This window comes from Nicotiana tabacum, chromosome 18 (assembly GCF_000715075.1).
Source record: "Nicotiana tabacum cultivar K326 chromosome 18, ASM71507v2, whole genome shotgun sequence".
Classification (NCBI taxonomy): Eukaryota; Viridiplantae; Streptophyta; class Magnoliopsida; order Solanales; family Solanaceae; genus Nicotiana; species Nicotiana tabacum.
This window is the reverse complement of record NC_134097.1, coordinates 5,449,487-5,593,665: the sequence shown is the minus strand read 5'-3', so window position 1 is coordinate 5,593,665 and position 144,179 is coordinate 5,449,487. Positions and strand designations below refer to the sequence as shown.

General features: G+C 39.2%; 1 protein-coding gene across 1 annotated transcript; it reads left to right on the top strand.

Moving 5' to 3' along the window:
- Positions 1 to 141,561: 141,561 nt before the first annotated feature.
- On the top strand, positions 141,562 to 142,930 carry LOC107783501 (defensin-like protein). The gene is made up of 2 exons (XM_016604479.2): positions 141,562 to 141,725; positions 142,545 to 142,930. The coding sequence occupies exons 1-2, from the start codon at positions 141,662 to 141,664 to the stop codon at positions 142,796 to 142,798; spliced, it is 318 nt and encodes a 105-aa protein (XP_016459965.1). The 5' UTR covers positions 141,562 to 141,661; the 3' UTR covers positions 142,799 to 142,930.
- The last annotated feature ends 1,249 nt before the right edge of the window (positions 142,931 to 144,179 follow it).

Here is a 144,179-nt window from a genome sequence, read left to right as displayed (position 1 = left end):
AAGAGGTGGAGGCCCGACCCGTTGATATAATTGCTATGATTTGGCTGAGGCCGATACACCAGATAGTGTCGTTACAGGTATGAATCAATTTACAATAAAAGGAGCACTATTCTTATTTTGATTCAATTCCGATTATCGAGGTGAGAACTCCTTTCATGCTCCTTATATGGTGTATTAGTGAATTTGTACTCCACTCCCGTGTTTATCCCTGTTGGGAGATTGTATGGTGTTAGCCCGTGTGTATCATTTTATTTTGTACATTATTGTGGGCTATGAGTCCAAAAATTACTTTCTATTGCTCACTACAGTGGGTTTTGATGTGATTTCGGAATAATTGTTTTCAATTTTATGAATTATATGCCCTACCGGGATAAGGGTTCATTATGTGTTATGAAAACTATTTACGAAATATATCGAAAAGAAGAAAGAAAGGAAATTAAAAATTTCACTTGGCACAATGTGCAAAACACTTGTGATTCGGTGTTAAGGACGAGATCCTCGCAATTTTTTAATATGATGTGAAATATTTAAACCGGGCTACAAGCCACGGTGGAAGTTATATAAGGACGAGGTACTTATGGTTAAATATTTATGAGTTTAAAATTCTCCCTTTGTGAAATTTAAATTTGTACTATAGTATTAATAGAGAGTCATGCCTGATGGGCTTATTTGATAATTCTTGTATATCTTTATGTGAATATTTAGCCATAATTATGCTGTAATTATTGAGTTTTAACCTACGAGGTGAGTGCCCGGGTGGCGTTAAATGTGACTCGTTAATTCGGGTAAATAATTATGATGTATTCATGCATCGCATGTTGCTGTCAGTGTTACGAGAAGTTGAAATGAGATTTTTGTTAATAGGAGGTTAACTGGCGATGTTGTAATCAATTATGAACAACTACTAGGACCAGAGATGTGGTGATGGGCATACATATGATGTGCTTCATGTCCTGATATCATTATGATAATGCGGTGCTTGTAATGTTGAGATTAGTGTTATTGATATATACATTGTGGTGTTTTGTTGGGTTGTGGATGTGTTGTTAGGAGTTGTTTTGGTGTTACTCTGGCAGGTGGATAGGCCCATTTATATAGGAGACTCTGCCGAAATTTCTGGAAAAAAACAAATTGGGAGGTTATTATGTGCGAAAGAAGAGAAAAGTTATGTTATGTGTTTGAGGGCGGGCTTTACTTCTCATTCAAGGGAAAATGATCCTAAGCGGGGGAGAATGTAACACCCCGAAGTACTTCAACACTATCAAGAAAGTTGATGTGTGTGTAGGCATGAGTTGTTATAGCCAGTTGTGACTAATATCGTGTGTCGAAGTAAAAATCAGGCATTTTGGAAATGATTGGAGAGTTAGGGATTTTGCTTTAAAGCTTATAAGATTGGAGAAAAGAAATAATCTCAATTAAAATGGTGTTGTCGGACCCGTGTTAAATTGCGGGAACATAGAATCACCCTTAAGTATGTATGTAAGAATACACTCAGTAATTTAAAGACCTCAGAAAGATTTTTAGCACATTCGAGGATGAACGTTTGTTTAAGAGGTGGAGAATGTAACGACCCGACTTGTCATTTTAAGAATTAATGCCCCGTTCAACGACTTAAGGTCTTGAGCAGCTTCGTATTATGTGTATTGACTTGCATGCGCAGTTGAATTCAGTTACCGGATAATTCGAGGTGATTTGGGACACTTGGTCCCTAAAATGGAAGTTTAAGTCTTAGGATTTTGACCATAGTTGGAAATGTGTGAAGACGACTCTGGAACGGAGTTCCGTCGGTTCTGTTATCTCCGTTGGGTGATTTTGGACTTAGGAGTGTGTCCGAAAAATTATTTGGAGGTCAGTAGTGGAATTAAGCTTGAAATGGCGAAAGTCAAATTTTTGGAAAGATTGACCGGGGGTTGACTTTTTGATATCGGGGCCGAAATCCTATTCTGGAAATTGGAAAAGATTCGTAATGTCAATTATGACTTGTGTGCAAAAGTTGAAGTCATTCCAGATTGATTTGATTTTTTTTGGCACAAGATATAGAATATAAAATTTTAAAGTTCATTAGGCTTGAATTGGGGTATGATTTGTGGCTTTGATGTTGTTTGATGTGATTTGAGGCCTCAAGCAGGTTCGTGTTATGTATTGGGACTGGTTGGTACGATTGGACGGGGTCCCGAGGGCCTCGGGTTTGATTCATGATGGTTCCAGACCAAGTTTGGGTGTTTTGATGCTGCTGGTTGCTGGTTCTGGTATTGTTCATCACGTTCGCGAGGTGCCTCTCATGTTCGCGAAGAAGGATTTTGCTGTTAGGACTTTGTTCTTTGCGTTCGCGAAAAGGTTCTCTCGTTCGCGAAGAAGGAAATTTTGTTGCTCGTCGTCTAACTTTAGAGGCTCATATCTCGCAATCTATAAAGAATTTGGAGATAATCCAAAAATTAAAATTGTATCTCCTTGTGTCTAGTTTTTAGAAAGCTAAACCAATTAGCATTTGGAGTTGTGTACAATAAGTTATGGTGGATAATCTATAGGCTGTCCGGGAAGAGTTTTAAAATCTCTGTTGCACAGGGCTAACTTTAGAAGCTTATATCTTGTAATCTATAAGGAATTGGGAGATGAACAACAAATGAAAGTTATAGCCTTGGAATCTAGTTTTCAGAAAGGCTAACCATTCATCATTTAAAGTTTTGTACAAAGAGTTATGACCATTATACTAAAGGTTGTCTGAGAAGAGTTTGAAAATTATTTTTGAAGAATTTGTTCATTGCGAACGCGAGGGGAGTCTCTCGACCGCGAAGAACAAACCCTTGGGCAGCAGAATAAAGTCCAAATTCGTGTCGTTCTTCCATTTTTGGACTAAGGAAGCTCGGGTGGCGATATTTCGAGAGTTTTTCAAGGAAAACATTGGGGTAAGAATTCCTAACTTGATTTTGGTTAAATTACATAAATCTATTGTTATTTTTTATCACTAAATTAGTGAATTGGTTGAAAAATTTAGAAAACCCTATTGGTTTAAATTTAAGATTTGGAGATCGATTTGGTATTGGAATTCGATAAAATTAGTATGGTTGAACTCGTATCGGAATGGGCGTTCGGATTTCATGAAAATTATGTCGGGTTCCGAGAGGCTGGTCTTGCGTTGATTTTTGTTGACTTTTTGGAATAAATTTTTAAGTCGACGTATTATTATCCGAAATTATTTTTGATTAGTTTTAATGAAGTTATACAATTAATTTGGATAGATTTGGGCAGTCTGGAGGTTAATTCAAGAAAGAATGCGATTTTGGAATATCGACAAAACTTCAAAAAAGGTAAGTGTCTTGTTTAACCTCGAGTGGGGGAATTACCCCTTAGGATCGAGTCTTATGTGCCATATGTAAAATGTGAAAAGCCGAGTACGCGAGGTGACGAATACGTACTCGGGCTTATATGTGAAAATTTTCTTGGTTTAAAGTTTTAGGCATTCTTATGTATTAAATTAGATAATTGTTGGGATTAGTAAATCCTTAAATTATCACGCCTCGTTCTTTGTTTGTCAAATTTGTATTTTATACAATAAATTTAGTGTTATTGTCACTTGGATTTTACGTGAATTTCGTGTGTTTATTAATTTAATATTTTCTTGGAATTAAATCCATGATGGAACCCTTATCTGCAAATAATTATTAATTAGTTGAAATTGAGGAGTTAATATAATTATCAAGAATTTGGATTAATGAAGGCGTTGCCCTATACTGAGTATTTTTCACCTCTGTTGATTGTTTTGAGGTTTATTATACGTTGTGTGGAGCCTTGGGCTATTTGTTGACAAATTTATTGATTCTGCTACATATTTGGAATTTGGTTGTGGTCAGTGGAAATTGATATATGAATTGTTGTATTGTGTTGTGGTTTAAACACTCTCCTTGATGTTATTTATGCTTCCTACCTTGCTTGTTAATGATATACATGTGCTTTGTAAGGAAGAGTGTAAAGCACGAAGGGTGATGTCGTGCCATTTGAGAGTGTAAAGCACGAAGGGTGATGCCGTGCCATTTGAGAGTGTAAAGCACGAAGGGTGATGCCGTGCCATTGAGAGTGTAAAGCACGAAGGGTGATGCCGTGCCATTTCATTTATATTATCAGGTGAGGATTAGAGTAAAAGCACTAAGGGTGATGCCATGCAATTATTTTTATGTTATCATATATTCATGGCACGAAGGGTGTTTCCGTGCAGGCGAGGATGAGAGACATACATTATATTGTGATATCGTTTTGTTGTGTATACATTCATACCTTTATCTTGAGATGTTATCGTGCACCTATGTTTTATGTGTGACTAGTAGTTGTTGTTTCTTCATGTGTGCCTCTACTTTATTTCTTTTATTGTTATTGGCATTTCTCCCACCTAGTTGGTACTATTATATGTATGCATGGTGAGAAAGATATAAATGCACGAAGGGTGTTACCGTGCCAATTGATTTGATCTCTCTCTCTCTCTAATTGATTTGAATCAAATATATATATATATATATTGGGTGAGAATGAGCTAAGTGCACGAAGGTATTGACGTGCCATTTGATGTGATATGTTGAATGTATTCCTCACGCCAGAAAAGTTAAATGAGGCATACTTTTATTCGAAAGAATTATATTAGAAATATATTTATTTGAAAGAATTATATTATAAAGATATTTACTTGAGAGAAGTATATTTGAAAGATGTTTATTCGAAAGAATTATATTAGAAAGATATTTATTGGAAATAATTATATTATAAAGATATTTACTTGAAAGAAGTATATTTGAAAGATATTTACTTGAAAGAATTATATTCGAAAGATATTTACTTGAAAGAATTTGTGATGACCCAAAAGGTCATCTTATGTTTTAGAACTCGAATCTGCGCTCTTAAGCCTTAAAAATCTCATTTTTAACATCCTCGATTTGCGTGCACAGTCCGGGCAGGTTTTCGGAAAGCTTTTATGTTGAAAACTAATGAAAATAAGAATTTTTACTTAAAAGTTGATTTTAGTTGACTTCGGTCAATACTTTTGGTAAACGTGCCCGGATCCATGTTTTGAGATTCTCGGTGGGTCCGTATCGAATTATGGTACCTGGGCGTATGCGGAATCGAATTCGGAGGTCCCTGGCTCAAGTTATGAATTTTTTATGAAAATTAAAAGTCTGAAAATTAATTGTTTTTAAGAATTGATTGATGTTTGGCATTGTTAGTGTCGGGTCCGTATTTTGGTTTCGGAGCACGGTACAGGTTCATTATGATATTTAAGACTTGTCTATGAAATTTGGTGAGAAACGGAATTGATTTGACGTGATTCGGACGTCCAGTTGAGAAAATAGAAATTTTAAACTGTTCTTGAGAACTTCATTTGATTTGGTGCTAACTTCGTAGTTCTAGGTGTTATTTCGGTGATTTTATCGCGCGAGCAAGTTCGTATGATGTTTTAAGACTTGTGTGCATGTTTGGGTTGGATCCCCGAGGGCTCGGGTGAGTGTTGGATAGGCTACGAAGTGATTTGGACTTAGAAAAATAGCTGGTGTGCTTCAGCTGTGTTGCAGGCCTCGAACCACGCAAATGCAAGGTCAGGGTTGGCATTTGCGATCACTGTGCAGGTCGCATTTGCGAACTTCTCATCGTAAATGCGAAGAGAAGCTAGACCAGCCTGTGTTCGCAATTGCGAACCTTTCTTCGCATTTGCGAAGGGAGTTTGGGAGGGGTATGGATCGCAAATGCGATCTTTTGTCCTCATTTGCGAGGTCAGTGATTGCAATTGCGACACTTTCCTCGCATTTGCGAAGGTAGCAGAAGTGTGAAGGGCTTCGCATTTGCGAGCTTCGCATTTACGAAGCTCAGGTCACAAATGCGATGTCTGCAACTGATCAAAATGACTTTTAGACGGGAATTTTTATTTATTTCCCAAATTTTCAAGACCTAAAACACAAGAGGCGATTTTCCAAAGACAATTTCTTCCCCAAATCATAGGTAAGTGATTCTAAACTGGTTTCTTTTATTCTTTTACTATATTTTACAAGATTTCAACCTAAAATCTAAGGTTTTCATGGTAGAATTAGGGGTTTTGGGTAGAAACTAGGGATTTCGAAATTTGGGGATATAGACCTCTAATTGAGGTCGGATTCCAAAACCAATTGTATATCCGGGCTCGGGGGAGAATGGGTAAACGAATTTTGGTCCGAACCTCCAGTTTGGACCAAGTGGGCTCGGGGTCGGTTTTTGACTTTTGTTGGGAAAACTTTGGAAAATTGTAATTATGCATTAAAGTTGATTCCTTTAGCGATAATTGATGATATTAAACTAATTATGATTAGATACGAGTGGGTTGAAGGTGAATTCTTAAGGGAAAGCAGTACTTGAGCAGTGAGTGGCTTGCGAAATTAAAGTGTTGTGTCTAACTTTGGCTTAAGGGAATAGGTATTGTGTGAGTATTTTCTACATGTTTTGTTGTTGAATACGGTGTATAGTGGAGGTGACGAGTATCTATACGTTGTGTTCGAGTCATAGCATGCGAGTGAAATTCCATTCTTGCAAATTTGTAATCTTAAATCTTGTTATCCATGCTTGTTGTTGTTGTTGAATTGTTGGGAGACTTGTATCCGGTTCCCCAAGGTCGATAAAATTGTGAATACTGATTGGAGGTTGAGATGTTAAATTGTGAAAGTAATCATTGATGAAATATTGATTTCTTTGTGAAACTTCTCTCTATCCGTTGTTATTGATTCTGTGAATTGTGAGGAAGAGTGTAAAGCATGAAGGGTGATTCCGTGCATGATTTATTTATATTGTGAAGAAGTGTGTAAAGCACGAAGGGTGATGCTATACATGATATTTTTATATTATGAGGAAGAGTGTAAATCACGAAGGGTGATGCCGTGCATGAATTATTTATATTGTGAGGAAGAGAGTAAAAGAACGAAGGGTGATACCGTGCAGTCTTATTTATTATTTGGTGAGGTTGAGAGTAAAAGCACGAAGGCTGATGCCATGCAGTTTTCTTTGCTGTCTTAATTGCTCAATTCGTTTAAGGATTTCCGGTTTAATTCTGTCTTCTCATTATTCTCACTATTTATGTTGTATTCCCCCACTGTCTGTTCCCATCCCATTATTTCTGCGTTATTTCTTTATTTACTGTTGTTTCCACTAGCATGATTATACTGTTCAGGTTATATGTGGGTGTCTTGTCCTAGCCTCGTCACTACTTTGCCGAGGTTAGGCTCGACACTTACCAGTGCATGGGGTTCGTCGTACTAATGTTGCACTCTGAACTTTCTGTGCAGACTTTGATACCGGCTCATGTTGATTGAGAGTTTGCTATTGGTCCGCTGTCCGGAGACTCAAGGTAGATCTGTCGACATTCACAGACCTTGAAGTCCCCGCCTACCATTTATGTCACTGTTGTTTTCTTTCATTCAGACAGTTGTATTTCTTTCACACTATTACTTGTAGTAAATTCTAAAATGCTCGTGAATCGTGACTCCAAATCTGGATGGTAGTAATTAATATAGTTTTATATAATTCCGCACCTCTTATATTTCATCTTAGTTAATCATTATTATTTACTGAATGGAAATAAGGAATTGGTTTAACGATTTTCTAACGTTGGCTTGCCTAGCAGGTGAAATGTTAGGCGCCATCACAGTCCCGTCGGTGGGAAATTTTGGGTCGTGATAGTTGGTATCAGAGTGCAAGGTTTCCTAGGTCTCACGATTCATGAGCAAGCTTAGTAGAGTTTGAAGGATCGGTACGGAGACGTCTTTGCTTATCTTCCAGAGGCTATGAAGTTTAGGAACAAGTTTCACTTCTATTCTTCTCTATCGTGTGATTTTGCTTTCTCAATACCGATTGAACTCTTCTACTCTTATTCTCTCACAGATGGTTAGAACACGTAACGCTTCCTCAGCTAAGTTGCAGCGAAAGCCTCCAGTGACTGCTCCTACGCGGCGCAGAGGTCGAGGCCGAGGTTGTGCCAGAGGTCGAGGCAGGGGCAGGGCTCAGCCTAGGGCTCGAGAAGCAGCCCTAGCAGTGGAGCCTCAGATAGAGCTTGACGAGGAGGTTCCAGCCCAGACTGTTCCTGCCGGACCAGCTCAGTTTTCGGAGGGGTTCATTGCTACCCCAGTACTTCAGGACGCTTTGGTCCGTTTGGTGGGCCTTATGGAGAGTGTGGCCCAGACTGGTGCATTCCCCATGGCACCAGCAGTCTCTCAGGCTGGAGGAGGAGCCCAGACTCCTACCACTCCCGCTCCGGAGCAGATAGCTCCCCAGTATCAGGCTCCAACAGCTCACCCAGTCAGATTATTTAGCCGGTTATTGTGGCACAGGTTGGAGATGGGCCAGCTATGTCTTCTGAGGATTTATAGAGATTGGACAGGTTTATCAAGCTCTTTCCTGTTCACTTCAGTGGTGCTACTTTAGAGGATCACTAGGAGTATCTTGACAGCTGTCACGAGGTTCTATGGAACATGGGTATAGTGGAGACCAATGGGATCGATTTTGCTGCATTTCAAATGACTGGTTCTGCCAAGAAATGGCGGAGAGATTACTTGTTGGCCAAACCAGCTGGGTCGCCTGCTCTTACTTGGGACCAGTTCTCTCAGCTCTTCATAGAGAAGTTTCTGCCTATCACATTGAGAGAGGAGCATCGCTGTCAATTTGAGCATCTCCAACAGTGCAGTATGACTGTTACTCAGTATGAGACCCCTTTTGTGGAATTGGCCCGTCATGCCATTCTTCTGCTTCCCACCGAGAGAGATAGGGTGAGGAGGTTTATTGATGGACTTGCTCAGCCTATCAGATTGTAGATGGCTAATTAGACTGGGAGTGAGATTTCTTTTCAGGCGGTTGCTAATGTCGCCAAATGAGTCGAACTGGTTCTTACTCAGGGAGGTCAGGGGTATGACAAGAGACCTCGTCATTCCGATGAGTTCATTGGTGCCTCACCTAGAGGCAGGAGTACTTTTGGTAGAGGCTATCCTCCCAAGCTATTTCATTCAGCTCTCCAGGCATCCCACGGTGCCTCAGGTGGTCGTGACCCTTAGATGCATTATTCCGACCAGCTAGCCTATAGTGCACCACCGGCGCCTATTAGTGCACCTCCACTCCAAAGTTATAAGGGTGGTTATTCAGGTTGACATGGTCAGTTTTAGGGGCAGCAGTCACAGCAGCCGAAGTTATGTTATACTTGTTGTGATCTGAGGCACATTGCTAGATTTTGCACTCGAACAACGGGCAGCTCACAGCATCAGAGTTCCCGTGCCATGGTCCCGACACTAGTTGCTGCACCACCTGCTCAGCCAGCCAGAGGTAGAGGCCAGACTGTTAGAGGTAGAGGTCAGGCCGTTAGAGGGGGAGACCAGCTAGTTAGAGGTCGTCCCAGGGGCGTAGTTCAGGGTGATAGAGCCCAGCCCCGGTGTTATTGTCACGACCTAATTTCACCTATAGGTCGTGATGGCGCCGAACACTACAGCTAGGCAAGCCAACTAATAAGTCAAACGTACATTGGTTAAACTTTATTTCAAGAAAATAATAAAATACCAACTTCTACCAATGTGTGTGTCAAGACCCAGTGTCACAAGTGAATGAGTATCTAGTAGATTATACAAAACTCCAAACACTGTCTGAAATGAAATATACAGAATGTAAATATAAGAAGAGACACTGGTAGCTGCAGAACGGCTCAGAAAGACAACTCATCACTATGCCTCGGGATGACGTGGGTATGTGATGATAGGTCATCCAATAGTACCTGTCTCAGATCCTGCATAAAAAGTGTAGCAAGTGTAGTATGAGTACGTAAACAACGTGTACCCAGTAAGTATCAAGCCTAATCTCAAAGTGGTAGAGATGAGATGGCCGACTTTGACACTCACTATAGGTCAATAACAATTGAAATAAAACTAGGATATTTAAATCAACGTGATTTACAGAATTTATTTAATAATTTATTTAACAGTAGAAAATAATCAAATTCCTTCAAATGTAACAATTCTCAATATATTAATTAAATTCTTTCAATTCAAATAATTTCCAATTTATCAATTAAACCTCATTTACAGGAGTAACAATTAATTCCTTAACAAGCAAGAATAATAATTCATTAAATTCTAAGAATTTTTTAATTTATTAATTAACTTCACAAGCTGAAATAAATTATTAAAGTATCGTATAATTATTATTATTAAGCACGATTTCTACCGAAGACGTACGACCCGATCCAGAGTGTCTTGTACACTGTCGAGGGACGTGCGGCGTGATCCATAGATGCATCTATCCTGCCGAGGCGTACGGCCCGCTCCACAAGAAAGGAGGACATTTTCTTATGTGCCTCCGGAAGGAGAGTATATTTATTATAAGGTATATTTGGGAGGAAAAAAATTTCTTTTAACAATTAATTGATTTAAACAAAAATTAAGCATATGAAAATTTCATATTTTTCTACTTTTCATAACAATTCACAATATATACATCAATTATTTTAATTAATAAAGAACACAATTTACACAAGTAATTCATGCTTTGAGTGTTAAACTACCCGGACTTTAGCATTAATAGCAGCTACGCATGGACTCTCGTCACCTCGTGCGTACGTAGCCCCCTGCAATTAGCAAGAATTATTTAATTTAATCCCTATGGGGTAATTTCTCCCTCACAAGATTATACAAGAGACTTACCTCGTCTTGCTCCAATTTAATCCACTATAAGGCCTTTTCCTCGATTATCCAACTCTATCTGGCTCGAATCAATCCAAAATAATTCGATACAATCACTAAAAATTATAGGAATCAAGTCTATAAGATAATACTACATTTTAAAAAAAAATCCCAAAATTAATTAAAAGTTCGTCCGTAGGGCCCATATCTCGGAATTCGGTGAAAGTTACGAAATCCGATAACTCATTCAATTACGAGTGCAACCATACCAGTTTCAGTCAAATCCTACTCCGAATCGATACCGAAATCTCAAAAATTCGTTTCTATGAGATTTGTAAACATTTCCCAAATTTAAATCTCAAAACACTAATTTATGGTAAAACCAATGATATACTTGTATATGTAGACCAAATCCGAGTTAGAATCACTTACCGCAATGTTTTTCCCTTGAAATTCTGTCAAAAGTCGCCTCTGCTCAAGCTCAAGTTCGTCAAAAATGGAAAATGGGATGAATGTCCTCTGTTTTTATAACTTACAGCTCTGTCCAGTTCGATCAAGGAGCTCGATCTTGGGAGCTCGATCAAGGAGCTCGATCTTGGGAACTCGATCATGGGAGCTCGATTTCTGGGAGCTGGTCATGGCCTCGATCAGGCCTCGAGCCTAGGACATGGTCATAGCCTCGATCAAGTTCGATCTTGGGTCTTGATCCTGGCCCTCGAGCCTTGCCTTCGATCATGGCCCTCGAGCCTTTCCTTCGATCGTGGCTTCGATACTGAGCCTCGTCCCTGGCTTCGACTCAGGCCTTGATCGTGGGCTCGATATCTGGGTTCGATCTGGGGCTCGATCACAGCCCAGAATATACAGCTGAAGGAAAAATTTGCAGCAGCTTTTTAAGTCCAACTTTTGATCCGTTAACCATTCGAAACTCACCCGAGGCCCTCGTGACCTCAACCAAATATACCAACAAGTCCTAAAACATCATACGAACTTAGTCGAACCTCTAAATCACATCAAAGAGTGCTAAAACCATGAATCATACCCCAATTCAAGCTTAATGAAACTAAGAGTTTTCAACTTCTACATTTGATGTCGGAACTTATCAAATCAACTCCGATTGATCTCAAAATTTACACACAGGTCATAAACTACCTAACGGAGCTATGAAAATTTTCAGAATTGGATTCCGACTCTGGTATCAAAAAGTCAACTCATCGGTCAAACTTCCAAACTTAAATTCTTGTTTTTAGCCATTTGAAGCCAAAGTTAACTACGGACTTGCAAATAAAATTCCGAACACCTTCCTAAGTCCAAAATCACCATACGGAGCTGTTGGAATCATCAAAATTCTATTCCGGGGTCATTTTCTCAATATGTTGACCGAAGTCAAATTTAGCACTTTAAGGCCAACTTAAGGAACCAAGTGTTCCGGTTTCACCCCAAACACTTTTAAATCCCGAACCAACCATCCCTGCAAGTCATAAATCATTACAAGCACCTACGGGAAGTTTTATTTTAGGGAACAGGGTTTTAAAGTTAAAATGACCGGTTGGGTCATTACATTCTCTACCTCTTAAATAAACGTTCGTCCTCGAACGGGTTAGAATTGTACCTGGAGTGCTGAATAAGTGTGGATATCTGCTCCGCATGTCTTCCTCGGCCTCCCAAGTTGCTTCCTCGACTGGTTGGCCCCTCCACTGGACTTTTACTACAGAAATCCTCTTGGACCTCAACTGGCGAACCTGTTTATAAACAATGGTAATTGACTCCTCTTCATAACCCAAGCTATTATCTAGTTGAACTGTGCTGAAGTCTAACACATGTGATAGGTCGGCATGATACTTCCGGAGCATAGATACATGAAAAACAGGATGAACTCTCGATAGGCTGGGAGGCAATGTAAGCTCATAAGCAACCTCCCCGACTCATTTCAACACCTCAAATGGGCCTATAAACCTTGGGCTCAACTTGCCCTTCTTCCCGAATCTTATAATTCCCTTCATTGGCGAAACCTTCAAGAGAACTTTTTCACCTACCATAAATGATATATCACGCGCTTTCTTATCCGCGTAACTCTTTTGTCTGGTCTTTACTGTACGAAGTTGCTCCTGAATCAACTTTACCTTTTCCAAGGCATCCCTTACCAAATCAGTACCATATCACTTAGCCTCACCTGGCTCAAACTATCCGATAGGTGAACGACATCACCGAGCATATAAAGCCTCAAATGGAGCCATCTCGATGCTGGATTGGTAACTGTTATTATAAGCAAACTCAGCCAAAGGCAGGAAACGATCCCACTGACCTCCAAAGTCAATCACACATGCCCTGAGCATATCCTCCAAAATCTGAATTGTCCTCTTTGACTGTCCATCAGTCTGTGGATAAAAGGCTGTGCTGAGCTCTACACGGGTCCCCAACTCACTCTGTACTGCTCTCCAGAAATGTGAAGTAAACTGAGGGCCTCTATCTGATATGATGGAAATTGGCACACTGTGCAACCAAACTATCTCTTGAATATAAATCTGGGCCAACCTCTCTGAAGTATACGTAGTCACAACAGGAATAAAATGTGCCGACTTAGTCAACCTGTCAATAATCACCCAAACTGCATCAAACTTCCTCAATGTCCGTGGCAACCCAAATACAAAGTCCATAGTAATTCGTTCCCATTTCCACTCTGGTATAGTCATCTACTGAAGTAGGCCACCTGGCCTCTGGTGCTCATATTTAACTTGCTGGCAATTTAGACACCTAGATACATACTCAACTATGTCCTTTTTCATTCGTCGCCACCAATAATGTTGCCTCAAGTCACGATACATCTTAGTAGCACCTGGATGAATAGAATACCGAGAAATGTGTACCTTTTCCAGGATCGTTTTCCTCAGTCTATCCACATTAGGAACACATAGACGATCCTGGAGTAGCAGAACACCATCTGCTCTAATAGTAACTTCCTTGGCACTACCTCATAGTACCGTTTCACAAAGAACCATCAAGTATGGGTCATCATACTGGCGAGCCTTGATCTGCTCAAATAGTGAAGATTGGGCCACCATACATACAAGAACTCGGCTGGGCTCTGAAATATCCAGCCTCACAAGTTTGTTAGCCAAGGACTGAATATCTGAGGCTAATGGCCTTTCCTCTATTGAAATGAAAGCCAAACTACCCAAACTCTCCGCCTTCCTGCTCAGGGCATCTGCAACCATATTTGTTTTGCCCGGATGATACAAGATAGTAATATCATAATCTTTTAGTAACTCCAGCCATCTGCGCTGCCTCAAATTTAGATCCCTCTGCTTGAACAAATGCTGCAAACTGCGATGATCAGTGTAAACTTCACAAGACACCCCATAAAGATAATGCCTCCAAATCTTTAGAGCGTGAACAATCGCAGCTAACTCCAAATCATGTACTGGATAATTCTTCTCATGGGGCTTCAGCTGACGTGAAGCATATGCAATAACTCGCCTTTCCTGCATCAATACACAATCCAAGCCAACGCGTGACGCGTCGCAATACACTGTATATATTCCCGAACCAGATGGTAACAGTAACACGGGTGCTGTAGTCAGTGCTGTCTTGAGCTTCTGAAAGCTTGACTCACAATCATCGGACCATCGGAACTGAACACCCTTCTGGGTTAATTTGGTCAAAGGTGCTGCAATAGATGAAAAACCTTCCATGAACCGACGATAATAACCTGCTAAACCCAAAAAACTCCTGATCTCAGTCGCCGAAGTAGGACGATGCCAATTCTGAACTGCCTCAATCTTTTTGGGATCAACTTTAATACCTTCGCCCGATACAATATGTCCCAAAAATGTGACAGACTCTAGCCAAAACTCACATTTAGAGAACTTAGCATGTAGCTTTTGTTCCCGCAATGTCTGAAGCACTACTCTTATATGCTGCTCATGTTCCTCCTTACTGCGCGAATAGATTAATATGTCATCAATGAAGACAATGACAAACGAATCAATATATGGCATGAATACCCTGTTCATCAGATCCATAAACGCTGCCGGGGCATTAGTTAAACCGAAGGACATCACCAGAAACTCATAATGACCATATCTAGTCCGAAAAGCAATCTTCGGAACATCAGAATCTCAAATCTTCAATTGATGGTACCCCGACCTCAACTCGATCTTAAAGAATACCCTAGTACCCTGCAACTGATCAAATAGATCATCAATACGCGGCAATGGGTACTTGTTCTTAATAGTGACTTTGTTCAATTGGCGATAATCAGTACACATCCGCATTGTTCCATCCTTCTTTTTCACAAATAATACTGGTGCACCCAAGGTGATACACTCGGTCTGACGAACCCTTTGGCTAGTAACTCTTCAAGCTGTTCTTTCAATTCTTTCAATTCTTTCGGAGCCGTGCGATACGGTGGGATAGATATAGGCTAGGTATCTGAAGCCAAGTCAATACAGAAATCAATATCACGATCAGGTGGCATACCTGGAAGATCTGACGGAAATACATCGGGGAACTCCCGAACTATAGGCACTGAATCAATAGCCGGAGTCTCTACAGTAGTATCCCGAACATAGGCTAGATAAGCCAAACAACCCTTCTCAACCATGTGTTGAGCCTTTATAAAAGAAATAACTCGATTAAATGAACTAACAGACGAACCCTTCCACTCCAGCTTAGGCAATGCTGGAATAGCCAATGTAACAGTCTTGGCATGACAATCTAGAATAGCATGATATGGAGATAACCAGTCCATGCCCAGAATAATTTCAAAATCGGTCATCTCAAGCAATAGGAGATCTGTTCTAGTTTCATAACTGCAGAATGTAATAATACAGGACCGGTAGATCCGGTTCACAACAACAGAATCGCCCACATGAGTGGACGCATAAACAGGAGTACTCAAGGACTCACGAGAAACACCCAGGAATGGAGCAAAAACAGATGACATATATGAATACGTAGATCCTAGATCAAATAATACTGAGGCATCTTTGCCACAAACAGAAATAATACCTGTAATCACGACATCTGAGGTCTCTGCATCTGGTCTAGCCAGAAAAGCATAGAACCGAGCTAGAGCACCAACTGTCTGGCCTCCGCCTGGCTGACGTCCACCTCTAGGACGGCCCCTACCCACCTATCCTCTACCTCTGGGTGGTCGGACTACTTGTGGAGCAACTGGTCCGGTAAGCATATGCTGCTGACCCTTCTGTACTGGTCTACCCCGAAGCCTGGGGCAAAACCTCTGCATGTGACTAGGATCCCCGCACTCGTAACAACTCTTCGGTACGATGGGCTGCTGACTAAGTGTCTGGCCCTGGGGACATGAATACCCACTGGGAGGACTCTGAATAGCTGGTGGGCGGTAAGAACTCTCTGGGATAACACTGAGATAAGGTCGCACTGGAGCACCTCGAGGAGGTGGTGGTGCTGGATATGGGGGTTTGCTGGACTGCCCCCTCATAAACTAACCTCTGCCCCCGGACGGAGCACCTCTGAACTCTCCAGAATACCTGAACAGCTTATCTCTCATAATCTGCTCTCGGTTACACTGACGTACACCCTCAATCCTCCGGGCTATCTCCACAACTCGGTCATAAGAAGTACACATCTCAACCTCTCGAGCCATAGTGGCCTGAATACCAGTATGTAAACTGTCTACAAACCTTCGCACTCTCTCCGCCTCAGTAGGGAGTATCATTAGTGCATGGTGAGATAATTCAGAAAACCTCGCCTCATAATCACTCACTAACATCTGACCCTGCTGGAGCTGCTCAAACTGAAACTGCAACTCTTCCCTTTGGGAGGGTGGAATATATCTGTCCAAGAAGATACGGGTGAACCTGTCCCAAGTCATGGGAGGAAAATCTGCTGGTCTACCAAGAGCATAAGACTTCCACCATCTACGGGCTCTACCCTCTAGTTGAAAAGTAGCGAAATCAACCCCATGGGATTCCAATATCATCATGTTGTACAGTCTATCCTTGCAACGATCAATGAAATCCTGTGGATCCTCATGTCGCTCACCCCCAAAGACAGGAGGATGTAGTCTAGTCCATCTGTCCAATAGTTTCTTAGGATCGGCGGCTACAGCTAGCCTGGGCTCAGGTGTAGCTGCTGCCACTAGCTAGGCTCCACCCATGGGTAATGCACCCTCGGTCTGATATACAGCAGCTTCATCTCCATGAGTCTGCGCGGTAGGGGTCTATTCTCCCCCACCCGCCTGAGACGTGGTTGGGTCTGCTGGAAATAAACTGGCCTGAGTCATATTGTCCATGAATCGCAGCATACGACCCATGACATCCTGAAATCCTGATGCAGATTGAAGTCCACCGGAACTGGGTCTACCACAGGCACCTCACCCTGCTCCTCAATAATGGGATTCTCTGCTGGACCCACTTGCAACATAACTGGAACAGTCCTGGGACGTCCTCGCCCTCTACCACGGGCTGAAGCCCTCCCTCAGCCTCAGCCTCTGCCTCGGCCTCTAGCAACTAGGGGAGTAGCTCTTCCCTGGTCTGGAACTTCATTCGAGCGCGTTCTTACCATCTGTGAGAGAATAAGAGAAGGATATTTAGTACTACATTAATTGCACGATGGAATATGAAGAAAGGTAGTTTCTAACACCATATAGCCTCTCGAAGATAAGTACAGACGTCTCCGTACCGATCCGCAAGACTCTATTAGGTCTGCTCATAACTTGTGAGACCTATGTGAACCAAGTGCTCTGATACCATGCTGTCACGACCCAATTCCACCTATAGGTCGTGATGGCGCCCAACACTACAGCTAGGCAAGCCAACTAATAAGTCAAACGTACATTGGTTAAACTTTATTTCAAGAAAATAATAAAATACCAACTTCTACCAATGTGTGTGCCAAGACCCGGTGTCACAAGTGAATGAGTATCTAGTAGATTATACAAAACTCCAAACACTGTCTGAAATGAAATATACAGAATGTAAATATAAGAAGAGACACTGGTAGCTGCAGAACGGCTCAGAAAGGCAACTCATCACTATGCCTCGGGATGACGTGGGTATGTGATGATAGGTCTTCCACTAGTACCTATCTCAGATCCTACACAAAAAATGCAGCAAGTGTAGTATGAGTACGTAAACAACGTGTACCCAGTAACTATCAAGCCTAATCTCAAAGTGGTAGAGACGAGATGGCCGACTTTGACACTCACTATAGGTCAATAATAATTGAAATAAAAGTAAGATATTTAAATCAGCATGATTTACAGAATTTACAAATAATTTATTTAACCAGTAGAAAATAATCAAATTCCTTCAAATGTAACAATTCTCAATATATTAATTAAATTCCTTCAATTCAATTAATTTCCAATTTATCAATTAAACCTCATTTACAGGAGTAATAATTAACTCCTTAACAAGCAAGAATAATAATTTATTAAATTTCAAGGATTTTTTAATTTATTAATTAACTTCATAAGCTGAAATAAATTATTAAAGTATCGTGTAATTATTATTATTAAGCACGATTTCTGCCGAGGACGTACGGCCCGATCCAGAGTGTCGTGTACACTGCCGAGGGACGTGCGGCACGATCCATAGATGCATCTATCCTGTCGAGGCGTTCGGCCCGCTCCACAAGAAAGGAGGACATTTTCTTATGTGCTTCCGGAAGGAGAGTATATTTATTATAAGGTAAATTCGGGATGAGAATAATTTCTTTTAATAATTAATTATTTTAAATAAAAATTAAACATATGAAAATTTCATATTTTTCTAATTTTCATAACAATTCACATATATGCATCAATTATTTTAATTAATAAAGAATACAATTCACACAAGTAATTCATGCTTTGAGTGTTAAACTACCCGGACTTTAGCATTAATAGCAGCTACGCACGGACTCTCGTCACCTCATACGTACGTAGCCCCCGCAATTAGCAACAATTATTCAATTTAATCCCTATGGGGTAATTTTCCCCTCACAAGATTAGACAAGAGATTTACCTCGTCTTGCTCCAATTTAATCCACTATAAGGCCTTTTCCATGATTATCCAACTCTGTATGGCTCGAATCTATCCAAAATAATTCGATACAATCAATAAAAATTATAGGAATCAATTCTATAAGAAAATACTACATTTTAAATAAAAATCCCGAATAATTAAAAGTTCGGCCGTGGGGCCCACATCTCGGAATCCGACAAAAGTTAAGAAATATGACAACCCATTCAATTACGAGTCCAACCATACCAGTTTCACTCAAATCCAACTCCGATTCGATACCGAAATCTCAAAAATTCATTTCTAAGAGATTTCTAAACATTTCCAAAATTTAAATCTCAAAACACTAATTTATGGTGAAAACAATGATATACTTGTATATGTAGACCAAATCCGAGTTAGAATAACTTGTCCCAATGTTTTTCCCTTGAAAATCTATCAAAAGTCGCCTCTGCTCAACCTCAAGTTCGTCAAAAATGGCAAATGGGACGAATGTCCTCTGTTTTTATAATTTACAGCTCTGTCCAGCTCGATCTCAGGGAGCTCGATCTCAGGGAGCTCGATCTCAGGGAGCTCGATCTTGGGAGCTCGATTTTAGGATCTCGATCATGGGAGCTCAATTTTTGGGAGCTGGTCATGGCATCGAGCCTGGGACATAGTCATGGCCTCGATCAAGTTTGATCTTGGGTCTTGATCCTGGCCCTCAAACCTTGACTTCGATTGTGGCTTCAATACCGAGCCTCGTCCCTGGCTTCGACTCAGGCCTCGATCGTGGGCTCGATATCTGGTTTCGATCTGGGGCTCGATCACAACCCAGAATATACAGCTGAATGAAAAATTTGCAGCAGCTTTTTAAGTCCAACTTTTAATCCGTTAACCATTCAAAACTCACCCGAGGCCCTCGGGACCTCAACTAAATATACCAACAAGTCCTAAAACATCATACGAACTTAGTCGAACCTCTAAATCACATCAAATAGCGCTAAAACCATGAATCATACCCTAATTCAAGCTTAATGAAACTAAGAGTTTTCAACTTCTACATTCGATGTCAGAACCTATCAAATCAACTCCGATTGACCTCAAAATTTACACACAAGTCATAAATTATATAATGGAGCTATGAAAATTTTCGGAATTGGATTCCGACTTCGGTATCAAAAAGTCAACTCATCGGTCAAACTTCCACACTAAAATTCTTGTTTTTAGCCATTTCATGGCTAATTTAATTACAGACTTCCAAATAAAATTCCAAACACGCTCCTAAGTCCAAAATCAACATACGGAGCTGTTGGAATCATCAAAATTCTATTCTAGGGTCGTTTTCTCAAAATGTTGACTGAAGTTAAATTTAGCACTTTAAGGCCAACTTAAGGAACCAAGTGTTCCGGTTTCACCCCAAACACTTCCAAATCCCGAACCAACCATCCCCGCAAGTCATAAATCATTACAAGCACCTACGGGAAGTTTTATTTTAGGGGAATGAGGTTTTAAAAGTTAAAATAACCGGTTGGGTCATTATATTTGCTTTCCCAGCCAGGCCTGAGGCTGAGTCATCTGACGCTGTTATCACAGGTACTGTTTCAGTTTGTAGTAGAGATGCTTCAGTTCTATTTGATCCGGGATCTACTTACTCCCATGTGTCATCCTATTTTGCTTCCTATTTGGTTGTGCCCCGTGATTCTTTGAGTGCTCCTGTGTATGTGTTCACACCAGTGGGAGATGCTATTATTGTAGATCGTGTTTATCATTCGTGTGTGGTCACCATTGGGAGTCTTGAGACTCGTGTAGATCTCCTACTTCTCAACATGGTTTATTTTGATGTCATACTAGGTATGGACTGGTTGTCACCTTATCATGCTATATTAGATTGTCACGCCAAGACGGTGACCTTAGCCTTGTAGGGGTTTTCTCGATTAGATTGGAGAGGGAATCTTGGCCATTATGCCAGCAGGGTTATCTCTTGTGTAAAGGCTCGGCATATGGTCGAGAAGGGGTGTCTAGCTTATTTGGCTTATGTCCGCGATTATAGTGTGGAAGTTCCTTCCATAGATTCGGTGTCGGTTGTTCGTGAGTTTCCAGAGGTGTTTCCTGCAGACCTGCCGGGGATGCCACTCGATAGGGATATTGATTTCTACATTGATTTGGCTCCGGACACTCAGCCTATTTCCATTCTACCATATCGCATGACCCCGCCAGAGTTGAAAGAATTGAAGGAGCAGTTGCAAGATTTGCTTGATAAGGGCTTTATTAGACCTAGTGTCTCGCCCGAGGATTGATGATTTATTTGATCAGCTTCAGGGTGCCAAAGTGTTTTGAAAGATTGATTTGAGATCTGACTACCATCAGTTGAGAATTAAGGCATCCGATATTCCTAAGATAACTTTTCGGACTCGGTATGGGCATTATGAGTTTCTAATGATGTCATTTGGGCTGACAAATGCCCCAGTGACATTCATGGATTTGATGAACCGGGTGTTCAAACCCTATTTGGATTCCTTTGTGGTTGTGTTTATTAATGATATCTTGATCTACTCCCACAGTCGATAGGAGCATGTGCAGCACCTTCGGATCGTTCTTCAGACTCTGAAAGACAGCCAGTTATATGCTAAGTTCTCAAAATGCGAGTTTTGGTTGACTTCAGTTGCTTTCTTAGGTCACGTTGTTTCAGTAGAGTGTATTAAGATGGATCATAAGAAGATTGAGGCAATTCAGAACTGGCCTAGACCCACATCAGCTATAGAGATCCGTAGTTTCCTAGGTTTGGCGGGCTATTACCGTCGATTTATGGAGGGGTTTTCATCCATAGCATCCCCGTTGACCAGATTGACCCAGAAGGGTGCCCCGTTCAGGTGGTCAGACGAGTGTGAAGCGAGCTTTCAGAAGCTCAAAACTACATTGACTACGACACCGGTATTGGTGTTACCCATAGGTTCAAGATCTTATACAGTATATTGTGACGCATCCCGTATTGGTCTGGGTGCAGTATTGATGCAAGGTTTCAAGGTTATTGCATATGCCTCACGGGAGCTAAAGGTTCACGAGAAGAATTACTTTGTTCATGATCTAGAACTGGCAGCCATTGTTCACGCGCTGAAGATTTGGAGGCACTATCTTTACGGCGTGCCATGTGATGTATTCACCGTTCATCGGAGCTTGCAATATTTTTTCAAGCAGAAGGAACTCAATTTGATGCAGAGGAGGTGGCTAGAGCTATTGAAAGACTATGATATCATCATATTGTATCATCCTGGGAAGGCTAATGTGGTGGCCGATGCTTTGAGTAGAATGTCAGTCAGTATGGGTAGCCTTGCATATATTCTAGTTGGTGAGAGACCGCTTGCATTGGATGTTCAGGCCTTGGCCAACCAGTTCGTGAGGTTAGATGTTTCTGAGCCCAGCCGTGTTCTAGCTTGTACAGTTGCTCGGTCTTCTTTATTTGAGCGCATCAGAGATCGGCGGGATGGCGATCCTCATTTACTTGTCCTTAGAGACACAGTGCGGCACGGTGGTTCCAAGCACGTTACTGTTGGAGATGACGGAGTTTTGAGGATGCAGGGTCGTATTTGTGTGCCTAATGTGGATAGACTTCGTGGGTTGATCCTTGAGGAGTCCCACAGTTTCCAGTATTCTATTCATCCGGGCGCCACCAAGATGTATCAGGACTTCAGGCAGCATTATTGGTGGAGGCGAATGAAGAAGGACATAATTTCCTATGTAGCTCGGTGCCTAAATTGCCAACAGGTAAAGTGTGAGCATCAGAGACCTGGTGGTTTACTTTAGAGGTTAGATATTCCTGAGTGGAAGTCGGAGCGTATCGCTATGGATTTTGTTGTTGGACTCCCACGGACTCAGAGGAAGTTCGATGCAGTTTGGGTTATTGTGGACAGGCTGACTAAGTCAGCGCACTTCATTCCTGTGGCAGTTACTTATTCCTTGGAACGGTTAGCAGAGATTTATAGTTGTAAGATCGTCCGTCTTCACAGTGTGCCCGTGTCTATCATTTCTGATCGAGGTACGTAGTTTACGTCGCACTTTTGGAGGGCAGTACAGTGTGAGTTGGGTACACTGGTTGATTTGAGCACAACATTCCATCCTCAGATGGACGGGCAGTCCGAGCGTACTATTCAGATCTTGGAGGATATGCTCCGCGCTTGTATTATAGACTTTGGAGTATCTAGGATCAGTTCTTGCCCCTTGCAGAGTTCGCCTACAACAACAACTACCAGTCGAGCATTCAGATGGCTCCCTATAAGGCATTATATGGTAGGCGGTGTCGGTTGCCAGTTGGGTGGTTCGAGCTAGGAGAGGCTCGGTTGTTAGGCACAGACTTAGTACATGATGCCTTGGATAAGGTCAAGATTATTCAGGATGGACTTTGCACAGCTCAGTCTAGGTAGAAGAGTTATGCCGACCGTAGAGTTCGTGATGTTGCATTCATGGTCGGAGAGAGAGTGTTACTTCGGGTATCACCCATGAAGGGTGTAATGAGGTTCGGAAAGAAGGGCGAGTTGAGCCCTAGGTATATCGGACCTTTTGAGATTCTGGAGAGAGTGGGAGAGGTGGCTTACAGGCTTGCATTGCCACCTAGTTTAGCAGTTTTTTCATCTGGTATTCCATGTGTCCATGCTTCAAAAGTATCACAGCGATCCGTCTCATGTGCTAGATTTCAGCTCTGTCCAGTTGGACAAGGATTTGACTTACGAGGAGGAGCCGGTGGCAATTCTAGCCCGGCAAGTTCGCTAGTTGAGATCAAAGAGTTACCCTTCAGTTCGAGTGCAGTGGATAGGTCAGCATATTGAGGCAGCTAATTGGGAGTCAGAATCCGATATGCGGAGTAGATATCCCCACCTTTTCACCGGCCCACGTACTTTTCTATGTCCGTTCGAGGAAGAACGGTTGTTCTAGAGGTGGAGAGTGTGATGACCCAAAAGGTCATCTTATGTTTTAGAACTCGAATATGTGCTCTTAAACCTTAAAAATCTCATTTTTAAACCTCTTCGATTTACGTGCGCAGTCCGGGCAGGTTTCCAAAAAGCTTTTATGTTGATTTTCGTTGACTTTGGTCAATATTTTTGGTAAACGGGCCTGGATCCGTGTTTTGACGGTCTCGGTGGGTCCGTAGCTCAAGTTATGAATTTTTGATGAAAATCAAAAGTCTGAAAATTAATTATTTTTAAGAATTGATTGATGTTTGGCATTGTTAGTGTCGGGTCCGCATTCTGGTTCCGGAGCTCGGTACAGGTTCATTATGATATTTAAGACTTGTCTATGAAATTTGGTGAGAAACGAAGTTGATTTTACGTGATTCAGACGTCCAGTTGAGAAAATAAAAATTTTAAAGTTTTCTTGAGAATTTCATTTGATTTGGTGCTAAATTCGTAGTTCTAAGTGTTATTTCGGTGATTTGATCGCGCGAGCAAGTTCGTATGATGTTTTAAAACTTGTGTGCATGTTTGGGTTGGAGCCCCGAGGGCTCAAGTGAGTTTTGGATAGGTTACAAAGTGATTTGGACTTAGAAAAATTGTTCGTGTGCTTCAGCTGTGTTGCAGGCCTCAAACCTCACAAATACGAGGTCAAGGTTGGCATTTGCGATCACTGTTGAGGTCGCTTTTGCGAACTTCTCATCGCAAATGCGAAGAGAAGCTGGACCAGCCTGTGTTCGCAATTGCGAACTTTTCTTCGCATTTGCGAAGTATGGATCACAAATGCGATCTTTTGTTCGCATTTGTGAGGTCAGTGATTGCAATTACGATACTTTCCTCGCATTTGTGAAGGCAACAGAAGTGTGAAGGGCTTCGCATTTGCGATGACTCCTTCACATTTGCGAGCTTCGCATTTGCGCAGCTCAGGTCGAAAATGCGATGTCTGCAGCAGATCAAAATGACTTTTGGACGGGAATTTTCATTCATTTTCCAAATTTTCAAGACCTAAAACACAAGAGGCGATTTTCCAAAGACCATTTCTTCCCCAAATCATAGGTAAATGATTCTAAACTGGTTTCTTTCAATCTTTCACTATATTTTACAAGGTTTCAACCTAAAATCTAAGGTTTTCATGGTAGAATTAGGGGTTTTGGGTAGAAACTAGGGATTTCGAAATTTGGGGATATAGACCTTGCATTGAGGTCGGATTCCAAAACCAATTGTATATCCAGGCTCGGGGGAGAATGGGTAAACGGATTTTGGTCCGAACCTCGAGTTTGGACCAAGCAGGCTTGTGGTCGGTTTTTGACTTTTGTTTGAAAAACTTAGGAAAACTGTAATTATGCATTGAATTTGATTCCTTTTGAGATAATTGATGATATAAAACTAATTATGATTAGATACGAGTGAGTTGGAGGTGAATTCTAAAGGGAAAGTGCTACTTGAGCAGTGAGTGGCTTGAGAAATTGAGGTAAGTGTTGTGTCTAACTTTGGCTTGAGGGAATAGGTATTGTGTGAGTATTTTCTACGTGTTTTGTTGTTGAATACGATGTATAGTTGAGGTGACGAGCATCTATACGTTGTGGTCGAGTCATAGCCTGAGAGTGAAATTCCATTCTTGCAAATTTGCAGTCTTAAATCTTGTTATCCATGCTTATTGTTATTGTTGAAATGTTGGGAGACTTGTATCCGGTTCCACCAAGGTCGATAAAATTGTGAATATTGATTCGAGGTTGAGATGTTAAATTGTGAAAGCAATCATTGATGAAATATTGATTTCTTTGTGAAACTTCTCTATATCAGTTGTTATTGATTTTGTGAATTGTGAGGAAGAGTGTAAACCACGAAGGGTGATGCCATGCATGATTTATTTATATTGTGAGGAAGAGTGTAAATCACGAAGAGTGATGCCGTGCATGAATTATTTATATTGTGAGGAAGAGAGTAAAATCACGAAGGGTGATGCTGTGCAGTCTTATTTATTATTTGGTGAGGTTGAGAGTAAAAGCACGAAGGGTGATGCAGTGCAGTTTTCGTTGCTGTCTTACTTGCTCAATTCATTTAAGGATTTCCGGTTTAATTCTGTCTTCTCATTATTCTCACTCTTTATGTTGTATTCTCCCACTGTCTGTTCCCATCCCATTATTTCTGCGTTATTTCTTTATTTACTGTTGTTGCCACTAGCATGATTATACTGTTCAAGTTATATGTGGGTGTCTTGTCCTAGCCTTGTCACCACTTCGCCGAGGTTAGGCTCAATACTTACTAGTACATGGAGTCGGTTGTACTGCTACTGCACTCTGCACTTTCTATGCATACTTTGATACCGGCTCAGGTTGATCGAGATTTTGCTATTGGTCCACTGTCCGGAGACTCAAGTTAGATCTGTCGGTGTTCACAGACCTTGAAGTCCCCGTCTACCTTTTATGTCACTGTTGTTTTCTTTCATTCAGACAGTTCTATTTCTTTCACACTATTACTTGTTAATCATGACTCCAGATCCGGGTGGTAGTAATTAATACAGTTTTATAAAATTCCGCACCTCTTATATTTCATCTTAGTTAATCATTGTTATTTACTGAATGGAATAATGAATAGGTTTAATGATTTTCTATCATTGGCTTGCCTAGCAAGTGAAATGTTAGGCGTCATCACAGTCCCGTCGGTAAAAAATTTCGAGTCGTGATAGAATTATATTCGGAAATATATTTATTGAAAATGATTATATTCCAGAGATTTTTATTGAATAACTTAGATAAAAGATGTTTATTCTGAAGGACCTGATTAATTGGCCGTACCTGTGTTTATTACTCGTTTGAGCAATATTTATAGTGTTCTTGTTACCTTGCTGTTTAAATCACTAGTTGATTGATGTTGCTATTACTGCTATTTGTTTTCTATTATTTTTGCATGCTATATTGCACAGGTTATTAGACTAGTGAGTGTCTTGACTGTACCTTGTCTCTACTCCATTGAGGTTAGTCTTGATTCTTACTGGGTACCGACCGTGGTGTACTCATACTCCACTTCTGCATATTTTTATGCAGAACTAGATATTGGAGATATCGGACTTGAGCATAGTTAAAGCGGGATCATAAGGATTCAAGGTAGAGCTACTTTGTCGTCGCAGTCCCTTGGAGTCTTTTCATTTCATTGTACTATTAATTTTTAATCAAACAATATTGTATATTCAGTCCTCGTGATCATTCCATGTATTCAGTTAGAGTTCGTGACTCAGTACTACCAGTCTTGAAAGGTTGTACATTCATATTTGTTCCGTTGTTTAGTTTTGGTTATTTATTTTATTCAAAAAAAATGTCTTCAAAATGTGATAGAAATCGGCTTACCTAGTCTTAGACACCAGGTGCCATCACGACGCCTGTGGTAGGATTTTGGGTCATGACATATGGAAAGAATAAAATGAACATAATATGCTCATAATAGTCTAGAAGTAATATTCATACATAACATATAAAAAGATCAATTTCAGAACGTGTGCATGCGATATAGATTGAAAGAAACCAACGAACCTTTGAACAAAAGAGCATTAGCTGGATAGTATTGCCAGAGAAATTACCTATATTTGTAATCTTAGAGCTCCACATGGAGTTAGGAACATAGTACAACCATTTATGTTTTAGCAATAGCTTTCTGTTAGGGATGCTATTTGAGTAGCTGAGATGTATTTGGATAAAAGTTGTGATCGCTTAGCTATGGTTATGTATTTCTTCATGGTGATTAATAAAATAAATTTAATTACCAAAAGCAGATCAATTTCCCTTTTTAATGCAAAAAGACTATTATAAGACAAAATTAGAGCAATATGAAAATAGAACAATTGAAATTTTCTAAAATATTTATTTCATATTTTCTCAAAAATAGTTCACAAAGTTTTAAATGACGTCCTAAAGCTGTACAATCAAAATTTTGATTTGTAAAATATATTTCTTACATCAAAATTTGATTTTGAATCATTTGCAATGTATTATAACTGTCTGATTCTTTTGACTTTTTTTCACTCCAATATTAATTTTATATATTATCATTCATTTGTTCACAACACTAATCGCAATAAATGAGCAATAATGTCAAAACTTGAATTAAACGTAGTTATATTCCTGTGGTGTTTGATCTCAGTTTTCATAATTTAATTTTATTGAAGTAAAATATTGTCATTTTAAATTTTAAAAATAAATAAACAAATAACAATTAAGCCAAGCGTATTAGGTTTTGTGCTTATTATGGTTAGATTATAAATTGAGTAATAAACAAATATATTTTTTGTCTTATTTTATTTTGGTCTGAACGGGTTGATTTCTTAGAGTTCAAAGGCAATTGGTATTTGGTAGTAGAAATCAAATTCTGATTAGGATGTGTATAAAGGAGTCTTTTATCCAATTATAGAATTGTTTCTTTAAAGGAAAATTTTGTAATTTAGAATAGATTGAGTCCCAACAGAAAAATATTACTTAGTCCTAATCCAAAATTATATTCATACCCATTATTAAATTGCTACAAAACAAAAATATTAACTTTAAAGGGCAAAAAGGTCAATCAATTTGTCGGGGATATTTTCGTCTCTCAACATTTAGCTTTCTAACATTCGTGCTTTTATAATAATATACATAGATATAGATATAGACATAGATAGATAGAAAATATATTTTAAGGGATAAAAAAGACGAACAATATTTTGCTAAGGGCCTTCGTGCATTTAATATAACTAGTTATAGCATATGTGCGTTGCACGTGACAATAAATTAAAAATTATATACAAAAGAAACAAATTATATAAAAAAGCAATGGACGTTATAATAAATGCAACATTTATTTATATGACAAAATAATGTTAACATTGAGTCAGTTGCTGAATAAAGCCAAAATAAAGATACTCAATATGTTAAATAGAATAGGTTTCTCCTTTGTTTCTTTCACTTATATGGATTAGATTTTTTTCCTTTTCAATAAACTAAAAATTATATACAAAAGAAACAATTTATATAAAATAGCAATAGACGTTATAATAAATGCAACATTTATTTATATGACAAAATAATGTTAACCAGTTTAAATAAAATAGGTGTCTCCTTTGCTTCTTTCACTTATATGGATTATATTTTTTTCCTTTTCCAATTCAAATATTTTACTTAGATGAATTTATCAAGAGGACTTCCAGTAGCATTGGTTTCTGCTATGTACACAATTACTTATACACAGTGGCTTCATAATCAAAACATTGAAATAGTAGAAAAAAATCTAAATAATTCTACTCTTTACGGTAGGATCCCAAGTGATCATGGACATTTAGAAACAATAAAAAGCAGAAGAGAATCCTCTTAACTGATGAAAGGCAGAGGGATATAAAATAACCAATCAATGTAATTTGCAAAAGAAATAAACACAATCACAGATAATTTAATCCACCAACCGATCATCTATAGTTTTTGAAGAGCATCAACTTATATTGCTGACAGCAAAAAAATTTGTATAAATCAACCAAATAAAAAGTACCAAATATCAATAAAATCCAGGTGAATAACATAATACACGTATAAATGCTAACTCAAATTCTATGTTTTGCTTCTTCTATATACACGATGTTACGGAAAGAAAATAAATTGGCTTAAAATGAAAACCAGGAAACACACAAAGTTGGATATTGAATGAATTTAGTAGCAGCTACAACTTCGAACTACGATAAAGTTCATGAAGATTTTGGAATTGTAACATCTTTTATAAAAGCGTTTTCAAATATACAAAAAGTCGAATTCATAAACCAAAACGAATTTGAGTAGGACACCATTTGTAGGAGACCGCCGAATGTGAAGAAGACTCTTATATGATTTGTACATGCCTACGATATTAACGGGATTTTTTTATTTTTTTTCAAAAAAGATATATATTATTAGTATTTATATATAATTACAGTTTTATCCAACTTAAAACATACTTATGAAGGATAAAAAATGCGAAAAACATTTCGATATGACCTTCATACTTTTAATATATTATAGATATAAATATAGATAGATAGATAGATATAAAACAATCTCTTGTTCTCAACCCCATATCAGAAATTTGCACCTTCAAAAAACTACTTACCAGGGACGACAGAGCTAGAATCTGGAGGAGGGGTTCAGTCTAACCCAGTAATTACGGTCCAAACTTTGTATTGCTCTTAAAATATTTTTTTGAATATGTACAAATTATTAATTTAAAACCTTATAACTTAAGATGATTAGAATTTGAAACTCATAAGCTTCAAATCATTACTCTATCCCTGCGTTTTTACGTTGTGAAAATGAGTTCACAGCTCATATGAAGTAAACTGCACTTCGAATTTGACCAAAATAAATAAATAAATTGAACAAGATTTTTTTATTCAACGCCCCTTGCAATTTGCTTAGCTTTTCCGTTGTTACAGTTGCACTATCTTTAACTAGATAATTTGTTGTCGTAATTTAAAGAAGCTTGGTGTCACGACCCAATTTCTCCTATAGGTCGTGATGACGCCCAGCACTACAGCTAGGCAAGCCAACTAATAAATTAAGCATATATCGATAAAATTTAAAATTAAGAAAAATAATAAGACATCAAATTCTACCAATGTGTGTGCCAAGACCTGGTATCACAAGTGTATGAGCATCTAGTAGATTATACAAAACCTCTAATATTGTCTGAAATAAAAATAGGCAGAATTAAAAATACAAGGAGAGACACTAGTAGATACATAACGGCTCAGAACGGCAGCTTACCACTATGCCCCTGGATAACATGGGTGTAAGACGACAGGTCCCCCACTAGTACTTGCCCCGGGTCCTGCACAAAAAAAATGCAGCAAGTGTAGTATGAGTACGTAAACAAAGTGTACCCAGTAAGTATCTAGCCTAATCTCGAAGTGGTAGAGACGGGATGACCAACTTTGACACTCACTAAGAGTCAGCAATAATAAATGGAATAAATTATAATTATTCAAATCAGCATGATTCACAAAGTTCACAATAATTTTATTTAATTAGTAGAAATAATAAGAATCCTTCAAATGCAACAATTTCCAGTCTATTAATTAAATCCTTCAATTTCAATAAAAATTTCAATTTATCAAATAGCTTTACAAGCTGCAATTAAATTTCAATAAATTTTCAATTTATCAAATAGCTTTACAAACTGCAATAAACTATCCAAGTATCGTGTAACTATTATTATTATTATTAAGCACGATTTCTGCCGAGGACGTACGACCCGATCCATAGTATCATGTACACCGCCGAGGGACGTGCGTCACGATCCATAGATGCATCTATCCTGCCGAGGCGTTCGACCCGATCCACAAGAAAGGAGGATATTTTTCTTATTTACCTCCAGAATAAGAGTATTTATTGTAAAATTTATTCGAGAGGATAATGGACAAGAGTGGGTTGCTCTGGTGGTAAGCACCCTCCACTTCCAACCAAGAGGTTGTGAGTTCGAGTCACCCCAAGAGCAAGGTGAGGAGTTCTTGGAGGGAGGGAGCCGAGGGTCTATCGGAAACAGCCTCTCTACCCTAGGGTAGGGGTAAGGTCTGCGTACACACTACCCTCCCCAGACCCCACTAGTGGAATTATACTGGGTTGTTGTTGTTGTTGTTGTTATTCGAGAGGATAACAATTTATTTCAACAATTAATAAATCTGAACAAAAATTTAGCATATGAGAATTTCATCTTTTAATATCTTTATCTAACAATTCACAATATATTCATATATTTAATCACCTATGAGGTAATTTTCCCCTCACAAGATTAGACAAGAGACTTACCTTGTCTCAAAGTCCATTTTCCGATTATCGCATCGCATAAAATTCTTGATTCGACGCCGAAAAATGCGAAACTATCCAAATATTATACAAAATAATTAATACATGCATAATAATTCAAAATTCATCTATTAACAAAATTATTCTATCCAAAATGGTAAAATTCCTAAAATTCACTCCGGGCCCACGTGACCGGATACCGGAAATATTTGGATAAAAACGTTACCCATAATCTCAAGAACTCAAATATATAATTTCTATCCAATTCCATAACCATTTTCGCGATTAAAATCTCATTTTTATAATCTAGGTTTTTCACCTCAACTCTTGATTTTTAAGATTTACTAGTTATAATCTACCCATAATCTATGTATTTAACTCAAGAGTGTAGATTTAACTTACTTCCAAGTTGTTAGTTGAAAACTCCTCAGAAAGAGCTCTGAAATCGCCCGAAAATGGAGGGAAAATGGGCTCAAAATGTCTGAGCCCCGACTTTTAACCATTCTGTCCAACAAGCCTTTCCGCACCTGCAGAAGGTGTACCGCACCTGCAGCTTTCGCACCTACAGAAAAGCCTCGCATGTGCGATCTTAGCTTGACTGCCCAGTTTCCGCATCAGCGCTCTTTTTCTACGCACAGGTGCGCCCGAGATTCCACACCTGCGATGGCAGTCCTCCCTTCCCTTTTCGCTTCTGCGCATAAACCTCGCATCTGCGAGAGTCGTACCTGCGGTTGTCCAAGCGCAGGTGCGAACGTACCAGAAGCAGAAGGCTTCAACTCTTCTTCAAAATTTCCAAAATTGATCCGAGCCTCGTCCGGTTAACACTCGGGGCCCCCCGGGGCCCCGCCCAAACATACCAACAGGTTTGAAATCACAAAACGGACTCGCTCGAACATACGGAACGTGTAAAACAACATCAAATCTAGGAATCACACCTCAAACCAAATTGATTCAAACTTAAGAATTTCAAGTTCTTCAATTTACTTTCAATGTGTGGGGAGAGCAGGTTTGAAGTGGTTGACTAGGTTGTTTAAAATTATTTTTAAGGGGAAAAGGATGCCGGATGAGTGGAGGTGGAGTACGGTGGTTCCATTGTATAAGAACAAAGGTGATATCCAGAGTTGTAACAATTATAGTGGTATCAAATTACTGAGTCACACCATGAAAGTGTGGGAGAGGGTGGTTGAAGCGAGGGTGAGGATGACAGTGTCTGTATCCGACAACCAGTTCGGATTCATGCCGGGTCGTTCGACTACAGAAGCTATACACCTTGTTAGAAGGTTTGTGAAACTATACAGAGAGAGGAAGAAGGATCTGCACATGGTATTTATTGACCTAGAGAAAGCGTATGACAAGGTTCCTAGAGAAATTCTCTGGATATGCCTGGAGGCAAAAGGTGTGTCGGTTCCCTACATTATGGCAATGAAGGACATGTATGATGGGGTTAAGACTCGGGTTAGGATAGTAGGAGGCGACTCTGAGCATTTTTCGATTGTAATGGGGTTATACCAAGGTTCTGCGCTCAGTCCGTTCTTATTCGCCCTGGTGATGGACGCGTTAACACACCATATTCAAGAGGATGTGCCATAGTGCATGCTATTCGCCAATGACATAGTTCTGATTGATGAGTCGCGAGCCGGTGTTAACGAAAGGCTGGAGGTTTGGAGACAGACTCTTGAGTCTAAGGGTTTCAAGCTGATCAGGACGAAGACGGAATACCCGGAGTGTAAGTTTAGGGCTGAGCCAGGGGAAGTGGGCGTGGATGTGAGGCTTGATTCGCAAGTCATCCCGAGTAGAGACAGCTTCAAGTACCTTGGTTCGGTTATCCAGGGGGAGGAGAGATCGACGAGGATGTCACATACCGTATTGGGTTAGGATGGATGAAGTGGAGGTTAGCATCTGGAGTCCTGTGTGACAAGAGAGTGCCACCGATACTCAAAGGTAAGTTTTATAAAGCGGTGGTTAGACCGGCCATGATGTATGGGGCTAAGTGTTGGCCCGTTAAGAACTCACATATCCAGAAGATGAAAGTAGCAAAAATGAGGATGTTGTGGTGGATGTGCGGGCACACTAGGATAGATAACATTAGGAATGATGATATTCGGGAGAAGGTGCATGTGACTCCCATTGATGACAAGATGCGGGAAGCGAGGCTTAGATGGTTCGGACATGTTCAGAGGAGAAGCCCAGATTCTCCGGTACGGAGGTGTGAGCAGCTGGTTACGGAAGGCACGAGAAGAGGTAGAGGGCGGCCTAAGAAGTATTGGGGAGAGGTGATCAGGCAGGATATGGCGAGGCTCCAGATTTTCGAGTACATGACATTTGATAGGAAGATGTGGAGGTCGAGTATTAGGGTTGTAGGTTAGCAGGTAGTTAAGTCGTGCCTTACTTCGTAACATGGTGGGACTAGCCATGTAGGGTTTTTGTCTAAGATAACTAGTGAAAATATTGTGGTTTACTATTTCGCTTTTCAGTGTAGGTCCTATTTACTAGCTATCGCTTTTGCTTTACATCTTTCTTCTAGATTTCATGGTGTTCCTATTTTTCTTATGATTGTTGTTGTGATACTAATATTGTCTCCCTTTTTGCCCTTCTGTCTTTTTTTTTTGAGCCGAGGGTCTTTCGGAAACAGCTTCTCTACTCCTTCGGGGTAGGGGTAAGGTCTGCGTACACACTACCCTTTCCAGACCACATTAGTGGAATTTTACTGGGTTGTTGTTGTTGTTGTTGTTGTTTGCGTCGAAATATGCTTAAACTACTCGGAATGACACGAAATTTTGCGTGCAAGTCTTAAATCAATATACGGAACCATTCCCAAACTCGAAATTCCAAACGGCCTACAATTACTCAAAAACCTACTCCAAACCAAATTTAAAGAATTTTAAACCTTCAAATAGTCGATTTTTACTATTAAGCATCAAAACGCTCCCGAGTTATCCAAAACCCGATTCGGACATACGCCCAAGTCCAAAATCATCATACGAACCTATTGGAACTGTCAAATCCCGATTCCGAGGTCGTTTTCTCAAAATGTTGACCGAAGTCAAACTTGGCCATTTAAAGCCAACTTAAGGAACCAAGTGTTCCGATTTCAACCCAAACACTTTCAAATTCCGAACCAACCGTCCCCGCGCGTCATAAATTAATAAAAGCATGTTCGGGGAGTTTTATTTTATGGAACGAGTTTCTAAAAGTTAAAATGACCAGTTGGGTCATTACACTTGGAAAGTTCGTATCTACTGAACCATATATTACTTGTTATATATGGTAATATATAGGCAACATTAAAGTGACGTTACGGCAAAACTTATTTACTGTATTTACATGATTATTTATATTTAAAACTTTTCCTACATGTATAAATAGATTTACACATATCGTTTGAGGGGGAGTTCAACTTGGTGAAGAAGAAAATCAGCCGGTAAAATTTACAAGCACGGAATCGTAGACTTTTTTTTCGTTTCTTCTATTATTTATCGATTTATGCTTGTAAACATGTAAAAATAGCACGAGCTAGCCAGTTTTCGGATTGATAATTGAAAAATAGCTAGTATTTGCAAAGTCATTAAAAAATAGTCACTATTTTACTGCAACACGAAAAGTTCCAGCATAATGTCACGACCCCAAATTCCCGCCGTAGGATGTCGTGATGGCACCTAGTCTCTAAGACTTGGTAAGCCTATCAATGCGGAATAATAATTTCAAACAATTTTAACTCCTAAAACCCGGTAGAAATAAGTCACAAGCTTCTAAGAATTTATCCTCAATGTCTCTATATAACAGAGTCTAAAGAAAATAAGGAAGCAACATAACAAGAATAGAAGGGGACTCCGGAGTCTGCGGGCGCTGGTAGATATACCTCGAAGTCTCCTCGTACAGCTAGTTTACTGATGCCTGGTCTGATAAGATGTACCTGGATCTGCACAAAAAGATGTGCAGAAGCATAGTATGAGTACACCACAACGGTACCCAGTAAGTGCGAAGCCTAACCTCGGTAGAGTAGTGACGAGGTCAGGTCAGGCCCTACTGGAGAATAAATAATGACATGGTAAAAATGTTTAAACAATGTAATAAGATAAAATGACAATGAAAATGAATCAAGTAGTATGTCACATTTAATTATACCAAATAATGGCAAATAAATACCTCGTGAAAACAAAACAGAATTTCTTTTCAACTTTAAGAAAGATTACAACAAAAATCAAAGGCAACTACGGCCATAAATCAACACTCCCGAGGTACCGCCTCGTAGTCCCAATTCATAAATAAATTCATAATATCTCATTTCCTTATCTCACCGCAGGAGCCGTCATAATTGTTTTGAAAGAAAATATTTTTTCAGAAATATCATCCCGCGTTTTAGCCATCCTTATCACACCGCATTACTTCTAGTAGTTTCCCTACTAGCCACGCATATCAAGCCACCCTTATCTCCCCGTATGCATTTCAATACCCAGACCTTATACCACCACATGCGTATCAATATCACAATATATCATAATTTACACCTCAAGTGCTCAAATAATTTAACTTGCCAAAATAAATCAACAACAATATTTTTCCGCAATAAAGAGCTCACGGCTCATACCAAAATAAATCATCAATAATATTTTTTCACAATAAAGAGCTCACGGCTCATGCCAAAATAAATTATCAATAATAATTTTTTACAATAAAGAGCTCACGGCTCCATCACAATGAGTACGAAAATCTTACAAAAATATTCAGAAAAATAATATTTCAAAATCTTTAATACGTTGCTTCAATATCAAGTTTAAAAATGTCAAATACTTTATATTAATAATATTTAATTTAAAGAAAATCAACCTTCAAATAATGCACAGAATAAAAGAAACCAAGTTTCAACTAAACAGGTAAAACAATTAGTAAGAAAAGATCAAACAAATTTAAAGTATATATCTCAGATCAATGGTGAAGAACATAACAAGATAAAATAATTTAATAAATGCGCAATAGTTATCTACACAATTTAAAACATAATTTTTCATATTTAGCCCAACACATTTCAATAATCACATAAATAGCAATCCTAGGGAAAATTTCCCCCACACAATATTAGACAAGTCACTTACCTCGACTTGCTCCAAGTTAACCAAGTATTATGCTTTTTCCTCGATTTTTTGACTCCGATCGACTCGTATATAGTCATAATTAATTCGATACAGTCAACAAAAATAATAGTAATCAATTTCATAAGAAAATATTATATTTTGCAATAAAATTCGAAATTAGCTCAAAATTTGCCTGTGGGGCCCACATATCGGAATCCAGCGAAACTTACAAAATCTGATAACTCATTCAATTACGAGTCCACCCATACCAATTTTACCAAATTCCGATAACAACTCAACCTCGAAATCTTAAATTTTCTTTTTTGAAAGATTTTGCAAAAATCTTGATTTTTCTTCCATAAATTCACGGATTCATGATGTAAATGAGTGTGGAATCATGAAATATAATCAATATAGGATAAGGAACACATACCCCAATGTTTTCCCGTAAAAATCGCCCAAAAATCGCACAAGAACCGTGCTCCAAAAATCCAAAACGAAATGAAGGAAATGACCATTTTTGGTCCTTAAGTTTCTGCCCATCCGTCACTAAAAGTTCATTTTCCGTCACTAAATGTCCACCATAACTTGCTTGTACTAGCCTTCCTTCAATCAATCATAACTTTATGTCAAATGTCCACATGATGAATGGTTTAACTTTCTGGAAACTAGAATCAAACGACTACAACTTTCATGTTTTAAAAATCTTCCAATTCCTTATGAATTGCAAGATATAAGCTTCCAAAGTCGGCTCCACGCATCAGATATTCTGGCGAAACTGCTCTACCAGTCTTCACTAAATCCATCATAACATTTTGTACAAATGTCCAAATAATAAATGGTTTAACTTTTCGGAAACTAGAATCAAACGACTACAACTTTTATGTTTTGAAAATCTTCCGATTTCTTATGAATTGCGATATATAAGCTTTCGATTTCTGGCGAAATTTCCAGCAACCCTCTTTGTCCTAAATCCATTCCGTTTACCTTCCGAAATCCACCTGAGACTCTCGGGACCTTAACCAATTATATCAACATGTCCCAAAATACAATACGAATTTAGTCGAGGCTTCAAATCACATCAAACAACATTTAAACGACGAATCACATCTCAAATCAAAATCTTTGAACTTTCAAATTCTATATCTTGTGCCGAAATACATCAAATCAATTCGGACTGATTTCAAATTTTGCACACAAGATATAAATAACATAACAGACCAATTCCAATATTCAGAATCGGATTCTGACCATGATATCAACAAGTCAATCCCAGGTCAAACTTTCCAAAAATTCAACTTTTGGCATTTCAAGCCTAAATCCACTACAGACTTCCAAATAAAATTCTGATCACCCTTCTAAGTCCAAAATCACCATAAAGAGCTGTTGGAATCATCAAAATTCTATTACGGGGTCGTTTGCACATAATTTAACGTCCGGTCACTATTTGAACTTAAAGTTTTAATTTTTCATCAAAATTTCATATCTCGGGCTAGGGACATCGGAATTTGAATCCGGGCATACGCCTAAGTGCCAAATTACGATACGGACCTACCGGAACTGTCAAAATACTGATCCGAGTCCATTTGCTCAAAATGTTGACCAAAGTCAACTCAGTTGAGTTTTAAAGCTCCAATACACATTTTAATCCATTTTTCACCTGAAAACTTTTCGAAAAATTTTATGGACTGTGCACACAAGTCGAGGAATGATAAAATAGTGCTTTTCGAGGTCTTAGAACACAAAATTAATTATTAAATTTAAAGATGACATTTTGGGTCATCACATTCTCCACCTCTAAAACAAACGTTCGTCCTTGAACGGAGTTAGAAAAATCACTTGAGCTGGTGAATAAGTGTGGATAACAGCTGCGCATATCATGCTTGGTCTCCTAAGTCGCCTCTTCGACCGGATGACCCCTCCACTGAACCTTCACGGAAGCAATATTCTTTGACCTTAGCTTTCGAACCTGCCTATCCAAAGTAGCCACTGGTTCCTCAACATAAGATAGATCCTTGTCCAAATGAACCGAACTGAAGTCTAACACATGAGACGGATCGTTGTGATAATTCCGAAGCATGGAAACATGGAATACCGGATGAATCGCAGAGAGACTAGGTGGTAGTGCAAGTTTGTAAGCCACCTCTCCAACTCTCTCAAGAATCTCCAAAAGCCCAATATACCTAGGGCTCAACTTGCCCTTCTTCCCGAACCTCATCACACCCTTCATAGGTGAAACCCGGAGCAATACCCGCTCACCAACCATGAATGCAACATCACGAACCTTCCGATTTGCATAACTCTTTCATCTAGATTAGGCTGTACAAAGTCAATCCTGAATCAACTTAACCTTTTCCAAGGCATCTTAAACCAAGTCTGTACCCAATAGCTTAGCCTCGCCCGATTCGAACCAACCCATTGGGGACGGGCACCGCCTACCATACAAGCCCTCATACAGAGCTATTTGAATGCTTGACTGGCAACTATTTTTGTTCGCAAACTTCGCAAGTGGTAAGAACTGGTCCCAAGCACCCCCAGAATCTATCAAACACGCACGTAGCATATCCTCCAATATCTGAATAGTGCATTCGGACTGCCCGTCCGTCTGAGGGTGAAATGTTGTACTCAACTCCACACGAGTACCCAACTCTCGATGTACAGCCCTCGAAAACTGTGAGGTAAACTGTGTATCCCGGTTAGAGATGATAGATACCGGTACACCGTGAAGTCTGACAATCTCGCGAATATATACCTGAGCCAACTGCTCTAAAGAGTAAGTAGTAATCACAGGAATGAAATAAGCTGACTTGGTTAATCTATCCACAATCACCCAAACTGCATCGAGCTTCCTCTGAGTCCGGGGGAGTCCAACAACGAAATCCATAGTGATCCGCTCCCATTTCCATTCTGGAATTTCCAACTTCTGAAGTAATACACCCGGTCGTTGATGCTCATATTTCACCTGCTTAAAATTTAGGCACCGAGCTACATATTCCATTATGTCTTTCTTCATCTGCCTCCACCAATAGTGTTGTGTCAAGTCTTGATACATCTTTGCAGCACCCGGATGAATGGAGTATCGCGAACTGTGAGCCTCCTGGAAAATCAAGTCGCGCAAACCATCTACATTTGGCACACATAGCCTGCCCTGCATCTGTAATACATCTTCATCTCCAATCGTGACTTCTTTGGCATCGTTGTGCTGAACTGTGTCCTTAAGCTCAAGCAGATGTGTGTCATCATACTGAAGTTCCCTGATACGGTCATAAAGAGAAGACTGAGAAACTACACAAGCCAAAACTCGTCTTGGCTCGGAAACATCCAGTCTAACAAACTGGTTGGCCAAGGCCTGAACATCCAAGGCTAAAGGCCTATCTGCTACCAGTAAATATACTAAGCTACCCAAACTCTCTGCCTTATGACTCAAGGCATCAGCCACTACATTGGCCTTCCCAGGATGATAGAGAATGGTGATATAATAATCCTTATGCAACTTCAACCATCTCCGCTGCCGCAAATTAAGATGCTTTTGTTTAAACAGATGTTGTAGATTTTGGTGATTGGTGTAGACCTCGCAATGGACACCGTACAAATAATGCCGCCAAATCTTTAAGGCATGAACAATAGCTGCTAACTTAAGATTGTGTACAAGATAATTCTTCTCATGCACCTTTAATTGTCTGGACGCGTAGGCAATCACCCTACCGTCTTGCATCAGCACTGCGCCGAGGTCAATACGCGACGCATCACAATACACAATATAAGACCCTAAACCTGTAGATAATACCAACATTAGGGTTGTAGTCAAAGCTGTCTTGAGATTTTGGAAGCTCCCTTCACATTCCTCGGTCCATATGAATGGAGCACCCTTCTAGGTCAATCTGGTCTTAATAGTTGTTAATAATCAATTACAAAATCGTCAATTAACTTCATGTTAACAAAAATCTCGTTGCAAACCTTCAAAATTCTGATAACGAGATACTAGGCATGAAGACCTCATAATTATTTACCCTAATTAATGAGTCATATTTAATGTCACGTTGGCGGGAACCTACCTCGTAAGTTAAAACTTAATAATTACAACACAAAATTAGCAAGTATGCACAGAGAATTTCATATAGAATTTTCAAATAAGCCTAACAGGCATAACCCCCTGTTAGTACTATAGCACAAATTAAAATTCACAAGGGAGAACTTAAACACAAGAAATTTCCTCACGAGAATCTCATCCTTATATAACTTCCACCGTAGCTCGTAGCCCGGTTTAAGCATATCAGTTTATATTAAAATGCGAGGATCTCGTCCTCGGTTCTGAATCACAAGTAATATGCACATCATGCCAATCGAAACTTTTTATTTGCTCCTTCTAAATAATTTTCGTTAAACAAAATCACAACACATAATGAACCTCACACCGGTAGGGCATATAATTCACTATTTGTAATTAATTATCCGTAAATTACATCAAAACCTATCGAAATGAGTAACAAAAAGCGACATTTAGCCTTACAGGTCTTATTAGTGACCAACATGGAATGATAGGTGCAATTATCTCCATGGAATCTCTCAACAGGAGAAAACACATAAGTAGATTATAGAATTATGAAACTCACTCATAAGTGGAGCACAATAGGAGCACTCGTCTCGATACTTAGAACCGAATCAAGTTAAGGAAATTATTCCTTTATATTATATCAAGGTCGTACCTGTAACGACACCAACTGATGTAGCGACCTCTGCCATACCATAAAATAAATATATCAACGGCTGGGTCTCCACCTCTAGGACGCCTTCTACTCGTCTGTCCTCTACCCCTAACTGGTCGTGTGGGTGGTGTAGCAACTGCAATGGGGCACGTAGCCTGAGTGCTTTGATGAAATAAGTCTCTCCCAAGTTTGGGACAATTTTCTCATGATGTGCCTAGTATCACTGTATTCATAACAACCCCTTTGCGGGTTAGGCTGCTCATATTGAGTCTGTGCCAGATAACTGGAATAACAATTATAGGAACTCATGTCGGTGGTGCATTAATTGAACTTACTGGAGCACCCCGAGTAATTCGATGTGCGGAATGGGCAGGCCGACTGCCCGAGCCCCCTCCATAATGATTTATACTTGCAGAGTAGAATCCACTGAATCTCCCAGAACCTCGAGAAGTCTTGGTCTCCTTAGTTTCCTTTTTTCCTCACCCCGAACATATTCTAATATCTTGGAAATTTGTACAACTAGCAGAAATGAAGTATCAGCTTGTAGCTCCCGAGTTGTACAAAATTTTACGATCATAATTGAGTCCATTAATTAGTCTGTGGCTCGTCCTCTGGCTGTAGGAAGCAAAGTAGGGGTATGACGTGCTAACTTATTGAACTTAATGGCATATTTTGACACCGTCAATGGTGACCTGACGCAACCGTTCAAATCCTATGCGCCACGCATTACGAATAGTCCAGGAAAATAAACTCTTTCAAAAGCGTTTTTGAGAACTGAGCCAAGTGGGCGGTGTTGCATTAGCTGGTCTGCCCTCTTCATAGGCTTGCCATAAAAATCGGTGGAGAATTATCTCTCCCAAGGCAAATTTCTTCTTTTGTTATGCTGAATCAACACTGTTGAGCTGACCCATTTCTTAACATACTCTTCGATTCTTCTTTGGGGTAACCCTTACTCCTATTTATACACAACGATCACAAAAGTAGGGCTCTATACAGACAAATCTTGGCACGAGTCACATAGTCTAGAATCTCGTCAACAACTGTACTTCCTCCAAAGCACCCCAAAATCCGCAACCGTGACGTCCACACTGAGTAGACCTTCTATAAATTTAGAGTTGTTTCTATAACTCCTTTGGTACTGAAGTATAGGATTATTAAGGAGGCGTACATACCGCAAGTCCCAACCTTATCCTCTACAAAATCTCAGGCCTTAAATATGTGTAAATTTTAGGGAACCTTTCAGTACCACATATATACATTTCAGGCCAAAACTTATATAACACATAACCCCGTAATCCACCCATTGGTAGTGGACTCCCCCCACTCGGCGCGAAGTTATAGGTCACAACGTCTGATGATCCATAATAATAACCTTCACAGCTCGTATAAATCAACCAGACGCCAACGTCTGTTGCACCCCCACATGATTCACTAGGTGATCTCTCAATACGCCCGCATCTTCAGTCAGAACCACACGTTGAGGCAATGTTTGAGCATCTCTGGCTCCGTCATAGTCTATCTGCGGCATCACGAACCGTCGACGCACAACTGATACCGAGTGCGCAATGTCATACATGAGTGGATACAAAGGAATATAAGATATATGTTTCAAGCTAAATCAATGTCGCACGATAAGGAATCAAAGAAGTGAATATTTCCTAACAGTTCCATATCCTCTCGAAGATAAGTACAAATGTCTCCGTACCGATCCGCAAGATTCTACTAAACCTGCTTGTGACTCATGACACCTATGAACCTATAGCTCTGATACTAACTTGTCAAGACCCTAAATTCCCTCTGTAGGATGTCGTGATGGCACCTAGTCTCTAAGACTAGGTAATCCTATCAATGTGAAATAATAATAAATATCTGAAATAAATAAACTACAATTCAAACAATTTGAACTCCAAAAACCCGGTAGAAATAAGTCACAAACTTCTAAGAAATTATCCTCAATGTCTATATATAACAGAGTCTAAAGAAAATAAGGAAGCAACATAACAAGAATAGAAGGGGACTCCGGAGTCTGCGGGCGCTGGCAGGTATACCTCGAAGTCTCCACGTACAACTAGTTTACTGATGCCTGGTCTGATAAGATGTACCTGGATCTACACAAAAAGATGTGCAGAAGTGTAGTATGAGTACACCACAACGGTACCCAGTAAGTGCCAAGCCTAACCTCGGTAGAGTAGTGACGAGGTCAGGTCAGGCCCTACTGGAGAATAAATAATGACATGGTAAAAATGTTTAAACAATATAATAAGATAAAATGACAATGAAAATGAATTAAGTAGTATGTCACATTTAATTACACCAAATAATGGAAAATAAATACCTCGTGGAAACAAAATAGAATTTCTTTTCAACTTTAAGAAAGATCACAACAAAAATCAAAGGCAACTACGGCCATAAATCAATGTCAACAAGGGCACTCCCGAAGTACCGCCTCGTAGTCCAAAATCATAAATAAATTCACAATATCTTATTTCCTTATCTCACTGCGGGAGCCTTCACAATTTATTTGAAAGAAAATATTTTTTCCGAAATAGCATCCTGCGTTTTAGTCATCCTTATCACACCTTATGACTTCTAGTAGTTTCCCCTACTAGCCATGCGTATCAAGTCACCCTTATCTCACCGTATGCATTTCAATACCCAGATCTTATACCACTGCATTTGTATCAATATCACAATATATCACAATTTGCACCTTAAGTGCTCAAATAATTTAACTTGCCAAAAAAATTCAACAACAATATTTTTCCACAATAAAGAGCTCACGGCTGTTGCCAAAATAAATCATCAATAATATTTATTCACAATAAAGAGCTCACGGCTCATGCCAAAATAAATCATCAATAATATTTTTCCACAATAAAGAGCTCAGGCTCCATCACAATGAGTACGAAAATCTTACAAATGTATTCAGGAATAAATAATTCAGGAAAATAACATTTCAAAATCTTTAATACGTTGCTTCAATATCAAGTTTAAAAATGTCAAATACTTCATATTAATAATATTTAATTTAAAGAAAATCAACCTTCAAATAATGCACAGAATAAAAGAAACCAAGTTTCAACTAAACAGGTAAAACAATTAGTAGGAAAAGGTCAAACAAATTTGAAGTATATATCTCAGATCAATGATGAAGAATATAAAAAGATAAAATAATTTAATAAATGCGCAATAGTGATCTACAGAATTTAAAACATAATCTTTTACATTTAGCCCGTGTACACACTCGTCACCTCGTATACACGACTTTCAACACATTTCAATAATGACATCAATACCAAACCTAGGGAAAATTTTCCCACACAAGGTTAGACAAGTCACTTACCTCGACTTGTTCCAATTTAACCAAGTATTATGCATTTTTTTCAATTTTCCGACTCCGATCGACTCGTATCTAGTCATAATTAATTTGATACAGTCAACAAAAATTATAGTAATCAATTTTATAAGAAAATATTATATTTTTCAATAAAATCCGAAATTAGCTCAAAATTTGCCCGTGGGGCCCACCTCTCGGAATCCGGCAAAACTTACAAAATCCAATAACCCATTCAACTACGAGTCTACCGATACCAATTTTACCAAATTCCGAAAACAACTCGACCTCCAAATCTTAAATTTTCTTTTTTGGAAGATTTTGCAAAAATCTTGATTTTTCTTCCATAAATTCACGGATTCATGATGTAAATGAGTATGGAATCATGAAATATAATCAATATAGGATATGGAACACTTACCCCAATGTTTTTCTGTGAAAATCGCCCAAGAACTGCGCTCCAAAAATCCAAAACGAAATGACCATTTTTGGTCCTTAAGTTTCTGCCCATCCGTCACTAAAAGTCCACCAGAACTTGCTTGTACCATCCTTCCTTCAATAAATCATAACTTTATGTACAAATGTCCAAATGATGAATGGTTTAACTTATTGGAAATAGAAGCAAACGACTACAACTTTCATGTTTTGAAAATTTTCCGATTCCTTATGAATTGCAAGATATAAGCTTCCAAAGTCGGTTCCACGCATCAGAAATTTCTGGCGAAACTGCTCTACTAGTCTTCATTCAATCAATCATACCATTTTGTACAAATATCCAAATAATGAATGGTTTAACTTTCCGGAAACTAGAATCAACCGACTACAATTTTCATGTTTTAAAACATTTCTGATTCCTTATGAATTGCGATATATAAGCTTCCAAAATTGGCTCCATGCACCAGAAATTTCTGGCAAAATTTCTGCAACAGAAATTTTCAGCAACCCTCTTTGTCCGAAATCCATTCCGTTTACCTTCCCAAATCCACCCGAGACCCTCGGGACCTTAACCAATTATACCAACATGTCCCAAAATACAATACGAACTTAGTCGAGGCTTCAAACCACATCAAACAACATCAAAACGACGAATCGCACCTCAAATCAAAATCTATAAACTTTGAACTTTTAAATTCTATATCTTGTGCCGAAACACATCAAATCAATTCAGAATGATTTCAAATTTTGCACACAAGTCATAAATGACATAACAGACCTATTCCAATATTAAGAATTGGATTTCGACCTCAATATCAAAAAGTCAACCCCCGGTCAAACTTTCCAAAAATTCAACTTTTTACATTTCAAGTCTAACTTCACTACGGACTTCCAAATAAAATTCAGATCAAGCTCCTAAGTCCAAAATCACCATACAGAGTTGTTGGAATCATCAAAATTCTATTCCGGGGTCATTTGTATATAACTTGACATCCGATCACTATTTGAACTTAAACTTTTAATTTTTCATAGCTAGGGACCTCGGAATTTGATTCTGGGCATACGCCTAAGTCCCAAATTACGATACTGACCTACCAAAACTATCAAAATATTGATCCGAGTCTGTTTGCTCAAAATGTTGACCAAAGTCAACTCAGTTGAGTTTTAAAGCTCTAATTCACATTTTAATCCATTTTCACCTGAAAACTTTCCGAAAAATTTTACGGACTGTGCACGCAAGTCGAGGAATGATAAAATAGTGCTTTTTGAGGTCTTAGAATACAAAATTAATTATTAAATTTAAAGATAAAATTTTGGGTCATCACACATAATATACTGGAGATTGGTACACCTGTGTATGAACTTCCAGCATATTATGCTGGAACTCCAGCACATGCATAATTCCAACATAATATACTGGAGATTGGATCACCTGTGTATGAACTTCCATCATTTTATGCTGGAACTCCAGTATATTATGTTAGAAGTTCACATGTAAAAAACTCGAACTCCAGTGTATTATGCTAGAATAGTTTTCGAATTTTGAACAGTGTTTTCGTTCAGATTTATCTTTACATGAAAAGTGGCTTCGATTACTTTTAAAACTGTGACTATTTTTCAATTAACATGTGTAAATTTGACTATTTTTGAATTTCATTCTTTAAACATTTATATGATTGTTATCATGATTACGAACGGACTAATAATGCCCATTTATATTTTTGTGGGCTTTCAATAATTATTGAGTTTTATACGAATTCTATCCCAATCCAAATTACCACTATTTTGTATGGGCTTACGTTTTAGAATAATGATTTTTCGCATAAAATTGTACTAGCAGTTTTCTTAAGGGTTTTTTTCCTTCCTATATAATATTTGAAATTTATTAACTAAAATTGTCCAAATTTTGTATACTACCCGCTCTAAACAAGTTTTTTCTTACAATTTATATATAATCCATTGTTAGTGTCTTATATTAGGAATTCTTTGCTTGGAGAAGAGCGTAACTGAAGGGAACAAATCTCAAATTGTACTTCCATCTAAATAAGACTCCTTTAAGTTGTGTGTTACCTATTTTAAGCCATAATTAGTGCAACTCTTCTCTTTCTTTATCATAATTACCTATTTTAATAAAGGGAAAATATATGGTACAACAACATATAAATTAAAAATAAATTTCATACAAATTTAATACAAAATTTGATATATCTACAACAACATACATACTAAAACTAAATTTCATACAAGTAATTATAAAATATACAACTTATCTACAACTTTCATACATCATTCTTATCCAGTTAAATACAACTTGAACATCATACAACTTATATACAATTTTTATATAATATTTCTACAATATGTCTTTTGTATATATTTTATATATATTTTATTTGTGGTGTGTTCTTCTGCTTCTTCTTAAAATTTCAATCTAAAAATCTAACCAAATCAAATCTAATCTTCACCAAATACACTCAAAATCGAGATATAAACCACACGGAATATTCCCAATCGTTTGCAATAAAACCCAATACAAACAGAAAGTATTTTTTGAAACTCCGAATTCAAATTCAAATATTCGAAGCTTTTTAATGGTTGTCAGTGGTGGAGAGCCAAACACTTTCAAAATTTATTGATTGACAATTTCAATTTGAATAATCCAGCCAAATAATTAATATACATCTACTGCTAGCCCGCTGTCACGATCCAAAATTCCTCCTTAGGAGTCGTGATGACAGCTAGTCACTAAACCTAGGTAAGTCTAATATTTAATAATATCTTGACAGAAATACTAAAACAAGTCTAATAAACTCATATAATCTTCCGAAACAGAATCTCAACAAACACTTTCCCAAAATCTGTAGCACAAGTCATAAGATCTACTAATTTTACTAGAAAATCTCTAAGTACAATTGTTCCAGAATAGAAATAAATAGTACAATGTAAAATTTCAGAAGGTGACTCTAAGGCCTGCGAACGCGACGACAGTTATACCTTGAAGTCTCTACGACAATACTCTATCAACTATCTAGTGATCAACAAGCTCCGAGGTACCTAGATCTGCACAAAAAATGTGCAGCAAGCGTAGCATGAGTACACCATAGCGGTACCCAATACGTATCAAGACTAATCTCGGTGAAGTAGTGACAAAGAACAATCAAGACACCTACTAATCATAATAACCTATACAAGTATGAATGTGAAACTAATAGGGAACAATATCAATATAAAGCTAAGCACGATAAAAGCGACAAACAATACTTGCAATAGAAAACTAGAAGCCACAATTAGCAGCAAGGAACAAACATGTAATAACGTGAAAGAGTAAGCTGGATATAGTTAAAGTCCGGTGAAACCAAGTAAGGAAAAACAGGTAACAACCCAATAAATAACCTCTTTCACTCAAGATTTATAATTTTCCCGAGGTACCACACCTCATAACCACAATTCGCGGGTCCCATGTCACGTACCCTAATCACTTGGCATCTTGTGCCCACATTAAAATTTATAACCGCACGGACAACTCACGTGTCAATACCATTAATACCTCATATCTACACGGACAACTCATGTTCTAAGGGAGTGACAATATTTCATATCGGCACGGACAACTCACGTGCTATCAATAACAATACCTCATAACTGCACGGACAACTCACGTGCCACAAAGACATCTCACGTTCCAATAGTACAACTCTCACACAGAAGGCAAGTATACGGGAATACATGTAAATGATCAACAAACATTAGGGTTCATCTTAAGCCGATATGAGTTATTAATTACCTGTATGCTTGTGCAAGTGTTCTATCACAACTCGAGTCAACAAGTAAGAGCATACACAACGAATGGCACATAGGAGACAACACAACAAAGCAGAAGATGGATGACTCACACAAGAATTTTAGACATGCTTTCAGGTTTTGCAATAAAATTCAACATAGAACAGTGCAGGTCCAGCCCAGTGGAGATCCAATCCAAATGCAAATAAACCAGGGCAGATCCAACCCAATTGTAAATAACTAGTAGAATTGCGCCCACTATTGATGTCCAAACTCCGGAGGGGCCGATCCAGCGCAAGCGCTATAATAAGCCAAATTCTGGCATAAATCAATAAACTATATTGTGTCTTGCAACCCGATCCCATGAATATCACTCACAATATGCCCTCCGCCTCACTCAATCATTAATCTCTCCAGCCTCTCAGGCTCACACGTATCGGGATAATCAACCCAAATAATGAGGATATGATGTATTAATAAGGACAACAGAGTTTGAGATATAATATGCAATTAATAGCTGTGACTGAATATAAAATGGCAAGTTAAGCAAATAGTTCAACATGTAACACGACCTTTGTGGGTCCCAACAGTACCAACATGTAACCTAAGCAGGATTTCTAGCATGTATAACATCTCAATTGCTTGAACAAATGATGAAAATACGGGTAAAAATAAGATTATTCAATTATACAGTTCCACGGAATCAACCAAGTCACAATTCTAACGGTGCACGGCTACACGTCCGTCACATAGCACGTGCGTTATCTCAACAACGATCACATAACATGAAATTTGGCTTTCGTACCCTCAGAACAAAGTTTAGAAGTGTTCCTTATCTCAAGTTGTGCAAATCCCTACTCTGACTATCCCTTGCCTCGCAAAATGACCTCCAAATGCCTCGAATCTAGCCACAAATAGTTCGATACAATCAACACAAGCTAAAGGAATCAATTACACAAAAAAAAAAATACTATGTTCTTAATCAAAAGTCAAAAAGTCAACTCAAAGTAGGCCGCCAGGCCCACGTCTCGAAATCCAATAAAAGCCACACAATTCGAAAGCCCATTCAACCATGAGACCAACCACATCAAATTTACCAAATTCCAATGGCAAATCGACACCCAAATCCCCAATTTAATCTCGCCAAATCCCTAGCCTCAAACTCCCAAATTACACCTCAAAACCACACAATCTAGGTGGGAAATTCGATGGGAAAACATAATTATTGAATAAATTTAACCACAAGTGACTTAACTCAAGAATCTCTTCAAAATCCCTCTCACAAATCGCCTTAGTCCGAGTTTGCAAAGTCCAAAATGAGAAAAATCACAAAACCCTTCGAATTTAAACACTGCCCAGAGATCCCGCTTTGGCGGTCCCAAATCCCGCTCTTGTAGGTGCGCATCTGCGCAAGCACATCTTCTTCTGCGAATCAGCAACTCCAAGCCCCGCTCTGCTTTTGTGACCAACCTCCGTATCTACGAGATCATAGGTGCAGAATATTCCCTCACACCCGCGCAAACCCTCACTTTACCCAGAACCGCATCTGCAATCCCAAGGCCGCTTCTGCAGCACTGCACCTGTGGCCTTTTCCTCGCAGGTGCGGTCACACCAGACCAGAACACACTTGCCTTCAAAAATTCCAAAAATCCAATCCGATTTCAAGCCGAATCACTCTTGAGGCCCCCAAGACCTCAGCCACATGTACCAACAATTCCTAAAACACGATATGAACTTAGTCGAACCTTCAAATCACATCAAAAAACACTAAAATCATGAATCGCGCATTGATTCATGCCTAATGAACTTTCAAACTTCTAACTTCTACATTCGATTTCGAAACCTAACAAATCACATCCGATTGACCGCAAACTTTGCACACAAGTCACAAATGACACAATAGACCTATTATAATTCCCGGAACCCCAATCCGAGCCGGGTAACCACAAAGTCAACTCTCGGTCAAAATTCTAAATTTCCAATTTTTGCTATTTCAATCCTAATTCAACTACGGACCTCCAAATTACATTCCGAACACACTCATAAGTCCAAAATTGCCTAACGGAGCTAATGGATCCATCGAAACTTCATTCTGGAGCCATTTACACATAAGTCAACATTGGGTTAACATTTTCAACTTAAGTTTCTAACTTGGAGACTGTATGTCTCAACTCATTCTGAATCCTCCCTGGAACTGAACCAACTACCCTGGCAAGTCACGTAACAATTGTTAAGAATAAAATGAACAGTAAATGGGGGAACACGACTACAACTCTAAACACGACCGACCGGGTCATTACATCCCCCCTCTCAAACAAACTTTCGTCCTTGAACGGGTACGTACCTGGATTGTCAAATAGGCGTGGATATCTACTCCACATCTCGCGCTCAGTCTCCCAAGTAGCCTCCTCAACTAGCTGGCCTCTCCACTGCACCTTCACTGAAGCTATGTTCTTTCACCTCAACAAACATGCCAGCCCAAAATGTCAACTGACTTTACATCATACGTCAAATCACAATCCAACTGAACCATGTTGAATCCAAAACATAAGACAGATCGCCGACATACCTCTGGAGCATTGATACATGAAACGCCAGATAAACACTCGATATGCTAGGTGGTATGGCAAGCTTATAAGCAACCTCTCCAATCCTCTAAAGTACCTCAAACGGCCCAATATACTAAGGGATCAACTTTCCCTTCTTCCCGAACCTGACAACACCATTCATGGGTGAAACCTTGAGCAACACCTTCTCCCCAACCACGTAGGCAACATCACAAATCTTTCGACCGGTGTAACTCTTCTGTCTAGACTGCCGAACCTGAATTAATTTAACCTTGTCCAAAGCATCCTAAACCAAGTCAGTACCTAATAACCTAGCCTTACCCGACTTAAGCCAACCCACCTGAGATCGGCATCGTTGTTATGACCCAAACCGTAGGGCCGCGACGGGCACCCAGTGACTTAATCAACCGAGTACCAACGTAACATATCTTTCTTATCATACAGTTATGGGTAAGTGGGCCAGAAGGACCGTCATGAGATAACAGGAATAAAATATATAGAAATACCTGAAATAGGATGACCCAACATGATATAGAAACTTATATATGTGACATACGGACCTCTAAGGCCGACATGATCATTTGTACACTCAAAACATAGGCCGACAAGGCCATACAAGTATCCATATACATGACATCTGTCTACAAGCCTTTAAGAGTACATAAATGATATAAAGGTTGGGGATAGGGCGCCACCATACCAATAAATATATGTCCAAATCATACTGACCAAATAGGTAACTCCAAAGTATGTAGAGTGCACCAACACCTTCCGCTGAGCTGATAGCCTATTAGGAGGACTGTCAACCTATCTATCGGGACCTGCGGGCATGAAACATAGCGTCCCCAAGTAAAAGGGACGTCAGTACAAATAAAGTACCGAGTATGTAAGGCATGAAAAGCAGTATATATAAGACATGAAAGAAACTTGGAGTAAAGAACTCAACCCGTAAGTCTAAATAACTCTGTGAATCATGAAACATTTATAATGTCATGCATATGCGTATAAATGTCATATCTTGCATAGGTATATCCATACATAACATCATCAAGCCTCTGATGGCATCCCAACATATCATCTCGGCCTCTGTGGGCAAAATCATGAACATATACCAGCTGATCTGGTGGTGGTGCGTACATAACGCCATAACCTTTCCCCATACCCCATATACATAGACTATATGCATATATAACACCATCTGGTCATGGGTCAATATACATGTATAAATGAATGCAATGCATAATGAACTAAGTCAATAAGATCTCTCAGAATTTCATGCGACCCGTGAACAGCCAATATGATAGTAGGACATACGGGGAATCAAGAACATAGTCAACCCTAGTACTTCTAAGAATATAATCTTTTGTCAAAGTTGCGTGCTTGCTCGTTTTGTTGTATTATATGGATCATGAAAAAAGGAATGAAGAAATAGTCTTAACATACCTCAAGTTGTCAATGCAACTCAATGACAATCTTACGAAAAACTAGCACGCCGACCCTACAAAAAAGAAATACATGCACAACTTAGATGGCAAAAGTATATCATGTATCTCAAACGATAACCTGATTCTAAAATAAAACAAGCAGCATTTGCCCCGATTTTACTGCTCCCTCTAGACTAATATAGGCGATATACAAACACAATATAATCAAAAACTCAAAAACAACCAAACTACAATTCCGGACCTTCAATACCACAAATATGCCAAATATTCCACAGCACACCCAATCAACAAGTTATCAATTAGCCTGAAATTGCAATGATGAGCGACCAACCTACTACCCTACAACATTTGGCATTTCTCCATGCCCTTCATCATTCCAAACTCCATAAATCAGCAGCACAATAGGACAACACGAGTGGACTACACAGCATTCTACTAAACGTGAACTAAATCGAACTCACGGTTTCCAGTCACCGACTCGCGAGTTCTAACTATTTGGAAATGAATTTATCAACCTTCCTTGATATTTATAAGCTTAAATAAAGAAATTAGATGTTTTCTTAACTATGAATTTCCTTCCAAAACTCAAACTACAAAGAGAAAGAGAGGCGATATAACAATACTTATGTCGTCGGGATCGTTCTAATGTTATCGCTTCTTGATTTCGTACCCGGGATGTTAATCTTCTTTGAAACCCTAGAAGATAGCTTAAGGATATGTTTATGGGTGTTCTATGGTCGTGTGCTATGGAAAAATGAAGATAAAGACGACCTAATACCTTAATATATCAACTTTTGAAAAGTCAAAGAGATGTTATCTTGATACCCTAACATTGGCCTAACTTCCGACGCTTATATCTTTTTATCCAGATGTCGTAAGAATGAACAATTATAAGTGTTGGAAAATACATTCCAAGACATTCAATTTTTTATATAATATTTCCCAAAAATACCTCATATAACACACGAAACGTATTGCTTAAAATTCTTCACTAACATACCTATTTGTCACCTATGCAGTCTGTGCAGTGTTGCGAAACTGCAAATATCTCTCTCTCTGATGTCGTATCAAAAAAACGGTTTAATGAGTTAGAAAATAGACTCGTAGATATTCCATTTTATATGTGGATCATCCCGTAATTCCAAGTATATTTGGAGAAAATCTCCGCTACAGTTGACCTAATATTCTGCACATTTATGAATGTAACTTCTGATGACCTTTTCCAACTTTTGTTCCAAAACTCGCTTGACCTAAAAACGTAAAATACAACTATCATAAGCCTAAAATAAATCATAACATAACCTCCTTATCATGTTAATCACCCTATTCTTACCCCAAAGTGCATATTATAACATTCCAAACTTATCAACTTTCGTCGAAACTTATTTTCTTCAATTCGTTTAGCATCTAAGCTTTCCAACCCTCTTGGTACTTATTATCCATGATCTTAATGATTTGTAACCTCAAAGGTAACATTATTAACTTACCATATGTACTTTAAAAAATGATCTCATTTATGATCTTACATCAATTGTCTTACAACATACGCTTACGTACGAAAACATGGGGTATAACATCATTCCACCCTTTAGAACATTCGTCCTCGAATGTTGACTGATGTGCTTACCAGTCTCATAACCTATAGCTCTTGCGAATACTTTAATATTTTCCTTGCTATTTAGGTAACTGCTCTGGGAATAAATCCAAAGGCCAGGGTATTCCCTCCTTTAAGCCTCTTTCTCATACCCAGACCTGTGGTCGGAATTCTTCCAATCACGTAAATGTTACTACCTTCTTTGATGCATCATGTATGACTCTATCCTTTTATGCGTGACTTTTCTATCCTTTATCCTCCAACTTTTAGCCAATCTCTTGGCCTCACTTTGTGAACATATACAAAACTATGACAAGTTATCCCTCTGGAAATCTATAGGTGTACAAAAGTTCTTCGCTTGGTACTTTGTCGAACTTATGACTATTTCTATATCTTGTTTGATAGCATCGGTTGTCTATGCTTATGACTTTACTATAACTAGGTAGGTCATACTATACCATAACACTTACTTCTATTTATTATTACCGAGGTCTAATGTGTGGCTATAACTGCATAGTTTCGTACATTAATTGCCTTGCATTTTATATGCTTTAATGATAAATTACACTTTATTTGCATTTAATGTAGTCTATTTTATGTGTAGGTGAATTGGAGATAAAAGTAAAGCAAAAGGGACACTTAAACGTTATAAGTGTGCTCGAGAATAGAGAAAAGGAGAAACCTGGCGAGGCCAGGCAGAGGCTAGCTTAACCAGGCATTAGACCTGGCGAGGCCAGGCAAAGGCCGTGTTAACCAGGCGTTAGACCTGGCGAGGCCAGGCAAAGGCCAGCTTAACCGGGCGTTAGGCTGGCGACGCCAGGCCTAGGACGAGGTCCAGTCTGAGTTTTGAAGATTTATTTTGTCTCTTGGTTTGACTGGGACTTGACCTACACGTTTAGGTCTTTTCTTACACATATAAATAGACCTAAAAATGCCACTTTTAAGGGGAGAAGAGACCGATTTTGATAGTATTTAGACGAAGGGAGAGCACGGAGCTGCCGTGGAGGCCGGAATTCATTAGGTTCCATCTTTTGTCCATCAAACTTAGTAATCTTTCCTTTTTCTTGATGATTTGTTGTTTGGCTACCATGTCTATGTGGAGCTAAACTTCACGTTCTAGGATTGTGGTTGTCATGAATATTGAAGTTTATTAATTATATTACCATTAATTCGAGTTATCATCTTTGGTTGTTTCTCTAATTTTGTGCATAATTGCTTAATTGTTTGGCCAGCAGTTGAGTTCTATTTACTATCTATGCTATGCTTGGTCAAGCCGTGCTTAGATTAGAGTAGAATTGGAGAGAGCTTATTTCTGATCCCGTGGCTCGGGGAAAGAATTCGCGGTTAGGATAGGAATATACCTAACAATCTTGCTTACTTAAATACCGTATTATATTCGTTCATGATAAATTCAAGACCATAGGAATATAGGGTTGATATATTATGGATAGACGGATAGTATTGTGGGAACATGCTATTTATATAAACGATCCGGTCAACTAGAAATCATAGATAATTTTAATTAACAAGTGTAATTACGAACTCAATAGGATTGATAAATCGACCACAACCCTGGAATATATATCTCCCTTTGTTACGTTTTTAAATTTCGTAATAGTAGTTGTAATAGAAAAGTTAAACTTTAGATCATGTTGGACAGTAAATTGATTTTAGTTTGTTAGTTAACAGTTAATCTAAGTCTCAGTGGGTTGGACATCCGACTTTCGAGTCACTTTATTACTTGACAACCACGTATACTTGCATGTACTTGGGGAAGCAACAAGTTTTTGGCGTCGTTGTCGGGGACTTAGTTATTGATTGGGTATCTAAGTAAAGCTTTTAATTGATTTTTGTTCAAGTTTTTAATTTTCTTATTTAGTTAGTATTTTTTTTCTTTTACTTACTTTCACATGGAATCTTGGAAGGTAAATTGTTTGAATGATGGTTATTCTTATTTTAATGATCCTTGTCCATATTGTGGAGGACGCCACTGGTGGAAAAATTGTCAGAATATTCCCGGGAGCGAGTTGTGCGCACAATCTCAATCCTTTGAGTGGAATATTTGTAATATATGTGGTGGTCAAGATGGCCATTGGTATGGTTGTCCTAATTATTTTCATCCTTCTCTGAGCCCTTATTATGATCTTGCTAACAGTGTTTGTGAGTTTGATAGGGGCAATGAAGTGCAGGATATGGAACGTGATGCATATATTAGGGATATTCTGAGGCAAGTAGCAGAGAAACATGATGAACTCAAAAAAGATATGAAAAAAATGAGGGCGGCAATCACAAGAATGAAGGCCGATATGGAAGAATTGAATGAAGAGAGCAAGTATTAGCAAGAGGAAAAGTTTGAAAAAGAGGAGATTTTATGTCAAACTTGGCCGGTGGAACAAGCTGAAAGATTGAAAATATATGAAGCTCAACGTGAGAAAATTACATGGGATAAAAGACTTCATAGAAGGAAGAGCTGAACTGGGACAAGAGATCGAAAAATTTGGCAATGCTATTCACGACTTGGGAGCTCAATTGATTGTAAAGGTTGATGCGTCTAACGCCCAACAAAATAGTTCTGAGTTGTGTGAAACTGAAGAGGAGCTTATACGCCAAATTGAGGAGCTAAAAATGGATAGTCAATCATTCGACCATACTTTTATTGATGATGTCCATGTTGAGGAAACCACACTAGAGTCCTGTGAGGAAGTAGGTAATGTTATATTTGAATACTCTAGTGTGTGTACATACGAGGATGTTAATAGTGACGCAGATCTAGAGTTGGAGCACATTAGTCCTTATTCCATCCACTTTTCAACATTGTGTTTGGATGATGACATGGAAATAGAGTAATCTGAGCCTTTGGAGGAGCCAATGGACGAAGAACGGGGTGCCTATATTCTTGAATTTGTTGTGCCAAAAAGTAAAAATTATATTCCTCATCTAAAGGTCAAGAGGTGTAGAGCGAAAATTTTATTGCTTGGCCTGGTTTTCTTTGTAGCCCCACCGAAGGAGCATAGCCACAGACTGGATGCCCTGTTAGGGGTTCAATTCATAAGTTTGAGGTGGAGGCAAAAAGTGGTTCAAGTTGTGCTGCGACGTTAAATCAGGCGCTTGTTGGGAGGCAACCCATCTTTACTACTTTCTTTTATTTTTATTTTTATCATTTTATCTTATCATTGTTGTAAGGTTGTTTTTGTTTTGTAGGATTATAAGAATAGGAAGAATATCCATTGGAAGAATGCAAAAGCAAGATAGATGGTGAGAACTAAGTATGGGGTGCCCACATAAAGGATTATACTTGGGGGAAGTCTGAGTACCCTGTGAGCCACTATTGCTTCGGCCTTTGGCCTTTCAGGGAGTTTCTTGTCCACCCTTGTTATTGTTTTGCTTTATTTATGTATTTGGGACACTGCACTCTTGTAAGTGTGGGGTGGGAGAATTCTCTAGATGATTAGTAGTAGGATATAGAAAAATGTTAACTTCTTATTTGTCATTTTGTAGTTGTGTAGTAGTGTGTAGTATCTAAGTAGTTATGAAAAACAAAAATAAATAAATAAAAAATTGGACTTTTCCCGACGATGGATCTCCTAGACAGTTTTCTTGAGGGATTTATGTCTAAAGAAAAAGGACAAAAAGATTTTCTTTTTAGGTAGTGTAGTAATTTCCCCTTGATTTTTCTTTGTGCCGCGGTTCTTTTTCGAGGGTTTTGTTTGAACAAGGTGTAGGTAGTTTTATTTTTTTAGGAGAGGAACCATGGTGAAGTGAATTGAATTGAAGCAATATCTCTTGACTGTGTATGCCTTGAGAATAGTGAGTACTTTGGTTGTGACGCTTAGGCTCAGTTTTTTTACTCTTGTATAAGTACTTTAAATTGTATAATCTTAAATTTTCTTAACTGCTTTGACTAGAGTGTCTTGATGAGTCCAATCCTGAGTGAGTTATGTGCCATGTGTGCGTGAGGTTTGTGTGTTATTCTGTGCATTGTATTTGATGTCTATAACTTACCCCGTGTGTTTACAAAGCGAAATAGTAGTTTTGTTCAGTTTTGGAAGTGATATAAGAGTTTCTTTATTGAGCCAAATATATACCCGCCTAATTGTTATGTATCGTAGTTAACCTCATTGAGCCTGTAATCCCGTTTCTTTGGAAACCACATTATAAGCTTTACCCATTTGTTTGAATTAACCGTCTAGTTGAACCTTTTCACCTCTCATGAGCACTTGAATTGTTATAAACTTGGTACAGGTTAAAGTTTGGGATGGTTCGTTTGGCTTTTGAGTGGAACTAATGAAATAAGGAGAAAGGTGCACTGTTTTGAAGAAACAAATAAAAGCCATTTGAATTGAAAAAGAAAGAGAGGAAAAGAATAGTTGAATTGTTGTGAAAAATATTCCTTGATAGTGGTGACTCTTTATGTAATTATGCTTAAAGAAGTATGGAGTTAATATACATCGATGTGAATGTGGAGTTATGGTTTGACATAAGTGTGGGGTTTAAATGTTAAAATGTATGTATTAAAGTGCTTAGGGAGGTGTAGTCACTCTTATATCCAAATGTAACCTACCCAACCTGCAGCCTACATTACAACCAATTAAAGTCATGATTGATCCTAGACTGAATGAGCTCGATTAGTAGAGTAGTACACTATGGGAAAGCCTATGGTGCATCTTTTGTAGCATATGAATGTTATTTCTGAGAGTGAGTGAATTATTTCTAACTTGTGTTCCTAATTGTTCTTAAATTTTATTGTGTGTGGAACTACTCTCTTTTGTTGTGTGAGGGCACTTGATGCATGAAGGAAAGGTAATGTCATTGACCTCTATGTTAGAGTAAGTGAGTGAGTTGTGAAATAATGCATGGTACATGTGAGTCAAATCTTGAGGTGAAGATGTTACACCCTCGTGCTTAGTCTATTTTAAAGATTCTTGGTATAATGAGTCAAGGGAATTGCTTAATAGGTTGTGTCTATAAGTGTAGTTTGATTGCTCGAGGACGAGCAATGTTTAAGTGTGGGGTATTGATGTGTGGCTATAACTCAATAGTTTCGTACATTATTTGCCTTGCATTTTACATGCGTTAATGATAAATTACACTTTATTTGCGTGTAATGGAGTCTATTTTATGTGTAGGTGAATTGGAGATGAAAGTAGAGTAAAAGAGACACTTAAACGTTAAAAGTATGCTCGAGAATAGAGAAAACGAGAAACCTGGCAAAGGCCAGCTTAACCAGGCGTTAGACCTGGCGAGGCCAGCTTAACCAGGCGTTAGACTTGGCGAGGCCAGGCAAAGGCCAGCTTAACCAGGCGTTAGACCTGGCAAGGCCAGCTTAACCAGGCGTTAGACCTGGCAAGTCAAGCTTAACCAGGCGTTAGACCTGGCTACGCCAGGCCTAGGGTGAGGTCCAGTCTGACTTTTGAAGATTTATTTCGTCTCCTGCTTTGACTGGGACTTGACCTACACATTTAGGTATTTTCCTACACATATAAATAGACCTAAAAATGCCTCTTTTAGGCGGAGAAGATACCGATTTTGACAGTCTTTAGACGAAGGGAGAGCACGGAGCTGCCGTGGAGGCCGGAATTCATCATATTCCATCTTTTGGTCCATTAAACTTAGTAATCTTTACTTTTTCCTGATGATTTATTGTTTGGCTACCATGTCTATGTGGAGCTAAACTTCACGTTCTAGGGTTGTGGTTGTCATGAATATTGAAGTTTATTAATTATATTACCGTTAATTCGAGTTATCATCTTTGGTTGTTTCTCTAATTCTGTGCATAATTGCTTAATTGTTTGGCCAACAGTTGAGTTCTATTTACTATCTATGCTCTGCTTAGGAAAGTCGTGCTTAGATTAGAGTAGAATTGGAGAGATCTTGTGTCTGAACCCGTGTCTCGGGGAAAGATTTCGCGGTTAGGATAGGAATATACCTAACAATCTTGCTTACTTAAATACCGTATTATATTCGTTCATGATAAATTCAAGACCATAGGAATATAGGGTTGATATATTATGGATAGATGTATAGTATTGTGGGAACATGCTATTTATATAAACGATCCGGCCAATTGGAAATCATAGATAATTTGAATTAACAAGTGTAATTACGAACTCAATAGGATTGATAAACCGACCACAACCCTAGAATCTATATCTCCCTTGCTTACGTATTTAAATTTCGCAATAGTAGTTGTAATAGAAAAGTTAAACTTTATATCATGTTGGACAGTAAATTGATTTTAGTTTGTTAGTTAACGGTTAATCTAAGTCTCTGTGGGTTCGACATCCGACTTTCGAGTCACTTTATTGCTTGACGACCACGTATACTTGCGTATACTTGGGGAACCAACAAGTCTGCTACCCAACTCTAGGTCGCTCTCTCGCTGCTTATCCTATATGTATAAATCTAAGTCCTTTAATGCTTTCTCATTGCTGTTCATCTTAATAATGATGGCCTCATCTCATCTCATACTTTGTAACTTTTATCCCTCTATGGTGATTCACCTCAACGTTGATCTATATTCTACCACTGAAAACTTGAAATCTCTTACGCAATACATTATCACTAGGGCTCATGTTGCATCGGGGAACATTTGAAGTGATTTACCTAATCTACCTAGGGAAAATACTATACTTCAATAACCGTATTTCATAGCATCCCAACGTGATTCATCTTATGGGGATATTCTAATCCCGTGTAATTCATGAAATCCCTTTCCTTTAAATCATTACTCAATCAAAGGCCTAGACGTCATCTTCTTATCAATCACAACTACACCCTTATTTTATTACCAGGACAACATTTCATCTCTTCTAAATGCACCTAGTCTTAGACTCCTACGAGTTAATTCAAGCTATACTGAGCTTTCTTTAACTTACGAAAACCATCAGCTCTCTAATTTTGATAGGCTTAATCCCGAGGCCTTACCTATCTTTGTCACCTTCTAACTCATCTTTACTTATCCTTGCTCCTATCTAGCTAAACCCTTGTCGCTCTACGATACTTTAGCTTGCGACCTACACATATCTATTCGTACTACTCGCAATCTTCCTTTAAATTGCTAGCACCATAGATTTTCTTTCATACCTTCTTAGTTGTCTTTAAACATAAGCAATTACTTTTCATGGTCGTTCTTCCACTTGTTGCATGAATACATGACTAATCTCATTGTCTACAAATACTACAATTTCCTGTAATTCATATGATCTCAAATATAACCTTTTGAATTTTTTCTCTTCTTCCTGTTCATTAGCCACGATAGGTGCCACTTTCTTATGGAGTGCATACAATGTTATTGTGAGACTGTTGTTACAAGGCCATTTGTTCTTTATGTCACTATGCTTAAGTTGAAGCCTTTTTCCTTATTTCCTCAACTGGTCTTTCTTTGTAGTACTTAAGGGAGACCCTTTAATTCGTGTAAAGCAGCGAGCTTATTACATCATATACTTGAAAGAATATTTGATGTTCTTACTCGCCTATACTTATCCTGAGTTACTTACCTCCATGCCCTTGTGCTCGTAGGGTTGCTTCTTAACTGAAATTTTTGATTGTCTTCCCAGTGACACCGACTTTTATATTTGTAAAACTTATATGGTATCTTTAACAACCCTCACTTCTATCTGAATATTTCTCAAGTATTATGACGTCATATCTGCAAGACTTAATTCACTATATTGGGTTTCACTACGCTTATGTTTCACATATTGCTGATTGTCTGTATCCTCTTGTCTAGCCATAAATAGGCTCTTCCTGAATCAACTACTGACTATTCGTTTGTCCATTCTATATCTATATTATGCGTAATCTCTTTTGGGTTATGTCCTTTGTCTTAACTTACCCCTTGTATTGGCTCCTTATGTATCAAGTGTTCATATGAAATTATTTATCTGTAACATCTAGTGCTAGAATCCTTATTGCCTCTCCCCGGCGTAGTGCTTGCATAATGTTATAGAGTCGTATCATATCTGTAGGAGCCGAATAAATGCAATGTCATTCCTTTCACCTTCCTACCACAATCTTCCTTTACTATTCCATAGTTACCTGAACCACATAACTACGACATAATACCATATCACACAATATTCCCCTCTTTAGGGGAATACTAATATTTAATGCTATTAAGATTTACCTATAAATGTTTTACCTTTTCATCTTTAGCGTCTTTTCATATCATCATGAACTCTTACTCGGCTTGCAGTAATCCTTCTGTACAAGGGATAACCAAATGTTTTTTATGCACGAGGGTGGCACCTAGTGTAACTGGCACACTTAGTCCCTTAAGCTTAACTCTGCTCACAGTGCTTGCTTTAGCGAAGTGTCTTCCTGAATGACCTTTAGAGGTTATTCATCTGTTGTCCATTCTATTATCACAGGAACGCGATCTTTGAAATTCTCACGATATCGACTATTACCAAATCCTTCGGTCCCTAATTCACGTTCAATTTATCTTGTTCACTGGCCCATACTGATTTCTTTTACTCTAGGGGTCTACCTTTTCCTTCTGGTAATCACGTTGGAGTCACCAACATATTTCTCGATATGGGGACATGAATTTATGGCTTATACTCTTTTATTATCTCAAGGCCTATCACCTCTTGCCTTTTCCTTCACTTTTGAATAGAATCTGTAGTCCTGCCATATTTTGATTTACCATTATCATCCATTTATCATATCTTACTCATAATGATTCATTTACCTCTTCTTATTCACCAGCTAATATTTCTGTCTATCACTTTATTCTAAAAACTTAAACAAAACATTCTTTCTCTTTAAGCCCCCCTTGATTCACCTCACTGGCTCTTCGGGTCGCCTAACACTCTCTCTTTACTATGGACGAGAGCCATACAAAGGTAAATATTTATCCCTTCTAGGAATCCAATGCCAATCTTCTGAAATTTTTGAACATTCTAGTATTCATATATGATTGTACTATTCTAGAGTGCACCATCTCGGTGTCTCACAAGGAGAACTATTACTATATTTGCACTATCCTTTGGAAATGTTAGCTATTGATAACAATCCATCCACCATTTTGGGTTACTCTAACCCCAGTTGGATTCTGATATCCCATCCTTCTCTTAAGCTATATCTGTTAGCTCCTATATGACATAACTGAGATGGGTGTTGTCAAGTGTATATGTATCTGTTACTGTTGAAAGTAACTCAGAATTCTTATATTTCTCCGCCTGAATTGTAAATACAGATAATCTTCACTAACTAGGTACCTTGTATCCCTCTTTACCTTGCTTCTTTTACTTTTTGAAACTTGTATCTACCTTCTGATTCTCTTATTGCTTTATACCATAGGGGTGGATAAATATTCATGCCTTAGGACTCCTTATCAAGAACCTTACACGTCTCAGTACACACATGATCTGCTAAGGACCTTACATTTACTCATCATAAGCATGACGCAAAATCGAGTTCCTCTGACTCAACTCTTCCACAACCACATTCAATCTTATACCAACTGTGTTTTTGGATGTAGGTATCCTTGTATAATGAATATTATAGAATTTAGGAGTTTGAATTTTATACAAATGAGCTCTACCACGCGATCTACAGTAAGAAGAAAGAGTGACAACCCTAAATGCCCTGTAGCCTTCTGCTTATAAGTGTGGTGCACAACACACCCATAAACAAGGCTCTACTAGACACGGCTTGTATAATCCCTAGGACAGAACTACTCTGATACCACTTTTGTCATGACCCAAACTGATGGGCCGCGACGGGCACCCGGTGAATTACACAACCGAGTACCAACGTAACATATCTTTCTTATCATACCGCCAAGGGTAAGTGGCCCAGAAGGGCCATCATCAGATAACGGGAATAAAATATAAGGGAATACCATACCTAGGATGACCCAACATGATATAGAAACTTATACATGCGATAAACGGGCCTATAAGGCCGACATGATCATTTGTATACTCAAAACATAGGCCGGCAAGGCCATACAAGTATCCATATACATGACATCTGTCTACAAGCCTCTACGAGTACAAAAATGCATAAAGTTCGAGATATGGCCCCGCCATACCAATCAATACATGTCCAAATCATACTGACCAAATAGGCAACTCTGAAGCAAGTAGAGTGCACCAACACCTTCCGCTGAGCTGATAGCATACTAGGAGGACTGTCAACCTGTCTATCGGGACCTGCGGGAATGAAACGTAGCGTCCCCAGGAAAAAGCTACATCAGTACAAATAAAGTACCAAGTATGTATGGCATGAAAAGCAGTATATATAAGACATGAAAGAAACTTGGAGTAAGGAACTCAACTTGTAAGTCTGAATAGCTCTATGAATCATGAAACATTTATAATGTCATGCATATGAGTATAAATGTCATATCTTGCATAGGTATATGCATACATAACATCATCAAGCCTCTGAGGGAATCACATCATATCATCTCAGCCTCTGTGGGCGAAATCATTAACATATACTAGCTGATCCGGTGATGGTGCGTATATAATACCATAACTTTTCCCCATATCCTATATATATATACTATATGCGTATATAATGCCATCTGGTCATGGGTGAATATACATGTATAAATGAGTGTAATGCATAATGAAGTAAGTCAATAAGTTCTTTCAGAATGCCATGAGACCCGTGAACAGCCAATATGATAGTAGGACATATGGGGAATCAAGAACCTAGTCAACCCTAGTACTTCTAAGAATATAATCTTTTGTCAAAGCTGCGTGCTTGCTCGTTTTGTTATATTAAATGGATCATGCCAAAAGGAAAGAATGGATAATCTTAACATACCTCAAGTCATCAATGCAACTCAACAACAAGCTTACGACAACTAGCGCGCCAACCCTATAACAAAGAAATGCATGTACAACTTAGATGGCGGTAGTATATCACGTATCTCAAACTATAACTCGATTCTAAAATAAAACGGGCAGCATTTCCCCTAATTTTACTGCTCCATCAAGCCTAATATAGGAGAGATACAAACACAATACAATCAAAAACTCAAAAACAACTCAACTGCAGTTCAGGATCTTCAATACCACAAAAACCCCAAATATACCACAACACACCGAAAAAACAAGTTATCAATTAGACTGAAATTGCAACGACGAACGACCAACCTACTAACCTACCACATGTGGCATTTCTCCATGCCTTTCATACTTCAAAACTCAATAAATTAGTAGCACAATAGGGCAACACGAGTGGGAAACAAAATAGTCCGCTAAAAGTGAAATAAATCGAACTCAAGGCTTCCAATCACCGTCTCGTGAGTTCTAACTATTAGGAAAGAAATTTATCAACCTTCATGGATATTTATAATCTTAAATACAGATAGTGGACGTTTTATTAACTATAAATTACCTTCCAAAACCCAAACTACAAAGAAACCAAGAGGCGATATAGAGATACTTATGTCGTAGGGATCATTCTAATGTTATCGCTTCTTGATTTCGTACCCGGGATGTTTATCTTCTTTGAAACCCTAGAAGAGAGCTTAAGGATATGTTTATGGGTGTTCTATGGTCGTGTGCTATGGTAAATGAAGATAAATATGCCCTAAGACCTTAATATATCAACTTTTTAAAAGTCAAAGAGGTGCTAGCTTGGCATATAATATATCAACTTTTTATGAGCATCGGAAACTAAATTACAAGACCTTAAATTTGGTATATAATATGTCCCAAAAAAGACTTCGTATAACACACAAAATGTACAGCTCAAAAAGCTTCGGTGACGCACCTACTTGTCACCTATGCAGTCTGCGCAGTTTCGCGAAACTTCAAATATCTATCTACTCTGATGTCGTATCAACAAACGGTTTGATGAATTAGAAAATATACTCATAGATATTCAATTTGATATGTGGATCATCCTAATTCCTAGTATATTAGGAGAAAAGCTCCGCTACAGCTGGCCTAATATTCAACACATTTATGAATGTAACTTGTGATGACCTTTGACAACCTTTGTTCCAAAAAACGTTTGACTTAAAAACATAACACACGACTATAATAAGCCTAAAATAAATCATAACATAACCTCCTTATCATGTTAATCACCCTATTCTTACCCCAAAATGCATGTCATAATATTCCAAACTTATCGACTTTCGACGAAACTTATTTTCATCAATTCATTTAGCACCTAAGCTTTTCAACCATCTTGGCACTTGTTATCCATGATCTTAAAGATTTGTAACCTCCAAGGTATCATGATTAACTTACCATATGTACTTTAAAAAATTATCTCATTTCTGAGCTTTCATCAATTGTCTAACGTACTCTTACGTACGAAAACATGGTGTGTAACAACTGTCTCCCATACAAAGACTCATACTGATCCATCTGAATGATCGATTGGTAGCTATTGTAGTAGGCAAACGCTGCGAGCGGTAGAAATAGGTCCCAAGAACCCCAAAAATCTGTGACACAAGTGCGTAGCATATCCTCTAATATCTGAATAATGCACTTGGATTGCCCGTCCGTATGAGGGTGAAATATTGTACTCAGCTCAACCTGTGTGCCCATCTCCCACTGCACGGCTCTCCAAATCTAAGATGTCAACTGTGTTCCCCAATCTAAAATGATGGACACTGGCACACTCTGAAGGCGAACATTCTTGCGAATGTAAATCTCAGCCAATCGCTCCGAATAATAGGTATTCCTAACTGGAATGAAATGTGTGGACTTGGTCAGCCGATCCTCAATCACCCAAATAGCATCAAACTTCCTCGAAGTCCGCAGTAGTCCAACTACAAAATTCATAGTGATACACTCCCATTTCCACTCTAGAATCTCAAGCCTTTGAAGCAATCCGCCCGGTTTCTGATGCTCTTACTTCACCTGCTGACAATTTAGACACCGAGCTACAAACCCCACTATATCCTTCTTCATTCTCCTCCACCAATAATGCTGCCTCAAGTCCTGGTACATCTTTGAAGCACCCGGATGAATGGAATACGACGAACTGTAGGCCTCCTCAATAATCAACTCGTGTAGCCCATCTACATTAGGCACACAAATCCGACCTTGCATCCTTAACACCCCATCATCCCCAATAGTAACATCCTTGGTATCACCATGCTGCACCGTATGCTTAAGGACAAGCAAATGGGAATCATCATACTATCGCTCTCTAATGCAATCAAATAAGGAAGATCGAGAAGCAACACACGCTACAACCTAACTGAGCTCCAAAACATCTATTCTCACAAACTTGTTGGCTAAGGTCTGAACATCAACTGCAAGCGGTCTCTCACTAACAAGAATGAATGCAAGGCTACCCATGCTCACCGCCTTTCTACTCAAGTCATCGGCCACCATATTGGCCTTCTCGGGATGATACAGAATAGTAATATCATAGTTCTTTAGTAGCTCCAACCATCTCCTCTGCCTCAAATTTAAATCCTTCTGTTTGAACAAGTGTCGGAGACACTTATGATCTGTAAATACCTTACAAGACACACCATAGAGATAATGCCTTCAAATCTTCAACGCATGAACAATGGCAACCAACTCCAAATAATGAATAGGGAAGTTCTTCTCAAGGGGCTTCAACGGACGCGAATCATAACCAATTACTCTACTTCCTGTATCAAGACACACCCAATACCAATTCGAGAACTATCAAAATACACTATATAAGAGCATGAGGTTGAAGGAAAAATAAGAACTGGAGTTGTGGTCATGGTAGTATTGAGTCTTATGAAAAGTCTCCTCACACTTATCCGACCACTTTAAAGGAGAAACCTTATGGATCAATTTGGTTAAAGGTGATGCAATAGACGAGAAACCCTCCACGAAGCGACAATAATAACCTGCCAAGTCGAGAAAGCTCCGAATCTCTGTAGCTGAGGACAATATGGGACAACTATGGACCACCTCTATCTTCTTTGGATCCACCTTAATCCTCTCACTGGACATCACATGCCCCAAAATTGCCACTAAACTAAGCCAAAACTCACACTTGGAGAACTTGGCATAAAGCTTCTCCTCCCTCAGCCACTGTCGTACAATCCTCAAATGCTTGCTCCTCCTAGCTACGCGAGTACACTAGGATATCATCAATCAACGCTATGACAAACTAGTCAAGATAAGGCTGAAATATACTATTCATCAGATACATGAATGACGTTGTGGCGTAGGTCATCCCTAAAGACATCACAAGGAACTCATAATGACCATAATGGGTTCTGAATGTTTTCTTTAGAATATCTAAGTCCTCAATTTTCAACTGGGGATACCCATACCTCAAATCAATCTTAGATAACACCCAAACTCCCTGATGCTGGTCAAATAGATCATCTATACGTGGCAAAGGATACTTGTTCTTGATTGTAACTTTGTTCAAATGCCAATAGTTGATGCACATCTACATAGTACCATCATTCTTCTTCACAAACAGAATTGTTGCACCCCAAGGCAACACACTAGGCCTAATAAATCCCTTATCAAGAAGTTCCTAAAGATGCTCTTTCAACTCATTCAACTCAGTCGGTGCCATATGATATGGAGGAATAAAGATGGGCTGAGTTCCCAGCACCAAGTCAATACTAAAGTCAATATCCTTGTCGGGCGGCATTCTCAGCAGGTCTACAGGAAACATATCCAAAAAGTCTCGCACAACCCGAACAGAATCAATAGTAGGAATGTCAGTACCCACATCCTTCACAAAGGATAAATAAGACAGACACCCATTTCCAACCATCCGTTGGGCCTTCAAATATGAAATCACTTTGCTGCAAACATAATTTATACAACATCTCCACTCAATCCTTGGCAAAACTGGCATCGCCAACGTCACAGTCTTAGCGTGACAATCCAGAATAGCATGACATGGAGACAACCAATCCATACCCAAGATCACGTCAAAATCAACTATACTAAGAAATAAGAGATCAACTCTAGTCTCCAATCCCCCAATAGTCACTACACATGACCGATATACATGGTCCACAACAATAGTATCTCCCACTAGCATAGACACATGAACAAATGAAACTAAGTACTCATGGGTCATACCCAGATAATGAGAAAAATACGATGATACATACGAATGAGTGGAACTACAGTCAAATAATACAGAAGCATCCCTATGGCATACTGAGACAATACTTGTGATCATTATGTCTAAAGCAATGGCATCTGGCCTGGCAGGAATAACATAGAATTGGGCCTGACCACCATCGGATCGGCCTTCCCCTTCCAGGGCAACCTCTAGTTGCCTGAGCCCTACCCCGAGCTGGCTGGGCGGTTGGTGAAGTAACTGGTGCTGAAGTCATGGCCTGACTCCTCTACTGAGCTGAGCCTTCTGTAAGGCATGGACAAAACTTCTTCACATGAACTAACTCTCTACACTCAAAACATTACCTCTTAGAAAATAGTGGCAAATACTAGGGCGGACCCCGAGAACAAGAATAACTACCTGAGGAACCTGGTGCAGATGAACCCAGAACTGAAGGTGCACGAGATGAACTCTGAGCCGGGAGGGTACTAAGATATGACTGACCCAGGTCTAGCACTTACGAACTATGGATGGATGATGCACCATGATGAACTGGATGAGACATCTGAGCGGGCCTAGAATGATGATCCCTGCTGTGGTAAGACTGTCCCCCAAAAGGAACACCATTGAAACCACCCAAACCTAGAGGCCTCTTGTACTCCCTATCCTTATGCCCCTGGCTATGAACCATCTCCAACCGCCGAGCAATATCAACCACCTCATCGAATGAAGCACCCGATACACTCTCCTGAGGTATGAAAAAAAATGTTCTGATAATAGAGGCCATAAATGAACCTCCTAATCATATCCCTCTCAGTGGGAACCAACCAAACTGTATGACTAGCCAACTCTGAAAACCTAATCTCATACTGGGTCACAGACATGCCATCCTAACATAGTTCCTCGAACTGCTTGCACAGCTTTTCCCTGCAGGTCTGTTGCATGAATTTCTCTAGGAAGATAAAGGAAAACTCATGCTATGTAAGTGGAGCTGCACCTACTGGCTTGTGCCTCATATAGGCCTCCCATCATCTGAAGATAGCCCCAATGAACTGAAAAGTAGTGAATGAGACGCCACTGCTCTCCAGAATACCTTTCGTGCGAAGAATCTGATGGCACCTATCCAAACGGTCCTGTGCATCTACAGACTCAGCCCCACTAAATGATGGAGGTTGGATCCTCCCAAATCTCTATCTCCTCTACTCATCATCAGTCATAACGGGACCCAGTGGGACCTGAGGAACTGCAACCGACTGGGCTAGTAGTACCCCCTAGTGTTTGACGTCCCTATATCACCTACTCTGGAGTACGGGCGACGGGAGTTTGAGTACCTCCCCGGTCTGAGTTGTCGTTGGCGTGGTCTAACTAGAAATCGGCTGAGCAAGGCTAGTGCACACGATCAAAATCTAAGCCAAAGCCTCCTGAAGGCCTGGAATCACAATGGGCATAGCTGGTGCCTAAGATGGCCCCACTAGCTCAACCCTGTTTGGTACATGCTCCTGAGCTGGAGCAACTGGTGGATTGGAAGGTGCTACTCTAACGTTTGTACTACCTGCACCTCTACCCCTACCATGACTCAGGCCTCTCGTGGCCCTAACCGTTGGTACTAGTGGCTGTCTGTCCTGTCTGGTAGCACGTGTCCTCACCATATGTGAGAGAATAAAATAACAGAGGTTTAGTTACTGGAATAAATAAATATGGACGACAAGAATACAAGAATGCGAAGTTTCCTAAGGGTTCGACAACCTCTCGAAGATAAGTATGGATGTCTCTATACCGATCCACAAGACTCTACTAAACCTGCTCATGTCTCATGAGACTTATATAACCTAGGCTCTAATTCTAACTTGTCAAGATCCAAAACCCAACCTGTCGTGATGGTGCCTATCATGATACTAGGCAAGCCGACTACTCAGACATTTCCAACACTTTCAATTTTTGAAATATACTAAACCAGTCTAAATAAGTGAAAATCTCATAAAAATAAGATAGAATAACATAACTCAATACATAAATTCTTCCCAAAATCGGGCTGTCACTAAGTATATGAGCATCTACATAATGACGTATTCTGGTACATAAGGGAGGAGAGTCAAGGTCTAGGGATTCCAAGCAGCTACCTCGATGATCTCCGAAGGTATGGACTCTGCAAATCAGCAATTGTCGTGACCGAAAGCACGTGGATATGCACACGAGGTACATGGTGAAGCGTGAGTACAACCAACCCAATAAGTAACAAATCTATCCTTTGGACTGAAAGTAGTAAAGAGTTTGATTAATACACTCCATATGCAGTATTAACAGTACATTAGCTTACAGCAAATATGACAGTGATATCCCAGGAATTTATCATCTACAAGTAAAGGTACAAGCATTTTAGACAAGCTTTTAGGTTTTGCAATACAATTCAACATAGAACAGGGCAGGTCTAGCCCAATTGTAAATAACTGCTAGCATTGCACCCATTGTGGATGTGTAGACTCCGGAGAGGCCAATCCAGCCCAAGCGCTATAATAAGCCAAATCTTGGCATGAATTAATAAACATTGCTATGGCGTGCAGCCCAATCCAATGAATATCACTCAGAATATGCCCTCAGCATCACTCAGTCATTAATCTCTCCTGTCTATCAGTCTCATAAGTATCGGGATAATTAGACCAATCAATGAGGATATGATATATCAATAAGGATAATAGAGACTGAGATATAATATGAAAATTAATAGTTGTGACTGACACATAGTTAAACATGTAACACGACCTCTGTGGGTCCCAAGAGTACCAACATGTAACCTAAGTAGTATTGCTAGCATGACTGACAACTCAATTTCTCTAACACTTGGTTAAATATGGGTAACAACAAGATTATTCAATTATATAGTTCCACTGAATCGACCAAGTCACAATTCTTATGGTGCATGCCTATACACCCATCACATAGCGCGTGCATCATCTCAACAACGATCATATAACACAAAATTTGGGTATCGTATCCTCGGAACCAAGTTTAGAAGTGTTACTTACCTCAAGCTGTGCAAATCCCTACTCTGACAAGCCCTTGCCTCGCGAAACAGCCTCCAAACGCCTCAAATCTAGCCATAAACAGTTCGATACAATCAACACGTACTAATAAAATTAATTCCATAAGAAAATACTAAGTTCTTAATAAAAAGTTAAAAAGTCAACTAAAGGTTGGCCCCTAGCCCACATCTTGGAATCCAATAAAAGTCACAAAATCCGGAAGCCCATTCAACCGCGAGTCCAACCATACCAAATTTACCAAAATCCAATGCCAAATCGACACTCAAATCCCAAATTTAAACTCTCCAAATCCCTAGCCTCAAACTCCTAATTTACACCTCAAAACCAAACAATCTAGGTTGGAAATTCGATGGGGAAACATAATTATTGAATTAATTTAACCACAAGGGACTTACCTCAAGAATCGCCTTAGTCCGAGTTTGCAATGTCCAACATGAGAAAAATCACGAACCCCTTCTGATTTTAAACACTGCACAGAGATCCCGCTTCTGCAGTCCCAAATCCTGCTCCTGCGGGTGCACGTCTGCAAGCGTATCTGCTTCTGTGGACCAGCGACTCCAAGCCCATCTCCGCTTTTGTGACCAGCCTCAGCATCTGCGAGATCACAGGTGCGGAATTTTTCCTTGCACCTACGCAAACCTCACTTCGCCCAGAATCGCATCTGCTACCCTAGGACTGCTTCTGCGGTTCCACAACTGCGGCCTTTCCCTCGCAGGTGCAGTTGCACCAGACCAGAACACACCAGCCTTCAAAAAGTCTAAAAATCCAATTCGATTTCAAGACAAATCACTCTCGAGGCCCTCGAGACCTCAAACAAATATACCAAAAAATCCTAATACACGACATGAACTTAGCCGAGCCTTCAAATCACATCAAACAACGCTAAAACAACGAATCACACATCGATTCAAGCCTAATGAACTTTCAATGCATATGAGTATAATGTCAAACATTTATAATGTCATGCATATGAGTATAAATGTCATATCTTGCATAGGTATATGCATACATAACATCATCAAGCCTCTGAGGGAATCACATCATATCATCTCAGCCTCTGTGGGCGAAATCATTAACATATACTAGCTGATCCGGTGATGGTGCGTATATAATACCATAACTTTTCCCCATATCCTATATATATATACTATATGCGTATATAATGCCATCTGGTCATGGGTGAATATACATGTATAAATGAGTGTAATGCATAATGAAGTAAGTCAATAAGTTCTTTCAGAATGCCATGAGACCCGTGAACAGCCAATATGATAGTAGGACATATGGGGAATCAAGAACCTAGTCAACCCTAGTACTTCTAAGAATATAATCTTTTGTCAAAGTTGCGTGCTTGCTCGTTTTGTTATATTAAATGGATCATGCCAAAAGGAAAGAATGGATAATCTTAACATACCTCAAGTCATCAATGCAACTCAACAACAAGCTTACGACAACTAGCGCGCCAACCCTATAACAAAGAAATGCATGTACAACTTAGATGGCGGTAGTATATCACGTATCTCAAACGATAACTCGATTCTAAAATAAAACGGGCAGCATTTCCCCTAATTTTACTGCTCCATCAAGCCTAATATAGGAGAGATACAAACACAATACAATCAAAAACTCAAAAACAACTCAACTGCAGTTCAGGATCTTCAATACCACAAAAACCCCAAATATACCACAACACACCGAAAAAACAAGTTATCAATTAGACTGAAATTGCAACGACGAACGACCAACCTACTAACCTACCACATGTGGCATTTCTCCATGCCTTTCATACTTCAAAACTCAATAAATTAGTAGCACAATAGGGCAACACGAGTGGGAAACAAAATAGTCCGCTAAAAGTGAAATAAATCGAACTCAAGGCTTCCAATCACCGTCTCGTGAGTTCTAACTATTAGGAAAGAAATTTATCAACCTTCATGGATATTTATAATCTTAAATACAGATAGTGGACGTTTTATTAACTATAAATTACCTTCCAAAACCCAAACTACAAAGAAACCAAGAGGCGATATAGAGATACTTATGTCGTAGGGATCATTCTAATGTTATCGCTTCTTGATTTCGTACCCGGGATGTTTATCTTCTTTGAAACCCTAGAAGAGAGCTTAAGGATATGTTTATGGGTGTTCTATGGTCGTGTGCTATGGTAAATGAAGATAAATATGCCCTAAGACCTTAATATATCAACTTTTTAAAAGTCAAAGAGGTGCTAGCTTGGCATATAATATATCAACTTTTTATGAGCATCGGAAACTAAATTACAAGACCTTAAATTTGGTATATAATATGTCCCAAAAAAGACTTCGTATAACACACAAAATGTACAGCTCAAAAAGCTTCGGTGACGCACCTACTTGTCACCTATGCAGTCTGCGCAGTTTCGCGAAACTTCAAATATCTATCTACTCTGATGTCGTATCAACAAACGGTTTGATGAATTAGAAAATATACTCATAGATATTCAATTTGATATGTGGATCATCCTAATTCCTAGTATATTAGGAGAAAAGCTCCGCTACAGCTGGCCTAATATTCAACACATTTATGAATGTAACTTGTGATGACCTTTGACAACCTTTGTTCCAAAAAACGTTTGACTTAAAAACATAACACACGACTATAATAAGCCTAAAATAAATCATAACATAACCTCCTTATCATGTTAATCACCCTATTCTTACCCCAAAATGCATGTCATAATATTCCAAACTTATCGACTTTCGACGAAACTTATTTTCATCAATTCATTTAGCATCTAAGCTTTTCAACCATCTTGGCACTTGTTATCCATGATCTTAAAGATTTGTAACCTCCAAGGTATCATGATTAACTTACCATATGTACTTTAAAAAATTATCTCATTTCTGAGCTTTCATCAATTGTCTAACGTACTCTTACGTACGAAAACATGGTGTGTAACAACTGTCTCCCATACAAAGACTCATACTGATCCATCTGAATGATCGATTGGTAGCTATTGTAGTAGGCAAACGCTGCGAGCGGTAGAAATAGGTCCCAAGAACCCCAAAAATCTGTGACACAAGTGCGTAGCATATCCTCTAATATCTGAATAATGCACTTGGATTGCCCGTCCGTATGAGGGTGAAATATTGTACTCAGCTCAACCTGTGTGCCCATCTCCCACTGCACGGCTCTCCAAATCTAAGATGTCAACTGTGTTCCCCAATCTAAAATGATGGACACTGGCACACTCTGAAGGCGAACATTCTTGCGAATGTAAATCTCAGCCAATCGCTCCGAATAATAGGTATTCCTAACTGGAATGAAATGTGTGGACTTGGTCAGCCGATCCTCAATCACCCAAATAGCATCAAACTTCCTCGAAGTCCGCAGTAGTCCAACTACAAAATTCATAGTGATACACTCCCATTTCCACTCTAGAATCTCAAGCCTTTGAAGCAATCCGCCCGGTTTCTGATGCTCTTACTTCACCTGCTGACAATTTAGACACCGAGCTACAAACCCCACTATATCCTTCTTCATTCTCCTCCACCAATAATGCTGCCTCAAGTCCTGGTACATCTTTGAAGCACCCGGATGAATGGAATACGACGAACTGTAGGCCTCCTCAATAATCAACTCGTGTAGCCCATCTACATTAGGCACACAAATCCGACCTTGCATCCTTAACACCCCATCATCCCCAATAGTAACATCCTTGGTATCACCATGCTGCACCGTATGCTTAAGGACAAGCAAATGGGAATCATCATACTATCGCTCTCTAATGCAATCAAATAAGGAAGATCGAGAAGCAACACACGCTACAACCTAACTGAGCTCCAAAACATCTATTCTCACAAACTTGTTGGCTAAGGTCTGAACATCAACTGCAAGCGGTCTCTCACTAACAAGAATGAATGCAAGGCTACCCATGCTCACCGCCTTTCTACTCAAGTCATCGGCCACCATATTGGCCTTCTCGGGATGATACAGAATAGTAATATCATAGTTCTTTAGTAGCTCCAACCATCTCCTCTGCCTCAAATTTAAATCCTTCTGTTTGAACAAGTGTCGGAGACACTTATGATCTGTAAATACCTTACAAGACACACCATAGAGATAATGCCTTCAAATCTTCAACGCATGAACAATGGCAACCAACTCCAAATAATGAATAGGGAAGTTCTTCTCAAGGGGCTTCAACGGACGCGAATCATAACCAATTACTCTACTTCCTGTATCAAGACACACCCAATACCAATTCGAGAACTATCAAAATACACTATATAAGAGCATGAGGTTGAAGGAAAAATAAGAACTGGAGTTGTGGTCATGGTAGTATTGAGTCTTATGAAAAGTCTCCTCACACTTATCCGACCACTTTAAAGGAGAAACCTTATGGATCAATTTGGTTAAAGGTGATGCAATAGACGAGAAACCCTCCACGAAGCGACAATAATAACCTGCCAAGTCGAGAAAGCTCCGAATCTCTATAGCTGAGGACAATATGGGACAACTATGGACCACCTCTATCTTCTTTGGATCCACCTTAATCCTCTCACGGGACATCACATGCCCCAAAATTGCCACTAAACTAAGCCAAAACTCACACTTGGAGAACTTGGCATAAAGCTTCTCCTCCCTCAGCCACTGTCGTACAATCCTCAAATGCTTGCTCCTCCTAGCTACGCGAGTACACTAGGATATCATCAATCAACGCTATGACAAACTAGTCAAGATAAGGCTGAAATATACTATTCATCAGATACATGAATGACGCTGTGGTGTAGGTCATCCCTAAAGACATCACAAGGAACTCATAATGACCATAATGGGTTCTGAATGTTTTCTTTAGAATATCTAAGTCCTCAATCTTCAACTGGGGATACCCATACCTCAAATCAATCTTAGATAACACCCAAACTCCCTGATGCTGGTCAAATAGATCATCTATACGTGGCAAAGGATACTTGTTCTTGATTGTAACTTTGTTCAAATGCCAATAGTTGATGCACATCTACATAGTACCATCATTCTTCTTCACAAACAGAATTGTTGCACCCCAAGGCAACACACTAGGCCTAATAAATCCCTTATCAAGAAGTTCCTAAAGATGCTCTTTCAACTCATTCAACTCAGTCGGTGCCATATGATATGGAGGAATAAAGATGGGCTGAGTTCCCAGCACCAAGTCAATACTAAAGTCAATATCCTTGTCGGGCGGCATTCTCAGCAGGTCTACAGGAAACATATCCAAAAAGTCTCGCACAACCCGAACAGAATCAATAGTAGGAATGTCAGTACCCACATCCTTCACAAAGGATAAATAAGACAGACACCCATTTCCAACCATCCGTTGGGCCTTCAAATATGAAATCACTTTGCTGCAAACATAATTTATACAACATCTCCACTCAATCCTTGGCAAAACTGGCATCGCCAACGTCACAGTCTTAGCGTGACAATCCAGAATAGCATGACATGGAGACAACCAATCCATACCCAAGATCACGTCAAAATCAACTATACTAAGAAATAAGAGATCAACTCTAGTCTCCAATCCCCCAATAGTCACTACACATGACCGATATACATGGTCCACAACAATAGTATCTCCCACTAGCATAGACACATGAACAAATGAAACTAAGTACTCATGGGTCATACCCAGATAATGAGAAAAATACGATGATACATACGAATGAGTGGAACTACAGTCAAATAATACAGAAGCATCCCTATGGCATACTGAGACAATACTTGTGATCATTATGTCTAAAGCAATGGCATCTGGCCTGGCAGGAATAACATAGAATCGGGCCTGACCACCATCGGATCGGCCTTCCCCTTCCAGGGCAACCTCTAGTTGCTTGAGCCCTACCCCGAGCTGGCTGGGCGGTTGGTGAAGTAACTGGTGCTGAAGTCATGGCCTGACTCCTCTACTGAGCTGAGCCTTCTGTAAGGCATGGACAAAACTTCTTCACATGACCTAACTCTCTACACTCAAAACATTACCTCTTAGAAAATAGTGGCAAATACTAGGGCGGACCCCGAGAACAAGAATAACTACCTGAGGAACCTGGTGCAGATGAACCCAGAACTGAAGGTGCACGAGATGAACTCTGAGCCGGGAGGGTACTAAGATATGACTGACCCAGGTCTAGCACTTACGAACTATGGATGGATGATGCACCATGATGAACTGGATGAGACATCTGAGCGGGCCTAGAATGATGATCCCTGCTGTGGTAAGACTGTCCCCCAAAAGGAACACCATTGAAACCACCCGAACCTAGAGGCCTCTTGTACTCCCTCTCCTTATGCCCCTGGCTATGAACCATCTCCAACCGCCGAGCAATATCAACCACCTCATCGAATGAAGCACCCGATACACTCTCCTGAGGTATGAAAAAAAATGTTCTGATAATAGAGGCCATAAATGAACCTCCTAATCATATCCCTCTCAGTGGGAACCAACCAAACTGTATGACTAGCCAACTCTGAAAACCTAATCTCATACTGGGTCACAGACATGCCATCCTAACATAGTTCCTCGAACTGCTTGCACAGCTTTTCCCTGCAGGTCTGTTGCATGAATTTCTCTAGGAAGATAAAGGAAAACTCATGCCATGTAAGTGGAGCTGCACCTACTGGCTTGTGCCTCATATAGGCCTCCCATCATCTGAAGATAGCCCCAATGAACTGAAAAGTAGTGAATGAGACGCCACTGGTCTCCAGAATACCTTTCGTGCGAAGAATCTGATGGCACCTATCCAAACGGTCCTGTGCATCTACAGACTCAGCCCCACTAAATGATGGAGGTTGGATCCTCCCAAATCTCTATCTCCTCTACTCATCATCAGTCATAACGGGACCCAGTGGGACCTGAGGAACTGCAACCGACTGGGCTAGTAGTACCCCCTAGTGTTTGACGTCCCTATATCACCTACTCTGGAGTACGGGCGACGGGAGTTTGAGTACCTCCCCGGTCTGAGTTGTCGTTGGCGTGGTCTAACTAGAAATCGGCTGAGCAAGGCTAGTGCACACGATCAAAATCTAAGCCAAAGCCTCCTGAAGGCCTGGAATCACAATGGGCATAGCTGGTGCCTAAGATGGCCCCACTAGCTCAACCCTGTTTGGTACATGCTCCTGAGCTGGAGCAACTGGTGGATTGGCAGGTGCTACTCTAACGTTTGTACTACCTGCACCTCTACCCCTACCATGACTCAGGCCTCTCGTGGCCCTAACCGTTGGTACTAGTGGCTGTCTGTCCTGTCTGGTAGCACGTGTCCTCACCATATGTGAGAGAATAAAATAACAGAGGTTTAGTTACTGGAATAAATAAATATGGACGACAAGAATACAAGAATGCGAAGTTTCCTAAGGGTTCGACAACCTCTCGAAGATAAGTATGGATGTCTCTATACCGATCCACAAGACTCTACTAAACCTGCTCATGTCTCATGAGACCTATATAACCTAGGCTCTAATTCTAACTTGTCAAGATCCAAAACCCAACCTGTCGTGATGGTGCCTATCATGATACTAGGCAAGCCGACTACTCAGACATTTCCAACACTTTCAATTTTTGAAATATACTAAACCAGTCTAAATAAGTGAAAATCTCATAAAAATAAGATAGAATAACATAACTCAATACATAAATTCTTCCCAAAACCGGGCTGTCACTAAGTATATGAGCATCTACATAATGACGTATTCTGGTACATAAGGGAGGAGAGTCAAGGTCTAGGGATTCCAAGCAGCTACCTCGATGATCTCCGAAGGTATGGACTCTGCAAATCAGCAATTGTCGTGACCGAAAGCACGTGGATATGCACACGAGGTACATGGTGAAGCGTGAGTACAACCAACCCAATAAGTAACAAATCTATCCTTTGGACTGAAAGTAGTAAAGAGTTTGATTAATACACTCCATATGCAGTATTAACAGTACATTAGCTTACAGCAAATATGACAGTGATATCCCAGGAATTTATCATCTACAAGTAAAGGTACAAGCATTTTAGACAAGCTTTTAGGTTTTGCAATACAATTCAACATAGAACAGGGCAGGTCTAGCCCAATTGTAAATAACTGCTAGCATTGCACCCATTGTGGATGTGTAGACTCCGGAGAGGCCAATCCAGCCCAAGCGCTATAATAAGCCAAATCTTGGCATGAATTAATAAACATTGCTATGGCGTGCAGCCCAATCCAATGAATATCACTCAGAATATGCCCTCAGCATCACTCAGTCATTAATCTCTCCAGTCTATCAGTCTCATAAGTATCGGGATAATTAGACCAATCAATGAGGATATGATATATCAATAAGGATAATAGAGACTGAGATATAATATGAAAATTAATAGTTGTGACTGACACATAGTTAAACATGTAACACGACCTCTGTGGGTCCCAAGAGTACCAACATGTAACCTAAGTAGTATTGCTAGCATGACTGACAACTCAATTTCTCTAACACTTGGTTAAATATGGGTAACAACAAGATTATTCAATTATATAGTTCCACTGAATCGACCAAGTCACAATTCTTATGGTGCATGCCTATACACCCATCACATAGCGCGTGCATCATCTCAACAACGATCATATAACACAAAATTTGGGTATCGTATCCTCGGAACCAAGTTTAGAAGTGTTACTTACCTCAAGCTGTGCAAATCCCTACTCTAACAAGCCCTTGCCTCGCGAAACAGCCTCCAAACGCCTCAAATCTAGCCATAAACAGTTCGATACAATCAACACGTACTAATAAAATTAATTCCATAAGAAAATACTAAGTTCTTAATAAAAAGTTAAAAAATCAACTAAAGGTTGGCCCCTAGCCCACATCTTGGAATCCAATAAAAGTCACAAAATCCGGAAGCCCATTCAACCGCGAGTCCAACCATATCAAATTTACCAAAATCCAATGCCAAATCGACACTCAAATCCCAAATTTAAACTCTCCAAATCCCTAGCCTCAAACTCCTAATTTACACCTCAAAACCAAACAATCTAGGTTGGAAATTCGATGGGGAAACATAATTATTGAATTAATTTAACCACAAGGGACTTACCTCAAGAATCGCCTTAGTCCGAGTTTGCATTGTCCAACATGAGAAAAATCACGAACCCCTTCTGATTTTAAACACTGCACAGAGATCCCGCTTCTGCAGTCCCAAATCCTGCTCCTGCGGGTGCACGTCTGCAAGCGTATCTGCTTCTGTGGACCAGCGACTCCAAGCCCATCTCCGCTTTTGTGACCAGCCTCAGCATCTGCGAGATCGCAGGTGCGGAATTTTTCCTTGCACCTACGCAAACCTCACTTCGCCCAGAATCGCATCTGCTACCCTAGGACTGCTTCTGCGGTTCCACAACTGCGGCCTTTCCCTCGCAGGTGCAGTCGCACTAGACCAGAACACACCAGCCTTCAAAAAGTCTAAAAATCCAATTCGATTTCAAGACAAATCACTCTCGAGGCCCTCGAGACCTCAAACAAATATACCAAAAAATCCTAATACACGACATGAACTTAGCCGAGCCTTCAAATCACATCAAACAACGCTAAAACAACGAATCACACATCGATTCAAGCCTAATGAACTTTCAATCTTCTAACTTCTACATTTAATGCCGAAACCTATCAAATCACATTTGATTGACCTCAAATATTGCACACTAGTCACAAATGACACAACAGACCTACTCCAACTCCCGAAACCCCAATCCGAGCCTGGTAATGACAAAGTCAACTCTCGGTCAAACTTTTAAATGTTCAACTTTCGTCATTTCAAGGCAAATTCAACTACGGGCCTCCAAATTACAATCCGGACACACTCCTAAGTCCAAAATCACCCAACGGAACTAACAGATCCATCAAAACTCCATTTCATATCCATTTAGATACATGTCAACATCCAGTCAACCTTTAGAACTTAAGCTTCTAACCTGGAGATTAAGTGTCTCAACTCATTCTGAAACCTACCTGGAACCGAACCAACTATCCTGGCAAGTCACATAACAACTGTTAAGCATAAAATGAGCAGTAAATAAGGGAACATGGCTACAACTCTCAAAACAACCAGCCGGGTTGTTACACTCAACAACGCTGAGTAGAACAACAACAATGATAATACGGGAGTACGACAAGTAAATCAACATAAGAATTACTAAACACAAAGAATGGAAGAACAACCTCACAATGAAAGACATAATAATTAATAATGGTTTCAAATAAGAATAACTCAGCAATGAGAGAGATAATGTGTTACAACGATAATAAATAAGAGTAACTCAACAATAGGAGAGATAACATATAACAAAGACCTCAAATATGGATAAGTCAACAAAGGAGGAGATAACAATATCTTCAATTAAGGATAATCAACTATAGAAAAGTAATAATAACTTCAATTAAGGATAATCAACTATAGAAGAGATAACTATAACTCCAATTAAGGATAATCAACTACGGAAAAGACAACATGGCAATAAAATAGGCAACAACTTCAATTAAGGCATATAAGGGTATATTTGGCAATAAAGGGTAGAACATAAACCAATCAACTTCAAATAAGACATTTAGGGTAAATTTAGAGATAGAGGAAATAAAAAGATAAGACAAATTCATTTTAATGTACATAAAACCTAAGAGTCTGAACCGGTCAATTTCCACATATATGCCGTGTACACACTCGTCACATCGTATACACGTCTTTCACGTAGTACAAATAGTGCAAACAACAAATCCCTACGGGATAGTTTCCCCCACACAATGTTAGGCAAGATACTTACCTCAAAAGACCTCAATCAATACTCAAAAATAGTTTCTCCTTTACAATTCACCTCAGCTCGGCACAAATCGAACCAAAATTTACATAACAACATCAAATAGTGCAATAGAAACAAATTCTAAAAACTAATTCTATGGTCTTTACACAATTTCTTAAAAGTCAACCCCAGGCTCGCCCGGTCAAAACTCGGGTCTAAGGGTAGATTCTGACTACCCAAAACCCCACGAGTCCATATATGTGTTTTGTCTTAAAATCCGAATCCAAATCGACTCTCGAAACTAAAAGTTTTATTTATCAAAACATAGACAATGTTTCCCAAAATTTCACTTTTATTCTCTAGCTTTTGATATTAAAACTCACATATAATCATGTAAAATAGTTGAAAATTGAACAAAATCACTTACCCAATGATTGTAGATGAAAATCCCTCTTCAAAATCGCCTCTTACCGAGTCCAGGATTCAAAAATAGGAAAAAGAGAATAAAAATTGCGTCCCTCGGCTTTTTGTACAATCGTAGGTGTCACAAATGTGACCTGGGGTTTGCAATTGTGGACCCGCAAATGCGAAGAAACAATCGGAAAAGAGAAGAACCTCACATCCCTATTGTCATCGCAAATGCGACGACTAGTTCGCAAATGCGAAGTTTGGACCATCGCAAAAGTGATCAAGTTGATTGAAAATGCAATCACTGCTGAAACCATATTACTTTCACAAATGCGAACACAGGGTTCGAACATTCAAAACTAGCACACTAAACCAAATATCGCAAACGCGATGCATATCTTGCAATTGCGAGACCTGAAGCTTCTGGGTAAAAATAACAGTACTTAAACTCTATCAAACACTCTGCAATGTGTCCAAAACTCACCCCAGCCCACGGGGCTCAAAACAAACATTAACAGAAGTCTAAAAACATAACACGAACTCGCTTGCGCGGTCAAATAATCAAAATAACATCCGAAACTACGATTCAGACCTCCAAAACACATGAAATCAACATGAAACTCATGAACTTATAAAAATACAATTGTGCGTCTGATTCCTATCAAATCAACTCCGAATGACACCAAACTTTGTGGACAAGTTCCAAATAATAAAATTGACCTATTTCAAGTCCCGGAACATAAATTCAAACATGATAGTTGTAAACTCAACCTACGTTCAAATTTGTAAAACTTATAAGCCTTTAAATTGCCAACTTTTGGCAAAACAACACAAATCAACCTACGGACATCCGAATTTTATTTCGGACATACGCCCAAGTCCAAAAATCACAATACGAGCCTATCGGAGCCATCAAAATAACACTACAGTGTCGTTTTCACATAAATCAAGCATCTGTCAACATTTTCAACTTAAGCTTCTAAAGTGAGAATCACTAATCAAAATTCATCCTGAAACATCCGAAATTCCAATTCGACCATGCATGCAAGTCATAATACACAATATGTAGTCATTTAAGACCCCGGACTACTGAACGAATCGCTAAAGCTCAAAATGACAGATCGGATAATTACACCCGCCATCAAAACACCAACAAGAAAAGGGGAATCCAAGAAAAGTTACAAACTCCAGCCATGGAAAAATTTAAATCGATAAAAAATTAATCCATTTCTTCGCCAAGGTTAGAGAAAATTATGAGCTTTAGAAGAAAAAGCTTGTAGAAACGATGTATAAAAAAGGTTGATTTGAAAGAGAAAACGAGGAAAATGCTTTAGAAAAATTGGGTTTGTTTGGGTAAGTAATGAATTGTGAGAATGCTTTGGGACTTACTAAATTAAATGCCTACAATTAAATTATACTCATTTTAATGTAATTTATATATAATTGATAAATTGTATATGACTATGTAATTAAGTTAAAAATTGATTGGAGAGGGTAAATAAGTTTCATATGTAGTATAGGTAGGTTAAAATCCCTTTTCTTAAGTTATTAGCCTTTTAAATATTGTTCATATTTTTCATTTTATTGCAAAAATGAGTTTTTTTCACCAAAACTTCCATTATTGTTTATTGGAAACTTACAATTCTTGTTTGATGGTGAAAACTGGAAGTTAATGATTAATTAGTGTTAAAATTGATTGAATATTGATAATTTACGCTTAAAATTTTAGTTTAAATACTGCTTTAATGATTTTCTTTAAAAATCTCAAAACTCCGTTGTTGGTCCTTAGAATGTGTTAAAGTAGAAAAAGTATGATCTTCTTTGATTTGATATCAATTGACCAAATTGGTGACACTGAATCGTCTGTGTTGGTATTTAAAGGTTTTATTTAACATTTGAGATCATATGGAGTATATTTGTAACATAACTGGTCGTTATGAGTATTATAGCCCTGTTCCCCCCCATTTATTACTTATTCTATGTTCATTTGTTGTTATGTGACTTGCTGGGGTGGTTGTTTTGGTTCCGGAGATGTTTTGAAATGTAATAGGACACTTAGTCCCAAGGTTGGAAATCTAAGTTGAAAAAGATGACCGGATGTCAACTTATGTGTAAATGTCCCCGGAATAGAGTTTTGATGGTTCTGATAGCTCTGTATGGTGATTATTAACTAATGATTATGTCCAGATATCGATTTGGAGGTCATTAGGCGGTTTTGTCTTGAATTGAAAAAAGTTGGAAAGTTGAAGGTTTGTAGAGTTGAGAAGTTTGATAGAGAATTGACTTTGTTGACACAGTGCTCAGATTTTGCTTTCGCAAGTTGAAATAGGTCTTTTATGTCACTTATGATTTGTGTGCAAAATTTTTAGGTTAATCGGAGTTGGTTTGATAGGTTTCGACATCGATTGTAGAAGTTGGAAATCCATTAGTTTCAATAGGCTTAAATTAGGATGTGATTCGTGTTTTAATGTTATTTAATGTGATTTGAAACCTCGACTAAGCTCGTGTAATGTTTTCGGATGGGTTGGTATGTTTGGATGGGGTCCCGGGGGCCACGGGTGTGATTCAGACTGAAATTGGATTGACTTTTGGACTTGTGTAAGTGCTAGTGTGATCAATTCTGGTGCCACCGCACTTGCTTGAATTTGGAAACAAGTGCGAAGCCGCAAAAAGCAGCCAAGGGGTCGCAGAAGCGGCTCTGAGTGAGGTTGGGAAGGTGCACATGTGCGAGGAAGCGAAGGGCAAAGCTTTCCGTAGAAGCGAAGTATGGTCCGCCGAAGAGAAGGTAGGGGACCTTATGGGAGACTGCATAAGAAGTATTTTGACCACACCTACGAGATCGCAAAAGTGGCTAAGTGAACCGCGGGTGTGAGATTCCTAGCAGAATACATATAAACGAGGGTTAGAGTATTTTCTCCATTTTTGGACTTTGGGAGCTCGGATTGAGGCGGTTTTTGGAGGAGTTTTCACCTAGATTGAAGAGGCAAGTGATTTTTGATCACTTTTGTCCATGTATTTCGAATACCCATTGATTATTTAACCTATTGATCAAGAATCTAAATTTGAATTTGTGGATTTTTGACCCATGTATTGAAAAGTAAGATTTGAGGGTTTAAGGGTTGATTTGTGGTCGGAATTGGATGATTTTGGTATGTTTGGTATGATGACCCGATAGTTAATATGTAGTTTTAACCCTCAATTTTGTGTTTCAAAACCTCGAATGTCTCTGTTTAGCCTTTCTCGATTTATGTAAAAAACTGATTAAATGTGAAATCGTACTTAAAAATTCATTTCAGCTGACCCCGGTCAACGTTTTGGAGCAAAAGGACCCAAATTTGTGTTTTAACAATCCCGATGGGTCCGTATCGTAATTTGGGACTTAGACATATGCCGGGAATCGAATTTGGAAGTACTTAGCTTGATTTATCGCAATTAGTTGAAATTTTGAAGTTTAAAGGCTTAAAGAAATCTCAAGTCTGACCGAAGTTTGATTTTGTTGCTACCGGGTCTGGATTTTTATTCCAAAGTTTGGTATAAGTTAAATACTGTTATGACTTGTCTGCAAAATTTAGTGCAAAATAGAGTTGATTTGACGTGATTCAGAAGCCCGGTTGAGAAATTGAAAATTTTTAAGTTTCATTTAAAATTTCATTCGTTGTGGTGTCTGATTCGTAGATCCAAGTGTTATTTTGATGTTTTTATCGCACGAGTTAGTTTGTATGATGTTTTTGGACTTATGTGCTTTGTTTGATTTGGATCTCCGAGGGCTCGGGTGAGTTTCGGATAGGCTTCAGAGTAGTTTAGACTTAAGAAAAATAGCTGGTGAAAATATGTTCTGGTGTAGGTCTTTGACCTCGCAATTGAGAAGAATCAATATTCTGTCATGTTCTCAATTGCGAAGAGAATCTTCGCATTTGCGAAGAGGGGCTGGGTCAGCTGAGATCGCAATTACGATCAATAGGTTGCATTTGCGAACAATCTAGAGTTTGCATTTGCGAACAAATCATCGTAAATGCGATGATAGCAGAGATGGGGCTTCTTCGCATTTGCGAAGCATATCTCGCATTTTTGGGGATTGCAATTGCGAACCCAGGTCACAATTGCGACATTTGCGCCTGGACAAAAGTTAAAAAACCGGTATTTAGCTCATTTTTCACAAGCTCTAAACCCTAAACACCCTAGAGGAGATTTTCCCAAGAACCTTTCTTCCTAAATTTATTGGTAAGTGCCTTTAATCTACATTCTTTCAATTATCCATTACATTTCACAAGTTTTCACCATTTAATCTAGGATTTTTATGGTAGAAATTAGAGATTTGGATAGAATTAGGGATTTTTGTCAATTCGGAATTTAGACCTCGAATTGAGGTAGGATTTCAAAACTAATTACAGAATCGGGCTCGGGGGTGAATGGGTAATCGAGTTTTGGTTCAAATTTTGGGTTTTGACCAAGCGAGCTCGGGGTTGACCTTTGTTGACTTTTTCAATAATGATCCATTCTACATGATAAAGACGAGGCCTTTCCTCGTCTATATTGAACCTGTTTCATTCATGAGTAGTATCTAAAGCTTATTTTGAATCGTTTGGTCAATAATGTTTTAGCTTCGGTTAGTTTGTAGGCTTGTTCGAAAGGCAAGGCCGTGGTTGAACTTTGAGTTGATTGTAGAGTGAGGTAAGTGTTGGTTCTAGCTTTGATTTGAGGGAATAGGAACCCCTGAGCTATGTGTTATGTGAATTTCATGTGTAGTGGCATATATGTGAGGTGACGAGTGTCTATACGCCGCCAATTACTTGTTTCCAAGCCTACCCGTTTCATTAATTATATTGTATCATGTCTTAATTGTTACATGCCTTAGTTTCTTCCCATGCCTTTACTTGCTACTTGTCATCTATTATTCTTGCTTTATAAATGTAAATTCCCTTCCATGTTTTCATGCTTAATTGATAATTGTCTTAATTGTCTTACTTGTACCCTTTGACTACTATATATTTGGCGTGTCTTGCAGCTTTGTGTTAATTGTAGCCTTTCATGATTTGTTATGAGATTCCTTATTGAATTATATCTTTCACATTCGTTAATTGTGAAAATTTTTGTGATTCGGGTTGTTAAATTGATTACACTTGTTTATTTATTTATGGCTTTGTTGCATGTCGCAATAGGTGGAATAAGGGTGAATTTATATTAGTATGGTGGGATCGGGTGAAATAAGGATGGATTGATATGGTGAAATAAGGGTGAATTATGATATTGATTTTGATTATATGGTGGGATCGGGGTGCGCGCCGCAACACATATTTATTTATTATTACTGATAATTACATGTAGTAATAAGGGATAATTGTGGTGTATGGTGGGATAGGGTTGCGCGCCGCACCAATTTATGTGATTTACATTCCTTATTGCATTGTGTTGTTTTCAGTACTTTCGTACGAGATTCCAAGGATTGGTAATTTTTGCAATTGCTTGATTCTTTTGAGGATTGAGTTGTATCGTGAGTTAACTACCTTATTTCATTTCCGTATTTTTCCTTGTCATTATTTTATACTGCGTACAGGTTATTGTAAGTGACCCGCCTTAGTCTCGTCACTACTTTGCTGAGGTTAGGTTCGGTACTTACATAGCACATTGGTCAATTGTACTCATACTACCCTTTGCACGTCTTGTGCATATTTTGGAGTCTTTCCCAGTGGCGGTTAGTAGATTGCTCCGGTTGACTATCAACACGTAGACTTGAGGTACAACTGCTCGGCGTGCGCAACCCTGAAGTGCCCTTCTACTTTATTTAGCTGTGTATTATTTATTCAATCAACTTCTCTTTTATTCAGATCTTTATCTATATTATTCTCGTAGCTTGTGCACTTGTGACACCTGATTTAGGGTTGTTTAAGATATTTCAGTTGTTATGGTTTTCCACACCGTACTTTAGATTTATTTCAATTATTTCATCTTCTTTATTATTATTATTATTTAATCTGAACTGCTAAAAGTGGATAAAATATTCTAACATTGGCTTGCCTAGCAAATGAAATATTAGGCATCATCACGGTCCCGAGAGTGGGATTTCTAGGTCATGATAAGTTGGTATCAGAGCACTAGGTTACCAAGGTCTCACGAATCAAGAACAGACTTAGTAGAGTCTAGAGGATCGGTATGGAGTTTAGGAACCATTTCACTTCTATTCTTCTATGTCGTGAGATTTTATTCTATCATTGATGATTGAACTATTCTATTCTTGTACTCTCGAAGATGGTGAGAATACGTACTGCATTTAAAGCTGGACAAAAGTCGGGGCCCCCGGTGGCAGCTCCTACTAGGAGAGGCCGAGGCAGAAGCATATCTCATATAGAGCTCGCCCACCAGCACCAGCAGTGGAGCCTCATGTAGATTTTGATGAGGATATTCTAGTTCAGACTGTACCTGTTGGACTGTTTTTTGTAGCATCAACCGTCTGTCAGGCTTGGGGAGGAGCACATACGTCCGCTACTCACACTCCAGAGCAGATGGCTCACTAGTATCAGACTTCAACAGCCTCGCCAGTTGGGGTAGTTCAGTTGGTTATTGCAGCACAGGCCGGTTATAGGCCTGCCATGTCTTCTGAGGCTTTATTGAGATTGGACAAGTTTACTAAGCTCTTTCCAGCTCACTTAAGTGGTGCACCTTCTAATTACCCATATGATTATCTTGACCACTGCCATGAGGTGCTACGGAACATGGGTATAGTTGAGACCAATAGGGTCGATTTTTCTATGTTTCAGATAATGGGTTCCATCAAAAGGTGGTGGAGAGATTATATTTTGACCAGACCAGCTGGGCTGCCTGCACTTACTTGGGATCAGTTCTCAGAGCTATTTCTAGAGAAGTTCATCCCTGTCACTCAGAGAGAGGAGTACCGTAGGCAATTCGAGTATCTTTGGCAGGGTAGTATGACTGTTACCCTGTACGAGACTCGTTTTGGGGACCTAGCCCATCATACTATTATCTTACTTCCTATTAAGAGGGAAAGAGTGAGGAGATTTATTGATGGACCCATTTACACTACCAGGCTACAGATGGCCAAGGAGATCAGGAGTGATATTTCCTTCCAGTCAGCTGCAAACATTACTAGGAAAATTGAGATGGTTCACGCTCAGGAGAGGGGGCAGGTGTTAGATAAGAGGCCTCGTCATTCTGGTGGTTTCAGTGGTGCCTCATCTAGAGGCAGGGGTACGTGTTTTTAGAGGCCATCCTCCCAGGCAATATTAGTAAGTGCTTCATGCATCTCACAGTGCCTCAGGGAGTAATGGTCCTTATGTGCCTTATCCTGGGCAGCCAGCTTATAGTGCACCATCAGCTCCTATCAGTGCGCTTCCAATTTAGAGTTATCTCAATGGTTATCTAGCCCGTTAGGGTCGGTTTCAGTTTCAGAAGCCATAGTAGCAGGATGGGTGTTTTGAGTATGGTGGCATTGAGTATATGAGGAGGTCCTATCCGAGATTATTGGGCTACATGTCATAGTAGAGTTCTAGTGCCATGATTCCGGCACCTGTTGCTCCACCGCACGCTTAGCCAGCTAGGGGCATGGGTCAAGCCGCTAGAGGTGGGGGCTAGCCAGCTAGAGCTCATGCGCGAGACGTAGTTCAGAGTAGTAGGGCCCAACCCCAATTTTATGCTTTAGCAGCTAGGCTTGAGGCTGAGTCATTTGATGCCGTTATCACAGGTATTGTTCCATTTTTCCATAGATATGCTTCAGTTCAATTTAATCTGGGCTGTACTTATTTCTACGTGTCATTCTTTGAGTGTTATTGTTTATATGTCCTCACATGTGGGAGATTCTATAATTGTAGATCATGTCTATCGATTGTGTATGGTAACGATTGGGAGTCTCGACACTAGCGTAGATCTCCTACTTCTTGATATGGTAGATTTCGATGTCATCTTGGGTATGGATTGACTGTCACCTTTTCATGCCATATTGGATTGTCACGCCAAGACGGTGACCTTAGCCATGCCGGGGTTGCCTCGATTATAGTGGAGGGGGACTCCTGTCCATTTTACCAGCAGGGTTATCTCTTATGTGAAGGATCGACGTATGGTCGAGAAAGGGTGTCTAGCTTATTTGGCTTATATTCGCGATTCTAATGCAAATGTTCCTTCCATGGATTCAGTACTAGTTGTTTGTGAGTTTCTAGAGGTGTTTCTTAAAGATCTGCCAGGGATGCCACCTAATAGAGATTTTGACTTCTGTATTGATATGGCTCCGGGCACTCAGCCCATTTCTATTCCTCCATATCGTATGGACCAAATATTGTCAGTGTCGGTCTCAACAATAGGTTGTTTAGGTGAAGCTTCCTTTCTTGTTCCTCCAATATTCTCAGGTGCGTATACTCTGCCAGTTCTAGTCATACCTTGCGCGACACCTGTTTCTTCCATTTTGGCTTTTCCCTTTCTTCTTGCTTCTGCAACATAATCCCATGGGATAGCATAATGCTTGTAAGATAGTGTGGGAGCTACAATTACAGTGAAGGGTGTAGTTACCTCAACTTCAATTGGTGCTTGGGTTTGCACCACAACTGGCGTGAGGGTGACTAGAGATGTTTTTGGAGCGTCTCCCAATCGCATGAGTCCAATAGACCCTTCCTGCTCCCACTCTTTATCAGTTTGAATCACGTTCACTCCCTCACCTCTTGATCCGGGAGAGGGTTATTGTGGGCGTTCGGTACAACTTCCTTTGCTTGTATAACCTTAGTGTCGATCAATTTCTGAATCTTGTTTTTCAACGTGCGACATTCCTCAATGGTATGACCCTTCATGCCTGAATGATAAGCACATGTTTTGTTAGGGTTGATCCATTGGGAAGGATTTTCCATAACAAAATTAAGAATAGGGGTGACGTAACCAGCAACCTTCAATCTTTCATATAGTTGGGCTATGGGTTCAGCAATTGGGGTATATTGTCTAGGAGGTATGTGATCGAAATTTTGAAGTGGCTTTGGGTAGCTTTGGCGAGCAGGTGGAGGTGAATGGTAATATGCAGGTTGAGTGTTTTAGGTATGGTATGTGGTGGTAGGGTATTGGTATTTTAGGGGTGAGGGTTGATACGTGGGTGGAGGTGTTTGGTATGTGAGGGGTGACTTAGGGCCTTGGGCTACCACCACGGCACCCACTTATTTCTTCTTTGAGATACCTCCTGATTGTAAAGCTTTATTCGTGGCCTACAGTGCCTCAAAATTAGTTACCATCCCACTCTTGATTCCTTCTTCTATTCTTTCCCCTAAGTTGATGATGTCTGAGAACTTGTGATTTTCGATGACCATCAACCTTTCATAATACTGCAGATCTTGAGGTCTAACAAAGAACTTGTTCATTTGTTCTTCTTCCAGGGTTGGCCTTACCTTGGCGGCTTATGACCTCCGACGAGTAGCATACTTGCGGAAGGTTTCTATCAGCTTCTTCTTGAGGTCCTGGATGTAGAAAACATATGTTGCATTCTCTGTGGTGAACCTCAATCTATCCATGAAATCTGACGCCATACTTATCCAATTTGCCCACTTCTTCGGGTTTTGACTGATAACCAAGATAAAGCGTCTCGTGTAAGGCTTCGCATAAACAATTTCATGCTGATTTGTTCATTCTTACCCACTCCTACAAGCTTGTCCCAATACATTCTTAGATGCACCTTCAAATCACTAGTGCCATCGAACATTTTAAACTTTTGAGGTTTGTAACCCTATGGTAGTTCCACATCTTACTAAATACATAGATCTTCATAATGCAGAGCTTCAATGCCTTTCCCACCTTTAATATTCTGGACCTTCCCTGTGAATTTTTTGAGTTCTTCCGCCATGTTTCTAATGAGCAGGTCCTTCTCAATCGATTCGGGTATGTATGTGGTTTTCTTTGATGAGTCCATGAAACTTGGGTATATGGGTGATCGTTGGTCAAATTTTGTGGATCAGGAGTAGGTTGTGATGCATTTTCGGGGGTGTGAAATGTATTGGTTTGCAGGTATTGAGTTGGATGATGGTGATGTTGTTGAGGGATCCGCACTGGTGATGGGTTAATATTCTGGGGAGGTGCGGGATTATGATACTCGTGTGGAGGATTTGGTGCCATGGGGGTGGATTCTAGTTTTGTGTGTTTTGTGGTGGTGTTTGGTTTTGGATAGTCGGGTTTTGCTGGTTGATGTCGGGATCATTGAGAGTAAGGGAAAGGTTTGCCATATTTCGGACCTGGTCAAGCTCACCCTATAGATCCAGAATTTTCTGCTCCAAGCATAAGACCAACTTGTTCTGCCCCGGAGTACTTCTACAATCTGAAGTTTCAACATTTTCCGCCACAACAACATTATCTTTCCAAATACCTCTTAAATCATCCATTTTCCCGTTTCCCTTGCTTTTGCTTTTTGGGTTGTTGGGTGGAGGAAAAAGTGGGGGACCTCTGGATCTGGTGTGGTATGTTGCCACTGCCAGTATGCACGAACCAACCTTTAGGAATGGGAATAATCAGAAAGAAAGAAAAAACAAAAGGTAACCAAGTCAATAAGGTGAAATAAAAGAGTGTTTGCAATATTTAAATATATTTCACAAAGTCATGTAATAATTCGCGTCCTAATTTGGGAACCTCATTGTGCCTGAGGTAGGCCTAAGTGACAATATACTTGGAGAAAATTGGTGCCCACATTTTCTTCATTTCATCATTGCGAAAGTGAACAAAAATAGTCTTTTACTAAATCGACAATAATATAATAAAGTTACTAATGGCATTTAGCCTAATTACATCGAAACCTAATCTAAGCTAGAAAGCAGAAAATAACATCATTTTCTAATCTACTTGGTCCCTGAAGGACCTTCTCCATTCTTGGCTCTTTTGACCCCATCAATCATGTTTCCCAGATCGCGCATATCCAGCAACAAGAAAGCTTTTCCCATTTTTCCTCCTTCATCATCGTCCATGCCTTGACAATCCGAAAGTCTCTTTATCATCTTCCCTTCTAGCTCCATTAGTCCTTGTTCCAGGTAATCCAATCTTTCCGTTGAATTAGTAGCAATCTCCTTCCATTCCCTTATCGCCTCCATGTTCACTTTGTGTTGCTCGAGACATTTAGCTTCAGACTCGAACACCCTTTTGCGTAACCTCTTGTACTTCACATGTACCTCATCTACTTTATCTATGATCCTATTCTTCAAAATGACTACTGGTTTGACGTCTCCAGCTTCGTCGTCTTCTAACCATGACGGATAGTGGTACATTTGGCCGGCATGATACCTGTCTGGATCAATAGTTTCCCCTTCTACAATGATATTTTGGTTCCACATATGTTGTTCTTCAAACTTGAATGGGAAAACATCTCCCTTGAAATCTGTTTTTTATTGGACAATGTTGGAAACCTAAGGTATGACATGTTTTCTTCTAGCTTGCCTCATTACCCTTATAGGAGCGTAAGGATAGATGCTTCGTAGCCCGATCAGTACCAAATGAGTAGTCCTCCTTGACCCTATGATGAACTCACTACTAGGAAACCATTGAAACATCCAATGCACTTGCTCGTCTGTCAGATTACTAAAGAAACGCACCCAACCTACAGCATTTCCAGGCTTTGCTAACTTGTCTGGAACAAATATCATTTTCTTTGGGTGATGTTTGGATATATAGTCATTTAGTGGCCTTTGCAGGATCTATTGACGATACTCACCCCTCTGAAAGTGTTCCAACAGCCAGACTTGTAGTAATAGATTGTAACCCTCAAAGTGGCCAAACCCATACTTGCACTGATCTAGAGCACGGTACATCTCAGCTAAGATCATTGGAATGATAGTATAGGTTTGTCCTTATATACCATCTATTAAGTTCATGGCGACCATGTCTAAGCGAGTATGAATCCTTCCTCCTTTCATTCGAACGATCAACAACTCCAAAAAGCAGACAATGAAAACATAAACTCGGCGATGCACCCATCCCAAAGAAGTAATAGCTAGTTCATCATGATGAAGACGATATGATTTGTTATGCCCATAATGTTCATAAAGAAACTCAGAAGGGATGTACGATTTCTTTAGACATAGCAATTCATCATTCTTCTTAAAACCCAACATTTTTAGAAAACCGCGGGGAGTGCGATTCTCTGGTACTAGCAGTCCCAGACTATCCCATGGTAACTTGGTGAACCCCTATTTCTTCTAGGAAAGGAATCATTTCTATGTTGCCAACTCGAAAAACAGCTTGTTTCTCATCCCAGAACATGGTAGCGGCCTCGACCAATTCCCTATTTGCTTGAATGTTCAGCAAAGACGGCAAGTCACCAAGTACCCTCCTCACATGATTCTTGTCATAGGGCGTGAGGTCTTTCCACCATTCAAGTAGGAAAGCCAGGATGTTTAGGACCATACCAAACTTGGGTATTTCGTGCTTCATTTCTACAAACAAATAAAGTTAATCCTTCTCCCCCTCTAAATTCGGATACTCACGCAATAATGATCAACATGTTGGCATATTTTTTCCATGTAATGCACGTAATATGATCGTGTCCTTTGGGATTATGGAAATCCCGTCGGACTTTGGACAAGGTTTATCTAAGCTGGTTGTTGCGTCAATAATGCTTCAACCCCTACTAGATTTAGCATGATGCATGTATATTTAAAAATTTTGAGTGGGATTTCTAGAAAGGACTAGAATGGTACTCCCAAGCGGAAAACTTGATAGGGAAAGGCACGAGACTGTCGACTGCACTGCTGATCGACTAGCCTGCCGCAAATAAGTCTTTTCGATTTAAAAACGGAAATTTTAGGGAAGCGCGAACACGCATCAAGTGTCGCTATGTTGATAATTGGCACGAGTGGAATATGATGCAGAGAATGCTTTATGCAGGAATAATAATATATTTCCAAGTATTTGCTTGATAAAGGTACGTAAAAGCAATAAATAACATAGAAAAAATGATCATGAAAAGAAGAGGAAAGAAAGACAAAAGGGAGAAGTCATTTCAGCTCATGAAAACTTGCAAGAATGTAATAAAGCAGGTAGGGGAATAGGGATGGGAGACTCATAATATAGCAGTCTTAGGCAAGATGAAATAGATGGATAGAGGTCATACATGTCATAGCAAATAAAGGAGAATAAGGGAATGGATGCGCATGTTATAGTAGTTTAAAACAAATAAAGGTGAATAAGGAAAGATATATGCATGTCATAGCAGTTTAAAACAAATAAAGGTGAATAAGGAAAGGGATGTGCATGTCATAGCAGTTTAAAACAAACAAGGAAAGTAATCCACATAAATCAAGTACGTCATAGTAAGAGCCTAAGCCTCATCCCCAGCAGAGTCGCCATACTATCGCGCCCCGTTTGCTCGCGAAAATGGGTTTCGACCTTTGACAGCTCATTTAAGGAGTTGTTAAAAGAGAAGAGTCGCCACCTAACAATATTTTAAGATGCGTTAGGGCACCAATTTGTAGATAATTCTGTTTGACTAGTCCGCATCACCAAAGATCGGGTAAGGGCTAAAATTACCTCGAATAGAAGGTGTTATGCACTCTTCGAGGTCCATAACTATGGGTCACAGACTAACTTTAGATGATTAGGCTAGGTGATAGAATAAACAAAGATAAACATAGAAGTCGAAGAGTCTTATCATAACACCTGAGAGTCGGGACAAATGATTAAAGGTTGCAACTACATTAATCTATATTAGATGACTAAGTGCGAATAAAAAGCAGATAAAGAAAAGAAGGGGGGTCCAATGTTTTTTTGCCTAAAGGATCACCCCGTGCAACATAAATAATAATTCGCAACTCCCTTAAGGTAAGGCGTTACTCATATGATTCAGCAGGTACATACTATCATCTCCTGCTACCCAATTACTATGTTGAAGTCATTACAAAAAGAAGCTCTAATTCAATTCTAAACCGTACCCTATGTGTAAACTACCTGTACCGTACCTGTGATCCATGAGGCTTTGGACCTTTATTTGGATGATTCTAGACATTACCTAGGTTTCTCAAAATGATTAATCTAATCGCGCATTCAAAACAAGCAGGACTGCATGCAATCAACACAAAAGGCTCAAATTCACCTCCTCATATTGACACAAATGCACGCCTTAAATTAGGCAGACAATTCTAGTTATACTAGCGATGTTCAGATTATTTAAACAGAAAATTATAGATAAGCAGGTTTGGTATGTTAAATTGTTCCAGACCTATAGGCATAGTTTCGATGTGATTTGAACTACTCAACAATCAATGTAAAATTCCTATACGGAGGATTTCTAGGTGACTGACTTCAGGTGTCACTGTTCCAAGTTAACTAGCTTGCAGGTTACAAATATTACAAACCTATAGACATGATTTCTAAGCTGTTTACACAATGGACGGTGAAGGATATTAGAAACTAGGAGTTACCAGCGTTTGATTTTATAGGTATGCCTTCCAGGCGGATAACAGTAGAGGACATTTCTAATAGCACATTTGAGTTCACTTATATCATACTTATACCTATAGGCATGCTATCTATGTGGAAGTGTTATAAAATGGCGGGAGCGGTTGATTAAGAGATTAGTGTCCTATAATCATTATATCTAGATGGACAGTACATAAAAAATAAAAGCAATTTGATTAACCATCTGAAGTCCTATAGGCACGAGAGATAGAAAAAGCATATACATCCTATAGGCATGCTGTCTAAACACAAGTATGGCAATTAATAGCATGTTTTAGATAGTGTACAAGTATTAGACAAATTAGGTGAGGTGTGTGCGATTCCTAGAGACATGATTTCTATTAGTGCACGGAATAACAAATAAGTCATGTTGAATAAAACAGCAAACAGAACACACATATCCTAGAGGCATGTTGTCTACCCTTTATACAAGAACAAAACATATCTATTTCCCAATTTTACTATATCCCCAATTATTCATTATTACAAGTTATTACAGCCCAAATGGAATAATGCAAGCCAAATACGACAGAAACAAGTATAGGCCTCCATCAAACAATACACGCCCACTATAAAATAACCCAGCGAGTTTTTGGGACTTTAGCAGCCTTACCAACTAACAGACCCAAATCTCAAGCTCATAAGGATAGTAGAATCTTCTTGAATTCAGTACCCAGGCCCAACAATACATATTGCCCAACACCAGGCCCAACGAATAACTTACTTAGCCAAATAGATGCCAAACTTAACCATGCAGATGATAGACTACTTGCACGATTAATTTAAACAACTTGTCACACTTAACTCCTAAAGTTGTAACTAACAACAGTTCTAGCCAAAATGCAAAGACAAGATCACATGAAATACTAACAAGTCTACAAGGAAGGTTCATGCTTGTATTCTCAGAAACAAAGCTAAAGGGTTACTATTCCAAAGAGTTTCAAAAGTAAAATGATTTAGAATTATCCTAAAGGACTTTAGACACATGAAAATTTAATAGAGTGAAATAGAGCATAGCATTCACACGAAAGTTTTAACATGAAGGTCTAGTGAAAACAACCTAACAGAACAGGTTCATGATTAAGCAATTACTTAGCAAATGAAAGGTATCATGTTGAACATTAATCACAGTACAGGAGACAACATCAAACTTCAACGGTAGGAGAAGCAAACATCAATTCTAATACTATTTGGCCATGTGTAGTGAAAGAAGGTCAGCTGTAAGACTTATTCCTAAGGTCTTGACTGGTGCTAAGGAATGAAGGCTTGAACAATTCAGCAATCACGCAATAGAATCACAAATGCATAATAACAGGTCCTCATAGACAGTAGGACCTGAAGAGTAAAAAGTTAAACGTGGACTAAATTACTTTCTAAGCATGAGTTTGGTTAACATAATAATCCAAGACAGGGTAGGAAAGAAAACTCCGGCTTGACAACAAACATCAGCATAATATAATAGACTAAACATGTTTAGTATAGCCACAATTCTCAATAGGCAAAGACACATTAAGAACTAGATTGTCACATAAAGGCTGGATATTGCATATATCCTTATAGACTATAAGTATATTTAAATAACACAAGATTGAACTAAGCATGGAGCACATCATAAAGCTCACAATTGGCTGAAATCACAGTTAAGAATTGGTCACAGTAGAGTATTAGATATATTAAAACACATAAGTTGGTATATCATAAGGATACAGAACAAAATAGGGGATAATCTCAGGGAGAGTAGTAGGAAATAAGCAATCAAACACACACATTAGGGTAAAAATGCTTAAGAGAATCAAAAATCATTAATACTGAACACATGTAATAGATAGATGTTAGAGCTGGGAATTGTAGGCAAGTTCAAAGGTGAGAAAAGAGTTTAGAATCACAAAACAGCTTTAGAACCAATAAGGTTTCAAATATAGTTGACATAGGAAAATATTGATTCACAAAAGTCTCAGTAGCATAAATATACTGAATATGAACACAAATGAAAGAGGATGAACTGCTAAGGTCAAAGAACTTACCAGCTATCAATTGACAAATAAATAAACAGGTAGAACAGTCTCTGGGGTACTTTAAAAGTCAATAGAATGCAGGGGAACCGAAAATAATTTTAGTGCGTCAAAGTTCCCAAGGGTTTCAGATGAACCCCGGGCCGTGATCGCACTAAGAAAGGATCAACCAGTCGAATTTCGGTGGCCTTAGCTTTCAGCCGGTCAAGAGCCAAAGTTCAGAATAATATAGAATGAGAGAATAAGATAGTAATAGTGGTAAATTTTAGTGACCAAGTCCTCTCTAAATGGGTTTATATAATGTTCAAATTAAGTAGACAAACATGGAAAATTATCAATCAAACACAAAGAAGGAAAGAATATATTACATACAATCAAAATCGGCAAAGGAGAAGGAGATTCTCAAACCCTAGTTGGGTCCAGGCAAATGAGAATCGAACCAAGAATCAAGGATCCTTCCTTGTATGATGTATACAGACGAGACATCGTCCAAATCTCCACAGCATCAGAGTCGACCAAACCAAATCTCGGAAGATAGTTCTTGCCAAAAATAAGGCAAGAACTCTAAGTAATGCCACAAGCGTGTATACACCATCATCGTACCTTAAAACAGGTAAGTAAATCATGGACTGATTCTATGCTTAGTTTGGAATCGGAGAGAATTTGAGGCGGGTGGTAGGGTTTCTTTCAGAGACGAGATTACATTCAAGAGTAGAGGTGATTTAGGGGTGGAGGGGATGAGGAATGAGTCTTTAGGGTTTGGGTTTGGTTAATTAAAGAGGAGATGGGGTCTGTGGGTCGTTACTCTCTGAGATCAACAGTTGAGATAGAAGACGGAGTAGTTTAAAACAAACAAGGAAAGATGGATGCGCATGTTATAGTAGTTTAAAACAAATAAAGGTGAATAAGGAAAGATATATGCATGTCATAGCAGTTTAAAACAAATAAAGGTGAATAAGGAAAGGGATGTGCATGTCATAGCAGTTTAAAACAAATAAGGAAAGTAATCCACATAAATCAAGTACGTCATAGTAAGAGCCTAAGCCTCATCCCCAGCAGAGTCGCCATACTATCGCGCCCCGTTTGCTCGCGAAAACGGGTTTCGACCTTTGACAGCTCATTTAAGGAGTTGTTAAAAGAGAAGAGTCACCACCTAACAATATTTTAAGATGCGTTAGGGCACCAATTTGTAGATAATTCTGTTTGACTAGTCCGCATCACCAAAGATCGGGTAAGGGCTAAAATTACCTCGAATAGAAGGTGTTATGCATTCTTCGAGGTCCATAACTATGGGTCACAGACTAACTTTATATGATTAGGCTAGGTGATAGAATAAACAAAGATAAACATAGAAGTCGAAGAGTCTTATCATAACACCTGAGAGTCGGGACAAATGATTAAAGGTTGCAACTACATTAATCTATATTAGATGACTAAGTGCGAATAAAAAGCAGATAAAGAAAAGAAGGGGGGTCCAATGTTTTTTTGCCTAAAGGATCACCCCGTGCAACATAAATAATAATTCGCAACTCCCTTAAGGTAAGGCGTTACTCATATGATTTAGCAGGTACATACTATCATCTCCTGCTACCCAATTACTATGTTGAAGTCATTACAAAAAGACGCTCTAATTCAATTCTAAACCGTACCCTATGCGTAAACTACCTGTACCGTACCTGTGATCCATGAGGCTTTGGACCTTTATTTGGATGATTCTAGACATTACCTAGGTTTCTCAAAATGATTAATCTAATCGCGCATTCAAAACAAGCAGGACTGCATGCAATCAACACAAAAGGCTCAAATTCACCTCCTCATATTGACACAAATGCACGCCTTAAATTAGGCAGACAATTCTAGTTATACTAGCGATGTTCAGATTATTTAAACAGAAAATTATAGATAAGCAGGTTTGGTATGTTAAATTGTTCCAGACCTATAGGCATAGTTTCGATGTGATTTGAACTACTCAACAATCAATGTAAAATTCCTATACGGAGGATTTCTAGGTGACTGACTTCAGGTGTCACTGTTCCAAGTTAACTAGCTTGCAGGTTACAAATATTACAAACCTATAGACATGATTTCTAAGCTGTTTACACAATGGACGGTGAAGGATATTAGAAACTAGGAGTTACCAGCGTTTGATTTTATAGGTATGCCTTCCAGGCGGATAACAGTAGACGACATTTCTAATAGCACATTTGAGTTCACTTATATCATACTTATACCTATAGGCATGCTATCTATGTGGAAGTGTTATAAAATGGCGGGAGCGGTTGATTAAGAGATTAGTGTCCTATAATCATTATATCTAGATGGACAGTACATAAAAAATAAAAGCAATTTGATTAACCATCTGAAGTCCTATAGGCACGAGAGATAGAAAAAGCATATACATCCTATAGGCATGCTGTCTAAACACAAGTATGGCAATTAATAGCATGTTTTAGATAGTGTACAAGTATTAGACAAATTAGGTGAGGTGTGTGCGATTCCTAGAGACATGATTTCTATTAGTGCACGGAATAACAAATAAGTCATGTTGAATAAAACAGCAAACAGAACACACATATCCTAGAGGCATGTTGTCTACCCTTTATACAAGAACAAAACATATCCATTTTCCAATTTTACTATATCCCCAATTATTCATTATTACAAGTTATTACAGCCCAAATGGAATAATGCAAGCCAAATACGACAGAAACAAGTATAGGCCTCCATCAAACAGTACACGCCCACTATAAAATAACCCAGCGAGTTTTTGGGACTTTAGCAGCCTTACCAACTAACAGACCCAAATCTCAAGCTCATAAGGATAGTAGAATCTTCTTGAATTCAGTACCCAGGCCCAACAATACATATTGCCCAACACCAGGCCCAACGAATAACTTACTTAGCCAAATAGATGCCAAACTTAACCATGCAGATGATAGACTACTCGCACGATTAATTTAAACAACTTGTCACACTTAACTCCTAAAGTTGTAACTAACAACAGTTCTAGCCAAAATGCAAAGACAAGATCACATGAAATACTAACAAGTCTACAAGGAATGTTCATGCTTGTATTCTCAGAAACAAAGCTAAAGAGTTACTATTCCAAAGAGTTTCAAAAGTAAAATGATTTAGAATTATCCTAAAGGACTTTAGACACATGAAAATTTAATAGAGTGAAATAGAGCATAGCGTTCACACGAAAGTTTTAACATGAAGGTCTAGTGAAAACAACCTAACAGAACAGGTTCATGATTAAGCAATTACTTAGCAAATGAAAGGTATTATGTTGAACATTAATCACAGTACAGGAGACAACATCAAACTTCAACGGTAGGAGAAGCAAACATCAATTCTAATACTATTTGGCCATGTGTAGTGAAAGAAGGTCAGCTGTAAGACTTATTCCTAAGGTCTTGACTGGTGCTAAGGAATGAAGGCTTGAACAATTCAGCAATCACGCAATAGAATCACAAATGCATAATAACAGGTCCTCATAGACAGTAGGACCTGAAGAGTAAAAAGTTAAACGTGGACTAAATTACTTTCTAAGCATGAGTTTGGTTAACATAATAATCCAGGACAGGGTAGGAAAGAAAACTCCGGCTTGACAACAAACATCAGCATAATATAATAGACTAAACATGTTTAGTATAGCCACAATTCTCAATAGGCAAAGACACATTAAGAACTAGATTGTCACATAAAGGCTGGATATTGCATATATCCTTATAGACTATAAGTATATTTAAATAACACAAGATTGAACTAAGCATGGAGCACATCATAAAGCTCACAATTGGCTGAAATCACAGTTAAGAATTGGTCACAGTAGAGTATTAGATACATTAAAACACATAAGTTGGTATATCATAAGGATACAGAACAAAGTAGGGGATAATCTCAGGGAGAGTAGTAGGAAATAAGCAATCAAACACACATATTAGGGTAAAAATGCTTAAGAGAATCAAAAATCATTAATACTGAACACATGTAATAGATAGATGTTAGAGCTGGGAATTGTAGGCAAGTTCAAAGGTGAGAAAAGAGTTTAGAATCACAAAACAGCTTTAGAACCAATAAGGTTTCAAACATAGTTGACATAGGAAAATATTGATTCACAAAAGTCTCAGTAGCATAAATATACTGAATATGAACACAAATGAAAGAGGATGAACTGCTAAGGTCAAAGAACTTACCAGCTATCAATTGACAAATAAATAAACAGGTAGAACAGTCTCCGGGGTACTTTAAAAGTCAATAGAAAGCAGGGGAACCGAAAATAATTTTAGTGCGTCAAAGTTCCCAAGGGTTTCAGATGAACCCCGGGCCGTGATCGCACTAAGAAAGGATCAACCAGTCGAATTTCGGTGGCCTTAGCTTTCAGCCGGTCAAGAGCCAAAGTTCAGAATAATATAGAATGAGAGAATAAGATAGTAATAGTGGTAAATTTTAGTGACTAAGTCCTCTCTAAATGGGTTTATATAATGTTCAAATTAAGTAGACAAACATGGAAAATTATCAATCAAACATAAAAAAAGGAAAGAATATATTACATACAATCAAAATCGGCAAAGAAGAAGGAGATTCTCAAACCCTATTTGGGTCCAGGCAAATGAGAATCGAACCAAGAATCAAGGATCCTTCCTTGTATGATGTATACAGACGAGACATCGTCCAAATCTCCACAGCATCAGAGTCGACCAAACCAAATCTCGGAAGATAGTTCTTGCCAAAAATAAGGCAAGAACTCTAAGTAATGCCACAAGCGTGTATACACCATCATCGTACCTTAAAACAGGTAAGTAAATCATGGACTGATTCTATGCTTAGTTTGGAATCGGAGAGAATTTGAGGCGGGTGGTAGGGTTTCTTTCAGAGACGAGATTACATTCAAGAGTAGAGGTGATTTAGGGGTGGAGGGGATGAGGAATGAGTCTTTAGGGTTTGGGTTTGGTTAATTAAAGAGGAGATGGGGTCTGTGGGTCGTTACTCTCTGAGATCAACAGTTGAGATAGAAGACGGAGTAGGGCGCTTCTTTTAAAACGGATCGTGACCGGGTTAAATAAAGGGGTTATTTAGTTTGGGCTGCTGAGGGGTTTAACAGAGATGGGCTAGCTATTTTGGACCTGGTTTTGGTCCAAAAGTAGCCTTATATTGGGCTATACAATTAAATACACGAAAATTGATTAAAATAATTTATAAAATATAATTTATAAATAATAAAATTATTACTTATGCGGTAAAATGATTTAAAATAATAGCTTAACTTTATAAAATTATAAAATACTATTTCGATGCAAATAATGTAGTTATGTATAGAATATAGGTTATTATTGCAAAATTGCGTAAATAGTTCAATAATGCAGATGTAATTATATAAAATGAACTGAAATATTGTAAGGAACATATAGGTATAAATAATAAATTTTGATGATGAAGTCATCGGAAAATAATTTGAAGGAGTAATTAATAAATATTTGAGTAATTTAAATGCAAGAAAAATCAGTTTTAAAACCTTAGAAAATACTTTTATGACTCTTGTAAATTGATGATGATGCAAAAATAATATTTGAAAGTATATGGGATATTTATAAAATATAAGGGCAAAATTGGGTATCAACAATGGCCTTAATGCCAAAAAACATGTAACGGCCATGGCGAGGCGATGACTATCGTTCCAAAGATTGTTATTGATGGACGACAAACTTTTAGGTGATTAGGGTCCGATCGCCCCTGCCCATGCTGATGCGTGGACTGCACAAATATATAGGAATCGAATAATTCCAGTTTAATGGCACTAAAGCACCAAAAAATGAGTAACGGTCATGGCGAGGCGGTGACCATTGTTCCTTAAATCGATTTGGATGGGTCGGCAAAAGTTTAGGCGATCCGGGTTCGTTCGCCTAGGCTCATGCAGAAGGCTTGTATTTTTCTTTCACACTGCTTTACTTTCATTCAGACCTTTATCTGTAGTATTCTAGTAGCTCGTGCACTTGTGACACCAGATTCAGGGTTGTATTAGATATTTCAGTTGTTATGAATTTTCGCACTTTACTTCAGATTTATTTCAGTTATTTCGATTTCGTTACTATTATTTAATCTGAACTGTTTAAAATGGATAAACTGTTCTAACGTTGGCTGTCCTACTAAGTGAAATGTTAGGCGTCATCACGATCCTGAGGGTAGAATTTTCGGGTCGTGATAATTATAATATATAATTCCATTATATTTAATAATAATTATAATATAATTAGTTTTTCGGTAGTCTTAAGTATCAATTATTTTTCGTAATTCTTTCAAATAATTATAACAAAATTATATAAAAATTAAAATGAATTATAATGTCGTAAACGTTTTTGTAGTGTTAAATATGTTCATTGTATGGATTTGGAGCTTTGGTCATTTTTTAAAACTAAATGCCCCAAAATCATCACAAGGTTTTTAAATATATGAGCACTTATTTATAAATGAATCATTAGATATATGAAATTATTCTAAGTACTTATTAAAAATATTTAAGGACCATATATATAACATCAACTCTTAAAGTCTTCAATATATGACCACTTATTTAAAAATAAATACTTAAATATAAGAAATTACTCCAAGTACTTATATAAAAAAAAATAGTTAAATACCCGACATACATAAATTCTCTACAAATGTAAATATATTTTGAATTCTACACCAAATTTATATAATTAACGTCCAATATATATGATCTTGATAAATAAAATATGAGGCTAGAAGTAGGCAAACAAATGGGCTATTAAAATTAAATTTTGCATGTTTAAAGTTTTATTAATACTTCAAGTTATATATAATTACTATATTTTTTGTTAATTAGGAAAATCTAAATTTTACGGTTAAAATTAAATTTTTATAACTTGATATTGTTTGAGCAACTCTTATTTTTGTCATTAAAATAAAAATATTCACCTATGAAAATTTGTACATATAACTTATTATGGTTAAAATACTATTATTACAGTGACAATCCTAACTGTATGACTAAAGTTATAGTTAACTCATAAATATCGTCACTTTAAATTTGTGGCTATTAATTTTGTCATGACAAATAGTTGTAACTATTATCTAACTATTTTTATTTTCATAAAATAAGAATATAATTATTGATTTGACTAAAGAATTTTGTTTCAAATTTTTAATGTGGCTAGAAGATTTCTACTATTAAGGCAAATTTACCTTGTGGCAAAAACTAATGATTAGTTACAAATTTTTGACAAAGCAATAAATTTATAATTATACCATTTTATCGTGATAAATAATTGTAGCTATTAAGCCAACTACTGCCATAGCTTTTTAGAACTTGAATCATAATTATTTATTTAGTAACATTTTGGATTAAATAATTTATTGTGAGTAAAAGGTTACTGTTGCTATATTAAGTTTTAATTTGTGGCAAGAACTAATAATTAACTACGGAATTCTATTAAAACAAGACATATGTGGCTAATTTAACCGATACTGCCACAACTTTTTATAACTTGAAGCAAAAATATTCGTTTAGGTACAATATTTTATGTCAAATATTTTATTGTGGCTAAAAGGTTACTATAGCTATAGTAAATTTTAACTCGTGGCAAAACAACTAATGATTAGCTGCAGAATTCAATTATAAAAATAAATCTGTGGCTATATCATTTAACTACTGCCCCAACCTTTTTGTGATGACCCAAAAATGTCATCTTTAAATTTAATAAATAATTCTGTGTTCTAAGACATCAAAAAGTACCATTTATCATTCCTCGACTTGCGTGCACAGTCCGTACAATTTTCCGAAAAGTTTTTATGTGAAAAATGGTTTAAAATGTGAAATACAGCTTTAAAACTCGACTAAGTTGACTTTGGTCAATATTTTGAGCAAACAGACCTGGATATGTATTTTGACAATTTCGGTAGGTCCGTATCGTGATTTGGGACTTGGGCGTATGCCCAAAATCAAATTCCGAGATCCCTAACCCGAGATATGGAATTTTGATGTAAAATTAAAAGCTTGAAAGCTTAATGATTTCTAAGAAATTACTGATACTGGATTTGTTGACCTCGGGTTCGTATTTTGGTTTCGGAGCCTGGTATAAGTCCACTATAATATTTATGACTTGTCCGCCGAATTTGGTGGGAATCAGATTGATTTGACGTGATTCGGACGTCCGGTTGTAAAAATATAAGTTTTAAAGTTTTCTTGAAAACTTCCTTTGATTTGGTATCTGATTCGTAGCTCTAGGTGTTATTTTGGCAATTTGATTGCACGAGCAAGTTCGTATGATGTTTTAGGACTTGTGTGCATGTTTGGTTTGGAGCCCCGAGGGATCGGGTGAGTTTCGGATAGGCTACGGGATGTTTTGGACTTTGAAAATCCGGTATTTTGCTGCAGCAGGTGTTCTGGCATATCCTTCTTCGCGTTCGCGAAGGTACTCTCGCGAACGCGAAGAGTAAACTGGGCAGCTGAAGTTTTCTTCTCCGCGAACGCGAAGGCTTGGTCGCGAACGCGAACCGATGGGGGCATTACCCTTCACGAACGCGACAAGCTCCTCGCGAACGCGTAGTGTTAGGAACACCTGGGGGAGGGTTGATCATTCCTTCATCGCGAACGCGAGCAATGCCTCGCGAACGCGAAGGCCAGGGGGAAAAATGAAAGCCACAGGCTTCTACTCATCGTGAACGCGACAGGCCCTTTGCGAACGCGAAGAAGGCCTGATCCCTGTGACTTAAAACAGAACCAAAACGGGATATTTCCTATTTTTCACAAACCCTCAATTATAACTCGGCTTAGGGGCGATTTCAAAGGAGCTTTTCATGATTTCGAACTGGGTAAGTGTTCTTTATTATATAGTGATTGTATTTCATAAATCTAAGCCTATATTCATCATTTATTTCGGATTTAGATGGAAGAAATTGGAATTTTTGTAAAACTTTCCAAAAATGAAAAATTAAGATTTGAAGGTCCATTTGATATCGGAATTGGACAAATTTCGTATGGTTGAACTCGTATCAGAACAGGTGTTCGGATTTTATGAGTTTTTTTGGAATTTGATATGTGGGTCCCACTGCTGAATATTTTAATGAATTTCAGATTTTTATCCGGAATATTTATAAATTCATATGGAATTAATTCCCATGATTCGTATTGAATATATTAAATTGTTTGTGAATAGATTTGAAGCTTTCGGAGGCAAATTTAAAAGGAAAAGCTGTGGTTGAATAATTGATTGGAATTCACAAAGCGAGGTAAGTGTCGTGATTAACCTTGACTTGAGGGAATAGAACCCTTAAATTATTTGTTATGTGAATTGCATGTGAACGACGTATAGGCGAGGTGACGAGTGTCTATACGTCGTCAAATTAATTGTTTGACTGCTTACTTGAAAAAAATCATAAATTATTTTAAATCGTGAATTAATTATTGTAATAATTATTTCTCTCCTATTCTTTGTCAAATATTAATTCTTGAATTCCTGCATTAATTGTTACATGCTATTTGAATTATGTGCCTTAATTGTCATTTGCATTTAGCATATTAAATATTAAACTGCATATTTTCTCTCTAATTTCTATAATAGTTTGCTATTTGCCTTTGTTTGTTTCGTAATTAAATCATAATTATTGTATGTTTGTTGTCTTATAATTTTATATTAATTGTTGTATTTATTGGGAAAATTTATCTATAAGAATTGGTAAATGAATATGTTGGAGGAGCGGGTTACACGCCGCAACATGATTGATTATAATGAATATATTGGAGGAACGGGTTGCACGCCGCAACAGAATTAATTATAATGAATATATTGGAGGATCGGGTTGCACGCCGCATTAGACTTATTAAAAGTCCATATTGGAGGATCGGGTTGCACGCCGCATTAGACTTATTAAAAGTCCATATTGGAGGATCGGGTTGCATGCCGCAACAGACTTATTAAAAGTCCATATTGGAGGATCGGGTTGCACGCCGCAACAGACTTGATTAAAATGAATATATTGTGAGAGCGGGTTGCACGCTACGACAGAACTTAATGTGAATATATTGTGAGAGCGGGTTGCACGCTGCAACATAATTAAATGTGAATATATTGTGAGAGCGGGTCGCACGCTGCAACAGAATTGATGGAAATGATAATTGGTTATAACTGCTGAGTTGGCTTCAATCATTATAAATGAGTTACATGATTTATTTCTATTATTACTGTTATTACTAATACTGCGTACAAGTTAATGTAAGTTAACTGCCTTAGCCTCTTCACTACTTCGTCGAGGTTAGGCTCAGCACTTACCAGTACATGAGGTCGGTTGTACTGATACTACACTCTGCACTTCTTGTGCAGATTTCATAGTTGGTCCCAGCGGCGTGCCATAGAATTGCTCGGATTTCAGCTACTCGAAGGAGACTTGAGGTATAACTGCATGGCGTTCGCAGTTCTGAAGTCCCCGTCTATTTTACTTTAGCTGTTTGTTTATTTCCAGACAGCTTCATTTTATTCAGACCGTTATTTGTATTATTCTAGAAGCTCGTGCACTTGTGACACCAATTCTGGGATGGTATTTAGACACCGTTATTTTTATGAATTATTCACTATATTTCAAATTTTGCTTCCGCATTTGATTCTTTGATTATTAATAATTTAAAAATTATTTAAAAATTGGTTAATATTATTCTATTATTGGCTAGCCTAGCAAGTAAAATGTTAGGCATTATCACGGTCCGAAGGTGGGAATTTCGGGTCATGACACTTTTAGAACTTGAAGGAAAAATATTCAATTAGCTACAATATTTTGTTTCAAATAATTTATTGTGGCTAAAAGGTAACTACTGCTACAGTAACTATTAATGCGTGGCAAAAACTTATGATTAGCTACAAAATTTTATTTGTAGCAATAAATTTGTAGCTATTTAGGTAGCTATTGCCACAATTGTTAGCAATTATAGCTAATATGATGAATTAGCTTTACCAACTTAATTGTCACTATAACGACCCGACCGATCGTTTTGAGCTCTAGCATATCGTTCGACAGTTTGAGGCCAGGAGAATCTTCATTTTAGGTATTGTGACTTGTGCGTATGGTCGGAATTGAATTTCGGGAAGTTCGGAGTTGATTTCGAGAGAAAATTTTAATTTCGGAAGCCTTAAGTTGGAGGAATTGGCTAAGGTAAGAATTTTGAGTAAACAACCTCGGAATCGGGATTTGAAGGTTCCAGCAGGTTTGTATGATGATTTCGGATTTGGGCATATGTTCGGATCGAGTTTTGGATGCCCCGGGAGCATTTCGGCACCTATTGTGGAAGTTAACATTTTGGAAGAATTTCATAAATTTGGGTTGAATTGCATTTCAATGTTATCAATATCCGTTTGGGATTCCGAGTCTGGGAATAGATCCGTATGGTGATTCTGGTAGTGAGAGCACATCCGGAAGTTGATTCGAAGGTCCGTAGGTCATTTTGGAGTCATATGGCTAAAGCTAGAAATTTGAAGGTTTTTGAGAAGTTTGACCGAAATTGGACTTATTGGCATCGGTGTCGGAATCCGATTTCGGAAGTTGGATTAGGTCCGTAATGTCAAATGTGACTTGTGTGCAAAATTTGAAGGAAATCAGACGTGATTTTTTATGTTTCGGCATCGATTGTAGAAGTTGAAATTTCAAAGTTCATTAAGTTTGAATTGAGGTACGATTCATGAATTAGACGTTGTTTGATTTGATTTGAAGGCTCGACAAAGTTCGTAACGTGTTTTGGTACGTGTTGGTATATTTGGTTGAGGTTCCGAGGGTCTCGGGTGGATTCCGGAAGGTTAACGGATCGATTTTTGGACTTAAGAATTTCTTAAGCTTAATTCTTCTGGTGTAATCGCACCTGCGTGACTTTGGACGCAGGTGCAATATCGCGGGTGCGGCGAATTGCTCGCAAAAGCGAGAAGGGAACCGTAGAAGCGGACTGGAAAAGCGAACCTGTGTGTGCGCAGGCGCGAGGCAGCTACCGCTGGTGCGTAAATTGTGCAGATGCGCATAGCTGGTCACACCTACGATGCTTGCAGAAGCGAAGAAACTTCCATAGGTACGAGGTCATGGTTGGGCAGTGAGGACCGCAGGAGCGGAATTTTCGACCGCACCTGTGGAGCCGCAGGAGTGGCTATTGGACCGCAGGTGCAAAGGTCGGGCTGGGCAGAATGCTTTTAAGCGGGGTTTTGGCCATTTTTCTCCCATTTTCATTTGGGTTGGGCGATTTTGAAGAGCCTCAAGGCGAGAGTTTCAGCAGGAAACTCAAGGTAAGTGGTCCCCCCCTTATTATAAGTTAAATACATGGTTTGTATAAGGATTTGAACATGGAAATTAGTATAAATTGTGGGATTTTTGGTAGAAGACTTAGAATTTGATATTTTTGGATTTTGAACACGAAATTGGGCATGGAATTGAGAATAAACTATATATTTGAGTTCGTGAGGTTATGAGTAAAGTTTATCTTCGAAAATATTTGGAATCCGGGAATGTGGGCCCGAGGGTGATGTTTTTCGACTTTTTGATCGGGGTTAGAAATTGATATAAATTGGATTATATTGAGTATTTCAGTATATATTAATGGGTTTGTATAATTATTGGCTAGTTTTGGAGCGTTGTGCATCGATTCAAGTTGTTTGAAGGGCTCGGAAGCCGGTTATGGAACTTCGCAGCGAGGTAAGTCTCCTTTCTAACCTTATAAGAGGAAATTAACCCCATAGGTGAAATTAATTAATATATGCTTCTAATCGAGGTGACGAGAGTCCGTACGTAGCTACTAGTTATGCCTATGTCTGGGTAGTCTAGGTTTACATCATGCCTTGTTAACATTGATGTTGATTTATGTTACTGTTTGCCTTGAGAAGAAGCAAGATAGAAGTTGAGTAATAATTGTCTTGAAAGAATGGAAATTTGAAGAATTTAAAATTTAAAAGGTTTCATTTGAACTTCGTAATTTCGAAAAGAATTGAGGAATATTATAATAGCTTAAGAAATCTATGTGTAACCGCGTTGCAGGTATGATTCGCGAACGAGGTAACTTCCTTAAAAACGTTTCAAGTTGAATTTCCATTATTTTAAAAAGAATCAAGAAAGAAATATGATTTAAATGTTAAACTTATATTTGTCCGCGTCGCATCGCAAGCGGGGTATTTCCTTAAATTTTTATTTGACCGTGTCGTATGTATGATTTGCGAGCGCGAAAATTTATAGATGCATCTATGGTTCGCGTCGTTCGACCCTCGGCAGTGCACAGTTTATTTTTATTGTTGGATTGGGTCGTACGACCTCGGCATGACTTGCGCATGATTTTATTAATTGCGTCGGAAATTATAATAATTGATATTGCCTCATTGGCCTGAGATATAAACTGTTAAAATGATGAAAAATAAATTTGGGAAAAAACTTCTTGTTAACAAAAGAATTGTTTACTTACTTCATGATATCGGGCTTACAGCCGTTCTACGTGATCCATGCTTAATCATATCATTGGTATATTAATTATAGTGTATAGTAAGTGTCCGAGTCGACCCCTCGTCACTACTTCTTCGAGGTTAGGCGGGATACTTACTGTGTACGCGTTGATTTACGTACTCATGCTATACTTGATGTATATTTTTGTGCAGGTACACATACGTTTAGCAGCCTTACAGGCGCAAAGGCGTGATTATGGCAGGGACTTATGCGAGCTGCATTCTTTACGACGATTCGCAACCAACGGAGTCTCCCTCAGAGTATTGTATTTTCTTTTCCTGTCCACTTTGTATTTTGGACAGCTGTTGTATTTTATTTTACACTCCTAGTTAATGCTCATGCACTTGTGACACCGGGTTTTGGGAGGATTATGGGTTGTGCTGTATTGGAAATTTTAAAGATATTATTATTTATTTTTGTAAAATTCATCTTTTACGATTTAAATTGAAGGAAAAACATGATTTCAAAAGTAACAAAAATGAGAACCTAATTAAGTATTTATTGTTGGCTTGCCTGACATTGGTGTCCGGCGGCATCGCGACCTTTATGGATTTTGGGTCGTGATAGTCACGACCCCAATTTCCCTCCGTATGTTATCGTGATGGAACCTAGTCTCTATGGCTAGGTAAGACCAACGAGTATGCGAAATAACTGAAATATTAAGCCAAATCTCAAAACGTCAACATCTGTAATAATTAAAAACTGCAATTTAAGTAGTAATAACTCCCAAAACCCGGTAGATATAAGTCACAAGCTCTAAAGAGAAATACTAAACATCTCTATATAACATTGTCTAATGAGGATAAGGAAACAACATAAAAAAGATAGAGGGAGACTCTGAGGTCTGCGGACGCTGGTAGATATACGTTGAAGTCTCCACGTACGGGCTAGCTCACTGGTACCTGGTCTGGTAGGAAGTACCTGGATCTGCACAAAAATATGTGCAGAAGTGTAGTGTGAGTACACCACAACGGTACCCAGTAAGTGCCAAGCCTAACTTCGGTGGAGTAGTGACGAGGTCCGGTCAACGCCCTACTAGAATTTATAAGAAACAAAGCAGTAGATATAATGATGTAATGAAATGACAGAGAGGTGTAGCAATAGAAATATACGGAAGGTAACTACACGGAATCAAAGAAGACAATTACAACACATAAAGAAACAAACATCTTACAAGTTAAGGAACAACAACACCAACAAACAATACAGTAAATAGAGGAAGTCAACAGGAGCACTCCAGAGGTACCGTCTCGTAGTCCCAAAAGTAAATACCTCACAACGGCACGACAGAAATCTCGTACAAACAATAACAGCCATAAGGCAGAAACCTCGTTCTATTATAACAATCCGCATGGCAAAAACTACGTGCCACAATAACAATATGCACGGCAGAAACCTCGTGCCACAATAACAATCCGCACGGTAGAAACCTCATACCACGATAACAACCCACATGACAAAAACCTCGTGCCACAACCAACAATTATGTCAACAAAAAAAATCACGAAACCCAACACATAACAAGTGAAACAAGGATATTACAAGCAACGAATCCTACAGTTAAAGAATGAATACGAAATCAACAAAGCAGGTAATTCAACAAAGCATGTTGTATAAATTTCAAATAAGAGATAAGGCACGTAGACATGTGCAATTAAGCAAAACATGATGACTACACGTGCTAGAGTTACTCAGTTAAGGAAATAAAAGGAAACTACTTAGCAAAAATCGGATTTTTTAACATTTAGCCCGAGTACGCGCTCGTCACCTCGCGTACACAGTAACATATTTCAAATTACTATAACAGTACCAAATCATAAGGAAAATTTCCTCCACACAAGGTTAGACAAGTTACTTACCTCAAACGTCGCTCAATCAATCAATAAGAAGTCCTTTCCTTCGATTTTCAAACTCCTATTAGCTCGACTGTAGCCAAAACAATTTCACACTATAAATATAAATTTAGGAAACTAATTTAAATGATGAAATTACGACTTTAACAAAGAATTGAAAAATCGCTCCACAAAGTCGACCTGGGCCCATGTCTCGGAACCCGACCGACATTATAAAATCTGAACACCCATTCAATATCGAGTCAAACCATACAAGAAATACTCAAATCCGACCTCAAATCGCCTTTCAAATCCCCAAATTTTAGCCGAAGAAGTCTTTCCAAAGTTTCCCCAAATTTCCAACTAAAAATACAAATTAAATGATGAAATCAACGATAGATTCATGTAACATAGCAAAAACCGAATTAGAATTTTTTACCCCAATGATTTCCTTGAAAAACTCTCAAAACATCACCACAAATCGAGCTCTCTAGATCTAAAATGGATAATGAAATCAAACCCTCGAACTTATGCCTTTTTTGCCTAGCGACTTTGCATCTGCGAACCCATAGCCGCATATGCAGCTCCGCACTTGCGGAATTTCCATCGCAGGTGCGGTTCTCACATAGCCCAGCAACCTCCACTTCTGCAGACCAAAATGGCATCTGCGCTCTCGCTCCTGTGGAAGGGGCTCCGCTCTTGCGACCCTAGGCTTAACTAGCCTTTTCGCTTCTGCGCTTCCTCAATCGCCCATGACTGCATCTGCAGTCCCAGCTGGGCAAGCCGTAATTTGGTTCTACGATTAACTCCCCCCCCCCCATATTTGCAGGCCCGCACCTACGGCCTGTCCCTCCGTAGGTTTCGAAGACACCAGAACCAACCCAGCATCATCAATTCACCTAAGTCATAAATTGATCTAATTTCCATCTGATTCACATCCAGGGCCCCCGAGACCCGTCTGAATATACCAACAAGTTCTAAAACATCATACAATTAGTTGAACATTCAAATCACATCAAACAATGCTAAAAACATGAATTGCGCATCGATTCATGCCTAAAAAACTTTAGAATTTCTAACTTCTACATTCGATGTCGAAACTTATCTTATCAGGTCCGATTGACCTCATATTTTGCACACAATTCATAATTGACATTACGGAATCCGACCTCGATATAAAAAAGTTCACTCCCGGTCAAACCTTCCAAAATCTTCCAACTTTCCAATTTTTGCCAATTAACGCCGAAATGACCTACGGGCCTCCAAATCAACATCCGGACACGCTGCTAAGACCAAATCAAACTATGCTCAACTTCAATAGCTAATATTTTGTAGTTATTCCGGAGTCGTCTTCACACAAAATATTTTGTAGCTATCGGATTTATGTAGCTAATATTTCGTAGCCATAGATGCATAATGTTGTAGCGGCATCAGACAAGGTTGTCTATTATGATAACCCGATAGGTCATTTTGAGTTCTGGACTTTATTTATGTTTTTCGAGACCTAGAGTAGATCCGTTTAGTATTTCTAAATTTGCGCTCACAGTCCGTGTCTTTTCCAGAAAGATTTTATGTGAAAAATTGAAGAAAACATGAATTTTATCTTTAAAATGAGGTCAATATTTTGTGTAAACAGCCCCGGATCGGTATTTTGACGATCCCTATGGGTCTGTATCGTGATTTTAGACTTGGGAGTATGTCCTAAAATTAATTCGGAAGTCCCTAACTTGATTTGAAGTATTTTGTTGAAAACTAGTAATTAACAAGTTTAAAGATTTCTGAGGTTTGACCGTAGGTTGACTTTATGGTTATCGAATTCGTATTTCAATTTTGTAACTTGGTATAAGTTCATTTTACTATTTAAAACTTGGCTGCAAAATTTGGCGCAAAATATAGTTGGTTTGATAGGATTCGGACGCTTGGTTGTGTATTTGGAAGTTCTTGAGTTTCTTTGAAAATTTCATGCATTGTGGATGTATGATTCACAGTTCTTGGCGTTATTATGGTATTTTGATCGCGCGATCAAGTTCTTATAATATTATTACACTTGTGTGCATGTTTGGTTTAAGCCCGAGGGACTCGAGTGAGTTTCGAATAGGTTACAAACCATTTGAACTTAGAAAGAATTGCTGGTTTTGGCTGATGCTGATATCTAGTGTCATGTGCTTCACGATTACGAAGCCTCTCTTATGATCGCAAAGGGGAATCTGGGCTGAAGAGGAGTTTCTCGTTCGCGAACGCGAGTAGCTGGTCACGAACTCGAAGTAGTGTGGGTTTACCCTTCGCGAATGCATTCTCTCTCTCGCGAACTCGTAGGATTATGGGGTCCTGGGAGGAAGCCTATCAGTTAGTCTTCGCAAAAGCATTCATTGAACCGCGAACGCGAAGGCCGGGGGGGGGGGTAAGACTTTAAGAACGCAAAGGCCTTTGGCCGCTGCTGCTTCGCGATCGCGTCAGGTCCTTTGCGAATGCGAAGAAGTCCTGATGCCAGTGATTAAAACATTCCAAAAATCAGGATTCTTCCCATTTCTCACCATTTTCAAGTTTGAGCTCGGTCTAGAGGCGATTATGAAGAGATTTTTTACCCCAACTTCATAGGTTAGTAGATTTTAACTTGTTTCCTTAAATTTTCATAAACACCCATTGATTTTTAACCTTTAATCTATGCTTTTCATGGTAGAAATTAGGAATTTAGGTAGATGGAGATTTTTAGAAATTGAGGTCGAATTTGAGGACTAATCACATAAACCGAGCCCGGGGTTAACTTTTGTTGACTTTTTCCAAAATCATTAAAGATTAAATCTTTTTCACTCGTGGGTAGTTTTTAAAGCTTATTTTAAATTATTTGAACTATATTTGATTGGATTTGATTAGTTTGGAGGCTATTTCTAGAGGAAAAGTCGCAGTTGAACATTTATTTGGTTGCGGAGTGAGGTAAGTATCGTGGTTAACCTTGTCTTGAGGGATTAGGACTTGTTGGTCTATTTGCTACGTGTTTTATGTGTGGGGACAACGTATATGTGAGATGACGAGTACCTATGCGTTGTCATTGGGTTAAAGCATGCGGGTGAAAATTATTTTTTTGTATTATATTGTTTTGGTAATTATGTTATCCATGCTTAGGTTAGATTATTACTTGTTTTAATTATTCATTTCGTATTTATTGTTTATTTTAAAGATGTTGAATATTTTGGAAGTTGAAGTTTGATATCATGGCACCATATCTGAAGTAAAATTATTCCCCACCTTGTTTTTATTATTCGACTTTATATTATTGCTTGGTGAGGAAGAGAGAAAAAGAACGAAGGATGTTGTCGTTCCTTATTTTGCATTCATTATTATATATTAAGAGGTTTACGAGTAAAAGCTTGAATGGTGATGCCGTTCCTGTGAGTGGAAGCATGAAGGGTGATGTCGTGCCATTATATTCATGATATTGCATGGTGAGGATGATAGTAAAAGCATCAAGGGTGATGCCGTGCCGTTTTCATATCACTATTTTATTTGATTCTCGGTTTTGGTGATTTACTTGGTTATATTGTTGCTTAATTCGGAAGATGTTATTTTGTTATTTCGTACTTGTCGTTTCTATTATATTTTCCCATTTCGCATGTCCCCTCCCAGTTAATATTCTATCATTCTTCTTGTTATTTTGCTGCTTTATATATACTTGTACAAGATTTTTATGTAGGTATCTTGTCATAGCCTCGTCACTACCTTGTCGAGGTTAGGCTCGACACTTACGAAGTATATTGGGTCGGTTGTACTCATACTATACTCTGCACTTCTTGTGCAGATACTGGCATCGATCCTGGCGGTGCTTAGAGGTACGTCGGCTCAGATCACTTTCATACGGAGACTCGAGGTATATCTGTAGGAATTCGCATACCTTGAAGTCCCCTTCCATTTCCTACCTTTATTGTTTATCTCTTTCGAATAGTTGTATTTATTTCAGACTATGTAGACTTCTAGTTGCTCGTGTCGAAACTTCGAATTTGTAAGAGTAGTTAGTATCACATGGTTTATTTTCGTACTGTGTTCAATTTGGCATTTATTTCTCGTTGAATATCATTATTTTGTTTTTAACTGTTAAAATTGGTTAATTACTTATTTCACATCGGCTTGCCAAGCTGTAAGGACTTGACCAGTCGTATTGCTTTCTAGATCCCCTTTTCACTAATTAAGACTCCTCGTATGTGCTTTTACTATTTTATGACTTGCGGGGATAGTTAGTTTGGGTTTGGAAGGGTTCGAGTTGAAATCAGAGCACTATACTCTTTAATAGTGGCTTAAAATATTTAAGTTTGACTTGAGTCGACATTTAAAGTAAACGACCTCAAAACCAAAGTTTGATGGTCCCAATAGGTTCGTATGATGGTTTTGGACTTGGGCGTGGGTTCAGATCTGGGTTCGGATGACTCGGGAGAGTTTTGGCGCTTAATGTTGAAAGTTGGCGCATTTAAGGTTTTAAAGTTATTTAAGGTTTGGTTTGGAGTAGGTTTTGGTATTATCGAGGTCCGTTTGAGATTCTGAGTATGGGAATATTTCCATATGGTTCTTTAAGACTTGCACACAAAATTTGGTGTCATTTCGAGTAATCTAAGTATGATTCAGCTCGTTCGAAGCAAGTTGAAAAGTTGAAGTTCATAATTTGATTCAATTTGGCTTTGTGGTGCGATTCTTAGTTTTGTTGTTGTTTTATGTGTTTCAAGAGTTTGAGCAAGTCCGAATTATGGTTATGGACTTGTTGGTGCATTTGGACGGGGTCCTGGGTAGCTCAGGGGAGTTTCGGACTGCCCAGAGCTAAGTCCCAAAAATCTGGTGTGCTGGTTCTGGTTTCCTTCTTCGCGATCGCTAGGGCTGTGTCACGTTCGGGGAAAAGGAAATATGAGTGCCGAGATTTTCTCTTTGCGTTTGCGAACCCTTGCCCGCGTTCGCGAAGGCCTGGGACATGTAGCCTTCGCTTTCGTGTAGTAAGAAGGGCCTGGGAGGTGTGAGTTCTATTCCTCTTCGCGTTTGTGAGTGGACCCCGCTTTCATGAACATCATGCATGTTATCCTTTGCGTTCGTGTGTGGGTCCTCGCATTCATGGTGAACGTTTTCTTGGGCCTGGGCAGCTTACCTTCACGATCGCGAAGAAGAAATGCATGGGCAGTGTATTTTAAAAATCAGGACTTAGGCTCATTTTCTTCATTTCTCTCACTTGTTGGTTGAATTTAGAGCTCTTTGAGGAGGGGTTTTCAACTAGAACTTTGAGGTAAGTAATTTCTATACAATATGAGTTTAAATCATGCATTATGGGTAGAGTTTAACATAGAAATTGTGGAAATTTTACGAGATTATTGGAAAACCTAGGTTTTGATAAAAATGGGATTAAACCATGAAAATGATTATGGAATTGGGTAGAAATTATAAATTTGAGTTCGTGAGGTTATGGGTAACATTTATCTTCGAAAATTTCCGGAATTCGGGCACGTGGGCCTTAGGGTAAATATTAGGAATCTTCTAATTTGGGTTGGATAGTTACTCTAATAGTTAAATTATGAATTTGTGAGTGTATATTGATTAGTTTATATAATATTTGGCTAGCTTCGGATTGTTCCTGCACCAAGTTAATGCTTTAGAGTAACCTTGTAAGAGGGACTAGATAAGTCTCTTGCCTAACCTTGTAAGAGGGATTTTATCCCATAGGTGTTTTAAATTACCATTTACTTCTAATTGTGGGTGCTACGTACGCATCAAGTGATGAGAGTCCGTGCGAAGCTACAAATCAATGCTTATGTCCGGGTAGTTTTAGGACCCTATCATGAAATACTTGTACTATTTAAACTCTACTTGTTAATTTAAGTGCTTAAATTATATTGAAACTTGATAAAGGATTCGTAAAGACCAAACTTCACTTACTTTGAGTTTTGGCAGGTTACTTGACCGTTGATAGAAATTGTGCTTCCTTGTGTATTAGTCTTGTGATAGCCTTTAAATCGGATGTTTGTCGAGTACTCTCTCTTTTTGTGAGGCGGGCCGAATGCCTCAGCAGTATAATAGATGCATTATAGTTCGTGTCGATCGACCCTCGGCAGTGTACACATTATTCTGAATTGGGCCGTACGACCTCGGCATAAATCGTGCATGAAAATGCTCGGAGTCCGATTTAACTTGATATTTCTTCCATGACTTGATAAATTATAGTTTACTTGATGGCCTGTATTTGTTGAGGCTAGTATGTGCTAATTGGAGATTTTAAATTGACTTCTAATTAAAGAATAGCTTTTTTACTGTTGGTATTGTGTTATTATTATTGATGTATGCCATGCCTATTAAGAATTTCTGTACTTTTTTATTTTCCCATAGTAAGTGTCAATGCCGACCTATCGTCACTACTTCTTCGAGGTTAGACTAGTTACTCACTGGGTACATGTTATTTATGTACTCACGCTACACTTCTGCGCAAATCGTGCAGGATTTGAGGCAGGTAAATCTGGGAGTCATTCAGGCACGCACCCCCGTTACCCCGAGGCATAGTGGGGAGCTGCTCTCTTAGTCTGTTCTACAGCACCCGTAGTCTCTCTTTTGTATTTACTTTCTGTCTATCTTATTTCAGGCATTAGCATAGGTGTTTTGTATATTCTACTAGTTGCTCATACACTTGTGATACCCGATTTTGGGAACATTCTAATAGACACTTTATGGTTTTGAGTATTTATTTCACTGTATTTGCTCTTTCATTAGTTTATGATTTATGTTACTATAATTTTTCACTTTTCATCTACTTAATAAATAAAAATTCATTACTTTGAAATTATTAAAAAGAACAAATACATGACTAGTTCACTGTTGGCTTGCCTAGCGGCAACGTTGGACGCCATTATGGACTATAGGGGAATTTGGGCCATAACAACTTGGTATCAGAGCGCTAGGTTAACATAGGTCTCACAAGTCATGAGCATGCCTAATGGAGTCTTGCGAATCAGTGCGTAGACGTCCGTTCTTATCTTCGAGAGGCTATAGGGTATTAGAAAACTACTATTTTTTCATCTCTTATCGTGCAGTTGAGGTTTTTCTAAGTATCTATGTCTTACTCTTTCACAGATGGTGAGAACGCGTGCGGCAGATGTACCCGACCATGGAAGAGCTGCTCCCACTGTTGCTAGAGGCCGAGGGAGGACTCCAGCTCATGCAGGAGGATGATGGCATCCTAGAGTTGCTCCAGTTATGCCACTAGTGGATCTAGTGGAGGATACTGTTATTGAGGAGCAGGGCGAGGTGCCTGCAGCGAAGCTAACCCCAGCAAATTTCATGTCCACACCAGGATTCCAGGAGGATGGGCTGTATGTTGCGGTTCATGGATTCTATGACGCAAGCTGGTTTATTTCTCGCAAACCCAGCCACATCTCAGGCGGTAAGGGAAATTCAAACCCTTACCGCTATGGCTCCAGGGCATGTAGCAGCCTTATATTAGACCCTGAGCGCACTACCCATGGGCGGACCTCAGCCAGTTATAGCGGCTATACCCGAGCACAGACCAGCCACAGCCGGTGAGCCGCAGAAGCTATTGAATAGATGGATCAGTCAACTTCCTCCTACCTTCGGCGGTGAGAGACATGAAGACCCCATGAATTTATTGATCGTTGTAGGGACAAACTGCATAACATGCAGATATTGGAGTCCCACGGGGTGGACTTTACCACCTTTCAGCTGGAGGGCAGGGCCCGTAGATGGTGGCAATCCTATCTTCTCAACAAACCAGTAGGTTCTCCTCCCTTAACTTAGGACCAGTTCACATGTCTCTTTCCGGAGAGATATATCCCTCCCTCTTAGAGGGAAGAGTTACGGGGTCAGTTTGAGTGGTTCCAGTAGGGTCAGATGTATGTGACCGACTATGAGGTGAGATTCTCTGAGTTATATCTCCATGCACTTATGACACTCCCCACTGATGTAGAGAGAGTGAGGTGGTTTATTGCGGGTTTGCACTATGGTATCCAGGTCACTATGGCCCAATAGGTTGAGATGGGAACTCCTTACGAGCAGGTTATGGAGATAGCTCGGAGGATCGAGGGTATTCGTCAGCGGGGCCAAGAGCAGACACCGATGGACAAGTAGATTTCGATATTCTTGAGGGTTTAGTAGTACTCCGTCTAGGGGCAGAGGTCAGTTTGTGAGGGGCTAGTCTAGCAGGCCCACGTATCCAGCACCGCCGCCTTCTCGGGGTACACCAGTGCGACCCTATTTCAGCACCATTCCAGAGAGCTCCTACCGTCCACCGGCTATTCAGGGTTCCTCCAGTGGGTGTTCAGGTTCCCAGGGCCAAACTCCGGGTCAGTCATCCTTCGCACCGAGAGATTGCTTTAAGTGCAGGGATATTCATCATGTGAGGAGATTCTACCCCAAGCTTCGGGGCAAGGTAGTAGAGCAAGGTCATCAGCCCATGATTACCACACCAGTTGCCGCACCAGCCGTCCAGCCACCTAGAGGTGGAGAACAGGTGGGTAGGGCACGCCCTAGAGGTAGAGGCCAATCAGGTGGCACTCCAACTAGGTTTTATGCCTTTCCAGCCAGACCAGATGCAGTAGCCTCAGATGTCGTGATCACAAGTATTATTTCTGTCTACGATAGGGATGCTTCGGTACTATTTTATCCAGGGTCTATGTATTCATATGTTTCATCTCTGTTTGCTCATTTTTTGGGTGTTCCTTGCGGGTCCTTGGGTACTCCTTTATATGTGTCCACTCTAGTAGGCTATTCTGTTGTTGTGGATCAGATTTACCGGTCCTGTATCATAACTTTCTGTGGTTATGAGACTAGAGGGCATCTTCTGTTGCTCAATATGACCAATTTTTAGGTAATCCTGGGCATGTATTGGTTGTCTCCGTTCTATGTCATCCTTGATGACCAAGCCAAGACAGTTACCTTGGCGATACTAGAGTTGCCTAGATTGGAATGGAAGGGTTCATCTATCAGTGCATCTAGTCGGGTTATCTATGTCCTAAAGGCTCGACACATGGTCGAGAAGGATTGTTTGTCTTATCTAGATTATGTTCGGGATACTGCTGCAGAGACTCCGGTGATTGATTCAGTGCTCGTAGTCTGGGAGTTTTTCGATGTGTTTCTTTCTGATCTACCAAGCATGCCACCAGATCGTGATATCGATTTCTATATTGATTTGGCTCCAGGTACCTAGCCTATCTATATTCCATCATACCGTATGGCCCCGAAAGAGTTGAAAGAACAACTTGAGAAGTTGTTAGCAAAGGGGTTCATCAGACCGAGTGTTTTGCCTTGGGGTGCACTGGTGTTGTTCGTGAAGAAGAAAGATGGGAATATGCGAATGTGAATTGATTACCTCCAGTTGAACAAAGTTACCATTAACAATAAGTACCTGTTGTCGCATATTGAAGATTTGTTTGACCAGTTGCAGGGTGCTAGGGTGTTCTCTAAGATCTAATTGAGATCGGGGTATCATCTATTGAAGATTCGAGATTTGGATGTTTCGAAGACAGATTTCCAGACTAGATATGGCCACTATGAGTTTCTCGTGATGTCTTTCGGCTTGACCAATGCCTCGGCGGCATTTATGGATTTGATGAATCGGGTGTTCAGGCCATATATTGACTTGTTTGTAATTGTCTTTATTGATGACATATTGATCTACTCGTGTAGCATGGAAGAGCACGAGCAGCATTTGAGAGTGGTGCTTCAGACCTTGCGAGAACCGAAGTTATATGCTAAGTTCTCCAAGTGCGAGTTTGTTAGATTCTGTGGCATTCTTGGGACATGTTGTATCAGACAAGGGTATTAAGGTAGATCATAGGAAGATTGAAGCAGTCTAGAGTTGGCCTCTTCCTACCTCAACGACCGAGAACAGAAGCTTCTTGGGGTTAGCAGGTTATTACCGCTGGTTTCTGGAGGGCTTCTCATCTATTGAAGCACCTTTAACTAGATTGACCAAGAAGGGTGCTCTGTTTCGATGGTCCGATGATTGCAAGCGAGATTTCAGAAGCTCAAGGCCGCATTAACTACAACACTGGTGTTAGTATTGCCTTCCAGTTCAGGGATGTATACTGTGTATTTTGAAGCTTCACGCGTTGGCATGGGATGCTTATGATGCACGAGGGGCGATTTATTGCATATGCTTCCCTCCAGCTAAATCACTACAAGAAGAATTACCCCGTACATGATTTGGAGTTGGCCGCGATAGTTCATGCTCTCAAGATCTGGAGGCATTATCATTTTGGGATGTCCTGTGAGCTTTACACCGATCATCGCAGCTTGCAATATTTGTTCAAGCAGAGAGATCTCAATTTGAGGCAGCGCATATGGCTTGAGTGTCTAAAGGACTATGATATTACCATCCTTTATCATCCTGGCAAGGCGAATGTGGTTGCGGATATCTTAAGCCGAAAGGCTCAGAGTATGGGTAGTTTGGCATTTATTTCAGCGGAGGAGAGCCCATTAGCTTTGGACATTCAATCCCTGGTTAATAGACTTGTGAGGTTGGATATTTCAGAGCCCAGCCAAGTTCTTTCATGCGTCGTCACTCAACCTTCATTATTCGACCAGATCAAGGCTCGTCAGTTCGATGATCCGTACTTGCTGGTTCTTAGGGAGACGGTACTACAGGGTGTTTCCAAGGAGGTTACTATCGGTGTGGATGGTGTTCTGCCACTTCAAGGCTGTCTATGTGTTCCTACTGTCAATGGATTGAGGGAGAATATTCTAGAAAAGGCACATAGTTCTTGGTATTGTATTCATCCAGGTGCTACGAAGATGTATCGCGGCCTGAGGCAGCATTATTGGTGGTGGCGGATGAAGAAGGACATAGTTGAGTATTTAGCGAGATGCCTAAATTGTCAGTACGTTAAGTATAAGCACCAGAGGCCAGATGGTCTACTTCAGCAGATGGTTATACTTGAGTGGAAATAGAAACGCATCATTATGGACTTCATAGTTGGGTTGCCGCATCACTATCGACAGGTTGACCAAGTCGACGCACTTTATTCCGGTTGTGACTGCGTATTCTTCAGAGAGATTTGCCCAGATTTACATTCAGGAGATTGTTTGGTTGCATGGTGTGCCTATTTCAATCATTTCATAAAGAGTCCCTCAGTTCACTTTGCATTTCTGGAGAGTAGTACAGAGCGAGTTGGGTACCCGGGTGGAGCTCAGCACAACCTTTCATCCGTAGACCGACGAGCAGTCATAGCGGATAGTTCAAATCTTGGAGGATATGCTCATAGCACCGTTATTGACTTCAGACGGAAGTGGTATCGATTCTTGCTATTGGCCAAGTTTGCTTATAACAGCAGTTAGTAATCCAACATTGAGATGGCTCCATTTGAGGATTTATATGGTTGGTGATGTCGTTCAACCATCAAATGGTTTGAGCACAGCGAGGCTAGGTTATATGGTACTAATTTAGTAAAGGATTCCTTGGAGAAGGTAAAGTTGATTTAGGAGCGACTTCGAACAGCACAGTCCAGACAGAAGAGTTACGTGGATCAGAAGGTGCGTGATGTATCATTTATAGTGGGCAAGAAGGTTCTCTTGAGTTTTGGGAAGAATGGAAAGTTGAGCCCAAGGTTTATAGTCCATTTGAGGTGTTGAGGCGAATTGGGGAGGTTGCTTATGATCTTGCTTTGCCTCCCAGTCTATCAAGAGTTCATCCCGTTTTCCACGTGTCTATGCTTCGGAAGTATCATGCTGACAGGTCGCATGTGTTAGACTACAACACGGTTCAGCTACATGAAAGCCTGGGTTATAAGGTGGAGCCAGTTGCCATTGTTGACAGGCAGGTTCGCCATTTGAGGTCCAAGAAGATTTATGCGGTAAAGGTTTAGTGGAGGGGTCAACCAGTCGAGGAGGCAACTTGGGAGACAGAGGAGGACATGCGGAACAGATAACCAATCCTATTCAGCACTCCAGGTATGATTCTAGGCTCATTCAAGGATGAATGTTTGTTTGAAAGGTAGAGAATGTAATGACCCGATCAGTTGTTTTACTTTTCGGATCCCTGTTCCCCTAATTAAGACTCCTCGTATGTGCTTTTACTATTTTATGACTTGCGGGGATGGTTAGTTCGGGTTTAGACGGGTGCGGGTTGAAATCGGAACACTTAGCTCCTTAATAGTTGCTTACAATGGTTAAGTTTGACTTGAGTCAATGTTTTAAGTAACCAACCTCATACCCATGATTTGACGGTCCCAATAGGTTCGTATAATGATTTTGGACTTGGGCGTGAGTTCAGATCGGGTTTCGGATGACCCGGGAGCGTTTCAGCACTTAATGTTAAAAGTTGGCACATTGAAGGTTTTTAATTTCTTTAACTGTGGTTTGGAGTAGGTTTGGTGTTATCGAGGTCCGTTTGGGATATCAAGAATATAGTTCTATATAGTGATTTAATACACACAAAATTTCGTGTCATTCTGAGTAGTATAACTATGATTCGGCGCGTTCGGAGCAAGTTGAAAACTTGAAGTTCATAATATGGATTTAGGGTGCGATTCTTAGTTTTGATGTTGTTTTTCGTATTTTGAGAGTTTGCGCAAGTCCATATTATGCTGATGTACTTTTTGGGTGAATTTGGATGGGGACCCAGGTGGCTCGGGTGAGTTTCGGACTGCTCGGAGCTAAGTCCAAAAATCTGGTGTGTTGGTTCTGGTTTCCTTCTTCACGATCGTGAGGGCTGTGTTGCGTTCGCAGAGAAGGAAATGTGAGGGGATGAGATTTTCTCTTCACATTCGCGAAGGTCTAGGACATGTGGACTTCGCGTTCACATGAAGGGGCCCGCGTTCACGTTGGGAGAAGGGCCTGTGGGTGTGAGCTCTGTTCCTCTTCGCGTTTGAGAGCTGGACCACCCGTACGTGAAGCTCAGGCATGTCATCCTTCGCACTCGTGATGACCTCTTTCATGGGCCTGGGCACCTTGCCTTCGCGATAGCGATGGTTTTTCGCTATCGAAAAGATAGAATCTCGCCCGGCAACAGCAGCTGATTCAATAGCATATGGTCTAAGAAAGAACCTTTCATTCGATGCTTCTGATTCAAATCCCAAACACCCAAGGTAGTATGCACGAAGATAGGGTTAGCCCCCTGCGGCAAGCATTATCAAGGAATGATTATCCAGGAACTGGAAGATGGTTGGCGTGACACACCTAAATCTCCCACAATCAATCCACAAGGCTTCAGGCGACTGGAGCAACCTTTGAAGGCGCTCGACCTTGTTCACCCTTTCAGCTAAGTATCCCGGTACTAAGTGAAAACCAATTCTCAAAGAGCTCTAAATTCGACCAACTAGTGAGAGAAATGAAGAAAATGAGCCTAAGTCCCGATTTTTAAAACACAGTGACCAGACATTATGGGTGGATTTTAACATAAAAATTGTGGAAATTTAAGGAGATTATTGGAAAACCTAGGTTTTGATAAAAATAGGATTAAACCACGAAAATGATTATGGAATTCAGTAGAAATTATATATTTGAGTTTGTGAGGTTATGGATAACATTTATCTTTGAAAATATTTGGAATCCGAGCAAGTGGGCCTAAGGGTGAAATTTAGGAATCTTTCAATTTGGGTTGGGTAATTACTCTAATAGCTATATTATGAACTTATGAGTGTATATTGCTTAATTAATATAATATTTGGCTAGCTTCGGATTGTTCGGCACCAAGTTGAGGCTTTAGAGTGAATTTGTGGGCCGAAAAGTGAGATTTGGGATTAGGTAAGTTTTTTGCCTAACCTTGTAAGAGGAAATTTACCCCATAGGTGTTTGAAATTACTATTTGCTTCTAATTGTGGGTGCTACGTACGTATGAACTGACGAGAGTCCGTACGTAGCTACAAATCATGCTTATGTTCAGGTAGTTTTAGGACCCTATCATGAAATACTTGTATTGATTGTACTCTACTTGTTAATTTAAGTGCTTAAATTATATTGAAACTTGATAAAGGATTCGTAAAGACCAAACTTCACTTACTTTGAGTTTTGGCAGGTTACTTGACCGTTGATAGAAATTGTGCTTCCTTGTGTATTAGTCTTGTGATAGCCTTTAAATCGGATGTTCGTCGAGTACTCTCTCTTCTTGTGAAGCGGGCCGAATGCCTCAGCAGTATAATAGATGCATTATAGTTCATGTCGGTTGACCCTCGGCAGTGTACACATTATTCTGGATTGGGCCGTACGACCTCAGCATAAATCGTACGTGAAAATGCTCGGAGTCCGATTTCACTTGATATTTCTTCCATGACTTGATAAATTATAGTTTACTTAATGGCCCGTATTTGTTGAGGCTAGTATGTCCTAATTGGAGATTTTAAATTGACTTCTAGTTAAAGAATAGCTTATTTACTGTTGGTATTGTGTTATTATTATTCATGTATGCCATGCCTATTAAGAATTTCTGTACTGTTTCATTTTCCCATAGTAAGTGTCAATGCCGACCTATCGTCACTACTTCTTCGACGTTAGACTAGTTACTTACTGGGTACATGTTGTTTATGTACTCACGCTACACTTCTGCACAAATCATGCAGGATATGAGGCAGGTAAATCTGGGAGTCATTCAGGCACGCACCCCCGTTACCCCGAGGCATAGTGGGGAGCTGCTCTCTTAGTCTGTTCTACAGCACCCGTAGTCTCTCTTTTGTATTTACTTTCTGTCTATCTTATTTCAGGCATTAGCATAGGTGTTTTGTATATTCTACTAGTTGCTCATACACTTGTGATACCCGGTTTTGGGAACATTCTAATAGACACTTTATGGTTTTGAGTATTTATTTCACTGTATTTGCTCTTTCATTAGTTTATGATTTATGTTACTATAAATTTTCACTTCTCATCTACTTAATAAATAAGAATTCATTACTTTGAAATTATTAAAAAGAACAAATACATGACTAGTTCACCATTGGCTTGCCTAGCGGCAACGTTGGACACCATTACGGACTATAAGGGAATTTGGGCCATAACAACTTGGTATCAGAGCGCTAGGTTAACATAGGTCTCACAAGTCATGAGCAGGCCTAATGGAGTCTTGCGGATCGGTGCGTAGACGTCCGTTCTTATCTTCGAGAGGCTATAGGGTATTAGGAAACTACTATTTTTTCATCTCTTATCGTGCAGTTGAGGTTGTTCTAAGTATCTATGTCTTACTCTTTCAGAGATGGTGAGAACGCGTGCGGCAGATGTACTCGACCATGGGACCGGATGTTCGTCGAGTACTCTCTCTTCTTGTGGAGAGGGCCGAATGTCTCGCTAGTATAATAGATGCATCTATGGTTCGTGCCGGTCGATTTTCGTCAGTGTACACATTATTCTGGAATGGGCCGTATGACCTCGGCATATGTCGTGCATGAAAATGCTTGGAGTTCGATTTCATTTGATATTACTTCCATGACTTGATAAATTATAGTTTACTTGATGGCCCGTATTTGTTTAGGCTAGTATGTGCTAATTAGAGATTTTAAATTGACTTCTAGTTAAAGAATAGCTTATTTACTGTTGGTATTGTGTTATAATTATTGATATATTCCATGCGTATTTAGAATTTCTGTACTTTTTTATTGGCCCATAGTAAGTGACGATGTCGGCCCATCGTCACTACTTCTTCGATGCTAGAATGGATCCTTACTAGGTACATGTTGTTTATGTACTCATGCTATATTTATGCACTAATCGTGAATGATATGAGGCAGGTACATCTGGCAGTCATTCAGGCGCGCACCCCCGTTACCCCAAGGCATAGTGGTGAGTTGCTCTCTAAGTCCGTTATGTAGCACCCGCAGTCTCTCTTTTGCATTTACCACAACAAGAACAACCCTGTGAAATTTCACTAGTAGGATCTAGGGAGGGTATTGTGTACGCAGACCTTACCCCATTCCCGAGGTAGTAGAGAGGTTATTTCCGATAGACTCTCGGCTCAAGAAGACAAAAATTCAAAATATACAAAAAGAAGAGTAGTTATGACGTGAGAGTTTTACTATGAGAATTCAAAATATAAAAAAATAAAAATGTAAGAAAATTTATCATCTACTATATACAAAATATGTATTTTAACCATATACCGAATCATTTTAAAAGGGGAGCCTTAGAATAATAATAAAATTGTCTCTCTATGACTTATAGGTCACAAATTTGAACCGTGAAAAAAGTCAGTAATGCTTGCATTAGGGTAGACTTTCTACAACATACTCCTAGGGATGCGACTCTTTATCGGACCCTATAAAAGTGTGATGACCCAAAATGTCATCTTTAAATTTAATAAGTAATTCTGTGTTCTAAGACCTCGAAAAGCACTAATTATCATTCCTTGACTTGCGTGCACAGTCCGTAAAATTGTGTGGAAAATTTTTATGTGAAAATGGATTAAAATATGAAATAGAGCCTTAAAACTCAACTGAGTTGACTTTGGTCAATATTATAAGCAAACGGACCCGGATCAGTATTTTGATAGTTCCGGTACCTCTGTATCGTGATTTGGGACCTGAGCGTATGCCCGGAATTTAATTTGAAGGTCCCTAGCTCAAGTTATGACCATTTAACGGAAACTAGTAATTTAAAGGCTAAAGATTTTCAAGTTTGACTACGGGGTTGACTTTTTGATATCGGAGCCGGAATCCGATTCTGGAAAATTGAATAGCTCTGATATGTTATTTATGACTTGTGCGCCAAATTTCAAGTCATTCCGGTTCATTAAAAAGTTTAAAACTCAAAGTTCGAATCGAAGTGTGAATTACAATTTCGATATTATTTGACATGATTTTAGACCCCAAGTAAGTTCGTATTATGTTAAAGGACTTGTTTGTATATTTGGACGGGGTCCCGAGTACCCCGAGTGTGATTCGAATCGAAATCGGAACAAGAATTGGACTTAAGCAAAAATCTGAAATTTGGCCTTCTAGTGTAATCGCACCTGCGGATCTTTGACCGCAGGTGCGAGCTCACAGAAGCGAGCCTTCGATCGCAGATGTACCCGGGCGTGGCTGGGAAAAATTCCGCAGGTGCAAAAACCTGCACGCTCCCGCGCTTCCGCAAAAGCGGACACAATAATCACAGAAGCGGAGGCCTCGCCTAGCAGCCCCATTTCGCAGATGCGAGATTTTTCTCGCAGATGCGAGCTCGCATGTGCGAGCCCAGGCACTGCAGGAGCGAAAATGCCTGGGCAGTGTATATATCGAAGAGTCCGATATTATTTTCATAGTTTGGTCGTTTTGTGCTCGGTTAAGGCGAATATTTGGGCGATTTTCACGGGAAAGATTGGGGTAAGTGTTCCTTATCCTATATTGATTATATTTCATGATTCCATACTCATTTATATCATGAATCCGTGAATTTATGGAAGAAAAATCTGATTTTTCTAAAATATTCCAAACACGAGAAATTTACATTTGAAGGTCCATTTGATATCGGAATTGGATAATATTTGTATGGTTGAACTCGTAGCGGAACAGGTGTTCGGATTTTGTGAGTTTTTTCGGGATTGAGACGTGGGTTCCGCTGTCGAATATTTTAATAAATTTTGGATTTTTATCCGGAAAATTAATAAATTCATATTGAATTAACTCATATGATTCGTATTGAGTATATTGAATTGTTTATGAATAGATTTGAAGCTTTTGGAGACAAATTTAAATGGAAAAGTTGTGGTCGAATAATTGATTGGAATTTGTAAAGTGAGGTAAGTGTCGTGGTTAACCTTGACTTGAGGGAATAGAACCCTTAAATTATTTGTTATGTGAATTGCATGTAAACGACATATAGGAGAGGTGACGAGTGTCTATACGTCGTCAATTTAATTGTTTGCCTGCTTACTTGAAAAATCATAAATTATTTTAAATCATGAATTAATTATTATAATAATTATTTCTCTCCTATTCTTTGGCAAATATTAATTCTTGAATTCCTGCATTAATTGTTACATGCTATTTAAATTATGTGCCTTAATTGTTATTTGACATTTAGCATATTAAATATTAAACTGCATATTTTCTCTCTGATTTCCATAATAATTTGCTATTTTCCTTTGTTTGTTTCATAATTAAATCATAATTATTGTATGCTTGTTGTCTTATAATTTTATATTAATTGTTACATTTATTGGGAAAAATTCTTTCTACAAGAATTGGTAAATGAAAATGTTGGAGGAGCGGGTTGCACGCCGCAATAAAATTGATTATAATGAATATATTGGAGGATCGGGTTGCACGCCGCAACATAATTAATTAATATATTGGAGGATTGGGTTGCACGCCGCAACAGAATTAATTAAAATAAATAAATTGGAGGAGCGGGTTGCACGCCGCAACAGACTTATTAAAAAATCCATATTGGAGGATCGGATTGCACGCCGCAATAGACTTATTAAAAGACTATATTGGAGGATCGGGTTGCACGCCGCAACAGACTTGATTAAAATGAATACATTAAAGGAGCAGGTTGCACGCCGCAATAAAATTGAATGTGAATATATTATGAGAGCGGGTTGCGCGCTACAACAGAATTTATGAAAATGATATTTGGTTATGACTGCTGAGTAGGCTTCAATTATTATAAATGAATTACCTGATTTATTTTTATTATTGTTGTTGTTACTAATATTGCGTACAGGTAATGTAAGTGACCCACCTTATCCTTGTCACCACTTCGTCGAGGTTAGGCTCAGCACTTACCGGTACATGGGGTCGGTTGTACTGATACTACACTCCGCACTTCTTGTGCAGATTTTGGAGTTGGTCCCAGCGGCGTACCATAGACTTGCTCGGATTTCAGCTACTAGAGGAGACTTGAGGTATAATTGCACGGCGTCCGCAGTTTCTGAAGTCCCCATCTACTTTATTTTAGTTGTGTGTTTATATTCAGACAGCTTTATTTTATTCAGACCCTTATTTATATTATTATAAAAGCTCATGCACTTGTGACACCAATTCTTGGATGGTATTTAGACACCATTGTTTTTATGGATTATTCATTATATTTTAGACTTTACTTCCGCATTTGTTCTTTGTTATTAATAAATTTAAAAATTGTTTTAGAAAAATAGATAATATTATTCTAACGTTGACTTGCCTAGCAAGTGAAATGTTAGGCCCCATCACGGTCTGAAGGTGGGAATTTCGGGTTGTGACAGTTGGTATCAGAGCACTAGGTTACATAGGTCTCACGAGTCACGAGCAAGATTAGTAGAGTCTGAAGGATCGGTACGGATACGTCTGTACTTATCTTTCAGAGGGTATGGAGTTTAGGAACAATTTCAGTTCTATTCTACTCTGTCGTGTGATTTTATTCTATCATTGACGATTGAACTCTTTTATTCTTGTCCTCTCGCAAATGGCGAGAACACGCAATGCGTCTACAATTGGACAGGATCCAGAGGCCCCAGTGACAACTACGACTAGGGGCAAGGGCCGAGGCCGAAGTCGTGCCAGAGGCCGAGGTAGAAGTAGAGGTAGAGCTCAGTCCAGAGCTCGAGCAGCCGCACCCGTTGTAGAACCTTAGGTGGATCTTTAGGAGGAGGTTCCAGTTCAGAATGTACCAATTGGACCAGCTCAGGTCCCAGAAGGTTCATAGCTAATCCAGCAGCCCCGCTAGTTGGGTTAGTTTAGCCAGTTGTTGCAGCACAGACCGGTGATAGGCCCGCCATGTCTTTTGAGGCCTTATTGAGACTGGATAAGTTTACCAAGCTCTTTCCAGTTCACTTCAGTGGTACACCTTCTAAGGACCCATAGGATTATCTTGAACGCTGCCATGAGGTGCTGCGGAACATGGGTATAGTTGAGGCCAATGGGGTTGATTTTGTTATATTTCAGATAACGGGTTCCGTTAGGAGGTGGTGGAGGGATTATACATTGACTAGACCAGTTGGATCGCCTGCACTTACCTGGGAGCCGTTTTCTCAGCTATTTCTAGAGAAGTTCCTCCCTATCACACTGAGAGAGGAATTTCGCAAGCAATTTGAGCGTCTACAGCAGGGCAGTATGACTGTGACTCAGTATGAGTCCCGTTTTATGGATTTGGCCCGTCATGCTCTCCTTTTACTAACTACGGAGGGAGAGAGAGCGAGGAGGTTTATTGAGGGACTCACTCACTCTATAAGACTTCAGATGGCCAAGGAGATCGGAAGTAAGATTTATTTTCGGACGGTTGCTAATTTCGCAAGGAGGATCGAAATGGTTCTTGCACAGGAGAGAGGGCAGAGGTCCGATGAGAGGCCTCGTCAGTTTGATGGTTTTAGTTGTGCCTCGTCTGGAGGCAGGGGTAATTTTGGTAGGGGTCATCCTCCCAGACCATTTCATTCAGCACTTCATGCATCTCCCGGTGCTTCAGGGAGTCACAGTCATATTATGCCTTACTCTAGGAATCTAGAATTCAGTGCACATTCAGCACCTATCAGTGCACCACCACTCCAGAGTTACTACAGCGGTTATCCTGCCAATTCGGGTCAGCTTCAGCTTCATCAGCCACGGCATCAGGATGGGTGTTATGAGTGTGGGAACATTGGTCACATCAGGAGGTATTGCCCTAGATTGGCGAGTAACAGATCTCGGCAAGATTCTCGTGCCATCATACTGGCACCGGTTGCTTCACTGCCTGCTCAGCCAGCTAGAGGTAGGAGTCAAGCAGCTAGAGGTGGAGGTCAAGCCATTAGAGGTGGAGGTCAGGCCATTAGAGGTGGAGGTCAGACCGTTAGAGGTAGAGGCCAGCCAGTTAGAGGCCGTCCCAGGGACACAGTTCAGAGTGGTAGGGCCCAGCCTCGATTTTACGCTTTTCCAGCTAGGCCTGAGGCTAAGTCATCTGATGTTGTGATCAGAGATATTATTCCAGTTTCCTATAGAGATGCTTCAGTTCTACTTGATCCAGCATCTACTTATTCCTATGTGTCCTCCTATTTTGCTTCATATTTGGTTATGCCTTGTGATTCTCTGAGTGCTTCTGTCTGTGTATCTACACCGGTGAGAGACTCTGTTGCAGTAAATCATGTCTATCATTCGTGTGTGGTTACTATTAGTAATCTTGAGACTAGTGTGGATCTTCTACTTCTTGATATGGTAGATTTTGATGTCATCTTGGGTATGGATTGGCTGTCCCCTTATCATGCTATATTGGATTGTCATGCCAAGACAGTGACCCTAGCTATGCTGGGGTTACCTCGGTTAGAGTGGAAAGGAACTCCTGGTCCTTCTGCCAGCAGGGTTATTTCTTATATGAAAGCTCGGCGTATGGTAGAGAAAGGGTGTCTAGCCTATCTGGCTTATATTCGCGATCCCTATACAGATGTTCCTTCTATGGACTCAGTACTAGTTTTTCGTGAATTTCCAGAAGTATTTCCTGCAGATTTGCCAGGGATGCCACCCGACAGAGATATTGACTTCTGTATTGATTTGGCTCTGGGCACTCAGCTCATTTCTATTCCAACATATCGTATGGCTCCGCCAGAGTTGAAAGAATTGAAAGAGCAGTTACAAGACCTACTTGATCAGGGATTTATTAGACCTAGTGTCTCACCCTGGGGTGCACCAGTATTATTTGTAAAGAAGAAAGATGGCTCTATGCGAATGTGTATAGATTATCAGCAGTTGAACAAGGCCACTATCAAAAATAAATATCCGCTGCCAAGAATTGATGACTTATTTGATCAACTTCAGGGTGCCAAGGTATGTTCGAAGATCGATTTGACGTCTGGTTACCATCAGTTGAAGATTAGGGCATCTGATGTCCCTAAAACAACTTTTCGGACTCGGTATGGGCATTACGAATTCCTAGTGATGTCATTTGGGTTGACAAATGCCCCAGCAGCATTTATGGATTTGATGAATCGGGTGTTCAAGCCTTATTTGGATTCTTTTGTGGTTCTATTCATTAATGATATCTTGATTTACTCTAGCAGTCGAGAGGAGCATGAGCAGTATCTACAGAGTGTGCTTCATAGTTTGAAGAATAATCAGTTATATGCCAAGTTTTCAAAATGTGAGTTTTGGTTAGACTCAGTTGCTTTTTTTTTTTGGGGCATGTTGTGTCGGTAGAAGGCATAAATGTGGATCCTAAGAAGATAGAGGCTGTTCAGAATTGGCCTAGACCTACTTCAGTTACAGAGATCCGGAGTTTCCTGGGTTTGGCAGGTTATTATCGTCGGTTCATGGAAGGGTTTTCATCTATAGCAAGCACATTGACCAGACTAATCCAGAAGGGTGTCCCATTCAGATGGTCAGACGAGTATAAGTTGAGCTTTTAGAAGCTCAAGACCGCTCTGACTACGGTGTCAGTGTTGGTATTACCCACAGGTTCAGGATCGTATACAGTATATTGTGATGCATCTCACACTGGGCTTGGTGCAGTATTAATGCAAGATGGCAGGTTGATTGCATATGCGTCGCGGCAATTGAAAGTTCACTAGAAGAATTATCCTGTTTATGACTTAGAATTGGCAGCCATTGTTCATGCGCTGAAGATTTGGAGGCATTATCTCTACGGTGTCTCATGTGAGGTATTTACTTATCATCGTAGCCTTCAGTATCTCTTCAAACAAAAGGATCTTAATTTGAGGTAGAGAAGATGGTTGGAGTTGTTGAAAGACTATGATATCACCATTTTGTATCACCCCGAAAAGGCCAATGTGGTAGCTGATGCTTTGAGTAGAAAGGTTGTGAGTATGGGCAGTCTTGCGTATATTCCGGTTGGTGAGAGGCTATTAGCTGCAGATGTTCAGACTTTGGCTAATCAGTTTGTGAGGTTAGATGTTTCAGAACCCAGTCGGGTTCTAGCTTGCACAGTCGCTCGGTCTTCTTTATATGAGCGCATCAGAGAGAGGCAGGTTTATGATCCTCATTTACTTGTCCTTAAGGACACGGTACGGCATGGTGATGCTAAACAGGTTGATGTGGGGAGAGATGGAGTTCTACGAATGCAGGGTCATATTTGTGTGCCTAATGTGGATGGGCTTCGTGAATTAATTCTTGAAGATGCACACAGTTCCACGTACTCTATTCATCTAGGTACCGCCAAAATGTATCAAGATTTGTGGGAACATTATTGGTGGAGAAGAATGAAAAAGGATATAGTTGCTTATGTAGCTCGGTATCTGAATTGTCAGAAAGTTAAGTACGAGCATCAGAGACCTGGTGGTTTGCTTCAGAAGTTAGAAATTCTTGAGTGGAAGTGGGAGCATATCACTATGGATTTTGTTGTTGGGCTCCTATGGACTCAGAGAAAATTTGATGCAGTTTGGGTCATTATGGACAGGTTGACCAGGTCAGCATATTTCATTCCAGTGATAGTTACCTATTCTTCAGAAAGGTTAGCTAAAATTTACATTCGCGAGATTTTCCGCCTTCACGGTGTGCCCGTATCTATTATTTCAGATCGAGGTACGCAGTTTACCTCACATTTTTGGAGGGCTGTACAGCGTGAGTTAGGCATGCGGGTGGAGTTGAGTACAACATTTCATCCACAGACACAGTCAGAGCATGCTTGTGTTATAGACTTTGGAGGTTCTTGGGATCATTTCTTGCCACTTGCGGAGTTTGCTTATAATAATAACTACCAGTCGAGCATTCAGATGGCTCCATATGAGGCATTACACGGAAAGTGATGCCGATCGCCAGTTGGTTGGTTTGAACCGGGAGAGGCTCGGTTGTTGGGTACTGATTTGGTACAGGATGCCTTGGATAAGGTCAAGATTATTCAGGATCGACTTCGCACAGCTCAGTCTAGGCAAAAGAGTTATGCCGACCGTAAAGTTTGTGATATTGCATTCACAGTTGGAGAATGAATATTGCTCCGGGTTTTACCTATGAAAGGTGTAATGAGGTTCGGAAAGAAGGGCAAGTTGAGCCCTAGGTATATCGGACCCTTTGAAATTCTTGAAAGGGTAGGTGAAGTAGCCTACAAGCTTGCATTACCACCTAGTTTATCAGCGGTTCATCCGGTGCTCCATGTGTCTATGCTCCGGAAATATCATGGTGATCCGTCTCATGTGTTAGATTTCAGCTCAGTCCAATTGGACAAAGATTTGACTTACGAGGGGGATCCGGTTGCTATTCTAGCCCGGCAGGTCCGACAATTGAGGTCTAAGAGTTATCCTTCAGTTCGAGTGCAATGAAGAGGTTAGCTGGTAGAGGCATCTACCTGGGAGTCCAAGTCGGACATGCAGAGTAAATATCCACACTTATTCACCAGCTCAGGTACTTTTTCTAACTCCGTTCGAAGACGAACGTTCGTTTTAGAGGTGGAGAATGTGATGACCAAAATGTCATCTTTAAATTTAATAAGTAATTTTGTGTTCTAAGACCTCGAAAAGCACTACTTATCATTCCTCGACTTGCATGCGCAGTCCGTAAAATTTTTCAAAAAGTTTTTATGTGAAAAATGGATTAAAATGTGAAATAGAGAGTTAAAACTCAACTGAGTTAACTTTGATTAATATTATTAGCAAACAGACTCGGATCATTATTTTGATAGTTCGGTAGCTCCGTATCATGATTTGGGACTTGAGCGTATGCCCGAAATTTAATTCGGAGGTCCCTAGCTCAAGTTATGACCATTTAACGGAAACTAGTAATTTAAAGGCTAAAGATTTTCAAGTTTGACCACGGTGTTGACTTTTTGATATCGGAGCCGGAATCCGATTCTGAAAATTAAATAGCTTTGTTATGTCATTTATGACTTGTATGCCAAATTTGAAGTCATTCCGGATTCATTTAATATGTTTTGGCACGAAATTTGCAAATTGAAAAGTTTAAAACTCAAAGATCGTACCGAGGTGTGAATTGCAATTTTGATATTATTTGACGTGATTTTAGACCCCGAGTAAGGCCGTATTAAGTTACGGGACTTGTTCGTATATTTGAACGGGGTCCCGAGTACCTCGAGTGTGATTCGAATCGAAATCGGAACAAGAATTGGACTTAAGCAAAAATCTAAAATTTGGCCTTCTAGTGTAATCGCACCTGCGGATTTTTGACCGCAGGTGCGAGCTCGCAGAAGTGAGCCTTCGATCGCAGATGTGCCCGTGCGTGGCTGGGCAAAAGTCCGCAGGTGCGAAAACCTGCACACACCCGCGCGTCGGCAAAAGCGGACACAATAATCGCAGAAGCACAGGTCAGCGCAGGTGCGCATTTTTCCACCGCAGGTGCGAGGCCTCACCTGGCATCCTCATTTCACAGATGCGAGATTTTTCTCGCAGATGCGAGCTCGCATATGCAAGCCCAGGCACCACAGGTGCGGAAATGCCTGGGCAGTGTATATATCAAAGAGTCGGATACTATTTTCACATTTTGGTCGTTTTGAGCTCGGTTAAGGCGAAGTTTTGGGCGTTTTTCACGGGAAACATTGGGGTAAGTGTTCCTTATCCTATATTGATTATATTTCATGATTCCATACTCGTTTATATCATGAATCCGTGAATTTATGGAAGAACCAAGTAGATTAAATGATTCAGTGTCATGGTGGAGACATGGATATCCACGACTTTAAGAAGATGAGTGCACCGTGCACTATTATGAAGAGATGAATCTAATATTCACATTGGACGAGTTTAATCTTTACGTTCTTACAAAGAATACATAACACCGCGGTTTCAATTATAGAAAAAGATAGGAAAAAACAAGACAAACATAAAATTTTAAACCTCGATTTCTTGTAATAGGTGTGCTAAATAATCATTTCACTATAAAACTCTTTAAGCTTGGGAATGCTTATATATATATTTGAGCATTTAAAAAAAATATTATATTACTATACATGATCGGGGAGGGGATACATGAGTTCACGTGAACCAAGAAACCCTCTAAATACACTCCCTATTTGTGTTTTCCTTGAGACAAGTTACACACTTCCATTGATTCTTGAGAGGGCATATAATGAGTACAAATTAAACTAAGGAGCATGCAGAGAAAGTATAGTGGAGTTTGAATTAAATGTTATTAGATTAGGTAGTGATTTTTGCAACTTTGAGCCAGAGTAATATTGCACGTAAAAGTTTGTGTGTCGTTCTTTACTTTATTAATTTCACGTTATTACTTGCAGTAACTAGGAAAAAATTGAGAACGAATTCCTTCACCCTTAGATAGAAGTTTCGATTTCAAGTCATGAGTATATTATAAGGAGTACTTTTATCTGTACACGGGCCGAATCAACACTAGCTGAGGTCCTAATTCGGAACCGGTGAGAGACCAAAAAAACAAAAAGAAATATGTATCTCCAAAGTCCAAACTTAAAATTACCAATAACTCCAGTGCAGTAATTTGCTTCACGTTGTTGGCCTAAATTTATCTTCTCTTATTTCCATTTTTTTTTTTGCTTCAATTTTTATTTTTTTGTCTACTCTTAGTTCTGCGCCTATAAATACCTCTGTTGAGTTACTGCTCATACACACATCAGAATTGCAATCTTTCTTATTATTAAAATTTCTATCCTTTTTTACACATTCAAAGAGACTATGGCTCGCTCCTTGTGTTTCATGGCATTTGCTATCTTGGCAATGATGCTCTTTGTTGCTTATGGTTTGTCTCCATTTATTCCTCTAAAATCCCATAAAAGATAATTTATAATATAATTCTATTTTTTGCTATACAATTACTTAATTACCCAAGTCTCCTTTTAAGCAAAATAAAGATAAATTATATTTGCATGAGTGGTTTAAATTATGATAATGAGCATGAAGTTACACTTATGAATTTTTCAAGTAATTTCTTTTACCGCATAAATTTTCAAGTGTGCTCATCTTTTTGATGTATTTGTTGTTAGAGTGACTAATTATTTTGTAGTATACATCTGGCGGCTTTGAAAAATCCTAAAAAAACGTACGTGTTTGCATTAGTTCTTTCAAAATAGTATAGGAATAATATATTTTTTTAGAAAAAAAGGTGCAGAACCCCCTACGCCAGAGAATTATACTTTACATATAAGACAAAATCCGATTTGAACCTCTATAGTTTATATTTTGAATCTACTCAACAGAGCCTAAAAGCATAGCTTAGTGGTCAACGGGTTCAAAACTTTTGTAAGGTTGCTGGTTTAATTCCCACTAGCCACAATCTTTTTAATTTTTTTTTTAACTTTTTCTTTTTTTAACCTCCTTAGCAGAAATTTTACTTCCGCCACTGGACGCACCCAATGGCTGTGATGTAGACAACCTTCTCTAATACAAGCATTAGTGACTAATTTTACTGATTTCACGACTCGAACCCGTTGCTCCAAGACTTCCTTTCAATATATTTCTTCATGAACCGTTAATTTATTCATGTTTAAAAGCTTTCTTTTAATTCCATCTTTTCTTTTAATTTGTTCTAACATTTGTTAGTAAATGTGAATGATTATAGAGGTGCAAGCTAGAGAATGCAAAGCAGAAAGCATCACCTTCTCTGGATTATGCGTTTCCAAACCACCATGCAGAAAAGCTTGTATCTGTGAGGGATTTACTAATGGTCATTGTAGCAAAATCCTCAGAAGGTGCCTATGCACTACGCCAAGTGTATTTGATGAGAAGATGATCAAAACAGGAGCTGAAACTTTGGGTGAGGAAGCAAAAACTTTGGCTGCAACTTTGCTTGAAGAAGAGATAATGGATAACTAATTAGAGATTAGAAGAAATTAAAGATGCAGTGTCACACGTAATGAAGTGCTGCCTTTCTTAAAAGTGTAGTTAATGTTGTGTTCTAATTCGCTTTTAGTAGCCTTTTGTTACACTTTAAATAAGTGTGGCACGTCAATCTTTTTTGGACCTTGTACCAAGTTAATTTATGTATGTTTTAATGAAAAATGATCTTCTATGGTCATTGCAATTCAATTATATTACAAGCACACAACTTTATTATTTTCTTGCTCCTTGCTGAGAGGCGATAAAAATTAGAAGAATTAACCTAAATAAAGTCGCTCACACGAAAATCTGGTAATCGGGCTGATTCATGTTTTATGGTTCTAAAACGCAAAAACAAGGAATGGTCATGATAAAGCGATGACTATTGTTCATTAGGCCGTTTATGAAGGGCCAAAAAATTTTTAGGCATCTGGGTCTGGTCGCCCAGATGCATGCAAATGGCGGCATACGAAAATCTGGAATCGGGTGGAATTTCAGTTTTATGGCCCTAAAATGCCAAAAGAAGAGGAACAATCATGGAGAAATTGACTATTGTTCCTCAGGTCATTTATTATGGTCCGGCAAAATTTTAGGTGATTTGAGTCCGGTCGCCTGGGCCCAAGCAGATGTCGTTGGCTACAGCACATAAAAATTTGGCAATCAGGGGGGAGGGCGTTCCAGTTTTATGGCCTTAAAAAGCCAAAAAAACGAGGAACGACTATGGAGAGGCGATAATTATAGTTCCTTAGGTCGTTTTTGACGATCTGGCAAAATTTTAGGCTATTTGGGTCCGGTCGCCAGGGGACATGCAGAAATCGTGGGCGCACATGAAAATTTGGGAATCGAGATGGGGGAGGTTCCAGTTTTATGGCCCTAAAACGCCAAAAACGAGGAACAACTATAGCGAAGCGATAACTATTATTCCTTAGGTCGTTTTTGATGGTCCGAAAAAGCTTTAGGCTATTCGGGTCCGGTCGCCCAGATGCATGCAGATGGTGTGCGCTAGCACACGAACATTAAGGAATCGGGAAGAATTCAAGTTTTATTGCCTTAAAATGCCAAAAAATGAGGAACGGTCATGGCGAAGCGACGTCTATTGTTCCTTAGGTCGTTTGTGATAGTCCAACGAAATATTAGGCGATTCGGATCCGGTCGCCTGAATGCATGCAGATGGCATGGACTATAGCACACGAAAATCTGAAAATTACACGGAATTATATTTTTATGGCCCTAAAATGCAAAAAAAGAAAGTAACGATCATGGAGAGGGAATGATGCTCTTTGTTGCCTATCGTTTGTCTCCATTTATTCCTCTAAAATCCCATAAAAATAATAAAAGATAATTTATAACATAATTCTTTTTTTGCTATACAATCACT

Coding starts and splice junctions, on each gene's coding strand:
- LOC107783501 (XM_016604479.2), top strand. CDS start 141,662: ATGGCTCGCTCCTTGTGTTTCATGGCATTTGCTATCTTGGCAATGATG. Junction 141,726..142,544: donor GATGCTCTTTGTTGCTTATG/GTTTGTCTCCAT, acceptor GAATGATTATAG/AGGTGCAAGCTAGAGAATGC.